Source organism: Brassica rapa, chromosome A04 (assembly GCF_000309985.2).
Source record: "Brassica rapa cultivar Chiifu-401-42 chromosome A04, CAAS_Brap_v3.01, whole genome shotgun sequence".
In the NCBI taxonomy this organism is placed as follows: Eukaryota; Viridiplantae; Streptophyta; class Magnoliopsida; order Brassicales; family Brassicaceae; genus Brassica; species Brassica rapa.
In genome coordinates this window covers 8,377,466-8,490,139 of record NC_024798.2, presented here as the reverse complement: position 1 = coordinate 8,490,139, position 112,674 = coordinate 8,377,466, and the positions used below count along the sequence as shown (strand labels likewise).

The window sequence follows — 112,674 nt, the reverse complement described above, 5'->3', positions numbered from 1 at the left end:
CCTCTATTATCCTATTTCCGGTTAACAATCAATAGTAATAATAAACAAACAAGACTCTCAAACAGACTCAATTCACAGAGATGGATCATGTTTCGAAACTAAACTTTCCATAATAGTAGTACTAAACTAGCTCGGGATTTAATGGGATAGCCCTCACCTTAGCCACAAGCTGAAATGAACAACGGAAGATGCAGTCAGCTGAGGTCAACTGCAACACGAGAATCAACGACTTAAGCTCAGCTTCTCTGGAAATAAGTTTCCTAAAATGGAAACTTTCCTAAAATGAAACCTCTCTTAAAATAGAAACTTTCCTAAAATAGCAACTTTCCTAAAATGGCAACTTTCCTAAAATAGAAACTTTCCTAATATAACTTATTTCCTAAATTAGAAACTTTCCTAAAATATTCCTATAACTAGAAATAAGGAGGCAACAAACTTACTAGAAAACCCGCCGAAGCTCGTCTAGAAATCTCACCGGAAGCTCGTCCAAAATCTCGCCGGAAGCTCACCCGGAAATCCCACCGGAAAATTCACTAGTGACTGGTCGTCGAATAATTCAACAACAACTCGTCACACGCAAAGAAATACTTTGACTTGATGAGAATAAAGAGAAAGGATGGAGTTTCTTATATAAGAGAAGGGAAGGGAGGTAGGTTTTCTAAACATCCAATGTGGGACAAAGTAAAAAGAGAGAATTAGACTTTAATTTTTAATAAAGGCCAAACTGGCCCACCAGAAAAATCTGGGTCGTTACAATTCTTCCCCACTAAGAAGGAATTCGTCCCCGAATTCAAATCCTGAGCCGAGAAAAGGAATAAGATGTCTTCAGCATGACTTAACTTTGTTATAAAGACGCTTGTTCGCTGTAGACACTCCAAACTATGTGGTCCTCCCATATCAAATAAGGTGAAATCTATCATACTCAGCCGCTACTGATCTTAAGCACAACTTTTTTTTTTTAAACACATGATAACCGCAAAAGACAACATGCACAAACGTAAACTACCAAAGTGAAAAGATACATACCATCAGCCGGCTCAACTCTCTCGTTGCCTCTTGCAGCAAATACTCGTGGTGCGATAGCCTGGCGCTTAGCTGGTGATGGATTCTCTACACGTCCCCCCCTAGGGCAATCCCTGAAAATGTGACCAGGCTGGCCACAGCCATAACACTTCTTTGAAGCCGCTGCTAGTGTCTTTGGTGCTGTAACCTGTCCGGTACCAGTACCATCCACTTTTGTAAATCGACAATACTTGGCCACATGGCCTAACCGCCCACATGCAAAACACATGACGCAATCTCCAAAATGGTAGCGATGGCAGCGCTCACAACTGGGTGTTCCTGACTGATCCCCTGCCATGTTCGGTGACCCTGAAGTTCTTTCAGTCTTAGGTTGGGCCTTAGAGTACTTCTGCTCCTCTGCAATACATGCCTCCTGCACAGCAGCCTTCTCTACCAGATCCTCCAAGCTTGTGTAAGTAACCATAATGCACCTGCCGCGAAGATCAACTCGCATCCCATCTAAGAATCTCCTGATCAAGTCCTCCGCATCAAAATTATTACCAGCAAACAAGCGGAGTTGGCAAAACTCCCGCTCATACTCTCTGACACTCCTAGTACCCTGCCTCAGATGCTCAAAAGCATTCTTCTTCTGGTGCAATGCTTCTCTAGGAAAATACTTTTTGTCGAACGCAATGAGGAAATCCTCATAAGTCATATCGCCATCACGCATCGATTGCACTCCATCCCACCATACTAATGCATCCCCACGCAGATACAACTCTGCGATATTAAGGCAAAGGCGCAACGGACAATTGATAGTCTGCAGACACGTAGCTAATCTATGCTTCCAATTATAAGCCTGAAAAGGGTCTACTGTTCCCCCAAAAGTCTCCAAATCCACAGTTTTCATCTGTTTCATCACCTGCATAAGCGTCTCATCAACCTCAGGAACCTGCTGAATAGGGGGCTGCTGATGCCCCTGAACCTGAACTGGCGGAACCTGCTGAGCTGCAGCCATCTGCCTAACCACTTCCTGTGCAGCTACTCTAGCAGCCTCCTGGACAGCTTGCTGAACTGCCTCATGTGCAGACTGTCTGGCAGCATCCTGCACCATCTGCCTAAGGGCATTCTGATCAATCGGTGGAACCGGTGGCGGCACATTCTCATCTCCACCCTCTCGTGAAGCACTAGCGGACTGAGTGCGAACAACTCTCTTACGCGGCGGCATCTGAAAGAAAAAAAGCACCTCAATAAACTTCTGCCGAAACCGAACACCAACGATTCTAGACACAATACCAAACAGAAAGGTGCTATTTACTTTTATTTTTAAAATCCCCATATTCCCAAAATATTTTAAAAATTGTCTAAAACCGATTAAAAACCGAGTCGAAACCACGTCCCAACAAATCGCCATCCCGGGTCAGAGCCGGGACGGAACCCCGCTCTGATACCAAATTGTAACACCCGTATTTTCCAAAATAAAATAAACAAATAAAATTCTGAAATCTCCATTTATTACTTCTCAAAAGTCAACTCCAAAGTCGTAAATCCAATAAATAGCCATAAATCCAAATAACATAATAAATCTCGAGAATATCGATAAAAGCATAAAATCCGCAAGTTTGAAAAAGAAAGAAATAAAACTCCCAAAGCACCAATCCGATAGCAATCACTCCTGCTCGTCAGTCTCACCTGAAAGGGGGAAAGAAGGAGGGGTGAGTAACAGGGGAGTTACTCCGTGAGGTATGGGATGCTAAACCACAAACCACTGACTCAGTACATAGCACTGCGACTATGTAGGCCTAGTTCTAGCATAAAACAAACACAGTGTCTAATACACCACATAAAAACATCAAATGCGCTGATAGTGCATAACTAGATCACACACCCCGCATTCTCCTTATACGGATATAAATATATAACTCTATGCGCCGCTAGTACAAGAGTCCATCCTTGTACCCCGCAATCACCTATGCGCCGCTAGTACAAACGTCTTTGTACCCCCGCAATCCCTCATACAATGCACCGCTAGCATAGACGTCCATATGCCCCGCAATCTCCATACAATGCGCCGCTAACACAAACGTCTCTGTGTCCCGCAATCTCCACACAATGCGCCGTTAGCACAACATCTTTGTGCCCCGCAATCTCATAACAGACTTATGTATATACATATAGAAATAACAGTTCTTAATTCATTCAATTCAATCAACCGTTGAATCCTCTATTATCCTATTTCCGGTTAACAATCAATAGTAATAATAAACAAACAAGACTCTCAAACAGACTCAATTCACAGAGATGGATCATGTTTCGAAACTAAACTTTCCATAATAGTAGTACTAAACTAGCTCGGGATTTAATGGGATAGCCCTCACCTTAGCCACAAGCTGAAATGAACAACGGAAGATACGGTCAGCTGAGGTCAACTGCAACACGAGAATCAACGACTTAAGCTCAGCTTCTCTGGAAATAAGTTTCCTAAAATGGAAACTTTCCTAAAATGAAACCTCTCTTAAAATAGAAACTTTCCTAAAATAGCAACTTTCCTAAAATGGCAACTTTCCTAAAATAGAAACTTTCCTAATATAACTTATTTCCTAAATTAGAAACTTTCCTAAAATATTCCTATAACTAGAAATAAGGAGGCAACAAACTTACTAGAAAACCCGCCGAAGCTCGTCTAGAAATCTCACCGGAAGCTCGTCCAAAAATCTCGCCGGAAGCTCACCCGGAAATCCCACCGGAAAATTCACTAGTGACTGGTCGTCGAATAATTCAACAACAACTCGTCACACGCAAAGAAATACTTTGACTTGATGAGAATAAAGAGAAAGGATGGAGTTTCTTATATAAGAGAAGGGAAGGGAGGTAGGTTTTCTAAACATCCAATGTGGGACAAAGTAAAAAGAGAGAATTAGACTTTAATTTTTAATAAAGGCCAAACTGGCCCACCAGAAAAATCTGGGTCGTTACACTGACTTTCTCTGAATGTAAAGGTTTACAGTTTGTTTTTGGAAGATGTAGAGGTCGAGAATCGAAGGCTGTGTTTGGAGAATTTATGCAAAGGATTTGATTTTATCTCGCGTATCCTTGTCCTGCATACCTCGTAGACAATATAATGTAAGGAATGTGTTTGTCTTATTATTCACAATAACAATAGTCGGGATATTATATACAGACTTTAGACTTGGAGACTAAGTCAAATATCAACAAACTATTCCTAAAACAGAGGACTCAATATATACGATAATGAATACGAGATCCTCTTCATATATTGTCTTATACGCTCCCTCGAGATGGAGTGGGAGGTCTCACTCCAATCTTGCCAATAAGTTCCATGAACCGAGCTCTGGTAAGTGGCTTTGTTAAGGCGTCCGCTAACTGATCACGTGTGTTGACATGAGCAACTCGTAGTGCTCCATTCTGTACTTGATTGCGGACAAAGTGATAGTCTATGGCTATGTGTTTCATCCGTGAGTGGAAGACTGGATTAGCACATAGGAAGGTGGCGCCAACATTGTCGCAGTAGACAACAGGAGGTGAGAGCAGAGTGATTCCAAGCTCAGATAGTACGTTGCAGAGCCAGTTGAGTTCCGAGGCTGCATTAGCAACTGCACGATATTTGGCTTCGGTAGACGATCGAGCCACACCACTCTGTTTTCGTGAAGTCCAAGAGATTGGATGTCATCCTAGATAGATGATGTAGGAGTTGGTGGAGACGTAATCGTCAGAATCTCCAGCCCATTCCGCATCTGAGTAAGCATGAAGAACCAGTTTATTTGACGCAGAGAAATAGATTCCATGCGTGGGAGTCCCAGCAAGGTATCTTAGGATTCTCTTCGCGGCTTGCCAGTGATCCTCAGTCGGCATGTGCATGAACTGAGAGAGCTTGTTGACTGCATAGGAAATGTCTAATCGAGTAAATTGCAGGTATTGTAGACTTCCTATGAGGCGCCTGTATTTAGTTGGATCTGCAAGAGCAGTTCCCGAGTTGAGGCGGAGCTTTGGTGTCGACGCCATAGGAGTGGTTACTGGTTTCGCATTGGTCATGTCGTACTTGTGGAGTAGATCAAGAACATATTTCCTCTGAGAGAGATGAAGGCCTTGCTGTGTACGATGCGCTTCGATTCCGAGAAAATAATTCAAGTCTTCTGCATCCTTTACTGAGAAACGTTCGGCAAAGAGAGCAAGGACCTTAGCGATTCCAGACTTTGTGTTACCAGTAACCAAGATATCGTCAACGTAGATGAGAAGATAGATGATCTGCGAGTCACGCCAGAGAACAAACAAAGACGTATCAGCAAGGGAGTTCACGAAGCCAAGACTGATGAGAAACGTGCTGAGCTCGTTGTACCAAGCCCGCGGGGCTTGTTTGAGTCCGTAGACTGCTTTATTGAGCTTGCATACATAGTCAGGTCTGTCTGCATCAACAAACCCTGGCGGTTGATCCATGTAGACTTCCTCCGTGAGTGTCCCTTGTAGAAACGCGTTGTTGACGTCGAGCTGTTGAATAGGCCATGAGTAACTAACAGAAATGTCAAGCACAAGTCGAAGTGTTGTGGCTTTGACGACGGGGCTGAATGTTTCCGTGTAGTCACGACCATACTCTTCTTTGTATCCTTTTGCAACCAGACGAGATTTGCAGCACCGAGGAGTGCCATCTGAGTTGAATTTATTTTTGTATATCCATCTGCAGCCGATGACATTGACGTCTGGCTTTCTGGGAACAAGAACAAATGTTCCATTGCGTGCAAACGCATCAATCTCAGAGGACATGGAGCCGCGCCAACGCTTGTCTCTGAGTGCTTGAGCTAGCGTGTTTGGTTCCACAGGGACAGTAGAGGATAAGGCAGCAGAGTAGTTGTACTTGGAGTTCGGCTTGGTGATCTGGTTCTTTCGTCGTGTGAGCATTGGGTGAGAGTTTGGTTGTTGAGCAGGAGCTAGAGGTGGTGCAGTCGGAGCCGGTGGTGGCGGAGGTGAGGGTTGTTGTTGTTCTGAAGCAGAAGATGATGCCGAAGAGGCATCTGGTGTGACCGGAACAGAGTTGTGGGAGCTGGTGTTTGTGGCGGAGTTTGATGAATGCTCTGCACTCAAGCTGGTATCGTTAGTAGTACTAAGCAAAGTTGAAGAAGAATTTACCTGTCCTGGCAGAGAAGAAGCTGGGCTCAGAATCCCCGTTTGCTGCACGAGTGGTGGGTTTGGGTTTGGCGGGTTAGGTGTTTGGTTTGGTTTGAAGATGGGTATGGTTGTAACTGGGGGGAATGGCGAGGAGGAGGGGGGTGATATATCAGACGGCGGTTGAGGAGAGTGATTAGCAGTCTTGAATGGGAACACAGATTCGTCGAAGCGTACATGTCTTGAGACACAAACGCGACCAGTATGTGGTTGTAGACAGAGATACGCACTTTGTGTTGGAGAGTATCCAATGAAGACATGTGGTGTGGATCTGTCTTCAAGCTTATGAGAGGTGTAAGGCCTCAGCCAAGGGAAACAGAGAGAGCCAAACACCCTGAGCTTGGTGTAGTTAGGTTGAGTTCCAAACAGCTTGTTGAACGGTGAGTTCATGTCGAGAACTTGAGTTGGTTGGCGATTGATCAGGTATGTTGCGGTGGAGAATGCGTACGACCAGTAAGACTTTGGCATTGAGGCATGAGTTAGTAGTGTAAGACCAGTCTCGACAACGTGTCGGTGTTTCCTCTCTGAGATGCCGTTATGTTCAGGTGTGTGGGGCGGGGAAGTGAGATGGGAGATGCCAGCGTTTGCAAGGAGTTGACGGAGAGCTATAAACTCACCTCCATTGTCGGAGAATAACGTACCAATCTTCAGAGAGAAGTGATTCTCGACGAGAGCCTTGAATGTCTTGAACACTTCTTTGACTTGTGACTTGAGTTTCAGAGGATACAACCAAGTGTAGCGGCTATAGTGATCTACAAGTACAAGATAATACTTGTAATTATCAACTGAGACAACTGGTGAACTCCAAAGATCGGTAAATATATATTGTAAGGGTCGGGAAGAAGAGATGGTGGTTTGGTGAAAAGGTAATTTGTGAGTTTTATTGATAGCACAATCTGAGCACAAAGTGTTTGAGGTTACAGATTGAGAGCATGGTAAAGAAAACTTTGAAATTACAGATTTAAGAATAGAAGCTGATGGATGGCCAAGACGAAAATGCCAATCCGACAGCGTTATTTGAGGTTTAGAAGAGGCGAAAAAGGACTGAAGGGTAGATGGGTTGGCTGGCCACTCGTACAGCTCATCCTTGGTCTGGCCTTGGATTAACGGGATTCCCGAGCACAGATCCTTCACCTGAAAGGAAGCAGGGAAAAATTCAACCGAAATTTTGTTAGAGTTACATAGACGATACACGGAAATAAGGTTCTTCTTAATGTTAGGAACACAAAGAACATCATTTAAGCGTAAGTTGCGTGTAGAGGAGGGTAGAGAAACGAAACCAGTGTGAGTGATGATAAACCTGATCCATCGCCAATAAGAACCGAATCATCTATGAAGTATGGCTGGTGTAGCGCCATGTTGTGAAGATCACTCGTTAGGTGATGCGTTGCGCCTGAGTCAAGGAGCCAGGCATTGCTAGGATGTTGAGCTGCGACAGCCATATTGGCGCGTGGCTGCCATGGACGGAACGGTGATGCTGCGGCATTTGTGTATTGCTGAGGCATCTGAGGGCAACATCGAGCACTATGACCGAAGACGCTACAGATCTGGCATTTGCCTTGATAACCTTTGGTGGGGTGAGCATCTTGCTTCGGCGAGGAGAGGCTGGCGGACTTGTAGTTTGAGTTCCAGTTGGAGTTGTTGCCTCGATAGTTCTGCGACTGATGTTGTTGTTTTGGACGAGCAGAGGCTACATTAGCGGTCATCGGAATTGGGTTTGTAGACGGGGTAGAGACAGAGAGAAGTTTTGCTTCCTTGTTTATCAACTTCTCATGTATCTCTATGATGGAAGGGGTGATGTCACGTCCCTCGATCTGCTCCGCAACCGACTTGTATTCTTCTGGAAGACCGTCAATAATATACTCGATCTTGTCCTCATGCTCCAGAGGTTTGCCTAATAGTCCAAGCTGATCGAACCGAGTCGTGAGACCCCTCATGTAGTCATCGATACTCTTGTCACCTTTGGTAAAGTGCTTCAGTAGGAGACGAAGTTGCTGAATGTGTCCACGACTGGGAGTCGCGTACGTAGCACTGAGTGATTTCCACACATCGAGAGATGTTTTGGTGTTTGTGACCAGCACCTGAATGGATGGGGAGAGAGTACCAATGAGACCGCTGTAGATCAGTCGATCTTGACGACGCCATTTGGTGAAATCGGGATTGACCGTTGTTGCGCCGTCGACGGTGATTGTTTCTTCCGGTGCAGGAGTCGTGCCGTCAATGTGTCCGGCGAAGTCGTACCCATCGAGCAGAGCATGGATTTGTAAGCTCCACGTCATGTAGTTCGTGGAGGTGAGTTTCGTTACGTTGACCATGTTGATGTTCAACAGAGGTTGGGTGTCATCGATTCGTTCTGCTGCAGTAGCCATAGCCATGGAGGGAAGAGAAGGAAGGAGAGGGGAAGAAGAAGAAGAAGAAGAAGGTGGCGGCTAAAGAAAATTTTTTTTTAGGGTTATCGTATGGCTCTTGATACCATGTAAGGAATGTGTTTGTCTTATTATTCACAATGACAATAGTCGGGAGATTATATACAGACTTTAGACTTGGAGACTAAGTCAAATATCAACAAACTATTCCTAAAACAGAGGACTCAATATATACGATAATGAATACGAGATCCTCTTCATATATTGTCTTATATATAATTTATGCATTACACATATCTTTGTTATAGGTTGTCGTTCAAGATGAGGTATAGATTTTTATGTTCCTTCTTTTCTTCAGTTGAGATAATGTGATGTTGAAGGTTTCTGAGTTTCTGTGATTAGTTGACAAGGCGTTGTAGCTCATATAATTTCTCCTGTTCTTGGTTTGGTTACATTAATGGGTTGGCCGCAAAGGAACCAATTGAATCTCTCATGGTGTGCGGTGGAATAACACAAACTGATTCAACAACACTCTCCATTGCTCTGCAGCGAATGTGACCAGTAGGCAAAGCACATGTTGGACATTTGTTACTAATTTTGGGACAGCAAGAAGAGCAAGCTAAATGTCCATTCTCACACTGAAATACAAAACCCAATGTGTGATTAAAAACCCCAAGTTATAGTTTATAGTTTCAAGAAACTACAATTAGAGACATGAGTTTCTTTAAAGCTACGGATATTGCAAAGCATCTTCTTCCAAATGCAGAGGGAGAACTGAGAAGATACCAGGTGAGAAACAAAACCTGGAAGATAGGAATCGTGAATGCTTCGAAGCAAATGGGACAATCAAGAACATTCAGATCGAGCAGCGCCGGCGAGAGTCTCTTATCAGGTGAAGATTTGGAAGACCGTTTTCTCTTCTGTGTGAGAATGCTGCTCGCTCCATCTTTTTCGCCCGAAACCGGCACCGAGGCTCCCACCATGGTCGGGGGCTTAACTCTTCATCCGAGAAATCTTAATTCCCTTTACTGTTTTTTCTTCTACTGTTCCGGGTGTTAAAGAGTTTTTGCTTGTTTTTTTTTTGGCAGCGACTTGATTTTAGGAAAACTTGGACCATATTATAAGTAGGGGTTATTGGTTTGTGTATTTTGATGGATTTGAAAATACAAACTAAATCTAGTGTTATTGGTTCTATGATTTTAAAATATGTATTAAAATCATGTGTTATTCGTTTAATGATTCATAAATTCTAATTCAAATCAAGTGTTATTCAATCATACGAATTTACTAATAGATTTGATTTCATAATGTATTTGAATGGATTTGCATGGATTTCTTTGTGAAAAATACAAAGACCCAAATCCGAAGGAAAACCTCCGGATTTGTAAATACTAATCCGAGAAAATTTGAAAATTTGTATATTTTACTTGGATTTATAAATACTATATGGATTTCTAAATCAATAAAAATATGTAAACCAAAAATTACTAGAATACGTACAACCTGTGTTTTAACGCTGGTTATGATTTTCATTTTTCCTAATCTACAAAATAAAATTATTGCAATTACAGATTAGGCCATGTTCGTTTTGCGGTCGCTAGCAGCAGCGACTAGTAATAGCGATTAAAATGTTATTCGTTTCGCAGTCTTTGACCCAACAACCAAATGCAGCAATCGATGATGACTGTGATTTTCAATTGCTATAATTTTCAGCAACATATTTAAAATTGTGTTTTAAATTATCGCTAGTTCATCCTTGCTACCTCGAAGGAATAAGCCACACTAGAGAGAGAAAGTTCCAGAGAGAGAAAGAAGATCTATTTTGGGTCCAGTGTACGGCCGACGCGTGAGCGAGCGTGCCGTCGCCGGAGCCCTCCGTTTCTTCGTTAAGATACCCTTCCTCTGTTTCTCCGTCGCCTGCTACCCTGACCGCCTTGTCTGAGCTCTGGCCCTGTTTTCAACCGTCATCGTTAACTCGGGAAGGAACCAACAGCGATGGTGGCTAAGCGGCTGGAGTAACGACGCGGTCGTGTGAAGGTTTTTAGGCGTGGTGAAGTTGACTTGTCAGTTTAAGTTTCGATTCCGGGAGGTGGGAGCTTCTTCTGCTCTGCCATTGCCGGCTTTTGTCTCTGGAGAGTGAAGGCTTTCTCAGTCTTACGCCGCCGGCTTTAGGTGTTTCAATCTTTTCGATAGGGTAGGGTTTGTTTTCGTTTCTGGATCAGGTGTGGTCTTTGGTTCATGGTTACTTTGGTTCGCGGCTTCGATTTGCTGGATGAGATCTCGATTTAATCAATGAAGCTCTCCGACGTTAAGATAAAGCATGAATGAAGAGAGATGAGTTGTTGTTTCAACTTTATGGGGAGGATGTTTGGGAGGCTCGGGATGAGAGCTCTAAGTGGTTTCGATGGAGGCTCGCCGGTAATAGGAGCTCCGATGAAACGAGGGTTTCAGTGATGCTGCTCTTGAAGCGGCGACGGTCAAGTCGACGGGATGAGATGGTGAAGATGCGAACACGTGTCCTGCCTCCTTGACGCGTGGACCTGCAAGCAGGTGTCTGGCTTCTTGCGGTTTGGGCTTCTTGCAGTTTAAGCCTCAGGCCTTGTTTTTTTTTTTGTGTTCACCTTGGAGGTGGGCTTTATGCCTTGTACTTTGGGCCTCGGGTCTGTAATCTTTGGACTCTGGCCTTTTAAATTAATTAAAAATTGACGGAAAAAACAAATTATCTCTAGTTGCTGTCAGCGAGTGTCAAACGAACATGGCCTACATGTTTGGTTATTTGGAACTTGTGTGTTGCTAATGTCATTTTCAAACTTGCTTAGTAGATCTATCCAATAGGTTAGCATTGTATGCTTTGTTAACTGCTTAACTTTAAACACTAGGGGCATTGCCTCCGCGTAATCGTGGGGTTGTGAACAGAGATCTTGTTTCATCTCAATATATGCTACGGTTATTGTAGTTGTGAATTTTGCATTTTGAGTTGTTTTTCAAGTTTTTTTTATTGTTATAGGGTTAGAGTTGTGATGATGAACTGTGTATGCAATGTTCTCCACTTATGAATGATTAAACTGTGTTAGTAATGTGATTGATATAGTTCATGTTGTTGTTTGTTGTGTCCCTGAGACTTATTGTTTGTTTGTCTTTTTAATTTGTTTCTTGTATTGTTGTGAGTACGTAAATTATATTAAAGTTGTTGAGAGTACCTTTTGTTTCTGGATATTTTTTCTCTAGTTTAGTTATGTAAGTTGTGTGTATTAAGTAATAATTTTTATTATCCTTATTATGTTTGTTATATGTTTTTATTTTATTTTTAAACTTGTTGCTCTTACCGGACATTTAAAACAGATACATGAAGACTTGTAGAAATAACTATAAAATGAATGACAGTTCTGACTATTTGGGTTTTAATGAGTTTTAAACAAATTTATTTATTTCTCATAAGAAGACAATAGCATTGGTCTGTTGACATTGGGCATGTAAGCTATTTTTATAAGACAAGAGGAATGAGCAGGTGGAGCTATTGTTGCCGCCTTTGTGTCTATCGGGATTGTCTCTTGTATCTCCTGTTGTGGATGTGTTTGTTTATCTTTTATTTGATGGGTAATATGTAAAAAAAAATCATTGTCAGTTGTATTTATCAGAGTTCATAACTTACTCTTCTTTTTTTGGTTAGGTAATTTCACTGATCTTGGTTGTCATCTTCGTCTTCTTTGTTGCGAAAGTAAGTTTGTAAATTGTTAAATAGCTGGCCGTGTAGTTTGTATTTGTTTAGCTGACTCGATGTATATGTCGTTGCGAAAGTAAATTTGTAAATTGTTAAATAGTTGGCCGTGTAGTTTGTATTTGTTTAGCAGACTCGATGTATGTGTCGCTGAGTTTTAGTTGAGCTAATTGGTTTAGTATATTTGTTTTGAAGTTTATTTCTAAGATTAGACAAAAAAGAGAGGTGATCATTAATGATTCGACTTTTTTGAAATTCTAGTTTTTGGTGTTTTGATTGTTTGTGTTGTTGTGGTTTCTTTTAATCTGTAAAATAAAGGTTTGTGTAAAATTAGTTTGATAACTAAGGGAGATAAATAGACGAGCACACAATTTGGGTAGGAAATATTTTTGATAATTGATGTTAGCACAATTTAGATAATAATATAAAGGGAATTGTGTGCTGATTGTTTCTTACGGATCAATGAGGAGATGGATAACGACTCGAGTTATTTATTTGCTAAGGTCGGAGCCTTGGACATATTGGATTTTCCCAACCACATCTGCGAGTTTAAATATCAGTTATGATAACTAAACATATTATAAACCCAGATGCAATATGATAATATACCCGAGAGTTCTAGGTTTGTGTTCGCAATCACTTGGAAATTGTCAAACAGTCTAATTATGATTGGAGATTGATCTCAGGAGCACCTGTGATGACTTCATAAATAATAGTTGGTGGGATGAAACGAATGAGGAATGAATGATCAATTTTCTTGTACATACTTGAGCACCTAGCAACCTCAAAACGATCGACTTTCACAATGGAACCGACTTTCAAAGATGGCATGTAATGTTTAACACGTCCGGCAGAAATAAACCCATAAATCATAGTACAAATAATATTATTTAACAAAGAATCAGGAAATTAATTAAAAACAATTATATTAAATAAGTGTGATAAATCGAAGATTAACTTACATTTTCATCAAGAAAGATAACTGTGATTCCCATAAACTTACTGTCTTTCTTGAAGTTCAGCGAATCCCATAAGCGAGGAGGTTAGAAGCTATGTTCTGTCTACTACGACCAACACGGAGAGACTCGAAAGTTGAGTAACGGATGCCGGGAACGCCGGTTTGAGGAACTGGAGAGGCAGAGAGACATTTTCTAAAAGATGGTTAAAGGTAAGAGGAATCAATGAGTTTTGTGGAGATGCAGATTGGGTTCATCAAAGATGAGAATCATATATATATATATATAAGGTTTACAGAAAGGCTACAAATCAGGAACATTTAAGATCAAGCGATTTAAGATAGGGAGATGAATAGTTCACCGGTGAAAAAATAGATTACGAACAGACACACAACGCAACTCTGTAACTCGGACTTATTTAAGACAATGATGAAAAGAACTCTAACTCATGTTAAACGAAGACAGTTTACAATATGAAAAAACTATAATTGTTGTTTTTCATATAACGTGGTGAACCTCATTTAAAAATGAAACTCATAATACACTGGTAGGCCCGGCCCACAGAGAACCGAAGAATCAAAGGTTTTCGACCTTCTTAAATATATATTAGTTTCGGTCATCAATGTACAAAGTATCCTTTAGTTTACTGGTATAAGTGTTGGTGTTTATATCTCAATAACCTGGGTTTGAGTCACATGTGTGATATTTTTTCACACTTATTAAAAGTGAAACCCACCAAAATGCTGATGTGTCGCTTCAGGAAAGAGAGAACTGCTTTATTATATTATAGAGTACTCTTTTAGCATCTACCTATTTTTAGGTGATGCATGAATTTTATTCCCTGCAAATCACACTACAAAGATTATAAGAAGATGCAATTGTATAAAACTATAAGTTTACTCATATAATATTATAAACAGATTTAAATAAAATTAAGTGTTTCATATGCAAAAGATTAGATTTGACGATTATTCACCTATTGTAGTGTATTGCATCCATGTATAAATTGTTTTCATTTGAATTCAGCATTTATGCTTTATCTCTAAAATGTAATAACTTAAAAAAACATTACAAAATGAGACCTTTAAAATCATTATTGGGTTGTTTTACAGCAAACATATATTGGCTTAGACTCTTCATATGTTTTACAGCTACATATATTACTCAAGCTTAAAACGTTTGGTTCTTCACTATAAGGATACTGATTCATTTGCATTGAACCAAGATTGACATTCAATTTCTGCATATCTAACAAATTCCAAAAGATCCATGTCTATTCTCTTTTATCATTTCAAGCCTTCCAAATATACAAGATTATCCAGATATAAGGATTTATATCCAAATCTGGATCTTCGATGCTACTTCCTCCAGAATAAATTATTCGTATTGGCATAAATGCTCGGTAGAAGAAAACTGTTTGTACTAGACAGAGTTGCTGATAAAGACCAAACATGTAAAGTTGGTAAGCACTCAAAAATAGTATGGTAATAGTTTCTTCTGGTTCTCCACATCTTGGACAATAATTATCGTATCACATATTGCGACGGATCAGGTTCTTTGCGACGCCACATGCTCTGTTATTAGTTGCAAAATAAAATGACATAAATTTTGAGGTGCTTTTATTTTCCAAGTAAAGGCTTGGAGCTTGTTTATATTAGGTCATGACATTGCCTTATTTAAAACATGTATTTTTAATTATTTTTCTTATTCCAAGAAATATATTTATTCCAACAAACGAAATATTTCATTATTTCTATATCCCTTTCAAGTTTCAACTAAATAATTAAAGCCTAAAAAACTGTCTATATTATTTGTATTAACGATACTAATCGTCAACCATATGTTTTGTATTTGAAACTTACACCATCATGCTCTAATAACACACCGGATCATATGTTTTGTATTTGAAACTTACACCATCATGCTCTAATAACACACCGGATTCAACATTTCAATGTTTTCAAATTGACATGTAATATATATACATAAATCCTGAGATAATGTATTTTGGCAGTATTCAAAATTATGAAATCCTAAAATATATAATCAAAACTCAATAAGCCCTAATTCACCAAACCCTAAACCCGAAATCTTTAAGAAAAATTCCCCCTCGTATATTGAAAATATACCATCAAACTACAATTTTGGATTACTACTAAATAAAAGCCGACATATATTTTTAAAAATTTATATGCTTGATACTAAAATTTATGATTATACCGATATATTTATTAACTATTGAAAATACTGTTTGGGTTATCATTATAGTTGCAAATACTTTTCAAATCAATAATAAACAATAGAAATAAGAAAATCAGAAGTTGTAAATATTAATCTCGAATATACTAAAGCAGAGAACTAACCGCCAATTATTATAGTTACCAATTTTCCACAAATGAATAACAAAAAATAGAAAAAAAATCAGAAGTTTCTAACAAACTGTCGAATATACTGATTCGGAAAATTTCAATTTCCATAACTTAAATAAGCTTGGACGACTTACAAGTAAGTCCTGGACGACTTACAAGTAAGTCGTCTGACGGACGACTGAATTTTAAGTCGTTTATATATAATTAAATATTGAAGTTTTTTTTTCAATTGCAAAACTAACCTATGACGACTTAATTGTAAGTCGTCTAGTTTAAAAAAAATATTGATATTTTAATTTTCACGAGACGACTGAAATGTAAGTCGTCCAAGAAAGTCAAACTTCTGAAATAATCCAGTTAAATGCAAAACTAACCTATGACGACTGAAATGTAAGTCATCTAGCTTTTTTGGAGTTTTTTTTAACCAAAAAAAAATAGATGACTTATTTTCCAGTCGTCTCAAATAACAGATTTCAAAGTCAATTGCAAAAATAACCTCTGCGTTGACCAGATGACTTATATTTTAGTCATCTGGAATACTTAGATTGAAGTCGTCCGCGTCGACCTAAATGGACGACTCTCTGGAAGTCTACTAGATAACCTCCGTGGATGTCGTCTGTGTCAATGTTTAATAAACTTGCATTTTCTCTAAAACTATAAAGACTTTTAAAAATTTTTTTGTTAATTCATGTTTATTAATGAATATTTGGGCTACTGAATGAAATTTAATTATAACTTAATTGGTGATATTTATGAGGTTACCAACATTCACGTTAATTAAAGTTTCTAACTGATCCGAGAAGACTTCAGTGGAAGTCTTCTCCGCTAGTTTTTAAGTCTTCTACGTTAGTTTTTGAATAACTTGTATTTTTAAAAGTTATAAGTAACTTCAAGATATGTAAAACTCATATTTACAAAATATGTTCTCTCCCTTAGTTTTACTAAATTTGACTAAGTTTTTCAACACAAACTTATAAAAAATATGATATGCTTTGACTAGTTACTTTTGTTTGTTTCCATCTCTTAAGTATTATTGTTATAGACAATAATGATGATTATTGTTATGAGTTGGAAGAAGGGTTAAAATGCTTCTTAAAATGTTGTATCAATATAAAGCTACCAACATTCTTGTTTATTAAGATGAGAAAAAGACCATTGGAGTTTATTATTGCATATGAGAGATCCAAATATAAGAAAAAGGCTACTGAAGTCTATTATTTCATTGATTTGTAAATGTGTAAACACATTGTTAGCACATATATTACATCTTGGGAAACATTATTACTGATTTTACAAAAAATTTACAACTAAAAGAGTAGACATACAATTCACAAAACATACCACAAACAAAACTATTATAGATCATTCATCTACAAAGACAAGCTTGGACTCCACTTGATATGGAAGAAGACTTTGTAAGAAGACTTCCAGGAAGTCTAGACGACTTTTAGGAAGTCCAGACGACTTCCAGGAAGTCCAGACGACTTTCAGGAAGTCTAGACGACTTTCAGGAAGTCCAGACGACTTTCAGGAAGTCCAGACGACTGAAGTGGAAGTAGTCTGGAAGACTTCCTGGAAGTCGTCTAGTGCATTATATTTTAGACGACTAACAGGTAAGTCGTCCCAGAAGTCTTCCAGATCTGAAAAACCTGCATATCAAATCCAGATCTGAAAAACCTGCATATCCAAAAACGTTCAAGTGGCTTAAAAACAGAAAAAATGAGTGGAAGATTAGATTAATCTACCTTTATAGAACACACAAAATACATATCTAAAATTAATAGATCTACCTTTAAATGAGTGGAAGATGAGTACCATCTGATTAAAAACCTGTAAAAAAGATAGATTAATAAGAAAGACATGAGACAAAACTGAAAAATTCATATAAAGTTTAGTGTTTTCAAGTCAAAGAGATTAGAGTGGGTTTGGAGTGTTTTAGTTTGGGAAAAAAGTAAGAACTTTATACAACAAGAAGTTATACCAAATGAAGAAAAATCAGACATAAAAACTTACCAAAACGCTCAGATCTATTATGAAAGGGAGACTTCGTCAGAAGACTTCATCGAAGTCCTGGAAGACTTCATCGAAGTCGTCTGGACTTCATGGAAGTCATCTGGACTTCAAATCCAGATCTGAAAAACATGCATATCCAAAAACGTTGAAATGACTTAAAAATAAAGAAAATGAGTGGAAGATTAGATAAATCTACCTATATAGAACACACAAAAATACATATCTAAAATTAATAGATCTACCTTTAAATTAGTGGAAGATGAGTACCATCTGATTTAAAACCTGCAAAAGAGATATATTAGTAAGAAATACATGAGACAAAACTGAAAAAGTCATATAAAGTTTGGTGTTTTCAAGTCAAAGAGATTAGAGAGAAGTTGAAGAGTTTTAGAATTATGAACATTACATTTTTGTTGCAGCCATTTGAGAGGAGGACAGAGAATGTGTAAATTTTTCTTTATATAGGGAGACAAAAAATCCAATTAGGTTAAATATTTTTGATTCAGACAACTTCCTAGATAACTTACTTGTAAGTCGTTCAGAAGATTTTAATATTTTTAGCGAGAAATTAAAATATTTTTAGCGGAAAACTAAAATAGAAGACTTTCCATTTAAATTATTTAAGCGGGAAAATAATTTTTTTAAAAATTTTAGGCGGGAATATTTGGACGACTTACATGTAAGTCGTCTGTTTTAATTTCTTCACCAGACGACTGAAATGTAAGTCGTCTAGACCCTAAACATAACCCTTAAACTTAATTAACTAACTAAACACTTCATAAAATCAAATTAAACTTCAAAAGTGTTTACTATACACAAAAATAAACACGTATATGTAAAAAACTATTTTTTTCAAAAAAATATTCAAGCTTTTCAAAATCTAACCCTAAGAATACATACAATACTACAACATATGTTGTCAAACCCTAGACCAAAGAATACCATGATTTATTATCTACACTCATCTATGTTGAAAACAATTCAATTTTGTTATATTTTAATTTATATCACTTAAAATTGCTTATAATTACATGATTTTAATTTTTCGCTTATCAAAATATTTTTAAAAAATTTTAAAAATTATTTTTAAGATCAGCTACACTAGAAAACTTATTTTGAAGTCATCGAGACGACTTTCAACATTTGAGACGACTCAGACGACTTACTGTGATATTCGTAAATATAGTTTCTGTTTTTTTGTGGTCACAAGGAGCTGGACTGTAATTTCACAAGGATTTTAAGTTAGTTTTGCATTTGATTCAAGTTTGGATATAGGTTTGGAGTTAAAATTAAGTTGTGAGCTAGTTTTGGCAAATTTCCGTTAATTAATTGATTAACTGACCCGCGATTGATCCGTCATTGACCCAATAACCTGGTGATTTGGGAAGTTATCCGGTTTGGTTTCGGATTCAGAAACACCTTGGATTCCAAAAAAAAAAAAACTAAACAATGAAAAAAAAGGAATTATTAATGAAACACCTTGTATTAAAAAAAAAAAAAACCTAAAGAACTGAACAATGAAAAAAAGGCATAATTAATGACAATTACTCGTATTCCTTATTAATGGCAAATTCCCCTTTATAATTTTTTTTTGGCAAATTCCCCTTTATAAATCTTATCTATTAAAACATTATATATCTTGTAAATGGGCCAATAATAGGGTGGGCAAAAAATCTGAACCAAACCAAACCGAACCGACCCAACCAAACTCAAACCGATCTAAACCAAACCAAAATATATTTCCAAACCATTTGGTTAAAGGTTTTATGAATCCAAATGGTTTGGTTTTGTTCAAAAAAAACGAAGTGGTTATTGAATTATATTAACTAATTATATTAATAATATTAAAATTTAAGATAGTTCTTTACATTCTTACCATAAAAAAATTAAGATATTTAACCATCTAACCTAAACAACTATTTTTATACATTTTACTTATAAATAAATAGAAGAAATACATTAACAATAAAATAGAAATATAAATATCATAAACTATCACCAAAACAAAGAAAAAAAAACTACTTGTGATATATATATATATATATATATATATATATATATATATATATATGTTTATCATAAACTATGACCAAAACAGAAAAATTACTATGCAATAGTTTATAAGTTAGTTTCTTATGTACGATTGTTTATATGGTTAATTTGGAAAAAAAACACGATGTGTTTATATTTCTTTATAATATTAGATTTGAATTTACATAACGATTATTGTTTTGACGAATATAAGTAATGATCTTAGGAGTATATTTTATGTTTTGTATACATGTTTTTCAGATTATTCGAAATTTGAAATGCACGGATGTTTATCATAAACTACGACCAAAACAGAAAAATTACTATGCAATAGCTTATAAGTTAGTTTCTTATGTACGATTGTTTATATGGTTAATTTGAGAAAAAAAAACATAAGATGTGTTTATATTTCTTTATAATATTAGATTTGACTTTAGATAACGATTATTGTTTTGACGAATATAAGTAATGATCTTAAGAGTATATTTTATGCTTTGTATACATGTATTTTCAGATTATTCGAAATTTGAAATGCACGGATCAAGGTTTATTTTTAAAAATATCACACATGAATCAAGGTTGTGAATTCTGTTTTAATATATAACATATACAAGTATCCAAGAGGAAAAGTTTGACAAAATAAGATATGACCAAGAGAGTACAAAATATTAGCTTTTAGAAGTAGATGTTTTGTGTTTTGGAGAAGCAGAACGGAGAAAAGAACCGTTCCTAGTAAGCTCTTTAAGTGGCTTATCCGTAAATCTTATAAGGTTATAAACAAAACCTCCGGCCATAATTCCGACAAGAGGACCAACAATGTAAATCCAAAGTCCATCATACACTCCCATCACTATCGCTGGTCCTAGACTTCTTGCTGGATTCATCGATGCTCCCGAAACCGGTCTAACATTTTTCATATTAAAATAGTAATAATAAAAACCCAAACCATGATTTCTAGTCATATATGATTCTTGTTGCTTGAAAATGAAAAATAAAGAGAAAATGTTTACCCAGCCACGAAGACGTTCAACATTATAGTCATCCCCACCGCAATTCCAGCTAATTCTCCGACCTATAAAAGAAATTTAAGAACAATCCAACAACATAAGAGTGTATATTTGCATATTGTTTTCCTTATGATTTGTTTCTATGGCAATATATTAAAAAATGCACTAGTGACTTCAAATGAGACAACTTGTTCTTAATTGTAGAACAAATTGCTATAAAATAATACTGATCATGTTAAGAAAATATACAATGATTAGTGCCAATATCTAACTGTTTATGATGATATAGAAAATACTAACCGCTCGATTATCAGTGGCAACGCCGGAGATAACAAACATAAGGAGGAATGAGATAATGATCTCAGCAGCGAGCGCTTGTGCCGCTGAATCAGACGGAATTGTTCCAAAGTAAGCTGCTGGTGTCACATGGAACATTAGTTTCAGTGTCAAACTCCCTAGTAACGATCCCGTAAGTTGTGCACCTATATACAATGGTACCTGTCCAAACCATTTTACAATCATATTCATGATTCAATACCAAATATAGTATTTACTAGGAATATAATTGTTGCATTTGTTTGAACATGAAATGTGTTTATGTTTGATTAACTTAAAAACAACCAAAAAACATTTAAAGAAGAGATGGAGAGTAAATACCTGATACCAGGGGAACCGCCGGAACACGGCAAAAGTGAGGGTCACGGCAGGATTAAAATGGGCACCGGAAATGTGACCTGTAGAGTAAATCATGACCATAACAATGAGACCCCAAGTAACACATATCCCTGGAAATGTCACTGTTCCACCGTACAACACATTCACTACCACCACCCCACATCCAGCGAATATTAAGAAATACGTCCCAATCATCTCTGCTATCAACTGTAAATAGTATTGAAAGAACATAAAATAATTTGTTAAATATATTAATTATAATCATAACTATGAAAATGAAACAGAATAAATTTTTGTTGGTTTATGTGTATTTACCTTCTGAGTGAGGCAAACAGTGGTGGGAGAAGTACAAATGACTGTTTCGATTCCTCGATGGCAATCTTTGCCTTTGCCTTTCTCAATTTTTGATATTTCCTCTTCTTCAATTTCTTCAACATGCGAAGTCATTTTGAATAAAGTTCAAATTAAATGTTGCAAATTTTGTTTTGTTTTGTTTTGACTTTTGAGTGGGTATTTTTTATTTTGGGAAAATGGAAAACGAATGTCTCGTGGTTAAGAGAATTTGATGTACCAGATGAAAAATAGGATGAGACTTTAACGTTATGTAGAGATAGGTGAAAACAAAAGCTGACAAAGAAAAAAGAGACAGGCAAATTTTTTTTACCTATCATTGGTACTAATTAATGAGTCACAGATTTTGAGTTCCAAATTTCTTGGCGTCATTGTCATTCTACAATGGCTACTTACACGATGCTTTAAATGTCTACGTTGACAAAAAGCTTTTTATATAAACAATATATACATACAGATATGCAGAAAGTATATTTAGATATATAGACAAAGACCCTCTCGAACTTGTCAGATATATATGCAGAGAATGAGTGCCAAAATTGATTCAATGCAAATGAGACAATATCTTACTCCACTAGTACAATTTATTGATGAACCCCAAGTCCTAAGTTTGTGTAATATTTGTATGATAGATGGTTCATTGATGACCTCTACAGATCAATACACTAGTGTGGATGAGTTTGAAAGGGTAGTATGGGGAAAATTCAATTAATGGAGACGCAAAATCTAAGAAGGCGAGAAGATTCGTTGCACACAGAAATAGAAACATTGAGATGGGCTATGGAAAGCATGCTACAACACTCGACGTGTCAAAAGTTCAGGGCCGGGCCTGAATAGAAGCCCATAAAGCATGTGCTTGGGGCCCGAAAAAATATATATATGTTTTAAGGGCCAATAATGAACAAAGAAACCATATAGCTCTACTGGTAACTTTGCTCTCACTGTGGAACTTGACCCGGGATCAAATCTCCCAGCTGCATTTTCAATATTTTCACTGTTTTTATGAAACAAAAGGGCCAAAAATATTTTCTTGCTTGTGGGCCAATATTTTTCAGGCCCGGTCCTGCAAAAGTTTTGGACGGGTTGCAAAGAGCTAATTGCAATGATAAAAGAAACACAAGTTTGGCCAAGTTTCTCAAAGAGCTGCAGGTGATTTAGACTCATCAGATACGCTTTCCGGAATTCAAGATTCCGTACATTCCAAGGGAGCAAAACGAAATTGTTGTCAAGTGATTTGTTACATTGATTGTTCTATTTCGGTTTGGTTACCAAGACTAACTCAAATTTAAGTAATAGAATAGCCGTTTGATGTCATAAAAAATAAACAATATATTTACAAGGTTGGCCCTGAAATTTTGGAAGTTTGAAACAAAATAAAAACCAATATGCTACACAACAAAGAAATACTAATAAAAACAAACTTATAGAAATACTTTCAAACACAAAGTGATAAAACCATTGATAAAACAAAAGTTTTCTCACAAAAAAAAATCCGAATGTCCAACTCTTTGAGTTAGGTACTTGGTTTTATGGACACTAGTGGCATTCCGGCGCTACGCGCCGGGTTCAGCGCCGGGTTCTTATGTTTTAGTTTCTAATGAATTTAAAATTTGTTTTGATCCATATGATAATTGATTAGTGATAGTAGTGTATTACTTTATTTTGAAATATGTCAAAGAAGATGTGTTTGTTTTGTGATTATGTTGTATGACTTTGATATTTGTGTTATTCACATGGAAAATTTTCATGTTTACCATTTTTTTGGTATAATTATTCATGTTTACCACTAATAAAGATACATCTTGAAAAATATGTTCTTTATTAAGAGTCAAAAGACTCTTATACATTTATTTTCTCTATATATAATAAATAAATAAATAAATTTATGTTTCAAATTATACTTTTAAAATTCGAACTTATTTTTTTGAATTTTTGAAAACTGAAATGATTTTTGAAACTATTTTCTAAAAGTTTTTTATATTATTTAAGTATTTATTTATATATTTATTAGAATCCTAAATTTCACACTCCAAAAACTCTACCCCATCCGTCAACTATAAACTCCAAGTCTAGATTAGTTAACTCTATGGTTATAAATGTCTTTTTTTCTTTTTTAAAAATGAAGGTAAAAATAATTAGTGTAAATATGAAAAGTGGCATTATGAATGTGGTGTATTTGACAATTTTCCTATTCACATTGTATTTCGTTTTGCTGATATTGTGTTTTTTAAATTTCATTTTTAGTTTTAATGTGTTACAATTATTTCTATATTTATTTGGTTTGTTTTAAACTTTCTGCAACCATTTGTTCTCAAATTATCTCATTTTAACTACTGTAATTCATTAATATTGCATTGTTTATTCTTGAAATTTATACATTTTAGGTTATATTATGGTATTGGCCTTTATTATGTATTTTTATCTAATTTTAAATTTTATTTGTTATTTTGCTAATTTATAATAAGAAATAGGTAGGGGTGGAAATATTCTAAATGTATAAAATTATTTATAGTTAATACCAATATTTTATAAATAAAAATATACATTAAATTTGAAATTAATTTTCTTTTAATTATTATGAGGGTCGATATATTGATATTAATTCTCTATTTATCTTTATATATATGATTTTGTATCTCTTGACATAATCTTTGTCCTAACTTTCATCAATTCTGGTATCTTAGGTTTTACATGAAAATGTAGTAATTTTCTGAAAACCATTTTTCTACCTGGCATTTAGTCACTATAATCACTGATTTGTTGTCATGATTTTTATTTAAGAAATGGGAGTCTGAGTGTTCAAAGAAACCGTATAATACCAACGCAGGCAACGAACCCATTTATATGCGGAGCTACGGTGGAGGATGCTAATTCCACTTTAATGCGAGAGAGTAGAAATAGTGATGGAGAATTCATAAATGCTTGGATTAATGGATAAATTGGTATTTACAATAGAGAAGACATTTAAAGAGCATAAATGATTGATAGGAGCTTGCAGTAACGGAGTTGAAGACGAAGTGGAAGAGACGGGAAGATGAACTCTAGATGCTTCAGACAAAGTTAGAGCTAGGCAATATTGGACTTGATATGGGCCGTACGTAAATGTAGGGACAGCCCAAAAGGAAGTCTAGTTTCGAGCTTCATTTTCCGGAAGCAGTAGTGACATGGCAAAAATGTTATCTCTCATTGGCTGATTATTTTTGGTGACGTGGCAGCCTCACCATTGAGTATATAGGGCTTTTAGTATAGTATAGATTTTAAAAAAATTTACTAGGCCACTAATTTGTTATGTTGTTTAATCCATCTAAATTAATAAAACAACAAAACTAATATGGGCTTTATATGATGACTAAAAGATTTATACGTATATAATCTATTTGAAATTATAATTTTTATGGAAGCATGGCCCAGCTCTGAATATTTTTATATATAAAGAAGGATTTACTCTTTTCTGGTGATGCCGTTTACAGTGAAATGTAAAATTGATATGTGAATTTTTTATATAAATATCTTTCCACCTAACAAGAATTGCACTAGGCCATTTTGACTTGTCAATACAAATTTTAAAATAATTATATCATATTTTTTACATCATTTTAGTATATAGATAAAATCTATTAATAAAATATTTAATAACCTATAAATCTTTTGTAATTAGTAGTTTATTTTCAATCAACTTTTTTGGACTTATCATACTGAGAATATATGCTAATTTATTAACTACATAATATAATTAAAAATACACAAATTTCAAAATACATAAAACCTTCATAAAAAACAAAATAGAAAACAATTTTTTTTTTTATGTTTCATTGAACTCAGGGTAACAAAAAGGAAAAAGAAAATCTTGGAAAATTTTCTTCTTTTCTTACCAAATTTAACTTTAGAGAAATTATTTAAAATATATCAAAAACCATAATAAATTATTAATTTAAAATCAAAACATAATTTTTAATCATAATAAATTTGAAAACAAAAACATACAAAATATAACAAACAAAAAATTAAAATTTAGTTAAATTAGGTTGAATTTAACTAAAATTTAGTCATCATCTAAATTAATTGAAAATACATACAATAATGCAAAAATATATAAAACTTATGAATAAAAAGAGCAAATTAATAAGAACAATAAAAAGAGAAATCAATTTACATTATAATTTTCGCGTTTCATCAGATCAATACAAATAAAAATTACTAATTCACCAAATTTTATTTCATTTTATGTTCACCAAGATAAATTTAGAGAATTAATAAAATAATAATAAAAAACTTTAACCGAAAATTAATACATAAGGAAAAAATAAGTTTGAAAAAAATTATATAATATAATAAAACAATACAGTTTGAGTTACTATACATAATGCTCTAAAGTATAGCTCAATGTTTTTGAACTACTGAGTACAATGCATTATTAAACTTTAGATTGAGGAAAATTTAGTCAAAATAATTTTCTTTTATAAAATATATACTACAATTTAAAATATATAAGTTTCAAACATAAATAGAGAATTTCATTTAAAATAATTCATGATATTTTACACATTTTATTAAAACTCATGCAGAAAAAGAGTGAATCACATATTTTTGTGTGGAAATTATAGAAAAGTACAAGTAATAACTATTACATAATCAATGTAAGTATACTTCAAAAATTAGTTTACAAAAATTAATATCTAACATTACTCTATTCAAACAATTGTAACTATCATAATGTTACAAAAATTTATCGACAACGAATATGATATTGAATATAATAATATTTTATATAAACAAATATTTCACATGAGTAACGAGTAACAATGATTGTATAACCTAAGTCTTAACACAAAAAACAATTTGAACATGAATTCTTTTTTGTTTCATCGTAATTTGAACATAATTAAACTAACAAAAATAAAATTCCGCGCGTAGCACGGATCGACCATAGTTATTTAAATAAATTATATTTGATCATCATACTTTTAATGGGCTTCAGCTAGATCTATTAATGAAGGCTTCACCGATATTTTTTTATTGCTAAGATTGAATGGCACAAGTTGATAAGTATCAAGGTGAAACGAGAGTTGTTTAAATTTTGTATTTCAATTTTAAAATTTTAGATAATGATTACAATAGTTATAATTTTCTAAGCACGATGTTGGTTAAGCAGTAGTTATCATGAATTAAATCACTACATTGCGAAGTGTGAACATATTAGAAGGTCCCTAATTTTGTGGTTCTCGGCATTACAATGGTTTTTTTTTGTCAGTGAACGATCAAAGGCTGAAGGCACAGCCACCACTTACCATAACAATAGGCTCCGTCTAATGATATTGGAAAGATCATGAGCCTTTAAACTGAAAGAGACAAAACAACATATCTATTATAATTTAGCTAGTATATTGATTATTAATTTTTTTTGATTAAACCGATTATAATACGTGGAAGCACCGTAACTTACTGGTTAGGGTTTAAAAGCTTTTACACCTAGGTCTGAGGTTCGAATCCCAAACTATGCAATTTCTTGCAGATTACAGGAATCCAGGTTTCAAGTCCCGGAGAGAACGATTTATTAATGCAGACTACAGAAGAAAATCTGGCCATAAATAGATCTTCATAGGACGGCTCAGATGATGCAGTTAGGCGTAGATCTTCATAAAGCAGGTAGTATTGTCGGTTGTCGAATCATCTATGTAATCTTTCTCATCAATGTAATGTCATAATAAATCAGCGTTATAAAAAAACCGATTATGATATTTAAGTAATCTGAATACTTAGTTGTTTTTTTTTAATGTATTAGGTATTTCGCCCGCCAATGTGGACATAAACATTGTAATTATTCTTTAATACATATTTACTAATTAAAAAATGATAATGATAAATTATTATTATATTTACTTTTTAACAAATTATTATTTATGTTTTTATTTGAACATTCTTATGTATAAGTTTTTAAGAAATTTCTTTGTACACTTATTTAATATTAATAGGTAATCTTAAAAATCACTCAATATTCCATTTTCAATATATAAAAGTAATAATTTTTTACTTCATTAAGTTATTTTTTCTTTCTGTTTTTTTTTAAGTTTTTATAAAAAAATATTTTTAAATAACAATACAGTATATATAGGAATTATCTTTTTATTTTAATATATGTTTTTGGATTTTGGATAATAATAATTATTATTATTAATTTTAACCACTTATCTAATCAAAATAATTTAAATTATTTTGAATTTTGTAGGTAATTTATATATTTTATTTATTAAGAATATAAATTATATTAACCACTCTAATTTTTAACTTGAAAGCTCAGATGCAAAAAAATCATGTTGCAAATAATATTATAATAGTATATACCAGAGATACGGGTTTAGATGTAATTCATGTGACATATATCACCTAATAAATTTTTAAATCACAGTTTTGATTAAAACTTTGTTACATATCTATAATTTTTATTTACGGGTTTAGATGTAATTTCTTCACATTTTTTTTATTGCATAATAGCCTCCTAGTGAGTATAACCCAAGAACTAAACACTTCTTCTATTGGAAATAAGATCCCAGTTAGAAATATGAAAAGAATATAAGTAATATATAAGGAACTTGGATCACTTTACTTGCCACCAATAAGTTTTAAGTTGAGAGCTCAAGAAACTTATCATGATAACAAAGCGAGCCGACATCCTGACCCATTAGTTCGGTCAGACAGTGGTCCGGTCATCCCACTAATTCATGATCTTACAAAATATTAATTCTACCGAGATTGCTAAAAAAAGAAGCATTGTTGGTATAATGGATTATGTCGAGATTAATGGTTATACACACTATTATCTCGAGAGAAGATGTTGGAGATAAGATCACGTATTGGAAATATGAAAGAGACATAATTAATATATAAGGACTTGACCGCTTCACGTACCTGCAATTGGTTTTAAATTGGAAAGGCCATGAAACTTAACAAACTTATCACCATCTTCTCTTTAAGTTTTGTTTAAACTTATCACCCGCTGGATCGCCAGCCCTCTTTTTGTTTTATTTGTTTAAATCCAACTTTAGTTAGACCTTTCTACTGCTTCTTCGACTGTAGATTCCGGTACTGGAGTTTTTCTTCCAGTATGTGGATAATAACTTCCACTTTAGAATAATCCTTTTGTTTTAATCAACCTTCTTTCATTGAAAGACTCCAAACTCTGTTTAATATAGTGCGTTTTGTTTTGTTTTTTTTTTTTCTAGTCATTCTTGAGATCTAACGTGATAAGAGTCAATATTTGCCTTCTTTAAAAGATATAGGCAGATTATCTAAATCGATTTGTTTTTTTTATTTGATTGATTAAGTCTTGCGGATTTGGCAGTCTTAGGATTTGAATGGTGACAGCAAATTTGGTATTAAAAACGTTATGGAATTAAAGTGTGGTATGCTGCAAGTGCAGTTCGTGCGGTACGGTGCAAGTGCAGTTCGTGTGGAATTGAATGTGGTGCGGTACAACTGCGGTTTTAAGTAAATAGTGGTACAAAATATTGTTTGATTGGTAACAATATATATTTGCGGTATTGAATAATTATTAAACTAATAAAATAATTATTGAATATATAATATAGTTAAATAATATAATAAAATAAATTTAGATTAAAAAATTAAATAACAAAATAGATCAAAATAATTTTGATCGGAAAAAATATATTTAGCAGATTTGCTAAGCAAATTAGGGCAAATTATTTTAAAGAAATATTTACAGCTTTTTGTAATTAAAAATTGAACTGACTCACTAGTTTTACCTAATTTAATTAACCATTTATTGAATTAACTCAAATATAGTTTTTACCATAATATGTAACTGGATAGATAAACCAATTAGGGTTCGACAGATTGTGATGTGGTTTGGTACAGATTGTGATGCGGTTTGATACAAGTTTTTTTGGGAATTTTGAACTTTTAAGTTTTTACGGATATCCATTTGGGTTCGGATTCGATTTAGATAAAACCTATAAAATACCGTAAAACAGGATCCATTCAGTATTTATGTTGGGTTCGGATTGGTTCGAATTATGTTAGGCGGTGTTTTTTGTCCAGCCCTAATTTTAAATAAAGAAAATTTTATTTTTGATATTTAGATATACATTCATTTTGGTTTGATGAAGTGTTTTGGAAATAAAAATATATAATCTGATTTATTTATTTCAACTGCATAACTATATTAATTAGAATTAGTATAATTATTTATATGACTGCAGTTGTTATTAAATGAGCAAATAATTAAATAGTTAAATTAAATAATAAATAAATACCTAAAAGTAAAAATGCACATCTATGTCAAATACCGCATTATAATTGGAGCTAACCTATGCTAAGTGTGTTATTATTGTAAAATGTAGAACAAACAAAAAAATAATTTTTATGCGGTATTACAATTTACAAAAGCGTTATTGAACCAAATACGTCCCGCTTTTAGTTTTAGTTATGATTGGTGTTTAAGATAATGAATGGCGACCTTCTATTCGCGGTTTTCAGAGCGGAATTTGTAAAACCGCTATTCAGTCACCACCCAATCAATTTAAAAAGGTACAGTATTTGGAAAGGGAAAATACAAAAACGCAGGTGATTTTATCATGTCCAAAATAGTCTACTAATTAGAAAAACACACTTAAAATTTTTAGCTGCATATAACTAGCGGTTCACATGAATAACGCACTAACACTAGCAGTTTATTTTATTTTAATAATAAATATACAGTATAATAAGAATTGTATTCAATTAAATAATTATAAACACATAGATCTACGTGCATTTTCCCACTAGACTATATTATTATTTAATTTAAATATTCCTATTTATTACAAAACATAAAATATATAAACAGACTCTGGTTCTATTTTTATACAAAAGAAAACTGATTGGTTTTATAAATATTTATAAGTAAACTTTAATTTTAGTTTAATAAAAAAAACTATTTTTATACAAAAGAAAACTATTTTTAGAGGGTGGTGTTAGCTAAATAAATTTTTTATAAATATTTTATAAATTATTTAGAAATGTTATTTTAGTTTTTAGTTTTTCCAAAATTAAGGTATTTATGAAAATAGTCATCTCTAAAAAGTAAATTTGAAAAGTGGTATCAAATTTATCGTATAAAATTTGTAGTAAAATTGAAATTATTCTTTATTTTTTAGTATGATTGTGCATCATATAAAATAAAGTAAATTTTATTTATTTATAATAGGAAAAAAAATTAGTAACAGTATTTTAATAAATAATTTATATAAAATACATAAATTACAATCAGTTTTTTATTAAAATTATTTTTAGAATTTTGTATTTATCACTAAGCAAACAAATTTAATTGTAATTATCTTAAATATATTTTATTTTACTTTATTTTTCTACAAAACCACACTACTTATCTACCAAAACCGCACTATTTTTCTATCAAAACGGCACTTGTCTCACAAACCGCAGTTGGACCGTACCGCACTTTAATTCCACACCGTTTATTTTATCAAATCCGCAGTTACCATTCAGATCCTAAATGCGTATTTGAAAACCACACTTAGAAAACCGCACTTTTGCATGTTTCCATTCACACACTAGTAGAGCTGAAAGGGGATTAATCCGGAGAATATTACCCATTTCCGGTAAACTAAGAGGTGGCTTGCGTAGAAGGCTAGGATTTTGATAGATGTTTCGTCAAGAGTATCTTATATATTAAAATAGAGGGAAATTGTCACAAATACCACATTCATAGTACCATTTTCATGTTTACACTAACCACTTTTACCTTCATTTTTAATGAAGGGTAAAATACAATTATACTCTTAGGGTTAACTAATCTAAACTTAGGGTTTAGAGTTGAGGGATGGGGTAGGGTTTTTGGAATGTAAAATTTATGATTCTAATAAATATATAAATACTTAAAAAATATATAAAATTTTTAAAAATAGCTTCAAACATAATTTTCGTTTTTCAAAAAGAAATTTGAAAAAAAACAAAATTCAAAAAAAAAATTATAAAAAAGTTTGAATTATAATTCGAAAACATAAAAAAAAATTACATTTTTTTTGTTATTTTGTTTTTATTTAAATAATTATTTATTATATATATAAATAACAAGAGCATAAAAGTCTTTTGCCACTTAACGAAGAAGGTATTTTTGAAAATGTCTCATTGGTGGTGGTAAAAATGAAAAGTGGTACCATGAAAGTGGTAAACATGTAAATTTCCCTAGAATAGAAATCACAACCTTTATTCATGTGTGATTGTTTTAAAATTAGATCTAATGGACATATTACTAGAACGTCATGTCACATTTAATATATAATCTTATCTTTTGAAGTCTTCTTCATCGAGAAGACTTCTTAAGACTTGAAGTCTTCTGGTCAATGCATAAGTTAGTCTTGCAATTGACCTTTTGTGTGTTTTTAATAGAAGACTTCGCTAGAAGTCTTCTAACTTTCCTTTGTAAACAAAATATTTCAAAATTCCGAGAGAAGACTTCTCGAATAAACAAGTTACTTTTAAATTTGACTGAAGTTGGTTAGAAATTTGACTTTTTGTAGAAGACTTCTAAGGAAGTTTTCCTAGCGAAAACTTCTACAGAAGTCTTCTAAAAATCTTCCATAAGTCTTCTCAATGTATGAAGATGTCGGCGTGGATTACTTTTGCAATTGAAAGATAATAGTAAAACATTTAATATCAATGAGAAGACTTCTTCAATTTAATTCTGGGTTCTGGTCAAACCTTTGCCCGCGAGAGAAGACTTCTAGAGAAGTCATCTGATGGAAGACTTCTAAAGAATTCTTCTCTCGAAAAGTCAAATATAGTCAATTGCAAAAGTAACTCAGCAAACTTCTTGTGACATTGAGAAAACTTCCGGAAGACTTAGAGAAGACTTTTTTGAAGTATTCTCCAGGTAGACTTTCCTAGAAGTCTTTTACAAAAAGTCAAAATTCTGACTTACTTCGGTCAAATTCAAAAGTAACCTGTTTATCCGAGAAAGTTTCTCTCTGGGAATTTCGAAAAAATTTCAATTTCATAAATAAGCCAATATTTACAAAGGAAGACTTCCGAAGATGTCTTCTGTAGAGTAGACTTCTTAAGAAGTCTTTCTTCGTAAATTTGTTATTGCAAAAATGACCTAAATAGAAGACTTCTTTTGAAGTCTACACATAGTAGACTTCTTTTGAAGTCTTCCGTGGATGACTTCAAAAGAAGTCTTCTACGTAAATATTTATTAAACTTCAAATTTATCCAAAATTAAAATGAATTTTTAATATCTTCTTACTAATTCATGTTTATTAGTCAATACTGAGACTACTGAGTCGAATTTATAACTTAATTGGTCATAATTATGAAGTTACAAACATTGATGTTTAATAATGTTTCTAGCTAAACAGAGAAGTCTTCCTCATATAAGACTTGTAGAAGACTTCTTATGAAGTCTTCTCCGATGATTTTGTTTTATTATGTTGATGTTCTGTGTTTGTGTTGTCTTCCACATAAGATACAATTTTTAACTTCCATGAGATTTAAACTTTCAACTTTCACTTAAATTAAATTTTGATCTTTTGTGAATTTGATTAAGGTGTCTTGAGAAGTCTTTTCTCTTAGTTTTAGCAAATTTTACTAAGTTTTTGTGTTGTTGTGTTTTGTTATATGTGGGTAGAATGATTTAAATATTTTTTGGTATATTGCATCAATAACTTTAATGAAGTCAAGTACTTTTGACAAAACATGAACATATTTACCATTCTTTTGATTAACATCTCTTAAAGTTTACAAAATAATTCACAACTAAAATATTATGCATACAAATCATAAAAAGACCATAAATAAAATAATTACACAGCTAGACATGATTCTTCAACATATATAAGCTTGGACTCCACTTCACATCATCTCTTTGTACCACTTTGGGCAGAAGACTTTGGAAGACTTTATGAAGACTTCGTGGGAAGTCTTCCGAGAATCTTCCGAGAGTCTTCCAAGAATTATCCCAGAAGTCTTCCAAAATCTGTCTCAGATATGAAAAATATGCATATTCAAAAGCATTCAAATGACTTTAAAATAGAGAAGACTTCAAAAATAAATTTTTAGATAATAAAAAGAACAGTCACATTAGGTTAGATCTATAATTTTTTAGAATCTAATATATAAAACACACAAAATACATATCCAAAATTTATACCACTTTAGGCAGAAGACTTCGGAAGACTTCCTGAAGATTTCGTGGGAAGTCTTCTAGCATAAAATACATTAGAAGACTTTCTAAGAAGGCTTCTGAGAGTCTTCTCAGAAGTCTTTCAAAATCTCTCAGATCTGGAAAAACCTGCAAATTTAAAAACATTCAAATAACTTAAAATGAGAGAAAAACTTCAAAAATAAAAATTTTATGCTTACAAAATAAACAAAACAGTGCACTATGTTGAATCAATAGCTTTTTAGAATCTAACATATAAACACACACATAAATTCATATCCAAAATTTAGAGATCTACCTTTGAAAAAGTGAAAGATGAGAATCATGTAATGAAAAACCAGCAAAAAGAAGATAAATTAGTGAGAAAACATAAGAAAAAGTGAGAAATTGATATAAAGTTTGGTGTTTTGATGTTCAAAGATATTAGACAGAGGTTGGGGAGTTTTAGAGTGACAAACATTACATTTTTGTTGCAGTCATTTGAGAAGAAAGAGAATCTGTAAATGTTCTTTATATATGGAGACAAAAATTCCAATTAGGTTAAATATTTTCAACCCAAAAGACTTCTGGAATACTTATATATGGAAGACTCATGGAAGACTTATGGAAGACTTTGATTTAAGCGGGATGTGTCGGAAGACTTCTTTTTAAGTTTTATGTGAGTCTTCTAGACCCTAAAACCAAATTACTATGCAAAAAAAAAAACCAAATGACTCATGAACCTATCTACTCACTCATCTATGTTGAAAATAATTCAATTTGAGATAAACTAAATTTACATCAGTGAAAAATGTTTATTATTACACGATTTCAAATTTTAACCCATGAAATTATTTTTATAAAAATTTTAAATTATTTTTAAAATCTAATCCATGAGACTTCTGAAAGACTTATGGAAGACTCCTCGAACACTTATGGAAGACTTTGATTTAGGCGGGAAACCTAAATTATTCGAAAATTTAGGCGGGAACCATAAATTCTACTAAAATGTTGGCGAGATGTGTATGAAAACTTCTTTTTAAGTCTTCTGTGAGTTTTCCAGATCCTAAAATCAATTAACTATGAAAAAAAAAACACTTTCTTAAACTTAAAAAAAAACCTTAGGAAGCGTTTAAATCAAATTATTAAATAGTTACTAAACATATATGGGTCAATTTGAAAAAGAACAAAAATAAAGATAAGATTTCAAATCTAACCCTAAAGATACCAACAATACTATAACATATGTCACTAAACCCTAAACCAATAACTCATGAACCAATCTACATTCACTCATCTATGTTGAAAATAATTCAATTTCAGATAAACTAAATTTACATTATTGAAAAATGTTTATTATTACATGATTTCAAATTTTAACCCATGAAAATATTTGTTATAAAAAATTTAAATTATTTTTAAGATCTAATCCATGAGAAGACTTTCTCTGGAAGACTTATGGAAAACTCCTAGAAGACTTATGGAAGATTTTGATTTAGGCGGGAAACCTAAATTATTCCAAAATTTAGGCGGGAACCATAAATTATATTAAAATTTAGGTGGGATGTGTCTGAAGACTTTTTTTTTAAGTCTTCTGTGAGTCTTCCAGGCCCAATGAACTATGCAAAATAACGCTTTCTTAAACTTTAAAAAAAAACTTAGAGAGTGTTTAAATCAAGTTATTAAATAGTTACTAAACATATATATAGGTCAATTTGAAAAAAAAAATGAAGGTAAGATTTCAGAATCTAACTCTAAAGATACATACAATACTATAACATATGTTACCAAACCCTAAACCAATGACTCATGAGCCAATGTATATTCACTCATCTATGTTGAAAATAATTCAATTTCAGATGAACTAAATTTACATCATTGAGAAATGTTTATTATTACTTGATTTCAATTTTTTACCCATCAAAATATTTTTTATAAAATTATTTTTAAGATCTACAGAACGAGAAGGCTTACAAAGAAGTCATCATAGAGAAGACTTACAAAGAAGTCATCATAGAAAAGACTTACAAAAAATTCTTATCCAACGGAAGGTTATATAGTAAAATTGAAAACAGTTTTTTTTTTGTTTGTTCATAAGGGGGTTGTTGTAATTTCACTAGACTTTTCGGTTACTTTTGCATTTGATTGAATTTGGGGTACACTTTTGTATTCAAAATCAAGTTTTGAGTCAATTTTGGCAAATTTTCCTATCTGTGAATATGACAATAAAACAATATTTTACTAATCTTTATATATATAGTTACGATTTTAATAATGAAATAATAATCCAAAAATATATATATACATAGAAGAAGATACAAATACATATGAAAATTTGAAACAATCTATTCAATGAAAAAATATACAGTAAATTTATTATGTTTTAAAAATTAATAGACACATATATATTATAATATATACCAATTTAGAACTGAAAAAAAAATATTTATATAAAAATAAATTAAAACAAAAAATCTAGTTTATATTATTGTTGGGCTTTGGTGGGGGTTTTTTTTAACTTGGATGCATTAATTCTAGGATACTATTTTTGTAAACTTATATTTTCGTTTTCTAATGATATTAATGTTTATAGCAAAAAAAAAAGAAAAATGTCAAACAGTTCAAAAATATTTTATTACATAATACATATATAACTTTACTGGATTAGAGAAAAGCATGCCAATAAATCTCGTCAGTTTACAATTTTCCCCTACATATTCTTACAACTTACAAAAACTGATATATTTTTGCTTGCATACTCAATGGACGTATTCATTTGTACCAAATTAATCATTTTGTAGCTCAGTTGACTAAGACATGCATAAACTGGTTATTAATGTACATAATCTGTAGGGTGAATTGGTTTAAAACTCTAAAAAATGAAAATACCAATGATGTGACTAGTTTGTGTCTATAGAGAAAGGTATAACATTGTGGGATTTAGGGTATTTGATTAATTAGGGTAAAAGTTTAGTGTATGGGGTGCAATTTCTCTAATCTGTATGTATTGATGCTTATTAAAGAGCTTACAGTATTGAGTTTTGAGAGAGAGAGAAAAACCTTTGCTTTGCGCTATGATCTGTTGGAATCATTTTACCATGTGAACACTAGCGTTGTTACAAAATTTTGAGCTTACAGTTATGTTGTTTTGTCTAGTTTACAAAATTTTAATATATCAAAATTCAGTTATCATGCTGAAATATTGATTTCTACAAATCCATTTGGTCGAGGAGCCTGCTTTCACCGAATCTTCGTTAATAATAATTAGAAAATTAATGCACCATGTGCTGTTGGTCTGCCTACAGTTGTGTTAACCGAATAATATACTACCCTAAGGAAAAGAATATCCTTATCGACTAGTTGACCTCAGTCTTACATTTTGTATATTTATGTAACCTTGAATATGAAACTCGCGTACGTACGATTACTCATATACATACCTGATAAAGATTGTTCCGTTCAATGTAAATGTTTTCTTTGGCTGTTTCTTTTATCAGTTTTCAACTTACTAGTTACCACCATTTTAAATGGTAACTATATGTCTCCCTCATATATGAAATCTCGTTTTAACTCCTTTGTTATAAATTTCTCGGTTTTGAAGACAATATATTGGATTCTGTAGTGTTTTGGATTTTAAGGAATTGCTTTTAGTTTTTTTTTTTATGAAACTCTGTAGCAATTACTAGTTCAAAACTAGAAGCCTTTTTCAGAAAACTAGATTATGGAAATCGTTTTAAGAATTCATCATAAATGTTCAGCCAGCGTTTTAAATATACGATTGACTATTCGTAAACTCTACCACATGTTCCTCCGTGCACAGTGCTTCCGGTCTATAATATTCCGATTTGCCGAGGTGTTATGAGATATTTCTCCAATTATTTAGTTATATTTAATATTTTTCTTGGCAGCTAAATTTATTATATATTTTTTTTTAATTCGTTGATGTAAAAGCCTACTAAAATCGGCATTGTACGTACTTTCTTATTTTATTTCGGTCAATCTCACTGAACTGGCATATTTAGTTGGGAAAAGCAGAAACAGCTTGCTTTCATGATTTTATTAATAACATGTGGATTTAATTTTTTTTTTTTTTTGATTAATTTGTGTTCTCCTCTTAGGGTGAACCAACCAATAGTATATCGTTATTTCATATTCGAAATATCTTTGAAAAAAATAAAATATTGTCAAGCTATATTATGTTCTTAAAATAAAAAAAAATAAAAAATAAACAAAAAGTAATAGTAGTTACAAAAAATACTTAAAAAATAATACTTTTAACGTCGTCAGCAAAACACTAAACCCTAAACCCTAAATCCTAAACCCTTGGATAAACCCTAAACCCTTGGATAAAACTTAAACTCTAAATCAAAAACACTAAACATTAAAATACTAAATCCTAAACCCTAAACCCTAAACCCTTGAGTGTTTTAGTGTTTACTATTTTTGATTTAGATTTTAGGATTTATCCAAGAGTTTATGATTTACCCAAGTGTTTAGGATTTAGGATTTAGGGTTTGGTGATTAGGATTTGGGGTTTAAGATTTAGTGTTTTGCTGACAACATTAAAAATATATATTTTTAAAATATTGTTATTCTATAACTACTACTATTTTTATTTATTTATTTTTTACTTTTTTATTTTAAAAATATAATATAACTTAATAATATTTTGTTTCTTTTTTTTTTAAAGATATTGAATATGAAATAACACAATCCTATTGGTTGGTGAACCTAAAGGTCACCCTAAAGAGTGAAACCAAGAATAAATCATTTTTGTATTCATGAGCGAATTGATGAACAATATCATCCAATGGTTTCAACTTTCAAATATAGTATAATGAAAAAAATTGGGAGATATTAGAATGATTTATTAGTGGCTTTCTAACAGTTTCTAACAAAACTGATATATTTCATAGTTCAAGTCAGTAAATATTTTATGATACCTATTTTAATGGATATATAATTTAAAACTGCTCTATTTACATTTAAAATTTTAAAATTACATCTTTTTTAATTACAATTTCTTATATGTGAAGACATTTTTATCCAAATTACATATTTTAATAAATAAAATATAATTCAAAAATAAAATATAATATCTTATTTATTTGTTTAAGATAAACGTATATTTGAGATAAATGTGTAATTTTACTATTTAAATTTTTAGATAACAATTATTGTGAACAAAAAAAACTCTTTCTCATGTTGCATTTCTTTGGTTTTGATTGTTGTGATGTGGTCGTGACTTTATCACGAAGTTTATTGTAATTCATTCATATATACATCAATACATGCTAGAAAAACATTATGTTGCGTTCTTCACCGAATCTCATGAATTATGAATTGGAAATAGACAGTACTTCAATGTTGTGTAGTAACACACAAGTTCAGGGACCAATACTCCAGAATGGTTTGAAACCGGAAACATAACTGTAGTTAACTTACTGACAAAAGTATCTCTTTTAAAAAGAAAGATTCTTTTTTTTTTTGAAAAAAAAGAAAGATTCATATACATCTAAGTCTGTATAATTACTGAAAAAAACTGCACTTTTATGTCTTCATCTTTTGTAAAACCAGACCTCTTGAAAGGCTATCAACAAAATGTGTTCTTCATGTCAACTTGGGAAAGCAGTAGACTACCTTTTATGTCTTCATCTTTTGTAAAACCAGACCCTCTGGAAAGGGGTATTGCAATTTTGGAGATATGCACCAAATGTTTCTGGTCAGGGTTTTTGGTTCTATGTAATTCTCATTGATAAGTGGTCTTGATACTCATGTTTTATACACTCAAACACAAGTCTGAATTCTACTCTACATTTTGCAAATTTCAAAGACTAGTAAAAATCAATTTAGCTGCAAGATAAGTTTATTTCTGTGTGATTTACAAGGTCAGTGTTCTTACTCATCTGCAAAAAGTGTGGCATTCAAAAACATATCTATTCTCCTCAACCAAACGGACCAACATAGAGAAAGTACCGTCACATCACCGAGCTTGGTCTTTCTATGATGTTTGATAGTAAGATGCCTCTTAAATTTGGGTGGAGGCATTCTTTACTGCAAACATTCTTGGCAAACTCCTGCCAAAAACAAGTCTAGAAAACCAATAAAGTCTATATCAAAAGATGTTCAAAAGACAACCTTAGTATACCTTTCTGAGAAGTGAGAACATTTGGGTGTGTTAATTATATTTGGAGTATATCCAAATATCTCTCTGCATCAGTGTGCATGTTATTATACCTTGCAAAACTATGCACACAACACCAAACTTCAATACCAAAATCTGAAAAGCTCCAGTGACACGAACCCACCCAACAGCTGGAGAGCAAAAACAAGCTCCGGGACCGGAACAAGACAGTCACACAGAGCCGACAAGAATCGGAGAGGACAAAGTGAGAGCAGCGGAAAGGAGGATGAGATAAAAAGCTCAGTGATACTGAATGCATAGACACACCAAACACCAAAAGAACCAACAACATGCACGTGATTTAATCAGACAACCAAAATTTGACACGAGGAAAATTCAGGCAACTGAGCGCACTTGAAAAAAAGATAAAATCTCTAAACAGTCCACCTTGAGGATGAAACAAGAGTCAGGTCGACCCTCGGGACCGCCGAGAAGGAAGAACAACGCATCTGAACAGACTCCAGACGACCCCCATATCTAAAAGGTAAAGGGTCAGATGAAGCACAAATCACCAGAGTCGAAGATGCTACAACAAACACTACATGCCACCACCTTAAGTCGGTGAGCCGGAATAGAAGGAGGAAACTTTTGGTACACAGACAGAAACCCTAAACACCGACTTCTCTTAAGTCTCACATCCCGAGCACCTCGCCGAAACACCGTAAGGACGATACGCGCCGCAAGCAACCAGATCCGACAGCAACACCGAAGCAACTGAAACAGCGGCGACCACCAGAGTCTCGAGTATATCGAGTTGGGAGAAGAGAACCGTCGTGAATTAAAAAGAAATAATGAAATGAGAAGTCTTACTCAATTTCTTTTATATAGTAGAAATTATATTATAATTGTTAAATTAATCTTATCAAAAATATTTTAAAAATAGAACTAAGGAAAAATGATTGTTGACTACATAAAATATTGGCCATCACATGACTAACCATGGAAACTAAAATAATGTATACCTAGCTACACGAAGTATATATTATGCATGAAAAAATCTCTCATCTTAATGATGTTATGTAGTTAACATCACGAGTTTAATTTCATTCATCCAAAAATTGATGTGGATGTCAGAGACCATTTAAATCTCTGGTTTTTATCAATTAAAATATGATGTACCTGACAGTAATTTAACTAAATATGAAATTTATATAAGATATTATTTAATTTTGGTTTTTAAATATTTTAATTTGTTTTGTTATCAACTCTTAATAAAAAATTTGTAACTCGTTTGATTAATTGCGTGATATATACTTATTTGATCACTTTTTAATTATCAAAAAATATTTTATGTCAATTTACTAACTCTAAAATTTTATTTGTTTAATATAAAATTAAATAAATTAAATAAATTAATGAATTATTTTATTTATCTTTTCATAAACAAAAATTGCATCCATTAAAAATGTATCAAATAAGTATATATCACACAATTAATCAAACAAATTACATAAATTTTATAAATATTTCATAAGAAAACAGATTAAAATAATTAAAAGACAAATTACATAATATCTTATATAAATTCCATATTTAATATAAATAAAAACAATATAATCATATATTTTTCAAATACACTTAAATAAAAATGTTAAAACACTACTTATCAAAAATGTTAAAACATATTGATTTTGTAAATTCGATTTTGTTAAAAATATTTTTACGCTTTTAAAATGTGGGTTAAACTATCATTTAGTTAAATTATGATCGGGTCAGTCATATTTTAATTGATAAAATGACATATTTAAATGGTCTCTAACATCTACATTAGTTTTTGCATAAATGAAATTAAACTTGTGATGTTAAATACATAACATCATTAAGTCGAGGGATGTTGTCATGCATAACATATACTTAGCGCATAGTTAGCAATAGTTTTTTCTAGAACTAATTATTACTTTAACAAGGAAAATGTATATTTTAAAATTAATTATATTTTCTATTTAAAATTAATTATGTTTTCTATTTAAAATGGAAAGGGACATCTGAACGCATTCAAAAATAATGGAGACGTAAAGTTAGCACCAAACAGAAGACATGTATATTAATAGACTTTGATGTGTTTATTTTCCCCCGGTGTCACGTTCATGCATGCCTTCTTGGAATTAATACAACCTACAATATAATAATTCCACATCACTAAATATATATTTTTCATTCACATGTATGTAAAATAAATTGTTATTTAATGTATTTTACATTCTACCCATAATAACTTTTTAACAGTTTAAAAAAATTGTTAGAAATAGAACAAAATCATAAAAAGATACCATGGTTCACTTGTATTATTTTTTTTGACGCTTAATCTCATTCATTCCAATATAGAATTCATGACAAAAATGGTCGTACATAGATGCATAAACCAAGTACTGCAAACATATACCAGTACAAAAAAGGAAAAAAAAAACAGTAGATAATAAAGACAATCGATGCCAGTAGGCACCAAATTAAGTAATAAACCTTGAATTGTCAAGGTATAAGAACCAGCTGAAATGAAACCACCAGGGTATTAGTCTACCCTTTTCATTCTTTCCTATCAACCAGTGGACTAGGGAATTCTGCAAAGTCTTGTTAAAGAGCTCCCAATCTATTGAAGCTACAAGACCTAAGAACTTCTCAATCCTTGCAGCATTCCTATAACCCACAAAAGGGTAACGCTTGCAAGAGCTAAAGACTCGAGGAAAAACCAATCATGACAACTCAAACTCTAAAGTAAATGATTGGAGCCAAAATAAAACGACAAGAACGACTAGAGACTGAAAGAAAAACCCTACATAGAGAAAACCAAACCGGCATGGTTGCAATATATAACCGTCGAAATAGAGCCTCTCCATATCTAAAGAAGATATGCTATTGGATTGTGAATGGGCTCTTCGCGCGCCTCTGATGCGACTCCACACCCTGACAATACCAAAAGATACCTGACAATGGTTCACTTGTATATTATGCATTTATGCCTATATTTGTTTACCTTACCCGGTGTGTTGAATGTCTTTTCCATAATTGGATATACCCTTTTATATATATATATATCGATTGATCCGATCAGTTTTAAAAGAGATGTACTAGAAAGTGAATTTACTACCACACGGCATAATCCGAACTTGAAATGATTTCAACTAAGGCCACGAGGTAGTCAGATCGCTTATTACCGAACTACTCCCTCTATTTTGTTATATGTGACGTTTTGGAACTTTTATTTTGTGTCAAAATATATGATGTATTCCAAAATTCTATGGAGAATATAATGGGTTTAGACTTTATCTACCCTTCTATTTGATTAATAAATAATTTATGATCAAAAGTAAATTGCACATCAAAAGATTCAAAACAATTAAAAATGGATAGAATAGACATTAGAATGGCATCTTTAATTTGTGTGAAATCCTCTAAAACGTTAAGTTAACCCAAACAAAGGGAATAGTATATATCTAAACTATTTTGACTGAAACCTAAACTCAAAATTTTCACATAATTGTTTAGGCATGGGCATAAAATCCATATCCGAACCGAACCCGAACTGAAAAATTCGATCCGTACCCGGTCCAAAATGTAAAAAATAGTCGAATGGATCTTGTAAGGTGGTACAAAACATATCCGAATCCGAAGTGTTATTAACCGGAACCGAACGGATAACTCGAAAAACCAAAAAATCTGAAAAGATATCTGAAGAAACCGGTCTGAATGTCCAAACTGATATACAATGTAATTATATGAAAGATGAATATATACTTCAAATATTCAGTTTCATATTTATTTTGATATGGTATCTAACAATAAGTATTTAAAATTTAAATAACTACTTTAAATACTTAATTATATTTAATAAGTATATATTTCTTATGTTTTGCTTTTAAATTTTAGATTTTATTTCAGGTATATACAAACCTATCTGATATAACCCGAATCTGAATGATATATGGTTACATTATGGGTTCAATGATGTGATACAAAACCGACCCGAACCCGATGTGTTATATCTGAACCCGACCCGTATTTGCAAATTTACTAAAATGGGACCTAGGAGGTGTTATCAAAAATAATCAAAATTCGAAAAACCCGACCCGAACGCCAATGGGTAACCGAACACCCATGCCTATAATTGCTATTTTGTTTCAACGAACACTGTAGCACAGTATCAGATCTTGCCTATTACTCGTGCACAATCATGTAGTTATTTCACCCTGATCACTTGATTAACCAAAATAAGTTGATTTTCCTTAAGGTTAAGTTATTTATTTAATCATATATCACCATGACACCATATCTCATTGTTACAGAGAAAGTATGCAAAAGAAAAGATAATTACTTAAAATCCCCCATCTATCTTATTAAAGTAGATCAATCTTATTAAAGTAGAATGACTTAAATTTTTTGCTTGGCAACATAGATAGCAGTTAAAAAAAAATAGTGTTGTTTGGAAACATAAATAGCAGTAAGTTAGGAAAAAAATAATAGGCTTATGCTGTTAAAAAAATTAGAAGTCAATTATATTAAAAAGTAATGGATTTACATATTCAAATCAATATAATAATTTAAAATTTATTTATATCAAAAATTCATTCAAAAATATACATATATTCAAAATTTGATTTTTACTAACATATTTTTCAATAATCATTATAAAAATGTTTTCAATATATATAAGAAAAATACAATGCAAAGCTCAATTTCAAACACCAACTTAAATTATGGTTTTTATATTTCACATTGAAATTTAAAAATATAATATATGTGATTATTGATATATGATTGTACGTATAAAATATTATTAATTATAAGAAAACTTATTTGATGGTACATATAAAATACAATTAATTATATGATAATACATATTTTGTAACCTATGATGATACATATAGGATTATAATAGTGATTAGGGGTGGGCGTTCGGGTTCGTTTTCGAGTATGTTTGGGATTTTGTGTTCGGTTCAAATCTTTGAGGATTCGGTTTGGATTTGGATAACCAATTTAAATTGGTTTGGTTTAAATATTTGGATAGAGAATTAATAATTATTTAAGTGTTTTGGAGTTTTGAGTATATTTTAATTATTTTAGATATTTATGTTTGATTATTTGTATATATTTTCAAGTATTTAAACGAACTTAAAAGTAACATATATATTCTGGATGTTTATATATATATATATATTAAATCTAAAAATAGTTAATATATATATAAGTATATAAATCTATTTTGGATACCCAAAATACTTCGGTTCGGATTGGTTTAGGTTTCAGTTCTTCAAATACCAACATTTTTAATAATTCGAATATTTAATCAATTTTGGTTTGGATTTGTACTACTTATTCGGATTGGGATCGGTTCGATTCTTTGAATTCGAGTTTTTTTGCCTCATCCTAAAGAGTGACATAAAAAAATAATATCATATTTTTTTAAAAAATACATCCGCACGGACGCGCGAATCAAAATCTAGTATTTGATTATAGCTAGTGAAATCCATAACATCAAATTTGAACAATTAAAGTTACACGTATTTTTACTTTTCTTCTTTGATATCATTTATTGAAGGTCGGATGTACGATCAAAATCCTAATTCCTAACATTCACAATGTGAAACACATAATTTGTTTTCGGAAAGGTACTAATTATTTACTATAGTCTTCCTTAATTAAATAGTTGAAGTAAAGTGTGAACTTTGAACTAAGCAAGCTTTAATAATACTACATCAGCACTTTTTTTTTGTTTTTAATCGGAAATCGACTTTTGGAGAATGTAATTCCTAAATATAATTACAAACTCGTACGGACTCACTTGATGCACACGTATGCATGGAATGTGTATATATAGTTGAACAAAGTAACCCAAGAAATTATGTGGCTAAATGGGATTTACGAAATCTCGTAAACAAAGTTAATTTAAAATAGTTTCGTTCTATATGATGTACGGACTTTCAGATCAAAAACCTTTAGGCATTCAGAAAAGGAAAAATTGATATATATATATATATATATATATCACATTCATAATACTTTTTCATATTTACACTAATTACTTTTAGTGAAATGTGAAAAGACACTTATACCCTAGAGTTAACTAATCTAGACTTAAGATTTATAGTTAAAAGGTCTGATATGATTTTTGGAATATGAAATTTAGAATTCTAAAAAACATATAAATAAATACTTAAAAATATAAAGAAATAAAATAAAAAATTTCAAACATAATTTTTTTATTTTCAAAAAGAAATTTTGAAAAAAAAATAAAACAAATTCGAAACGAAATTGAAAAAATAAATTTATAAAAAAGTTCGAATTTGAAAAAGTATAATTCGAAAACATTAAAAAAAACTTTTATTTAAATAATGATTATTATAGGAAAATTCTCCTAAATAGACAATTTTTAAGTTTTGATCACAAAAATATATCATAAGGAGGAAGATGACCAAAATGTTTCATTTCTAGGTAAAAAGACCCTAATACCCTAGATATATAAAAATAAAAATAAAAATAAAAAAAATAATAAATTTTTTATAGTTTTAGATTATATGTTTTTAAATTCGAACTTTTTTATAATTTTTTTTTAATTTTCTTTCGAAATTTTTTGTTTATTTTTTTCAAATTTTCTTTTTGTAATTCGAAAATACTTTTTGAAACTATTTTTAAAATTTTTATTTTCAAATTTTTAGTATTTCTTTTTTATTTTATAAAATTTTAAATCTCAATCTCAAATCTCCACCCCTTAACTCTAAACCCTAAGGTTTTGATTAGTTAACCGTAGGGATATAAATGTATATTTATTTCTTTAAAATTTTAGTCATTTTGATTGTTATAATCTATATTTGTGACAGAAATTTTTTATTGATATCCTAGGGTGTTTTTCTTTTATTATATATATATATATATATATATATATATATATATATATATATATATATATATATGTAACAAAGGTATAAGACTTTTTTGTTACTTAATGAAAAAAATATTTTTGAAAATATCATTTTAATGGTGGTAAAGATGAAAAGTGGTGTCATGAAAGTGGTAACCATAAAATTTTCTGTTCAGAAAATGCCATCCAAGGTGATTATGATTCATAAGTGTTATCTTCATTAACGTAAGTTGAACGAACCGCCACTGTCTTTGTTCACCTACGTTGGACCTCTCTCAATGTCACATCACATTCTTGCATACGTATTATGTACACGCCACGTCATCTTGTTAGTTAACCAACATAACTCATGCGATGGTTAGTTAGGCAACAATAAATAATAACAAAACTATATTAATTATTAAAAGATAAGGACGAGGATTAATGAAGAGGTTCACAATGTAATTAATATGCCGTTGTGACTGATAGATTACAGTTGAATTCTTGTCGTCGATCGTATACCATAAAATCTTAGTCTCACAAAGTCGGTTGGATCCAAAGAATTGGGTTATCTTGTTAATGAATCATTTCAAAGTTCCACTACCCTTTTTTTCTTGGCGAGTTTTGCAGGTCGTATAAACGTTTTATATATAGTTAATTTGTAGTACCTTTCAGTCGTATTATGTAATTTAAGTTCACACTTCTAAGTCAGTGTCTAAAATTAAAATAGCTGATCGAGACCCCATGATATTTTGCATACTGGTAATAATTGCAATTGTTAGGTTAGTATCAATATAATAATCATATTATGACTATTATAATAATCACAATTTTCCCCTTGTGGGCCTGTGGCTACCCTAAACGTTTATGAAATTGGGGATTTATGGTTTTTGTACCATAACATGCATGCTCTCTTCGGCCAACGAACTGTTTTAAAGTAACTCATAGACTGTGGTCATCACAGAATCCTCGGTTTCACCTATTCTGCAGTTTGTGAAATTTCATAAATCTTCTTAAGGTACTTCCTGCTGTCAGCCCTATAGATTTTAGAGTGATTATTTTAATTAATATCATGTGTGTCATTGGTTTACGCCTTTGTTTGATCCATTTGATCTTAGTACTTATCGTATTGGCTAATCAACTTGTCTAATTCCTTTTTGCTTGTTTTATTCAATTAATCGTTTGCATGGTCTTTTCATTAAAGTTTAGAAGTTCAAAGACGTCAAAACAAAATCTAATATTTTTGCTCCTCTCATTAGCGTTTCAGCTTATTTCTAATCGGCGCAATATTCTAGTCTTGTAACAATATTATTTTGTTTTTTTAATATAAATTCATACTACTGCCGTGGCACTTTATCATACATAAGTGGTTACTAGTTATCTCTTATATATTATTTGAGAAGCATTGCAATATTTTTTTGTAGTTACGTGTCATCACTAAAATGATTCTTAGAATCTTTAGAGAAATAGCTTGGTCCATCTGAATATATAATAAGCTTTTTATTAAACCACAATAAATACATTATTAATGTGATTCATTATTTCCTTAAATAAAATTACGGAATTGCCTAATATAGCTAAAGTATATATGACAATTAATGATTTTGAATAATAAAGATTTGATAAAAATAAGTGTGTATTATAATTATATTTATTTAATTTTAAGTTATTAAAATAAATTAAACAATCGTAGTAACCATATAATAAAAATTAAAAAAATTTATATATTATGTTTTGAATTTTTAAAAACGAGTATAAATTAATAAAACTATTAAAAGTTTCAGATTCAAATTTTGTGATCTATGATTTAAAACTTTTGTTATGACATGATACAAATAATTAAAAAATTATATAAGTTGAAAGTCTTATTTAATAAGTATCAAAAATAAAAGATATATAAATATATGTATCATTTTAGATTAAACTATATGCCATATAAAAATACATAATTATCTTAATTTTGAAATTTACTTTGAACATTTGTTTTATAAAAAATTTGAAAAAATATTGATAACTTAATTTTTTAAAATATTATAAATTACTTAAACCATTAATCCCACAGTGAAAATTTTGTTATCACTAATTTAAACTTTTTGTTATAACAAATACAAATGATAAAAAAATATGAGCAAAAAGCATCATCTAATAAATTTTAATATTAAAATATACCATATATATGTTACTATGATTTAAATTTAATTATATATCATATCAAATAGAAAAAATATTTTTTTGAATTATAAAATTTATTTATATGTTTGCACCAATTTAATTATATAAGTAGTGGATAATGACTTTTTAATTATTCAATATATATTTACTATTTCATAATATGTTATAAACTATAATATATAAAATAATTTTTATATATAATGTTCATTCCGTGCAAAGCGCAGGTCTTAATCTAGTTGAATATTAAAACTCAGCACATAAACCCTAATTAGCTAGGTAGCCTACCTCTTGTATTGATATATACTTTTAAAAGTAGTTTAGAGCAAGTATATATACTGGATCTTTTTTTGATAAGGCTAGACTCATTTGAAACACACACGCAAATGTAGACTATATTAATCAACATTAGAAGGGCTGAGGATGTAAAGTTACACGTTTGGTTTTAATTTTTTTTTGTTAGTAAGTTTGGATGATCAGCAAAAATGTTTACTTTAATGAGTATGAAATGTCACTGTAAAAAAAAGAAAAAAATTATATACTCCAACATATATAGTTCTTTGGTATATGTAGGGCTGTGCATTTTATTTGTTAAATTTGATTTGATTCGTTATTCGTTTCGATTTGATCCGAAAAATCCGGATAACCGTAAGTTTTTGGAGCAAAGCAAATATTAAAAATAAAACATCCGTTAAAAACAAAGCAAATCATAAATACTAAAAACTTCAGGGTCGGATTTTGGCTCAGCTCCATTTTTTATACAAACAGAAGTATATCTACAATTAAATAGAGAGTTATAAACACATAATTTCATATAATTATTATTTTAACATATAATTTTAATAATTTCATTTATAAAATACCTTATAAAAGTATTTAATAAGAAAGAAGTATAAAATGTTTAAAATATTTTTTCTATTTGTATAAAAGAATTTAATTAATTTTTATAATTATGGAATATATTGTTTCACTAATTTTTAATTTTTGTTTTATACTATGTAAAAGATATTATTTTAAATCAAATTTGTATAGTTTTTTTAGATTTACTTGTAGTGAACATAGTGGACAAGATATTCAAAATTATTTGTAATATCTCTAATTTTTTTGAATATTTGTAATTTTTCGATGCAAAACAAATCAGAAAATCAGATTGATATCTGTAAACTACGATGCAAATCACAAAAACTGAAATTTCTGGTACTATCTTCTCTGTGCTCACCCTAGTCCTACGTAGACACAACACATGTGGTTTCGAGAGATATGATTTAAGTTCTACACTATGAAATCAATAATCTCTGACCATGTTACATCACATATCAATTAGGTAAGAGCAACCTCCACGTTAAGATATAGAAAATTAGTGTATAAACTTTATAATAATATTATTTTGATATGTTTTTATCAATCAATTAATTTTTCTTTTAAAAAAAAATATTTAAACCACTCAGAAAATGATAGCTAGTTAGGGAGTTCTAAGGAGTATTTTTCAGGTTTCAAGTTGAGAATCCCTCCACTTTTCCAAAATTTTACTTCCTCTGTTTCTAATTGTAAGTAGTTTTAGCAAAAATAGTTTGTTTCACAATATATAAGTAGTTTACACATTTCAATGTACATTTTTTATTTATTGGATATTGTGTGGTCAATAAAATAATTTTAAATTTTTTTATAATTGGTTGAATTAATTGATTAAATGATTTTTTTTAAAAATAACAATTCCTAAATATTTGTGTTTTAAGCAAAACTACTTACAATTAAAAACAGAAAGAGTAATATTTTTCTAACAAATACTCAACTAGAGGTTGTATATTAGAGGTGCTCTAATACAATTACATTAATTTGAACCTTATACTTTAATATAAAGTTAACTCACAAGTTTTATTCATTTTTTTGTAACATGAGTTTTTGTTCATTTATTTATTAGGTAATATACATACATAAATCCATATTAGAGGATTTCAGACCATAAATATTAGAGGAGTGTGTTATCTTAGAATTGTGGACTTTTATTAAATTCCTTTCCGTCACTAGTTGGAAACTTGACTAGTGGTAAATCTTATTTTGTATAAATATTGTCTTTAATATCTGGATGATAATTCTACGGAAGATATGATTACTCATGTACTTTTACAATTTATTTGTTCCTGCTTGGAAAATTAAGTACTTAATATTGTCTTGTTTTACATCAAACAATCATTTTATTAATAATTCTAAAATAAGTCTAGGCAACCAAATCAGAATATAACAACTAATAAAACAAAGATTCCTATAGTAAGATCTTGCAGTTTTAGTTAGAGAATCCGAAATTGTGTTTTGTCCTCGAGGGATGTAGGATGTCGTGAATGTTAGAATCATCTTTGGAAAGTCTATATCTCTTTCAGCTCCCTTAAGAAATTTGGCCATGCATAAAGTTCTTTAACGATGGTGATCATGTTTGTGCAATACGTTCCAAATTTCTAGCAGATTGAGTGATGTAGCGTACTCTCCATTGCCCATATCAATGTTCCTTATTCTAAATGCAAAGGTGACTTTTGTCAGTCTTATATGTTATGTGTCTCCATTCATTGAATTTTCCGTGAGATGTCCTTCCAAACTTATCCGCATCCACTGAATTGAGAAATGAGAGTCCATGATCCATCCACTAAACTTATGTTCTCCAAGCATATGGCTTGTGAATCAGCATTACTTAATGGTTGTGATGTTGTAGCATTCACATTTCCTGAGAACCAAACTTGACACTCTCCTTCCGCATATCATATTAGTTCTTGCAAATACAAATCAAGTAAAACATATAATTGTAACTTTATAACTTCCCCCATTAGTTAACTCATTACTTGTTATCCATTTTAGTTTTACACTTACTACCCATCAAAAATACTTGTTTTTCACTTGCACTATAACACACAAAAAAAACAGATAACTTAATTGAGTTATATAGAGAAACTGTAGCCTACATAAAAACAAAACTCATTGGATTTCAAATAGTTACAAGTAATCAAGTATTTTAGAAAGTAAATATTAGATTTGAAAAGTAACAGGTAGGATCAAATACCTTGTATGTACTAAAAAAATTGTCCTAAATACTTATTGTAATGAGTATTTGTTTCAAATAAATCAAATACAAGTAGCAAAGCAAATCACTTGAATAATATAAACTAAATAGCAAGTATCTGGAAATTAAGTATTTGCCCCATGTTTATCCCTGGATGATATATATTTTACGTTTTTATATTAATAAATTGTATTAAAAAGATATTTTAATAATTTACTAAAAATATAACTAGATTTTAAATTTTGACCTAAGAATTCAAACTGTGCACTATTTTACTTTACTTTTAAGTAATATGACCCCAAGGAGGAATAATTAAAGGTTGAATGGTTAAAATGAGAGAGGTTGTATTGCATGAACCCCTGACAATTATGTAGGGTACTAGGTAAGATTAACATGATTTGCACACATTATTGACAGTGCATCATTCTGAAACCATACAACCACTACAGTCTGATCCCTAGCCCCGAGAAAATTTAGCAATGACACATTTCATTTAGGTGGCATAGCACCCCCAACACTTATGATTTTCTCATCATTCGATAAAAATAACAAGTTTAAATCCATGCCCATACCTCTTGCAATGAACAATCACACAATAAATTACTACTGAATGACACGCCAAAAAGAATAGAAGGGCATCTCATGGACTTCGTCAAGGAGGCCCTCTATCTCCACTTCTCTTTATTATTCTAACAAAAACACTGATATTATAAATTAGAAGGGCATATGTAGAAGGGAAACTCTCAGGGATAAATATATCTCAAGTGAGCCCAACAGTATGCCATCTTTTCTTTCCGATGATAGTTGAGTTTTTGCAAAGATGATGTATAGCAGCCTGCTGGGATTAGGAGGATTAGTTATATATATGAGGTTGCTTTCGAACAACAATGAAATATGGCCAAACATGTGTTCTCTTTGGAAACAAAGTTCCGCCAGATTTCAAACAAGCAATCAAAAACTCATTGGGTATACATAAATAAAGGGAATGATAATGTATCTAGGATTCTCCAAAATAATGTGTATCAAATAGACATGTCTTCGCCTTCATCAGAGATAGGCTGAATGACTGCATCAATTCTTTGTCGACAAGATTTATCCCTTGATTTCTTCAGTCAAGGCATATTTTCCTATAAAATCAGTGGTGCAACGTTTACCCCCACATATGTTATGTCTTGATTCCTTTTGTCACAAGAGATCATTATCAAACTAAAAGGAAAAATTGCTTAATGTTATAGCACTAAGCATAATAACTAGGGTCTAAACTGAATGGCTTCAAATAAGATATGTTAATCGGTCGAGAGATGTGGTAAGGGAAATAGAGACCTAAACTTTTTTAGTCATGAACTGCTCCAAAGCAATTATGGCAGATTTTGCACCACTCCACATAACTTTTGCTAGAGTACTTAAAGGTAGATACTTCAAGTATACAGATTTGAAAAAATCAGCAACTAGACGGTTAGAAAAATATGCTGGTGACCAGTGATCTTCTTAAAAGGGCTGAGATACACGATCTTGGATTTTAATACGCGATTTTGGTTTGATCCATGGATCCCAGTAATGCCACCAAGATCATCTTTGGAAAATGGAGGTGTGAGAGATCTGAAGTTGTATGTTAGGTTGTTAACCCTGTCATCGACCATAATTCAAGTGGACTGAAAATATATGCAACATGGGAGATGTACATTAATTTGGAGCATTCGGCCTAGTCACAACTTAAAACCATACATTTCAATGGGTTCACACCAAATCAAGCCTATACACGGTTAAATCGGGACACCTCCTGGTTATAAGAGGAGCATGAGGTACAACAAGTCCAATAACCAAGTTTGAATCCTTTATTAGATAATATAGAGGAGGTAATTAGTTTTTTTTTTAAATTAAGAATAATTAGTTTTTTGTTCTACAACGAACGAGTATTCTATTACTCAGATTTTGGCATGGATAACAAGACCGGAATAAAACAATCAATAAAACCAAGTTTTCTATGGAAAGACCTCGCAGTCCTAGTTAGAGAATCTGAAATATGATTTTACGCTTGTGAAATATGAATGATCTTGAATTCTGGAAAGCATATCTGCAGAATTTATATCCTCTCCAATTTTGTTGCAAAATTTGGCCAAGCATGAGGCTTCCTTAATCATGGCGATCAAATTCTTGTAGTTTGTACTAAAGGTCTGGCATATCGAATGCTGAAGCATACTCTCCATCATCCATCGTAGTGTTCCCACTTCTGAATGTAAGACAGACTCTCACCGTAGGTAATTTTGTGTCTCCATAAGTTGAAGCATCCCTAAGCTGTTCATCTACACCGGCTAAACTATGTTGTGGATGTCCAAAACTCATCTATCATGCATATATTACCCAAGTTTAAGATTTGGGGTTCATCTATACTATGCTCTTGTAGAATATGTGGCACCATTTTGTTTGCATTAAACCATGCTTGATATTCACTTTCTAAATAACTATTAACAATAATTAAGTTTTTATTAAAATTGAGAATATCACGAAATTTATATAACGAAGTTTCGCTATATGTTTATTTATATATTGATAGCAACACTTGTTGGTTTTTTGACATAATGTTTTTTAAATGTCACTCCCTTCTCCATTATCCACAGAACCATAACCTTGTGGGCTCAGCTTTTGTCCCCCTTTGAGTATTATTAGTAAACAACTTTACCCATATGACCTAATCTTTAAAATATTACATTGTTATACTATACATTTAATACTCACTCATTGATTTGTTTTGTAACGCTCCCAATTATTTTAAACTCAATTATTTTAAAAATCCTCTAATCATGCCTAATAATTCCCCCCTCTCCTGTTTTTTCTTGCTCTAGATCACAACTACAACTTAACGGTATAGGAAAAAGAAAATGATTCCACCTTCCACCACTAATCATATATTAATTTAATCTTGCTCCCACTTATAAACCTAACCATTGCTAAGAAAAACAAAACTGGAGAGAAAAATATATATTCTCTTTCTCTTCCATCAAGCAAAGCTTCAAAGAATCAAACTTTTTCTCTGGGTAAATTGTGCTCTTTTCTTGAGATCTGTTTACTTAGAAGAAAAAAAAAAGAATGGGTTTGTACGAAGGAGCGTCTGTTCATCCACGAAACCCAGAAACAAATCTTCAGGGCAGTTCCTTAAATGCCCCCATTCTCACTTCTCCAGATCTCGCCAATGAGAAAGGACTGAAGACCCGTTTGAAAAAGATGATCTTTGATCTGGGTCTCGCTTGTTTCCTTCCTCCTCCAGCTGGACCACGCTCAATCGAAAACTCCGGCAACAGTGGAAGCGGCGGAGATAACAACAAGGCGTGGCTTTTGGCGGAAACAGCTCCGGAGAATATAAACCACGACCCTCACTCTGTTCATTCTTCGTTTAGATTCAGCCTCTGCTCACAAACTGAGCTTGAGAAGATGAAAGGAGGAGAAGCGCCTTCGCTGTCTGCTTCGTCTTCTTGCCGGAATTTATCAGTCTCCGGTGGCTCCGCGACGGTTCTGATGGTGAATCTGGAGAATGGAGTAAAGGAAACTGGGAAATCTACGGACGAAGTGACGTGGACGAGAGCTCGATCGCTGGAGAAGAGTATCTCTCCGGTAGCTAACACTTTGGTCCGGTTCAGCTACGGCGAAATCGTCGCCGCCACTCGTAATTTCTCCAAAGGTACGTTCTTGAACTTTTAGTACGTTCTCCAAAGGTGTTGACTTTTTGACTTTTTTTTATAGGGAGAGTGTTGGGAAGAGGAGCTTGTAGCTATGTGTTCAGGGGTAAAATCGGAATTTGGAAAACGGCTTTAGCGATCAAAAGGCTTGATAAAGAAGACAAAGAGTCTCCAAAATCTTTTTGTAGAGAGTTGATGATTGCAAGCTCTCTTCACAGCTCAAACATTGTGCCTCTTCTTGGTTTCTGTATAGATCCTGAAGAGGGTTTGTTCTTGGTTTACAAGTACGTCTCAGGTGGTAGCCTTGAACACTATTTACACGGTAAGAGAAAAGTTTTACCATCTCCTTTGCTGCTTTATAGATCAAAGCTAATCTTAAAGACTGACGCTAGTTTTTGGTTTTTTTTATTAATAGATAAGAAGAAGAAGAAAGGCATGAAAGCCGCTTTGCCTTGGTCAGCAAGGTACAAGGTAGCACTAGGGATCGCTGATGCGATTGCTTATTTGCATAACGGAACAGAGCAGTGTGTTGTTCATCGAGATATCAAACCCTCCAATATACTTCTTTCCTCAAAGAAGATACCAAAGGTAAAGACAAAGTCTTTCTTTAGGGAATGAATGATGTTATTTAGATTATTGAAATAATAATTGTATTGTGCTGATTTTTCGTTACAGTTGTGTGATTTCGGGTTAGCTACTTGGACCGCTGCACCTTCTGTTCCTTTCCTTTGCAAGACCGTGAAAGGCACATTCGGGTATAGATCGAAACCTACCATGCACGAGTTTTGTTCTTTCTCATTTATAGCCAGAGCCCACTTCTTAATGATCTAATCCGCTATGCAGATATCTGGCTCCAGAGTATTTCCAACATGGTAAGATATCTGACAAGACCGATGTTTATGCCTTTGGTGTTGTGTTGCTTGAGCTGTTAACCGGTAGAAAACCAATCGAACCAAGAAGATCATCTGGTGAAGGAAATTTAGTTGTTTGGGTATGTCTCACCATTTCTTTATCACACTAATAATATTTGTCCTAAAATTTTGATTGGAAAAGACTTTAATTATTATTATTTTTTTGTATATAGGCGAAACCGTTGTTGGATAGAGGGATTGAAGCTATAGAAGAGCTACTTGATCCGAGATTGAGATGTACAAGAAAAAACTCGGTTTACATGGAGCTGATGATCCGTGCTGCAGCGGCATGTGTGATCAATGAAGAGTCTCGAAGGCCTGGTATGGAAGAGATAGTCACAATCTTGAAAGGTGGAGAAGGAGGACTAGAGACAAGAACATACTCAAGCAGGAAAACTAATACAAGTCTTTCGAGTATGATTGACACTTACACACAGTTGCAACAGACCAAATCCGAGATGAAATGTCATCTTGATCTTGCGATGCTTGGAGTAACTGATTTGGAAGACGATGGTCATTTATATGAACGGTAAAAACATTTGAAAGGAATGAATAAAAAGTGTGTAAATAGGTAATTAATGGACCGTTTGGAAGTTTGGAACTAATCAGTGAATTTGCCATGCATTTCGTTTTTTTTTTTGGTTTCCACTGGAGAAAACCGGTTTAGTCTTTTTATTTTCCGGTTTGGTTGGTGAGAGAATGTCATATTCTCCTGTTGCGTTTTTTTGTTTTGGGAAATGTATTGCAAAGAGTGTTGAAATTGTTGTTCATTTGATATCTAAAGGAAAAATGTGTTGTGATGGCTGACTTTTTTTATCGTGTACGTTTGTATTTTAGTTATATTGTTAAGCTATCTTCCAACAATAAAGTTTTCAGTAAATATATACACTTATAAACTTGGAAGAAACATGAAACTAGACAAACAAAAATTAACTGTTAAGTAAACGACATATAATCAAATTGAGAATACAAATTTCAGACACAAGTGAGATGAGCCGATTATGTAACAACGTGGATCATGTGTTCTATATTGACAACGACGATAAATTTCACCAAGACATGGATAAATATTGTTGTACGTCCTCATATATTAAATCATGTTATACATTGAGGATGATAAAAAAAGAAAGGCGAAGAAATGAAGATAAATACTTTTGCATATTCACTATGTTATACTATTCGATCATGTTATACGATCTGGTGTGAAGAAATGAAGAAATGAAGAAATTAAGAAATGAGCCGCTCATGTTGTACGATCTGGTGTGAGCGGAACAAACGGTTGCACGGTGAGACACCGACTCCTATTCAAATTCTACACAAGATCATCGACAGGAACATCATGAACCGTCTCAGTATTTTGCAACGATCAAACAGCCAAAAGAATCGAATGCTCTTCCAGTTTTGGTTTAGCACAAGGTTGTAAGGATAAGTTTATGGTTTAAGTTTGTTTTCATCTTATAGTTGCCCTTGATGTACAAACAATATAATTTTATATTCATTCAAAAAAAAATATTGTATATTGAAATAAATTTATTATGGCGAATACAAAAAATGTTCCAAAAGTCGATGTAATGTCCTAATCTATACAATACTAAAAGTTGAATAAGCTCAACACCTAAGGTGTCCACATCAGATTAAATAATCCACTAAGACAATATTTTCGCCACGTCATTTAAGCCCATGTCGAGATTTAATGTTGGGTTTCTTACCCTAAACCCTAAATTATTTTGTCATGGCCCAAAATAAAGTCCACCACCCGTGGCTTCTTCGATCATATTTTCCTCCGCCAGTTTCTCAGTTCGTCTTCTCCAATTCGAGTTCATTCATGAAGCCTCCGTTACTGTGATCCACTTATAATCAATCAATTGTCTTCTTTACTTCCGTATTTATTTATGCGTTTCACCTCGCTATCTATCTCCATCTATATAAACCGGTTCCTCGAAGCTTGCTGCCATTCGATTGAGCAAAGAGATTCAGGTTTCGTTCTTTGGAAAATTTTGATACTGATTGCGATAACAGAGGTGTGTTTTCTGCAAAATATTTACCGGGAAGTTTTTGTTGCAATTTTCCATTTCATTTTACCTCGCGTATTACGAAGTCGATAATCGGTTTTTGAGTTCATGTCGTTATGTGTTTTTCATTAGATATTTATGTTTGGGCACAAAACTGATTTTTCAGAAATCTGTGATGGTGCTAAGTGGCTCACGGGGATTCTGTTACACATTGGAATTGAAAAATGAGCAAGAAGCAAAACAAATGAAGAAGAAGAAGATTAGAACTCACTTTCATGCTATTTTGTTAACTGGCGGTTGTTGAGTAATGGTAACTGGGGGTTGTTGAATCATGGTATTAGTGTGATATGCATCTTTCTACGTATTAACGAATGTTCTTTATTTTCTTTGTTAGACTGGAAACCGTTTCATGGATAGAGGCGTGAGCAAGGTAACTTTGGCAAACTCTTTGCGTTGGTAATATATGGTTTTTTTTTTCTTGAACAACGAAACATATGATTATCTATGTAGATTTTAGTCTATATTCTTTTAACTGCTGTTGCTTTCTCCCTCTTCAGGAGTTGAAAACCCAATAGCTCTGCAACTCTAGCTGGTGATTTAGGAATTGGGGCTGAACAGCTTCTGCTGATGTGAAAAGATCACACCTTGCTTCTCTGTAGTAATGTAGAAGGTAAGTTCTCTGGTCTCTTTGTTGGTTTTTCTGTATTTTATCATTTTGGTCTGCACTATTGTTTTTGTTTGTGGAAGATTCAGGGTAAATGATGATGATTTGCTAAAGATCAAGAACACTTATCGTCCTATCCTCTCAAGAAAGAGAAAGGGTTTATGGTATGTATATAAAGTCAATAATATTGTTACAATTCAAAAGCAAATATAAAGTCATTGTTTATAATTTGATCAAAATCGTCATGTTTCACTATGATAATAAAAAAGGTAGGTAATTTCCTTTTGTTTACCTTTTAATCATTCTTGCATATTATTGAGCTTTTCGAATAACTCAGCTATGGCGTTCCAAATCTTAGTCAATCACTCAATCTCCCGTAGTAGCCATCAAAGGCAAGATAGAAATAGCTTTGGGTTAGGTCGCAAAACTCAAAGAAAAAAGAAACAAAGCTGGAGAAACCTTAAACGCTTTCACTGGGAGATTGGAAGAGCATATGTCCACGAATAACTGCTTAGGCAATTGTAAAAATATTTAGAGTAATACAAATCACATTTGTATTTCCTACCAGAAGATTAGTTAAGTCTATCCTGCGGCCACTTCCTCATTTGTTGTTATCTTGATTTTCTTTATGATAAAACCATAGCTAGCTCTTTTATTTTTCTTTTAATTTACTTAATATTTGGTTTGATTGTAAACTTTTCTATTGACACAGACTAAAAGAAAGACAGTTAATTAAAATAGAAGCATTTTATCTAAACAAAGCAGAAATGACAAAGCCAAGTTTTAATTTATTTATTTCACAATTATCATTCCTCTTCTTGAAAATATCTAAAATAATATACCTCGAAAATCACATGTGTCGCAATGTCACTTCTTATCGTATCTAAATTAATCTTAACTTACGTGAACATCAACTTCAACCCATCAAACTATATTAAACAATAATCATTATATTAAAAGAGACCTGACAACGCGTACACAAATCATAAGACTGGGATAAGCCAAAAAGCATTAAACAAACCATATCAAATACATAGTGTATTTGGTTATCAATTAGAGTAAAATGGTGGGAAATATGGTGAAAACGAGAGGGATAGAAAAATAATAAAGTTAGAATAATGTTTTTTCATCTGATTAATAGTCGAGGTAAGATTTACTCTATTTTACTGTTTTTGTTTCTCATTTTTTAGAGTAAATGAAATAGAATCATATTCCACTTGATTGGATGAAAGAAGAATAAATGGGCTGAAATAATTTTTCATCCGCTTTAATTTACTCTAACTTTACCATATAGTCATACGATGTATACCGACTAAAAGAAAGAGAACATAAAAATAAAAAGGATTCTTTTTTGCCAGCAAACAAAACAAACTCATGTAAACTCTGCGAACCACCCCGGTAGCTCTACATCCATATGAACGACAAATGACGGTTGCTTCTCTGCATTGCGTGCGAGACTGTCCGTCTTTGAATTCTGTGTTTGTGGTATATGAATGATCTCTGAACTGTTGAAACTCCTCTTCAAAACTTTTATGTCTTCCAAATAGCTTGCAAAGGTTGGCCACTCTTCCGGTTCCGAAACCATCTTCACCAATTGAGCACAATCCGTTGCAAAAGTAACCCATGAAAAATTAAAAAATTAACTTACATCGAAAAATATTAGTGTGGAGAACGAAAATCATAAAAGCCCTTTTTTTTAAAAAAAAAGAGTGAGAAGCAAATATTGTCTCTATACCTTTAGGGCCGGCTGAGTAGGGAGACAAACAGTGCGACCGTCTCGGGTCCAAGTATGTGGCCCCCGTATATTAATAGTTAAGGAGCCTATTTTTTTTTGTATATCTATATTTTTAGACAAAAGATTAGAAAATATAACAAAGTAAATTGAAAACGGCCCAAAATATTTTTTTAAAGTATATAGTTTTATTTTCATCGGAAAATATACACAGTATGATTAAAATTTTAAAATATTTTAAACATTAAATAAATATAAATATCAAAGGGTACAAAAAAATATTTTCGCCCTATGACCATTGTAACTAACACGAAGAAATCGAGAAAAATAAATTTATGGAGATGACAAAAATATATAAATTTATGAAATCTCACAATCCATGGTACATCTGAACCATAGGAATTAAGACTAACGATGCATTCATATGTCAAAGTTACGGGAACAACAACAATACTCTCAATCAAGGAATGTTCCTAAGACACCTCCCTATATTTTTGGTTGAAAATTACAATCAATTGCTACATTTCCCACTACAAGTGCATACCTACTAGGTAACTACTCAAATTTATTTTTAAGGGAAAAACGTAAATTGAAATAAATTATTTTTAAAACAAATGGGGTAAATACACATTATACAAAGAATCTATCTCCAAAATTAATAAACGAAAATAAAAGTTGCAATAAGCTTACTTATAAACACGCATATACTAAAAATACAATTATACCGACAAAATAGTCACCTAGAATGGAGCTTTCATATTAAGAAGTTATTGCATGTCAAGATTTATACCTCTCTCTGTATGGGATTAAGAAGCGGCTAATTTCAAACAGTTAATAAAAATTAAAGAACGAAAGTTTTGAAGTTGACTTATTCACTCGGCTAATCTGATTGGAGTGTGTATAAGATATTAAGATAACAAACAATCGTATTGTCGACAAACATTAATATAAAAACATATATTTTATTCTTACTGAGTTTGAGAGAAACATTAATACCCACCCCAATAGCAACAACACAAATTAATTCTGCATGGGGATGTTAGAAGTTTGAGAGAAAAAATACTTGATAAAATAAAATACAAATAATAAATACCCACATACATTAAAGAAAACACAAACTCCAAACAATCATTATTTTTCCTTTATTATTTTATTCATACTGAGTTTTTGGATTACTAATATATAACAACACTATTAAAAAAAAGATGTATGTACATATTATCTAAAAAATCCTTATTTTTCAACTTAAAAATAATGATAGAAATAAAAATTCACAATGGGTTAAAACTAAGAAATAGAAACAACCTCATAAATAAAGAAGATGTCAAAACAAGACAAATACTCCCTCTGTTCCTGTTTTACAGAATTTTGATGTTCCAATATATAAGATGTTTTTATTTTTTTAGGTAACTTTTACTTTATTAAAAACTGTGTATTCAATCATATTTTAATGATATTTTTTTAGATAAAAAATAGTTTTTTTAATATCTTTGTTTCTACCTAAACATCTTATATTTAGGAACAGAAAAAATAAAATTTAATATAAATTTTAAAAAATATTTATAGCACACAATCCGCGTGTAGCGCGGAAAAATGATCTAGTATAAAGTAAAATAAGAGTGATTAACGGTGAGTGACACTTTCTCACTTTTAATAATACTGCATGTCACATTAAACATATAGGGAAAATCACATTTTAAACACTGAGAGTTTTTTACTAGCATTTTAAACTTTCAAAGTGACATTTTTATCATAGTTAACCTCCAAATATGTTTTTCTGTTTATAGACGATCGGTACTGTTCATTTTACATGTCAAAATGATGACGTATCGGTTTCTTTAAAAAAAAAATACAGAAAAATTCGAATGAAAGTAGAAAAAAATTGTAAAAAATACAAAACAAAAATTTTAAAAATCTAAAACTTCAAAAAATATAAAAATTAAAAATTCAAACTTAAAAATAAAATAAAATATTAAAAATTCTAATAATTCAAAAATAAGATCTAAAATTAAAATGTCAAATTCAAAAAAGAATTAAAAAAAAATGTTTTTAAAAAAATTCTAAAATAAGATCTAAAATTAAAACTTCAAACTTAAAAATTAAAATTGTAAGAAAAAAATTGTAAATATTTAACCAAAAAAATTATATTTATTTTAAACTTCCATCCAATTAAAGTGACTGTCACTTATGATGATATCAAAACTTTCCACCATCAAAAACAATATATCAAAACTTGCTACCATCAAAAAAATTTTTTTTTTATAATCTGAACATCCAGACACCTAAGTACACTTCGCAGAAAGCATCTCGGGGGGCCGCTAGTTTCACCCCATGTTAATTGATGGTGACCACACGCAGGGCTAATAATTCTCTCAAATAGATTATTTTGAGTTTTGTCCCAAAAATATTTTTTAAGAAAGAAAATTACCAAGATATTTCATTAAAGATGCAAAAGAATCATGCTCTAAATATATGAATACAAATATATAAAGAAGAATTTCAAAAAAATATATTAATATTTTAGATCTTAGTTTAGAATTTTTAAAAAATTTAAATTTTATTTTCGTTTTTAAATTTGATATTTCATTTTAGATCTTATTTTTGAATTTTTAGAATTTTGAATATTTTATTTTTATTTTAAGTTTGAAATTTTAATTTTAATTGTTTTTGAATTTTGATTTATAAATTTTGTTTTGAATTTTTTATATTTTTTTCAAAATTTCATTCGAATTTTTCTGTATTTTTCTGTATTTTACATATTTTTATTTTATTTTTTCTTTTTAAGAAGAAAAAACCGACACGTCATCATTTTAGCCCCTATTATGATAAAAAATATAGTTGGAGATTTATTATGATAAAAATACTATTTTAAAGGTTTAATGTACTAGTCAAAAAACTTCAGTGTTTAAAGTGCGAGAAAGTGACACTCTTAGTGTTAAAAATGTGATTTTCTCTAAACATATATATGCACTACATACACTAAAATTCATCCTAAAATAACTTGAATAAAGTAAAATAAAGAGAATACTATATCTGAGGTCACAATTGTATTTTTTATATTATTATAGGACACTTATTGCTATTGAAACACTTTTGCACCAGAAACCACACAAATAAGCATACAAAATTTTCAAATTATCCTTGTTCCTTTCTCAATTAATTTAACTTACTTCATCATAACTAAACACCAAATTTTTAGAATCTCATTGGCTTAATAAAATATAGTGGATACCATTTTTTATTCCACCAAAATTTCTCACGTGTCTATTTTGCTTCTTGAATCCTTGCTTCATCGTTGCCAATACTATGGTTCAGAATTGAAGAAGACTAGAACCTACGGAGAGCAGTAGCCGAGACGACGATGGAGATAGAGAATAATCTTCGCTATTTCTCCGTTGTCGAAAATAATCTTTTCCGGTAAAGGGTGGCTCAAAATCACCTTCTTCAGAGTTTTTTTCCTTTGTAACCATACAAATAAAAAAAAAGTGAAAAGAATATATTTTTTTGCTTTAGGAAGTTACATAATAAATTAAGCCAATTAATCTATGTTTAATTTTTGTCTCAGGTCCACCAAACAAGCTAAGAGCAATTTCGAAATTCAAAAAATAATAAATAAAAAAAATAACTAAACTCACTAAATCTGGTTTTGCTTTTTAGAGGGACAAAAAGGTTTTCAACTCCATAAAAACACCCTAGTAGCACAGTGTGCTCTGCCATGTAATAAAATATCATAAAGTGATCCAAACCAAAAATCACTCTAATATCAAAATTATTAAATTAAAAATATGAATAATACGCAAACCATGCATACTATTATTGTCATATGTGTCATCTTGAGGTAATGAATGGTAACAAGCCACGTACGGATTTCAGTGCGGAATTAACAAAAACATCTTTATTACACCAATCATGTGTGGTTTTGGTAACTGAAAAAGTAACTCCGCAAATCAATAATTTTGCTCTAAGGCTTCGAATGGTAGCAGTGGGTTGTGTGGTGCGGGATAAGCGGATTGGTTAGTGCGGTGCGGTTTGTGTCAGGAAAACGCATACGGCGGGATAAATGCGGTTCATCTAAAAGAAGCGGTTTAAGAGATATGTGAATGGTGACCAAAATAATAAAAAGTGCGGGACAAATGTTTGAATGGTGTTTATAAACTAAATAGTGAAAAATATACAATAACATTCTTATTGATATAATAAATATATTTTTACATATTATTATAAAGTACAAATAAATTACTATCAGAAAAAAATTATTTTATTGATTTTTCCATAACATATTTGCAATATTATCTCTTATTTGCGTCATATGTCCTCCATATGTTACCTCAACTATTTCCACATCATCCAAATCAGTATGGAAATCACTCTCCCCTTGTGTGTTAAATCATCTCGTCTCTGTTATTACTTCAGCAAAATATGCATCTGAAAAATTTGAAATCTTGATAAAATTATGCAGTCCCATTGTATCCATTATTACCCACTTCTGTATGTCAATACTATATCTTGGAAAATCAAAAAGAATCCTCCATTTTTTCTTCCAAACTCTAAAAGTGCTCTTGATAACTGAACGCAGAGATGCATGATATCGATTAAACAATTCTTCTTTATTTCGTGGAGGATGACCATAGTTGAACTGCGACATATGATATCTGACAACGTTATTTCGTGATGACTTATATGGAGCCAAAAATCCTTGCCTGTTAGGATAATCCGAATCAACAACATAATATTTTTCCATTGGAGGCAAAGAAAATTCAGGATCGCTTTCTCGTGCCATTGTTAGAACGGATGTATCACGACAAGATCATGGTCCTTCATTCCATATATATGTGAATGGCATATTCAGATCACAGATTGCCATGATATTCAACGATGCATTATCGTGTCGATTCCTATACATTCCTTATAATTCAGGTGGTACTTTTACGCAAACGTTAGTCCCATCCATAGCGCCAACAAATCCACTAAAATATGGATAATATTTTGGATGTATTTGAAGCCGTTCAGGAATTCGGTATAGTTCTTGTCTTGTTGGAGTTCTGATATAATCGCATGCAAGTAATTATGTCGCTCTAAGAACTTCTTTAAATTTTCTTTTCATAATCTCTTGATTTCGTCCAAATCTCAATCTAACATCTCTTTGAACTTCATTGTGCCTGCATATACGCAAAAATATAGTCACACTTTCTTCAATGCTTACATTGGAAGTTGGTTGTAGACCATAATTCGTTTGTAGCATGTTACATAATGTTCGGAATCATGATAGTGACATTCGTAAGAGCTGAAGACAAGCAGCATCATCTTCTTGAAGTCGAGACCACATATTTCTCCACCCTAAACCTCCATCTGTCCGGGCAGGTGCTCTATGAAAATATCGATCATAATAACTCAAAGTGGGTTGAATTACTAACTCCTAAAATTGCTCATTTTCTAAATTTCACAACTCAATTCTCTCTTTATAAGATAGTGTGGTGATGTTTTGTGATCGAAATTGGCAGATTCAAAATACCTGCAAATTAATAAACATGAAATATATTTCATTAGACATATAGAAATAATAATAAATAGCACATTGACACATAAAAATAATATTAAAATATTTCACAACATTACATCATGAAACCCATTAACACACTAAAATAATATAAAAATATTTTCAAACAGTACAACATAACCCACTAACACACAAAAATATTAATATTATTATATCAAAATTCTAAAACATGACAATCAGATCGCTAATCTTTGTCTCCTGAATCACTGTGATGCCCTTCGTTAGGTTCTTCTGTAGTTCTCCAAATATTGAATCGACCTCCACGTCTTGGTCTTTGTAATGTACTTCCAGATTCAAAATGATTTAAACCGATATTAGCTGATGGTGATTGGTGGACTTTGGGTGAAGTATCTATGCTTGCACCTTTTGAATAATGTGTTTGAATATTCAACGGAGTTCCAACTTGATTTCCAACTGTAAATCCGAAGTTGAACATTTGTTGGCGTTGTTCCAGATGAGCCGGCTTGCTGAATATTTGATGCTTGATGACCATGATAAAATTTTGTGGAGTGTTCCATTGCCGAAGACATGGTGGTGTACTCCATTATTGAACATTTGGAGGCATTTTCCAACTGGGACCATTTGGAGGTACACCCCATGGTTGAGCATTTGGTAGTGTCCCCCAATATTGAACATTTGGTGGTGTTCCCCAATTTTGAACATTTGGTGGTGTCCCCAATTTTGAACATTTGGTGGTGTTCCCAATGTTGAACATTTGGAGGTGTACCCCATTGTTTTGTAGTCGGTGGAGCACCCGAGTTTTGAAAACTGTTTCCTCTTGAACTATTACCCACTGAAGATGAACTACCTGATAAACCACCAGAATGCGGGCTCCCAAATAACTGACCAGAACCTAACTGTTTTGGCACATCTTCATTTTTCGTGATACACCGGTCATAGCTTCTAATAGTTGCAACATATCCTCATCATTGTTTCCAGCTATATCAATAAAATAATTTCGCCAAAAAAAACAGTTCTTTAAGTGAGTTAATGCAAGTCCAATAAAATTTGGTGAATTTAGAAAGTTCCAAAGCAAGAAATATTTGTTCTGCTTTTTTGAATTCATCATAATCATCCTTATCAATGGCACCTGGGCATAGCTGTTATAGACTCTGTCGTTGAAATTCTTTATATCCATTAATTGTGTCTTGTATTGTAGTCTCAAATGATTTTCTTCTTCGATGACCTCTTGCAGTACTTCCAACATTAGTTCCTGAGTTTCTACCAGACGTTTGCGAAGTACTCCCACTTCTTCTTGTTCTTTGTGAACTGCTCCCACGTCTTGTACGTTCTTCACCTCTTGTACGTTCCTCACCTCTTGTATGTTCCTCACCTCTTCGAGAAGGAAACCGAGTTGAATCTTGAGTATATTCATTTGAATGATAGGTATCAGCATTGAGGTTAACCCGATATATTTCTTCGTTTTCTTGGGTTTAAGAAACATTATGTTGAGGTATGTCCTCGCCATCAATGTCTGAAAAACCATGCAAGTCATGTTCCTCTGTTCTTTCAATCAATATTTGTTGTCTTCGTTGATGTGATGACTGTTGAGGTTGCGAATAGACATCGTGAAATACAAAACAACGAACCATCACATCCCAAAACGGTGGTGGTTGTCTTTTAAGAGATCTTGTTATTTTGCATACCTAATAAAATTTTAATATGTATAAGCATCAAAAATGTGTTGGCTATATTTATTATTTAACTTTAGTTAATACAATTAAAAATATTATTACAGACTCACGAGCCTTCCACCATTCGTTTGATGCGCAAATCATAGAAGTTTCCAGATCAACTGTTATACCCGTCGAAGTCATAAGAAACTTCCACTTTTTTTACGTTTTTTTTTAAATCGTCAAGTTTGTTTTTGAAAAATGCGTAATTTATATTCAAATTAAATGCACGGTTGAATTTGTCAACCATGAGATCTCTACCAAGCACCGTCGGATCTTTAAGAGTATAATCGGTCATGGAAATTGCTTCATCATACAACTCAATCAATGTTTTCTCTTGTTCATAAGTCCACATAAATCTTTGCAAGGTTTACAAATTTAAAATATTTTATAGTCAATTTTAAATTTTGCCTAAAAATATATAAATTAAATTACTGGTATAAATTTATAATAAAATTTCTTGCTCTTGATGTAGTCTCATTGTGAGCAATTGAACTTCTTTGTCCCGAAGAATTTGTGTTTCCTCGATGTCTTGACGTCATATCTGCATACAAAAAAATGAAACCAATATTATTAATATATATAATACTATTTTGGTCATTTAAAATACAAGTGCAATGTTTAATTAATTAATTGTATATTTTAATTAAAATGGACAATATAATTGATATATTAGTCAAAATATTCAGAGAAGCACATATTTCATACGCTTTCAAAAAACAAATTGAAAAAAAATTGTTAAAAAATAAATAAATTTCGTTTTAATAATATTTTATACATAATTAATATTAAAACTTTTATTATTTGTAGATCATGATTAGGAATATAATTTTCTTACTAATGCAAAATCAACTATATTAAACTATAACAAAACAATTCTACAGAAAATAAATTTTCAGATCACTAATTTACGTAAAAAGTACGTGGTTAAATAGTCTTGTAAAACTGAGTAAATTAAAAATTAATAATTTAATTTTCAAACATAAAAATATATTATTTTACATCAGAAGAAAACATGATTACATAAGAAAAAAGAAAATAAAGTGAATCAGCTAGTAAAAGAAAGGGATCGTAGATGAGTAATAATCTATGTTTTAGACATGAAAAAAAATACATTTTATTTGCTTGAAAAAATGTGATTACACTAGAAAAATGAGAAAGAGATGATACGTGAATAATAATCTAAGTTTCATATTTCAAATATATATTTTTCTTTTGCCTATAAAAACATTATTACACAAGAAATAAGAAAAGAGAAAGCGATTGCCGAGTATGCGTATAAAGAAAACGATACTTTTGATAGTGAATGAATTGTGTACTGCACTGCAATATACGTGCTTCTTTGTATAGAGCATAATTTTCTAATTTTTTTTTGTTTTAAAAATAAGAAAAACCATTTAAAAATTATGAACCACTGCTTTTTTGCGTGAGGTGAAGAATAAGGTGGAATAAGGTACATTTACCTTTTTGACACAATCACATGCACTTTTATCTTGTTTTTATTATTTTAAAAATCAAATAATATTGGCCATAAAATTGGTTGAATAGTGACCCATTTTCTTCCCGCCATGTGTTACACTCGTCCCGCGTTTAACACTCATAGCCTAATTAACACTTGGACCGCACTTGGTAATGCTTCTACCAGTTACCTAGCATGACACTTCAAATTCCGCGATGAAAATATCAAATAAGTAAATTTTAAATTTTTATTTTATTCTGAAAAAAAAAACTTTTACATTAATTGGCTCAGACTTTACTATTTTAATAATGCTATATCAAAAACAGCACGACATCATCAAGGCCAAAGTAGAATTTGGCTACACTACTATTTTATATAATAATTTATTAACAATAGAAAATAATCCAATACAAGTATATACTTTAATAAATAATCTAAATCTTAAAAAATTAAAGAAAATTCAAAATTTTCATAATTTTTCATAAATAATAAATATGTATTTTATTAGAATATATACAAACTAAAACAACTACACATTTTAATTTGGTAGTTAAATCAAAATATAATATATAAATACATATATATATATATATGAAATTTGTATATATATATATATGAAATTTGTTTCAAATAAGTTCTAATATTGAAAATTATAAAAAATAAAGAAAAATAAAATAACATTATCATTAATTAAAAAATTCTAAGTGTAACAATATATTTATTTTACATTATTTTTATCAAAACCGGACTACTTTTTAATCAAAACTGCACTACTTTTTAATCAAAATCGCACTACTTTTTCAACCAAATCCGCACTCGTCCCACAAACCGCATGAACAACACTTGGACCGTACCGCACTTTAATTCCGTACCGCTTATACTATCAAAACTGCGGTCACCATTCGAACCCTGAGTTTGACTTGTATAAGTTTCACTAAAAAAACATGTTCGCCAGGAGCTTTTGTACACTGATCAAGTTATAAATCAAGTTATAATATTTGATGATTTTAATGATTTTGAGTATCTTGTTTTTGTTCATTTATATCGTTTTAAGTTTCATTATGTGTATGCATTTGGTTGTTCATTATGCATATCACATGGGATATATAACTATTTCTACAATTTCATATGTAAATTTGAAAGTTTGAGATATATACATATTTCTACAATTTCATATGTAAATTTGGAAGTTTGAGATTACATAGTTCTACAATTCCATATTAAAATTAATGTTTTTAAAGAAGCTTTCTTGACTTTATATATTAAATGAAATAGATACCACATAAAAATTTATGGTATCTAATCTTAAATAAATATAATATCAATTAATTTATAAAGTTTGAAATATGAATTTATAATATCAATTAGTTTATAAAGTTTTAGATGTGTATAATGTATATATTTGTTATTTGCATTTAACATGGTGTGGAGTGCATAATTAAAAGTTTAGAAGTGAAATCGAAGACTATTTCAAATGTGTATACTTTGGGTCCAAATAAAAAGAAGCAGAAACTTTAGGACTAAAGATGCAATTATCAAGACTTGATCATTGTTGACTAAATATGCAATTATCAAAACTTTATGGTTTATGATTTCCTAGTTTTGTGTGTAATGCCTTGCAAATTGCAATCATATGCTTTTGACATCCCTTACCATAGGTAATGAAGGCCATATACCATCTAATGGACTAAGAGGATGTTGAGAGCTAGACATTACAAAATGTGTATCCCTCTTATCTTTATTTGGATTCGAGGTTGAAATTTAACACTAGACAAACAACAAAACGACATGAGTGCAACTGTGCTACCAAGCACGAGGTTGGTATTGATGGGCTGAAGCCAAATTGGCCCAATTGAACTTTGTGTGCATGGGTAACACGAGCTGATATGATGATGTTGTTGTAAACAGCTCCAGTCCATTTCCAGCTCCTCTGACTTTCCAACAGGATATATCATGATCATGCAAGGTCTATCTTCGATGCTACTTGTGATCCATATGGCCCAATTCAACTTCGTGTGAATGGTAACACGAGCAGATATGATAACATCGTTGTAAACAGCTCCAGTTCCATTTCTATATCCTCTGACTTTTTCCTCAGGATACATCATAACATGCAAGGTCTATCTTCGATGCTACTTGTGAACCAAGTGTAGTAAAGGTCACTCGGGTTACAGGGGCGGATCTAGGAAAACATTTAGTCGGAGGTATTAACATAAATATTGAACTAGCCGGATGCACTTTAGTGAAATTTGAGCTTAATTTTAATATGATAGTTTAAAGAAAATCAAATTTTATACGGGCACTTGACCATGTTCGTCGTAACGTACATCCGCCCTGGTCATATCTGCTTAAAAAAAAAGTGCTTACATTGTCCAAGAACCACTTATTACTTCTCTTTTTCCTATAGTTTCTCCACAACTTCTTGTAAGCTTACGGAAAAGGAGTTTGTTCATGGTGGTTTGGCATGGAGCAGCGTCTAGTGTCATACACACAATAAAGAGTTAAACATAGTTAAAAGAACGGTTATGGAAAGAAGATGTGGCAGTCAGCTATTGAAACAATGATGTGGTTTTCGCATGAAACAATCAAATACGGTGTTATCACAATATTTTGAAAATAAAATATTGTGTTACACATTATATATATTGTGATCTTGGGATTAGGTTAGGATCGACGTTTTTAGTGAGAAATAACTTGTTCAAGAGGTTGTTCTTGACAGCGGTTGATTGGCAATTGGTGAATGCAATTCGACCATTGTGCTTAGGAAAAATTCATTCATTGGTCCGTCTCAAGTCGTATGTGACCTTGAGTAAATTGAATTAAACAGATTTAGGAAGATTTTTAAGTGATTTTTAATATATGAGATAAGTGGTTTTGAAGCTGCAAGTGTTTTTATATTTATTGGTCTTCTGCAAACTTTGATTTGGTATCAGAGTGGATCACCTTAGTAGGCCTAAGTCTATACCAGGTCGAGATCCTGCAGAAAACATGGAAACCATGAAAGAACTTGAGCCTTACAAAAATAACTCATGCTAGATGAAGGCAACTTCAGACACTGGAAAGTGAGGATTCACCATATTATCAGGGGAATAGAAGAACATGCATGGACAGCTGTAGAACCAGGGTGGACTGCACCTACAATGCTTATGGAAAAAAAAACCTTTGCACCTAAATCAAAGGAGAGGTGGACTGATTTTCACAAAGCTGCTCGAAAATTAACTCAAACACTCTCACAACCATCTTCTTAGCATAAAGAGTGGAGAGAGTTTATAGGTGATGAGACTAATGCCATGATTGTCAATGGCACTTGGTATGAATATGAGCTTCGAAAAGACAAGAAGGCAATGACAATCAAGCTGGTCTTTACATTAAATACTTGAGCAATGAAAAGGTGAAAAGACACAAGTGAAGGTTAGTTGCAAGAGGCTTCACTCAGACTTATGGAGAAGATAATGTGAACACCTTTGCACCATTAACAAAGCTCCATACAATAAGGATTGTTCTCTTGCTTGCAACCTATTCAGAGTAAGAGTTAAGACAGATGGATGTGAAGAATGATTTTCTCCAAAGAGAGCTAGATGATGAGGTTTACATGCATCCTCCTCTTGGATTGGAAATCTAGTCAAATCATCAAATGTGCTGAGGTTAAAGAAGGATATATATATGGATTGAAGAAATCACCAAGGGCATGATATCACAAACTAAGCACCACTTTCATTGGTATAGGCTTTAGGCGATATGAGGCTGACCACACCCTCTTCACTCCCTCTAGTCAAGGTACTGTTATCGCCTTGTGTATTGTTGATGATATCATCATCACGTGAAGTGACAAGGAAGGTATCCAATCCACCAAAGCCTTCCTCAAGTCCGTCTTTTTTTTAAATAAAGATATAGGTGAACTAAAGTACTTTCTAGGAATTGAAGTATGTCTCTTTAAATCAGTATTTCATGAGAAAATAAAACACATTGAAGTGGATTGTTACATTTTGGCAGATGGTAGTTCAAAGAGTTATCTTGCCATGCTACACAAAGAGCGAAGATCAGCTAGCAGATATATTCACAAAGAATATAAACAAAAATGTATGTGAGTCATTCATCCCAAGTCCAAACTCATAGACATCTCATGGCCATGATTCCATAAGCAAGAAAACTTCACTTTTTCCCCTTAATATAGTTTTGTCCCATTAAATTTTTAATACTAAGATTTTTAGTGAAGAAATCTTCATGATTTCCAAGCTATGTCAGTCCATATGGTCAAGGGAGAGTGTTGACATGAAGAAGAAAGTTGAGATAAAGAATCAAACACAAGAGAAATCTCACCTTTGGCCAAAGGTGGTCGACCATACTTATGTGACCAGAAACACGAAACAAGAAATAAAACAAGGCAATGGTCAATCATACTTGTGCAACCATAAATGACCGACCATCCTCTTGTGACCAGATACTCATGAATTTTTTTGTGGCCGTTGGCAGATCTAAATTTTGAAAATATAGTTGTTGGAGATCTGACACAATCTATCTATCTCATCTTTTGTTCATTGTTTGTGTAAGTCTACATATAGACAACTCTTGTAAATATATTAAGATTAAGGAGAATAAAACTTCCCTCTTCAATTCTCTCCTCTCTCTAAATTCTATCTCTCTATCTCATCTCAGATTTAGCATTCTATCTAAATTAGTTACTATATTCTTCATCTTAAACTCCTAATAATCAAATTCTAACAATTATCTTTATTATAGTGGAACTCGTCATAAACTTAATAATAGAATATTCTATTGATCATTATCACAACAGGATCCCTAAACTTTGTATGCACAAGAACACATCCTGAAACTTGAGAGGGTAAGAAATAATGTTGCAAGATTCTTTGTACGATCTAAACTTCGCATGTTTAAGTTCCAATGATAAATTTAGCATCTCACAGAGGTTTGATTAGTTGAATCGTAGCCAATTCAAGCAAACGAGAGAGGAATATAACTAAGTATCCAAATGTTACACTTACTAAGTCAGTCCTCATGGACTTGCACACTTTTTGGACTCGAAAAGAACAAAAGAAAAGAGAGCTTATTACATAACCAATTTGAGATTCTTCAATGGCTAATTAAACCATATATGCTAAGGGATAAGGATCAGACCGGATAGGATTGGAATGACATGAAGTGACTTAAATACCCCTTGAACCGGGGACATCGATCCACTCGAGCTGTAGCTCAACCTCTCCGGTTTCTACGTTCTGGAGCCTAATGAACATATTCTGAACAAGCTTGCCGTGGTTCCACACAATGTGGCTCTCTTCAGACAGACAGTTTTGTCTGTTCGGCTGTATCTTCATTATTATGGTTCCATTGGGAAGTCCTCCTTGGATCTTATGGCGAAACTTAATGGCTTCAAGATATGGAGCAATGCTAAACTCTGCTTCTCCCATCTTATCATCCGCCGAGAGCAAGTCCTTATCGTAAACCGTCTACGTCATAAACAAGAATGTTTCATTTCTAGTGAAGCTAGCTTGCCCGATTTAACGGTCAATCGAAATAAAACGTAAATAAGGATCACTTACAAGTTTAACAGGGAGATTTGGATCAGTAACAGAAAGAGTCAAATCATCGTTCCACTCTGGGTTTACACTTTGTTTGACCACGTGGGTTTTCAGCTTCTGTGTCAAGTGAGCAAATTTTAAAAATATTTGCAATTAACTCATGAAGTAAAAAAGAATCAAGAACTATCAAAAGGCAATTTATCAGGAAAACATATTTAAAAGAATACATATCACACATTATCATTCAATTATTTCGTCGTGGAAACAGAGCATTGATGTTGACAGAAAGAAGAGAGATTGATGGAGTCAAGAGTAAAAGAGTACCAATATTCCAATTTATCACATGGTAAAAGGACCACAAATATGAACAGTCTTTTTTTTTTTTTTTATCAAATCATGAACACAGTCTTAACTTTTTCTTTTTGCGCAGAAAAAGAAAATCACATGCGTCCTTCTCCACTTAACTCATCAATTTTTAATCAACACTAGCAAATAAGAAAGATATCCAAATGTTTAACCGCTAATTTAGATTAGGTTAAGACAATGAACACCATTAATTCACAACTCTTCCAACATATACTTAAAAGGTAAAACTTCAAGAATCAAAAAGACTTCTCGTCAAGATCAGGGCTTCAAGTCCGACATCATTATCCTAGAGAGACTCTCCAAGTCCCTTAAAAATAAAATTTTCTTTTTTAATAAAACAAACCACTAAATATGAATCTTCTGTCTTTTGAGTTTCTTAGAGTTGTGTATATGTCTGTCGACTATAATACGGTGTCTACTCTCTTTACTTTCAATTTTTATTAACTAGGGACTCAGTGTAGAGACCCCATGAAAATGGCCTTTAACACCTTAAATCTCTGTTCTTGGTGAGATTATGTTGAAGACATATAACATCAACAATAAGTGATCCGCTGTCAAATATCGAAAGACCCAGTTGAGTTTTCACTACACAGATTATTTAGTAACAAACACTTCTGCTTCGACAGATTCAGACAAAGATACTAAAAGTGAAATACAAAGAGGCCAAAAATAGATTATTTTTACCTTGTTTCCGAAGTGAAAAACGATGTATGGATCGCTGCTTGCGATATCTCGGATGGCGAGATTCACACCTCTCTTCACATGAATTCTGAGAAGACCCAATAGATTCTCCATTTTTTCTTCTTTCTTCTTTCTTATTTCCTGGAGTCTCGAGTGAGTACGAAACTGTGATGAGGTTTTGTATTTTATATAAAGACTGAGAGAGAGACTAGTCTCATTTGGTATGCGAATCAATAAGATTATTGTATTATTTATTATTGACGTATAGAAAGGAACAAGAAATTGACATAGTTTTCAACGTGTTCCATCATATATGCCCAAATGCCATTTGTTACTTTTCTTTATTATTATACTAGATCTTGACCCGTGCCTGCGCACGGGTATTTGTTTTTAATTTTTGTAAACGTTTAAAAATTAAATACATATTATTGTACTAATTAAATTAGAAGATGCTAATTAATTAAATATAACTGAGTTAGTTTTATTATTCTAAAAATTTTAAACGATTTTGATTAATTTAATTTTTAATAAACCAATAAACTAATCTGATCATTTAATTTATTTTATAGTTTTTTATGGATTGCAAAATTGATTTTTTTATTTTGATTTTTAAAATAAATGAATGATTGCATATCTTCTAAATTTATTAGGTAGCTAAATATTAGGGAATTGTTTAACTATTTTTATGGAAATTGCTATTTATAAAGTAAGTGGCATTGGATGGTAATTATTGAGGAAAATTTAGGGTTAAAATTTATTTGTACTTCAGTTTTAATAGTTTAGATATACAAGATATGAGCCCGTTGCGTTGCAACCGGTTTTTGTTTGATGTTTTAATTTAATAAAAATCATAAAATAATAAATCATTTTATTATAGTATTATGATTGTTTTTTGCATATGTTGTTTGAGATTTATTTTATAATTAAAACATTTTCATACATAAGTTCAAGTTAATATTTGTATTTTATAATCATGGTCTATAGATGAGTTGTTATAAAATTTATACTAAAGATTAGAGAAAATACGATATATAAACATTTAAACAGAACACAATCCAAAATAATAAATGAAAAGTAAAAACGAAATGAACGTTAAATACACCAATCAAATCAATGACAACATTATACATGTTCTTATGTATTAATTTAATGTTTTATTAAATAAGTTTTTAAAATTTCATTTTGCTAGGATTTAAAGAAACAAAACATTCTATTTTATAAATCTTCTTTTTATTTACAATTAAAAATATTAAATACTATCTTACAATTTTGTTTAAGATTTTAGAAAATAAAATAATTATTTTATTTCTTTTAGATTTTTATACAACTATTTTATTTTTAAAAGAAAAATTCTGTTTAATTATTTTTATATTTTTTCTTATACATACAAACACATATTTATCATATGCACACATACCTATGTACGACAATAACAACAAAATTAAAAGTTATGCTAGCATCATAAGATGTAATAAGGATAATAATAAGTTGAGTTCAAGAAATTAAAAGAAAATACTCAAGTATTACTTTTCATGTAAATACTATTGTGTTTTATAAAAATAATATATGGAAGCTTAAATCTAAATATAGATGTAAATGTTTGTACTTATTTTTTGTCATAATTGTTTAACCTACAATTATCTATTAAAAATGAAATTTATTTACTTATAAGAAAATAATAATAGTACTTTTACAATTTTCTTTTCATTATGCTTTTAAAACAGTAATATTAATTATTTTAAAGTTAGTTTTTCTTCATATTAATAATTTATTGTACTTGTAAGATTTTACAATTCGTTTTTGTTTATTATGTTTTTCTTAAAAGTTTATGTTTATCTTTTATAATTCTCTATCTTTACTATCTTTTAAAACAAACATTATAATGAAAAATAATAATTACAATAATAAAAATAATAAGACTCTTAAATAATATTTATAATTAATTTTTAAGAAAACTCGTTTTTATTATATTAGTATATATATTTTTGATTGTGATATAGTTTAACATATATCACATTTTTAAATATATAACTACCATGTGTCACAATCATGTTAATTAGCACTTTTGAAGAACCAAGATCAATATAATATTTTATAATTATATTTTTATTAACAGTTTAGAAAATAAAAATTATATTAAATACATTGTTTTCAAAAGGACAATTGTCAATAATAGCACCTTTTGAAGTTTATGTCTCAAAAATAGCACTAGAAGGAAAAAGTCACAAAAATGACATTCATTAAAGGGTAAAATATCCATAATACCCTTGGTTTAAAATTAAATAAGCAAACAAAAATAAATAAAAATAAATAAAATAAAAATAAAAAAAATGAAAAAAAGAAATTTTTTTTATAGTTTCAGATTATATGTTTTCAGATTCGAAATTTTTATAATTTTTTTTTCGAATTTTTTTTCTCAAATTTTTTTTTTCAATTTTTTTTTTATTTTTTTTCAAATTTTTTTTTATAATTTAAAAATATTTTTTGAAACTGTTTTTAAAATTTTTATTTTTTATTTTAGAATTTATTTTTTATAAAATTTTAAACCCTAATTCCAAAACCCCACCCCTTAACTCTAAACCCTAAGGTTTGGATTAATTAACCCAAGGGGTATAAGTGTATATTACCTCTTTAATGAAACCTATTTTTGTGACTTTTAGCCTTGAGTGCTACTTTGGGAACAAAAACTTGGTTTAGTGCTATTCTAGTCTTTTTCTCTTTTCAAAACTATTTTTTAGGATTTTAAAAAAGGAAAATTTCTAAAAACATTACTACTAAATATTTTTAAAAAATCGTTTTTACTATTAAATAATTTTTAAAAGTAGTTTTTCAAAATTCGTTTTTATTATTTTATATATATTTTTAATCTTTTATATATTTAAACACATGTCACAATATTAGAAGGATAATTATTATCAAATAATCTTTTCCAATTATCTTTTGATTAGGATTTAAAGAAAGGAAAATTACTATTAAATAATATTTTTTTTTTTTGTCATCAACTTTTACAGACTCAAACTGACTCTGTAAACCAAACTGAGTGATCTGCATCCATGTGAACGACAAAAGACGGCTGCTGTCTAACACTGTGTGCTAGTCTATCTGCCATTGTATTTTGCGTCCTTGGTATATAGATGATCTCTGATTGGGTGAACATCTCTTTCAGGGTCTTCACATCTTCCAAATAATTTGCAAATGCTGGCCACTCCTCAGGTTCCGAAACCATCTTCACCAATTGAGAGCAGTCCGTTGCAAACGTAACCTGAAACTGACGTAAATTCCTCATACATTCCATAGCCCAAAGGAGCGCTTCCATCTCCGCATGAAGAGGAGAAAGACTGGTCCTAACATTCCTCGCCCCCAACAATCCATCAAAACCTTCTAAGGTACTAAGCCAGCCTTGTCCTGAATACATATCCTCCTCTTTCCATGACCCATCTGTGAAACACCATCTTCCTGGAATTGACGGCAAAATGATATTCCCTATCTGTGGTGTTGTCCTTTGTTCGTTCACTATTTGTGCCTCAGCCCACAATGTAGATTCTGTTTCCGCTAATTTGAGTGTGTCCATGGGATCCATATCCAAATTACTGAAAACTTTATTATTCCTAGATTTCCAGATGTACCATAGTATCCACGCAAACTGATGATCTTCCAACTGTGGAAGTACTCTCCAGAATAAATAATCCATATTTGTGAAAAGAGCACCTGTTGGAAAAATATATGGATTTGATGGAATCTTCGAAAGAGCCCAAACCTGAAGTGCTGGAGGACATTCGAAAAACACATGGTTTATCGATTCCTCCTGGGCTCCACATCTTGCACAACAAATATCCCCTTGAATTCCCCTTGATTGTAAATTCTTCTTCACTGCTATACATCCTGTCAGCAATTGCCAAAGAAAATGTTTTAACTTTGGTGGACACCGTATTTTCCAGCAGAAGGCTTTCAGAACATCCACTGTGGGACCTAGGGGTGGGCATTTTACCCGAAATCCGAAGTGGCACCCGAATCCGATCCGAAAAACCCGAACCGAAATCCGAACCGAAGTAGCAAAATATCCGAACGGATATTGAATTAGGAGAGATTGGATATCCGAACCCGAACGGGTAATATCCGAACCCGAATGGATATCCGAAAATAACCGAACATATGATAATTAATCTTATATTTATAGTTTACATCTTTCATTTTATATAAAATATTTATATTGATACTACACATACTTTAAATTCAGATGATATACATACAATTACGTAGAAGATGATTTGCTATTCGCTTAAAATGCATGTCAAACTGCTTATTTCAGCAATTAACAAAAAATTACATCCAAAATTTAAAAACAATAACCAAATTAATGTCTTTTTAGTTTGAAAATGTTATGTCCAAATATATTAACCATGCAATCTATTAAAAATAAAAAATAGTTAAGTGAAAAATTATATATTTAAATACAAGAAATTTGAGAAATGAAAATTTTCATTTTTTTTTCTTCAAAATCTAAATATCCGAACCCGATCCGAAATAACCGAAACCGAACTTAAAATACCCGAACCCGACCCGAAGTACAGAAATACCCGAACGGGTTCTACACCTCTATACCGAAATACCCGAAAATCCGAAATACCCGACCCGAACCCGAACGGGTACCCGAACGCCCACCCCTAGTGGGACCAATCAGTAAAGGTGGTTTCTCTCTGTCTGGATAGATCCGTTCTACCTGATATCCTGACTTGACCGTGTATTTCCCGTTTTTGGTGAAGTGCCATCCATCAGTATCTACCCTCCGAGTCCTGCTCAAAGGAATGCTTTCTATAATTTTTGCATCCTGTGGATCCACCAAAAACCGAATTGCCTGTGAGTTCCAAGTACGTGATGAGGAGTCAATGAGAGACTCCACTGTGAGGTCCGGGTATAAATTGTGTTGATTTTTTTTAGCTGTTCTCGGGCGAGTGGTTGGGAGCCATGGATCATTCCATACAGATATGGAAGAACCTGATCCCACCCTTTTGATTAGTCCTTTGCTTACCAGAGATCTAGCAGAGACGATACTCCGCCAGCCATATGACGGAGAATATGAACGAATCGGTTCCAGAGGTGACCCATTCCTGAAATACCGACCCTTAAAAACTCGAGCGAATAAAGTATTTGGCTTCTCTATTAGACGCCATAACTGTTTACCAAGCATTGCTGTGTTGAAATCTGTGATATCCTTAAACCCCAACCCTCCTTCATCCTTATCTATACATACTTTATCCCATGATTTCCAATGCATACCTCTTGTACTTCCCCCTGGACTCCACCAGAATTGTGATACAACACTCGTCAATTTTTTCACGGTTGCTTTAGGTAAACGATAGCACGACATCGTATGATTTGGTAATGCCGTAATCACTGATTTAATGATCACTTCCTTTCCTCCTTTTGTAAAGAACCTGAAAGTCCATCCATTGACCTTACTATTTAATCGATCCTGAACAAAGCTAAAAACTTGAATCTTTGAGCCCCCCAGGTTTTCTGGAAGACCAAGGTAAGATCCCATCCCTCCAAGATTCTGAATGCCCAAAATATCCCTTAATTCCTGTCTTACGGATTCTTCAATCTTATGTCCAAATTGAATTGAGGACTTTTCAAAATTTATTAGCTGTCCTGAAACTGACTCATACTCCTTTAAAATCCTAAGAATAGTTTGACATTCTTCTTTTTGCGCTCTACAAAAAAAGAGGCTATCATCCGCAAAAAGCAAATGAGATATCGACGGACAAGCTCTAGCTACCTTCATTCCCGTTAGTTGTTGTCCTCTCTCCGCCTTTTTTATATTTGCAATTAAGGCCTCAGTGCAGAGAATAAATAAATAAGGCGATAAAGGATCCCCTTGCCGTAAGCCCCTATGTGGAACAATGAGGCCCCGCGGTTGACCATTTATAAGTACCCGATATTGAACCGATGATATACATTCCATCATCAATTTGATCCAATGGAGATCGAAATCCATTTTCTGTAGTAGGGCCTTAATAAAGTCCCATTCCACTCTATCGTACGCTTTGCTCATATCCGTCTTAATTGCCATATACTTTCCTTGACAAGCTTTATTTGTTCGCAATCCGTGAAACATTTCCTGGGCGATAAGAATATTATCAGAAATCAACCTTCCTGCCACAAATGCCGATTGAGTTTCAGATATGAGTGAGGGAAGATATATTTTCAATCGCTGGCACAAAACCTTAGAAATAATCTTATATCCCACGTTACAAAGGCTAATTGGCCGCAATTCCGTCATCCTTGTAGGTCTCTCCGTTTTTGGAATCATACAAATATTAGTGATATTTAACCTTGCGTCCATTTCTCCAGAAACCAAAAAATTATTCACCATCTCTACCAAATCATTCTTAATAATATGCTAGGAGTGTTGGAAAAAAAGAGCAGTCATGCCATCCGGTCCTGGCGCCTTCTCAGGATGCATCATAAACAAAGCCTCTTTAACCTCCTCCTCTCGCTAGCCTCAGCAAACGTTGATTCATCTGAGGAGTGATACCCGGTGTAACCTCTGTCAGAAAACCATCAAAATCTGATGGAGAAGTGGTACTAAATAGATTTTCAAAATAGTCGATTGCCACTTTTTCCACACCATTATCCTTTGTAATCCAATTTCCCGCAGCATCATGTAGGCCAATAATTATGTTACGAACCCTTCGTTGCTTGGTTAAAGCATGATAAAATTTCGTGTTAAGATCCCCAGAAGAATACCACATGTTCCTACTTTTCTGATGCCAATATTCTTTTTCATCCTTATATGCATCTTGTAATTTCCTAGACACCTCGAGAATATTCTCCTGCGATCTTGTATTATCTGTTTGTACCTCTTCAAGTGCTTGTTGTAGATCATTTATTTTTTCTTTTCCATAAGGTGGATTATTTTTCCGCCATTTAGCAATTTCATGACGACAATTACTAATTTTAGCCACAATACTCTCAGATCTCCCTTCTTCTCTCCCGTCGCTATGATCCAGCCAGCCCATAGCAATTGAATCCATAAGTCCTGCTTGACCAATCCATCTCTTATCGAACCGAAATTGTCCTTTTCTCTTGGTAATTTTATCTTCTAAGTAAGCCACCACCGGCCGATGATCGGAAGCCACCATTCTTAGATACTCTGTAAAGGAACATGGAAATAGAGTATGCCACTCTTCATTTGCTAAGGCACGATCTAATCGACATCGAACCAACACTGCCCCTTTCCCTTTTCCTCTTCTTCCTTGCCATGACATTTTATTTCCCCGAGCCGGAAATTCTAGTAAACCACTATTTCTTATCATATTATTAAAAGGAACAAACGAATCCGCATTCCTCAAAGATCCTCCATCTTTTTCATGGTTACCTGTAATTTCATTAAGGTCACCAATGATGAACCAGGGTTCAGATCGCGATAGTCCATATCTAGTTAGACGTTCCCACACATGTTCCCTCATCTTTTGTACTGGATCCCCATATACAAAAGTAAGATAAACCGTTTTTCCAAGAGCCTCCGCCTCCACATCAATCATTCGGTTACTAGAATATAATACCTTGACCTGATATTCATTATTGTAAAAAAGTGCCAATCCTCCACTTCGCCCCACGGGGTCCACTATGACCAGATTATCATAACCCATATGTGATTGAAAGTTTTGAACAAACTCTGAATCTTGTTTTGTTTCTGCTAAAAATAAAAAATCCGGTTTATGTTTGTGTCTTATCTCTTTAAAATAACTTATGGTCCACTTACTTCCCATTCCTCAACAATAAATAATATATATAATAAGATTTTTAATATTCGTTTTTGTTAATATCTTAGTATATATATTTTTAATTATGAGATAGATTAACACATGTCACAATCTTAAATATATAATTGCTATGTGTCGCGATCATGTTAATTAGCAACTTTGAAGAACCAAGGTCTATATAATAAGATAGTTTCGTAGAAATTTTCTACAATTTTTTTTTCCTCCCCCCCCCCATTTTGTATTATAAAATATATATATATATCTCTATAATATTATTTAAGAAGTCAATTTTTACGTGTTGCACTCACGTTAATTTTTATGATGGTTTATTACATTTATACCCTTAATGAATTGAGTTTGTTATTATAATTGATATTATTAATATTTTATTTTCTTTTATTGCTACATCTTATATATTAAAAAGAAGTCACAACCTTGATTCATGTGTGATTTTTTTAAAAATGGATCTAATGGACTTATTCCTAAAAAATTATGTTACATTTAATATCTAATCTTATCATTTAAATTTTGGGCATACAAAAATTTTTTATTGGGCTATCAATAATTAGATTTAAACAATAGATGATTAATTGGATTTATAAATAGTATAAATTAAATATATATAATTTAATGTTATAATATTATACCTCTATATGCTAAATATTTAAATATTTGTCGATGCTAACTTTTAAAATTATAAAGATTTTTTTTTAAATTACAAAAAATCATATTATCTAACAATGATTAATCTTTACAACCATAAACCAATTAAAACAAATTTTAAACTATACCGTTTATTTAAAAATTTAACAAAAACCAAATGTTTAATTATTTACTCGATAATATAAATCTGTGAAGCGAAAAGTTTAATTTTTTAAAAACTTTCTAAATTTGTGAAATGTTATAATATCTTTGAATATGATAATAAAAAAATATTTTACCAATCTTTATATATATTGTTACGATTTTAATAATGAAATAATAATCCGAAAATATATATAGAAGAAGATACAAATACATGTGAAAGTTTGAAACAATCTATTCAATGAAAAAAATATACAGCAAACTTATTATGTTTTAAAAATTGATAGACACATATATATTATAATATATACCAATTTAGAATTGAAAACAAAATATTTATATAAAAATAAATAAAAACAAAAACCCGCGCGGTTGCGCGGATCGAGATCTAGTTCATTTTATAACTAAATTGTTATCAAAATAAATTTATATAAAAGACAATATCTATAAATATTTTTGTTTGTATTTTCCTTTTAATAAAATTAGAAAAAGGAAATTTATACAAAAAGGAAATATTTTAACTATTAAAGTACAATATTTTAATATCTTTGACACATTTCATTTAATAAAAACGAATTTTCCTTTTAAATATATAAATTCCAATTTATACACTTTTTATTTATATTTAAAAAAATTTAGAATATTAAAAATAAAATATCTTCTTTCTTTAAAAATGAAACTATATGATTATATATTTTTATAGTTATACATTTCCTTATTTCTACAAAAAATATATGTTTAATTTTATGCAATTTTCCTTTGAACATTATAAATTTATAACCTTAATATTATTTAAATACCTCCAAAATTTTTATATATAAACAACTGATTCTTATAAATCTAAACAGTTAAACATTTGACATAAATATAAGTATCAATCAATCATTCATCGTTCACAGAAAATCTTCCTTATTCATAAAAACTAAATCAAAAAACAATTAACTCACTTGGCTTCTATTAGAAATTTCATTTTTCTCTAGATGAAAATCAAAATAAACATCATGAGATTTTAGATAAAATCTCTTAGGGTGTATTGAAACAAGAGTTTTAAGAGAGTTTATGATTTTGTTAAAATCTGTTGTTATTCAACCAATGATTTTAAAAACACTTTCCAAATCAAGTGTTATTTGAGATTTGTGCAAAGTTATTGAAAATCACTTGTAATCCCTTGTTATTCTATTAACAGTTTGTAAAATGTAGATCAAATCCACTGTTACTATAAATAATATTTAGGAATTTTTTTTTGATATTTTGCTTTCATCTAATCTATTAAAACTGAACTACAATTAGTATTTGACACTGAGTTTTCTTTAATATTTACGACATATGCCATTGAGTTAAAACTATTAATTTATCACAATCATCCTCTTTTATTATTTGCGGAGCATTATAGATAAATAACCTTTAGCTCATCCTCCTATATATTAAATGAGAAGTCACTTTAGTGAGATATGGTGACATGTCGTTCATAGGTAAAGTTTCAAAAAAATTGTTATGATTTGATTGGTCGATTATTTTTAATTTTTATTTATTTAAATTAGATCTAAAAATTTAAGGTAAGTCTAAAAACATTTAACATCACTTGCCATATAATCTAAAGAATATTACAAATAACAATTTATGGCAACTAATTCTCGAAGTTATAGAAAGATTAATAATATTTTATTTATTAATTATAATATTTATAAACTATAAAATATAATGAACGAATTTTAATATAAGATAATTTTAATAGTTTTATACTCTACTTGATGAATTGTATTTGAATATAATTATATAATAACTATTTTAAATATTACAAATCCAAACATGTTTATTAATATTATTTTTAAATTATTTATCGTTGTTTACATAATAAATTTATCAGAATTTTAAAATTATTTATATAATGTTATAAATGATTTATAAAAATATAAATCCTACTATATATTGATTGAGAAGTCACATAAGTGATTTCTATTACGTATTGATCATAAATGAACTCTTCAAATTGTTATAATTTGATTGGCAGATGATTTTTAATTTTATTTATTATAATTATATCTAAAAGGAAAAGATAATTCAATTACCAATTTCCAAATAATCTACATAATATTAGAAATAATTATTTATAGTAACTAATTGTTGAAACTATGAAAGAGTAATAATGCGATCAATTTTTAACTTCAGTTCGGTTTTTTTTTTTTAACTTCAGTTCGGTTTTCGGTTCGGGTTTTTCGGGTCGTTTCGGATTCGGATTCAGGTTCGGGTTTAGGTTAATATGCCCACACCTATTATTTGTTAGTTTCAGCTACAGAGACATGTCAATGTTTTGTTCATTGCTACAAACCTCGCTTTTGAATTATGATTCATTGTCGTGAGTAAAACAAAAGTTATGAAAATATAAATTTTAATTTTTGTAATATCAAAGCATTCAGAAAATATACCTCCATATATTAACCAATACTAATAACTGAAATCTATTAAACATTCCAAAAAAAAAATTCATTTTTATCTACCATATTAATAAACGTATATGCATCCTTTCAGGATATATATATATATATTTTAACCATAAGTATAGCTATTTTTTTAAAAAAATAAAAACTTATATAACTATCCCATTTTAAATTTAAATAATTAAAAAATATACTTAAAAGTTAAATAAAATGGTTAAATAAATAGACTTTGTAAATATTATTTCTATTATTAAATCAAAAACGGATCCCACGGTTTCCAAGCGCGGATCAAATTCTAGTTTGTAGTTAAAAATATATCACGTAACATAACATCCATATAGGTGTTATTTGAACAATTTTGAAAAAAAACATAAATAAGCCATTACAGAAAAAAATAGCCAAGAAGGAGGCTGGAGTTATAGCCGTCGAGAGTGGATGGAGATGATCCAAAAGACGATGATTACAGTCAAAACGATGTTATATAAGCTCTTTCCTCATTAAGAGGGACCTGACAGAGAGTATTACACATATCATTGATGGACATGACATAGGTATTGTAGTAACCCTCCCGAACGGGTAAAATGGTCGAAATCGACAAAGTCGGAATTTGGAACCGAGCTTTTGGGAATTAAAATATAATGAAGAATGTTGAGTTTTGATAGAAGATTGGTCGAGCATCAACTTGGTGGTCGAGTCGCGGGTAATAAGGATCGATCGAGAAGTTTTGAAGTACGAGGTAGTCGAAGAATTGATCGTGAATGAACCATGAGTCGAATAAGCTTCTCGACCATGGTTAAAAACTGTGTTAGATTGATCAGAAGGACGTTTTGGAAGCACAACATTTTTGGAAGCACGACGTTTTAGAAGCTCGACGTTTTAGAAGCACGATGTTTCTTAAGCACTAAGCTTTCTACAAAACTTCGTATCAGTAAAATATTATTTCGGAGACATAAAAGCAGGATGAGAATTAAGCAGAACGGGAAGTAAGCACGAGGAGATTGAAGCACGACGGGAAAACCCGAAGTTGGGCAAGAGTCCTAATTTCAGTATTATTAAATTTTTCGAGGAAGCCAGAGCTCAGGAAATATATCCTTCAAGGTCAGAATTCATTTCGACTTTACTAAAAATATTCATCATATCGGAACAGGAGCAGAAAAATATTTGGGATTGATCGCGGGTCAAAAATTTGCCGGAATGACCGAAACAGGCAAATGAACCGAGAAGCTTGAGGTGTCTTGTTGCATGGCATCAGAACGTGGTGACAATCATCTGATAAGCTATCTGTCTACAGAAGCTCGAGGTATCACCGTGCATGAAGCACGAGCATGCAGATTGACATGTCGAAGCACGTGATGTCACCATACCTGCAACTGGAGATTGTTGATCGACATGTAGCGGGCGGTGTGTCGCGACGCATGCGCTCCAGCCATGCAGCAAGCCATCTGGACGAGAGTGGTATCCTTCTGCATGTGTATGAGACATGCCTCACGCCATGTGTGAGCCGTGTGTCGCCGCACATGCGACCAGAAGCATTCGGGCTGACAAAAAGTCGCTCGTGTGGCCTCACCTTAATAACCATGCTCCTTCAGTTTCAGACATCCCATTCTACTCCAAAAGAACTCCAAAATATGGCTAGATAGAGAGAGAGAAAGAAAATGGTCGATTTAAGAGTATGGTTGATTCTGAAAACCGTTATTCTACCGAGAAGGCCAGTTTCATCCAATCGATGATTCTCTACGATTGTGATGCGGAAACTCTGTCCAAATCAATCCGTCTAAGCCATCCATATTCTTTGATGATCAAGCGGAGGTGCAGTCGAGATTTAGTTCAGTTCCACGGGTTTAAATCAGTCGAAGTTCTGAAGTTCGATAATCTATCGAGAAGTCCGAAGAACTGTCCAGAAGCTAAAGAAGGTTCTGCCCGAGTCCAGATCAGTCCGTCAACGCCTGTCAGTTTCTTCATGATCAAGCCGAGGTTATGTCCAAGTCTAGATCAGTCCACTCCAGTCCAGTCCAGCCCAGTCAGGTCGTCCATTGGGTTTTTGCCAAGTCATCTCTGATCAACCAACTGCTTATCGGCATAGAACACTGTGAGTTGGTTTGTTTGAAGTCCACTTGGAATTTAGGGTAGATCGAGTCTGAAAATAGATTAGAATGATCACATTATTGCATGGTACAGTCCTTAAGATTATTTTATTTATAAATTGGACTCAGTTTAGCATGGACTAAGCTGAAATGATATGGAATTAAGACTTAGTAAATAACCTGACAAGGACTAGGGCTAGGATATATCATGTTTTCTATTCTTGCGTGTTGTTATGGTTGAGTGCAGGTTCCCGTTATCTTTAAAGATAGTTTCTCAGCAGAAGGCTGAACTATCTGGGTAACGGTTTGATTGAGTGGTTGGTTTAATAGATTTAATTAATCTTATTGATTGAGATTAGTCAGCTCTTGGCGAGGGAATGACTAACTGGTTGAGCTATAATGATATTATTGTTTTTTAGTTTATTAGATGTTAATACCAAGAGTCTTAGGCCATATAGGCCGGATTACTGGTACTAGTGGTTAGTGTAGTTGAGTCTAGTCTCTAAGGTCTTTCATAAGGATTGTGTGTCGAGTGAGAGATGCCGACAGCATGTGCGTAACCCCCATGCTAGGCATGTTTAGGGGTTGATTAGTGTTAACTCCCCCTCGTATTCAGCGGGTTCAAAGAAACCCCTTATTTGCTGGATTGGGAAGACTCAGATAGACGAGGTCATGGCCTATGGCTGAGTATTACATGACGGTATAATGTGGCAGTGACCCGAAGGGCTATGGGCTGTCGCGCGGTGACCCGATGGACAGTGGGCCGCGGTCGGTTGAAAATTCCTTCTTTTAGCCTTTGTGGTAGGAAGATAGGACATTGTCGATAGAGAGGATGAATACAAAGTCACCATTTCTCGGGTTAGAGTGTTGTGTTAGAGTGTCGTAGAGGGTTATGGAACCCTAGATTAAGTGTAACACCGAAATATTGTTTTAAAGGTTAGATGGAGTCGTCGTTAGTCATAATCTTTTCATTGTGGTTGTGTTTGGTTGTTGATTATTTGTCTTGCATGTTTATGGTATTGATTCCTAATTTTGGCTCAGGTACCGGATTAGACTCGGTGTGTTTGCGGTTAGTGTAGGCCTGACGTTGGCATGTATGTATTTTAAGGATTGTGTTAAGAGTGGTGGATATTGAAAGCTATGCGGTATCATTGATTGGCCGATCACGTTCTTTTTTGATTGTTGGTTGACCAGCTAATGATACTTGTATAGTCTAAGTTTTTAACACTTCATGAGTATTGAATTCAGGCGTGTATATGGTTAACTAAGGATTGATTGTTTAACTTTGATTGCATGCTATAGTTTGATTGATTGTTATTTTGGGTTATCCGGGTTAGAGTCTAGGTTGCGGGTAGAGGCCGTCAGCTTGTGGGAACCGAAATTTGCACTGTCGATTTCCGTTTAAATAAGGAAACTAGGAAAACCCTAATTTCTCAGAGGACCCGGATATCTGCTAATTACCACACATCAAGCAATCAGAACACGAGAATAACAATGATAAAGTATAAGAAATCGAAAAAGAGAGCGAAGAAGATCTTATTCCGAATTTGCGTATGAGCGTTTACAACAAGGTATAAGCCTGGGCTCGAGAGCTGTCGGCGAGATTCCTAGTTCTAGCAACCCTAAGACGGCTAAACCTAATTGAGTCGCAGCTCGAAATAACAAAAACGGAAAATTGCCTAAATTGCTCTAAGTGCTAAGTTTGCTCTGAAAAAGTTCTCCCTAATGCTCCTCACCTAGGACTCATTATATACTAGCTCCAAGGTTGGTTTACGCGTTTACTCTTCTGCCCTTAAGCCGCCATAGCATAAAAATGGAGATATTCCGTATTTATCTTCAAAACTTCCGTATTTATCCGCGGAAACTTGACATTTATCCTTCCTTGTGGACCAAGCGTAAACCATGCTGTGGTTTACGGGCTTTTGGTTAAGAAATCGTAGGATGGGCCTCGAGTCGTATTTTAGGTCCCTTTGGGCCGTCTTGCGACTCGACAAGTTTACTACGAATTCTTTCGATAAAGAACGAACTTTCCGCGGTTTTTAATTCGCAAAGTTTGATCGATGATTTAGAATAGCGGAAACATAGACTGAGCTTGCTACGGTCTTCGGGAGATAGTATTTGATGGTTTGACGAGAATGCATGGATTGATGTCTGTCGATGTTCGGAAGAGTTCAATCGCTACACAGCGACCGAACTTTGGCTCGAGCCCGGTGGCTACATAGCGACCGAGCGGGACGAGCGCTCGGTCGCTACGTAGCGACCGAGCTTTGGCTCGAGCTCGATCGCTACGTAGTGACCGAGTGGGACGAGCGCTCGGTCGCTACGTAGCGACCGAGCTTTGGCTCGAGCTCGGTCGCTACGTAGCGACCGAGCGGGACGAGCGCTCGGTCGCTACGTAGCGACCGAGCTTTGGCTCGAGCTCAGTCGCTACGTAGCGACCGAGCTTGGCTGAGCTCGGTCGCTACGTAGCGACCGAGTAGGTCGGACGTTCGGTCGCTATGCAGCGGCCGATATCGGCCCGGACTTGGTTGCTACGTGGCGACCGGACGGCGTGTATGCGCAGTAATTACGCAACGACCGAGCTTGGTTTGTTTGGTTTGAATCTTCAAGGATACTTCTTCGTAAAAACTTCGTATTGGTTATATTTTATGAAAGTTGTATCCTTCTTTTTACTATCTCTTTCGGAAATACGATCTCTGAGGATTTTCGGGTGGTAATTCTGTCGTAACCGTTTTTAACCCCAACACAGCTCACTGAGTGACATTAGGTTACTCATCCAACTCTGTTGTCCTTTTTTTGAAGGTAGCTTTAGTAAGGATGATCGGATAGCTTGGTGTTGGACGTTAGGACCACCGGTGTAGATTTATATGCCTTTTGTTAACGGTATTTTGGATTTGTGTTTAGTTGACTCGATTTGGCATTAGGCAGGGATCGGTCTCGAATTATATCAATGTATGGATATCTTTTGAATCAATAAAGTAATTGTTTTATATGTGCATCATGATTACTTTGATATATGAGTAGTCTGGTCTAACACAACGTTAGGTCTTGGTACGGGTTGAAAAGTGTTAGTCTCTAGCTAACGGAAAACTCTAACTCTTAGTACGGGTTGCAAAGCCTTATGCCTTGAATTAGTGGGACGGGTTAGTGGATGAACTGGTCTAAGTTGTGGAATAATTTTTGTCACTCTGACCGGATGGTCCCTAGCCCGTCACGTTGCGCTTCCGGACTATGGTGTTGGGTTGGACGGTCAGTCATGTTCTTGTTTGATTGTTGGCTGACCGGTTGGCCTTTCATCTCCAACCCTTAGTGTAGGCCATATGTCGGTCATGTTCTTGTTTGATTGTTGGCTGGTGGGTCGATCTATGTCTAGGACGGTTCGGAAGTGTTACAGGTACAACCAAGACTTGGAGGGATATTGAGGTGGGATAGATTTAATAGCTTAGCCTTCGTTCTTTTTATTATGTTGAAAACATAAAGAGTGTTGATCATTGTGACACCCCCGATCGTAGATAACCGGAAATGACACGGTCAATGTTTCCTGATGGTCGACCCGAGGTTCTCGAAATAAATCCGATCACCTTAGACCAACAACCAAAGAACAGAGACACTCCTATCAGATATTTTTCTAGGCTTTTCAACCCGATAAAGCAATATTTGATAGTTAGTTCGTCCCGGACAAGGACTAATATCATATGAGAACTCGTGATTTATAAACATCTTTTATACATTATTTGTTTACTTTAAACATCTTACAAAGTGTTATAGTTTACCCTACGGCCTATCGCCCAACAACGTTTTAAGTAAATATACATCAAAAGGTACGTTGCAAGGACAACAAAATACTACCGCTGGTTGGCCGCTCCTTCCGTCCAAAAGAGTAAAGTGTCTCCCGCCTAAGGGTTACCTGCACACACGAATGAGTCATGAGCAACTAGTTTACTCAGTGAATCTAGAATCAAAACACAATCAATAATAAACCAAACAATTATCAAATGGATATACATGATCATGCAAGTACTAGTACTATACTTTAATATCGATCATCATTGTGAATTATTATTTTAAACATCACTTCCACAACATCCGCCCGTTACCATACTCATATAATACAATATATAAACTAGACCCGAGAAACCACTAAGGCTAACCGAGACTAGTGAGTTAGCATCACCATCATTATCGAATGTCCGGTATGAACAATCCGACACTGCATCGTCATGCAGTACACGGTCTCCAGGGAGCTACCCCATCATCGTGTCTTCATGACCTTGTTCCGTTCGCAGGACCAAGTCACGGAAATGCGGGGGCTTTAGAGATAGTGAATATAACAAGATTTCACATGCTTTTACTTCCATAATCATTCCAAAATTAATTCATAATTAATCCTTAATTAATCATAATTAACTCTTAATTAATCATGATTACTCTTTAATTAATTTCAGATTAATTATCAATTAAACCAAGATTAATCCTTAATTAAACCAAGATTAATCCTTAATTAAACCAAGATCAATCCTTAATTAAACCAAGATTAATCTTTAATTAAACCATGATTATTTCATAGTTAAGATTAGTACTTGTTCACAAGTACTAAGATGAGGATTAACCTTACTTTAACATTTTAATTACTCTTATGTATAGTTCACAATAAGTAAACATAACACTACTCTTATAAACTTGAGAGACTTTACTAAATTAATCAATCTCAACATCTATCTAGACTCACCTAAGAGATTAGTCTTGGAACTGGTTGGATACCTAAGGCCTTACTCCACCTCTGACCTGAAACAGAAGTGAATGACTACAAGATCAGTTTGGTTCATGCTAACACCTTAGATCAGATCAGTTCAAGCTTGGTTCCACTCAAACTATACCAGTTCAGCTTGGTTCTAGTCAGTCTACCAAAGTTCAGGAAAAGATCAGACTGAGTTCAAATTGGTTTAATCAAAGCCAGATCAAAACATCATAGCTGGTGGTTCTAAGAGGTTGATTCAAACCGAAATTACTCAAAATCTGAACTATATCACCACTTAGAGAACTGATCCGACCAAGTTCTTATGTACACATCCACTAGCTCTGATCAAGACATGACTGAGGTAAGAGACCAAAGCTTACCAAGATGAACCAAAGGACTAGATGGCCTCAGCTGATCCTCTTCTCCAAGGTAAGCTTGTGGCTGGACTGATCAAAGAGAAAGATCAAGGCCTGATCATGATCTGAACTGAACTAGGTCTAGGGTTTTATGTAAGAATCTCACCTTCTGATCTTTCTCACAGCAACTGATTGAGCTAGGGTTGAAGATTAGGTCACCACCAATTTTTTTCTTGATTTATTTTCTTGATTTTTCTCACTGATTTTTCTGTTCTTCTTTCTCTCTTTCTCACTGAAATTCTCTAGGTTTTTCTGTAGGGTTCTGAACGTGGGAAGCAGCTGGAGAGGGGTTAAATATGAGGTGAGCTTGCTTCAGGTGAGGGTTTCACTCAGGACAAAGCTAAGCTGAGTGGGGACAGCTAGCCAGCTGCTTCAGCACTCTCAGCACAAGCTGCTGTCCTTTCCTTAACCTGAAGAAACTCCAGCCCTTTCATGTGCTTCTCACATGACAATCTTAGAAACAAGGCAAGCAGGCAGCTTGTGATTGTCATGTGACAGTTACTGAAGAAGCTAAGCAAGCAGGTAGGTGCAAGTCATGTGATTAAAGACTGAGCAAGCAGGCTGGTGGAAGACATGAGTCTGGTCCAAAATTAATTGTAGCTGTTGGTTGATAATTTTCAATAATTTTTCAACCAAATATTCCTTGTCTTTGGCTCTCGTCTTGTTCTCGGAAAATCTCTTCCAGTTTAATAAAAATTCGACCAAAATATTTAAGACTCGACCAAACTATCAAGTGAAGGTCTTTCAACCACAAGACAGTCCCTTCGAGAAATTAATCTACCGGGTCGATTTTTATTTTTATTAATCCTTGTTAAACCAACTAAAAACTGGTCGAGCGGGATTTTTCTCGACCAAAAATTTATTGGCTCATGAAGGTTATTACAATCATGGTATGCAGAATCCACTCAAAAGAAAGAAGAACCAGTACCTTTCTCTCCATTGTGACGACACGAGCTTGGTAGCGTACAACCTAATAGGATGTTTCCTACAAAAATTTCCAGACCAAAGATCCTAGAATTAGAAGTGGATTAACGTTCATCTTAGAGGAGAATCCATGCTTCAAGAAGATGTGAAAGGTGATGGTAAGCAGTCATCACACTTTCTGCTGTCATACTTTCCATTTGTTTTTCGTTTTTGAAATGATAGTTTCATCTTGGTAAGCACGAGGTTATCGAACCCTAATTGCTGAGTACATGTTTTCAACAGTGTCTTGTTGGAATTAAAAGAGTTGATGGAGTAGCTGCAGTTAAATGCAGCAAGAAATAACAAAAGTATATTGAACAAGTGTTATGTTTTGTGTATGTTAACTATGCATAACCATGTATTGTTTCCAAAGTAAATCATTAGCTTTGGATAAGTCATATAACTTTTACTTCTGTTATTTATCAAAGATCCAAAAGGTATGAGACTACCGAATAGTAGAACGTTTGAATCACCAACATTGGTGAGTTCTGATGCTTTGTCATTTACGTGTTGCAATAAGTTCTCTAGTATGCCACGAATCCCTTGATTGACATGCCATAAGTGGGCTTGTCTATGTTTCTATGAGGAAGTTAATTATTCAGGCAGCCAAGTGAAACATTTTCCTGCTCGTGTCATGCTCTCGATCTCTAGTCGAGGGTCTCTCCATCCTTGCTTATTTCGGTTTGATCTCTCACCTGCTTATCACGATTATATCGTTCTCTACTGTCTTGTTCACTTCCAAGCGGAATGGCTTCAGTTTCGATTGTGTTTGATTACATGTATTTAAATTTTTTTGCCGTGTAATCAAGCCTAGAATTGATACAATTTGTTTTAAAAATCTTGTAAACCTTAACATTTATTTTCGTAATGATATGTACAATTTAGCCCCAAAAAATGAAAAAAACTATTTTGAGATCTTTCACAGACCAGTTTTAAACCGCATCAGAGTTCTATGGCCCTCTGCTGCCCAAATTCTTTAAATCAAAATTTGGGTCTATAAAAACTTTTGTTTACAAAGAATCAATTAAGACTTAAAAAAAAAAAAAACTAATAAAAATGTCGGGTTCTGTGCATTTGCACTATTAGCACACGTCCTAAGCGGGGTCTGACTTAAATACCCCTTGAACCGGGGATATCGATCCACTCGAGGTGTATCTCAACTTCTCCACATTCCACGTGCTGAAGCCTAAGGAACATATTCTGAACAAGTTTGCCTTGGTTCCACACAATATGACTCTCTTCAGACAAACAATTTTGTCTACTCGGTTGTATCTTCATTATTATTGTCCCATCGGGAAGTCCTCCTTCGAGCGCATAGCGGAATTTAATGGCTTCAAGATATGCAGCAATGTTAAACTCAGCTTCACCCATCTTGTCATCCGCGGAGAGCAAGTCATAGTCATAAACCGTCTGTGTGAATAATTAACAACAAGAATGCTCAATTTCTAGTAAAGCCCGCTAATTTAACCTTCATGCTAACCAAAAATGTAAGAATCACTTACAAGTTTAACAGGGAGATTTGGATCAGTCACAGAAAGCGTTAAATGGTCGTTCCAATCGGGGTTAAGACTGTGTTTCACCACGCGTGTTTTAAGCTTCTACATCAAATCAGAAGGACAAAATTAAGAATGCTTTTGATTGATCACAAGGCGACAGAGAGGTCATCATTTTCAATCATATTATGGTGGAACCAGAAGATTTGTGATGTAGGAAACGAAGAAAGAAAAATTGGTGACTTAGAGTAAAAGATTACGAATATACCAATAAATCATATGGTACGAGAACCAACAAATATGAACATGAACTTAAGTCTTCTTGTCCAATTACTTTTATGCAGCTATCTTTACAAGTTATGTTGGAAAAGATGCATCACAAGATTTATTTAGAAATGGCATCATAATCGAGTCTTTTACCTGTTTTCCTGAGTGAACGACGACGTAAGGATCACTGCTTGAGATATCTCTAATGGCGAGATTCACACCTCTCTTCACATGAATTCTGAGAAGTCCCAATAGATTCTCCATTGTTTTTTCTTGTCAATAGCAAACTTGTTTTTTCTGTGAGTTAAACTTGTTTCTCGAGTTGGTATATATAGCGGCTTCAGAAGAGAGACGGAACTCGGAAGTATCGTCTGGTTTACACATCAATAAGAGACAAATTATTATATTAATTATTCATTGTCGTAAAGGTTTATGGAAACTATTGTATTAGTCAGCCTTTCGCCACCTCTGACTTTGTCTATATTGACTGTCCATTTTGGACAAAAAGACAATATTATTATTATTATAATGATACTATGACAATATTAATCGTTTTATTAATGTGGTAGGGGCGGAATTTAGCGACGCGTAATGACCCATCACAATTAGCTAATTACAATTACTAAAATTTGGTTTAATTACAATAAATATCACTAAATGCACTTGGGCAAACACTTTTTTATGCTACATATTATCTGGTCAACCTTACCCAAAATAAATTTGAGAAATTTCATACCATAGCATTTTTTAAGTTTTTATCGCAAAAATAGTTTTTAACGAAGAAAATGTATTTTTACTCTACGATTAACTAATATAGATTTAGAGTTTAAAATTAAAGGGTAGAATTTCGGGGATAGAGTTTCAAATTTTTAAAAAATAAAAAATAAATATTAAAATCTTCAAAAAAAAAGAGCTATTTTGGTCTTTTTTTAATACTATTTTGTGACAAAAATTCAAAAAAAAAATTGGATATTTGAAATAATTGTCCGAATAATTTTGTATTTCCTTTTTCTGTGTAAATCAATTCATTCATGAGATCAAAACACAATCCTGAATCTTGGATAGTCTATTCTTATTTTGGTTAATACACACCGTATGTAGGATTTTATTTTTGTACTCTACTAGAACTGAAAATTTTGTTTAAATTTTTACTCTTGTCACACATCTCTTGTTGTAGAAATTATAAAAGTAAAACATTTTGTTTGTAAAATAAATTTCTAATCTAATTTATAACTCATCAAAAGTACAAAAAAAAATAATGATTTATAAACTATATCTCTCTCTCTCTCTAATCTCTAATACTCATTATTTATGACAAAAAAAATGACAAAAATATATATACTCGTTATTTATCTTTTACTTTCTCGTTGACTGATATATAGTTGACAAGTCAATGTTATATTTATTCTTCTCTCACAATGATACTGGATTATGACATATGTATTATATAGATAACTTCTTGAAGAAAAAAAAGTTATTAATTTTATTTTGCATAATTAAAGTTTAATTACATATTTTGTTTCAAAAAGGTGTTAAAAGTATTTGTTAAAGTAGTACAATAAATGACTGCGTATAAAGCAATGAAATTTTTGTGATGGATTATTTAGAGTTAATCTTTAATCTAAAAATTAGGATACTATGCTTTTCATTCTTAAAGATGTTATTATTTAATTTAAAATTTATGTATTTAATTGAGTTGATTATATTGTTGGGTAAATTAAGTTTAAGAGTAAATTTGATGATAATTACAAAGTTTGGGTATTTAAGAAATTTATGACGATTTTAAATATTTAAATAATATGTAATATATGGGTTTGAATTTAAATGAGAATATAAAGGCAATAACAAGAAGTTTTAGAAAATTGGGCTATATATTTTGGTCAAACGAGTTTGCAGTTAGAAGAACCTTATACATATCCGGAGTTAGTGATAGATAGGTTAGTCAATATTTATGGGTATCCTGCTTGCACTATTTTAAAACCTATTTCGTACTTGATTGACTCAATTATTGTCTTGGTGGTGAAACTAATTAGAGCGTCTTTAACTTATCTCTATATTTTTGTTTTAAGAATATAAAGTGATTTTTCATTTTTATTTTTCTTTTACATAGATATTATTATTTTATCTATTTGTAGAAGAAAAAATAATATTCTTCTATTTTATTTTATTTTTAGAGATCAATATTTCTAAAGAATACATTCTATATTTTTAACGTTAAATAATACAGTTGTTCTATATTTTATAGAAGTACTAAAATGCATTGAATGTGGTATTACAAAGTTATTAATCACGTTACGGGCACACCAAATTAAGATGGTAACATGATTCATATGCACATGAATTAGATCTGATACGGTTAACTTTTCTGTTGCTACAGAAATTGAATATCAAATTTATAAACAAGTATAGTTGAAGAACTGTATTTATTTTGTGAAACAAAAAGAAAACTAAGAACTTCGTCGATTAATATATAAAATTTAACTCTACAAGAATATGGAAAGAGTATATGGTAATTTAAAGAAAACAGAAAACGTAAAATTTCGTTATACGGTAAATCGGTTAACAAAAGGGAAATTAGGGCACATGCACATAACAAAAAAGAAATAAAGTATATGTCCATAACAACAATTAGGCTAGAGTATTCTGTGTATTTTATATAATATTACTTATTTTATCCTTTGAACAATCTCAACCATTGATTTTTATTTTTCTTTTGTTATTTTTTCATTTTCTTTTTTGTCTTTGTCTTTTTTATTCTTTTCCCTCTCCAAATTTTATTAATGTATATCTTTTGAAACAAATATATTTCAACCAAATTATTATGTTACTAAAGATATACATATTTTTTTACTTATGGCATAACTTAAAATTTTTAAAACAGATTTTTAAACAATATCGGACAAAAATTATACTATATTATTTATTAAAATAAAATAGTACATTTAATAAAACGTATTTAAAACAATGTGTTACTAATACTTATAATAGTATATTATTCTATTTACGTAAATAGTATAATTTTTTGGAGCTTCTTCCTCTTCTTTTACCTCCTTCCTTCTCCGGTTCTCCCTTCACTTCCTCCCTCCTCTTCTTCTTCTTTATCCCTCCTCCTCTTCTTCTTCTTCTCTCCTGCCCTTGCTCTTACTTCTCATCCCTCCTTCTCCCTCCACCTCCTCCTCCTCTTTCTCTCTTCTTCTTCCGTTGTTGCTCCTTCTCTTCAAATGCATGCTACTTTTGAATATTTTTCTGTATTTTTCTATACTATTTACTTATTATATATAGTACGGTATAATATATTTATTATGTTAGATGTATGTGACACGCGCTTCTAAGGAGAATAAAGTAAAAAATGTGCCAAATTGTCCCATCAAATAGTGATTATTATAGTATGGCTATATTCTTTATTTTATGTTCTCTTATGTATATATACCAAATTTTCCCTTAACAAAAAGAACTCATTTTTTCTCATTTTCTCTTTTTGTTTTTGTTTTTAATAGTTTGAAGTACCATCTAATTTTAATTTGTACTCCTCTATCTTTTTAAATTTTTCTTTCTCTCCTGTTATTTTGATTTAGGTCTTTCTTTTGTATCCGGGTGATATCTTATACCACGCTGGCTTATGATTTCGGAAAGGAATCATATATTTCTCGACTTAGTGAAAGAATATATTTGATTCAAGTTTTAATCTAATAGATGACAAAAAAATGTTGTATTCAGTTATATTATCTATATTGTATTTTACCTTGATCAACATTCATAAAAAGAACATTGCACTTGATCAAAGTATTTCTTTCCTCTCTCTCCTCACCTAACTCTATCTCTACTTCAATTTTTCAGATCTGGTGTGCTCTGGCATTCGGATGGCGCGTGCGAGCAGCACCGGAGGCGGCTTTCTCTTCCTCCCTAGCTCGTTTTTTCTTTGGCTTCTTTATAGCCTCTGTTTCTCTTCACTTTGTTCGATTTTGTCTCTGAAAGTTTTCACGGCTAGTCCTCTGCTCACGAAGAGGCTCGACACCGGGTTGAACTTTGTACGCTCTGGAGTCGTAGTGCGGAGTCAAATCAGTTTCTGTCAGAGGGGCTCGGTTTTTAGGGTTCATGAGGGCTTTTTCATCTTTTCTCTCTAGCATTTCAGCGGCGTATGGAGGAAGTTTCAAGCTTTCAGAATTATTGCTCGTGGATTCCGGATCTGCTTCCTAGCTTTGCCAAAGCGGTGGCGTTGTCTGGCACAGTGACTCAGCCTTGGTGTCTCGGTGAGTTTTGCCCTGTCTCTTTCGTAACATGACAGCCTCGGAGGTTCTGTTACTTGAGGGAACAGTTATAGCCAACAGGTTTGGTGTGTATGGATCTTGCGGTGTTCCCGGGTGGAGGTTCTTGGCGTTCGGTTTGTTTGGGTCGCCTATGACTCCACCATTGTATCGCTGGTGGTCTCTCTTTCTTTTGTTTACCTCTTCTAGATTCTAGTATCAGGTCAACACTTGAAGCTTGTCGATAGCTTCCTAGTTGCTTTGTTCGTGTATAGTTTGGCTAGTTGGCCATAGTCACTGGTTTTCAACAATTTGACGGTTAAGGTTACTTCTGCTCGGTTCTCGACAGTGGCGTGTTATGAGGAGAGTAGGGGTTTGTGTGGTCTATGAACCTCTGGCTCCTTTCTGTGACTCAATGCGGAGCTTCGGTATCCTAGTGCCTTCTGCTGTTATCAAGCAGTCTTGACAATGTTGTTTCTATTACTTTTGCATGTCGTTGATTTTTATCTGGTGCTAGAATAGTTGCTGTTTTGTGCCCGTCTTCTGCAGGTTTGTTTTAGCAGAGGCATTTTGGCTAATCGGTCTTTGCGGCTTGTTTTTTTTTCGGAGCCGGTGAGGAGTCCATCTTGGGTTCATTATCTGCTCCGATATTTGGCGTTTGAGAAAAGTGTGTACAGCCGGTCTAAGATTGCTACTTGGTTAGTCTTTGGTTTTCTTTCTTCAGTTTCATTTTGGTGATTCAATGAAGGTTTCGATGCATTCTAAGACAAAATTTATATAAAAAAACTAGCTACTCCGAGGCAACAAGGTGAATCTCTCCTTCCCGTGGCCATCGTCAAAGGCAGAGAACAGTAATTGATGCATGAGGATACTTGATTCGATTTACCGGAACGCGCCGGAATATAGGTTGAGCAAAGGTAGATACAATATGGTTGAATTGTGTAATTTTGTGTGAGTTGTACTTATTTCTGTTTACGGATCGATTATTAATAATAATATATTGTTAAAAAAATAATTCGTACATGATGTTTTTATTTGAGGTTATCATTTTGAGTTTTATAATACTAATATTATTTCTCAAAACTCATACTATTTAATTTGGACTACCGCCAATTTTTGTTTTTAGTCTTAGTATGTGTCTTCTCCTAGACCTCGTATGTTATTACGTAAGATTTAATTTATTTAAATTTGAGAAAGCAGATGCCTAGTAAGAGTGTAAGACACAAGTACTTGTTGTCAAAAAAAACATGTTACCAATTTCTCTTGATGTTTTTTTAATAGGTCTTTTTAACTCGCAGTTCAGTTTACAAAGGACGATAATATTATATAAGCACAGTTTTATCAAATACGTACTGTCAAGAAAACAAAATTGTTAATTTTCGTAAACTCATATCACCCAGTTTGGTCAACCAAATCTATTACTGAATTTAGTAATGATGCTGACGTAAAACATAATATTCATAGACTAATCAATTTACAGGATTAAAAATGAAATAGTCCTGCAATCCTCCACAAAGTTGTCCACTGTAACCATCATACATTAATTATAGATAGTACCGACCACCGCAATTAAGTTGATACCTCACCTCATTTACTCATTTTCCCAATTTCCACCCCATTATTTGTCTTATGTATGACTTTGTCAACCGGTCAACTATTTTCTCTACACCTTTTCGACTTGAAAAGGAGAATAAATAGTACATCCATTCTTTCACTAAGTTCTCTGTCACATTAGTTGTCTAAACCATATATATCAAAAATGTTCTCGTGGTCGAATAGTTTCACAAGAGATTCCACTACTCTCTGCATCAGCACCATAGGTTAATGCATCCACATTTGAGCCAACAAGCCAATGGCATTAGATTCTTCAAAGATTCTATATGTACATATACAATAAACTACCAATAACCATCAATCGCTTAACAAATTTAGACTCACTGTGGTGGTTCTACATGTATGGTGATTAACCTCATAAAAAGAAATTTCTTGGCCTTGATAGAAAATCCATCTAACTTGTTTTGTCGGGACTTATAAATGAAAGAAGCATATTATAGGTTCTTCTAAATAGTCTCTCAATGGACGAAAAACTCCAAACATGTATCTTTCATGTCCGTCTTTTTTGCCTCTATAAAATGCAACCATTGAGGATGTGAGCTTCATGCAAAGACGAAGGGGGAAAATAATCTTTCAGTGAAAAAGAGTGATGAAAGAGCCGAAGAAAAAGATTTTGGTGAGTGTGAATGTTCTTGGAAGCGTTGGTCCTATAAGGTTTTTGGTCAATGAAGACGATAAAGTTTCAAGTGTTATTAACACAGCTTTGAAAACCTATGCTCGTCAAGGCAGGATCCCGGTTCTAGGGTTCGATGTCAACAACTTCATTTTCTACTCCAATAGTGCAGGATTCAAAAGTATTTTACATCTTTACCACTCTTTACTTGTGTTACTTTACAATCACGCATATTCTGGACTAGTCTGAACTTCAATATGGAAATCAACTGTTTAAGAAAAACACGTGGAAATAGTTTGCATGAATTAACGTTGTGTTTTACATTCATAGTATAAAGTTATTATCTGTAGTATTTAATTTGTATGTATCACTGTTTTGGTGTTAGCTTTGAATCCACAAGAGAAGATAGGCTCAATGGGTGAAACGAACTTCTTGCTCTGCAAGAGAGAGCGAGAACCACTGGAAAAGGTCGAAGGAAGAGAAGAGAGTAAAGCTCGTGAAGGCAAGGGTTGGAAAAATCGTCTTCGTCGGTCCTTATTAGGAGAATTTCTATACAAAAACAAGTCTAACTCTACAAAAGTTGCAAGAACTAGATCATTATATCAGTGATCCTTTTTCTTGCAAATATAGATTTCATTAAACTTAACGGGGGTTTTAATACAAATGTTGTTACTTACACTAATATGGTAGATACAATTTACAGCTCTTCATATATATACTTTTATGTAGTATATTCTCATTTGACGATTTTAGCTGCGGCTTCTGTAACACTATTTGCCTGAAATTCGATGCAACTTCCAAACATATAAAATGCATCATAAATTATAAAACAGGATTTTGATGACATTACCAGAAAACTAATCATATCATAATTGAATCTGCAGCAGCAGTATTTGGGAAACAACAGAAAAAAAGATCTTGTGTTTCTGTTTCTGCGCTAAAGCTTTGAAGATTCAAAAGCATATAAGTATTTCACAATCCCTTGAACAATATTTGTTTTTTTTAATCAACCCTTGAATAATCTTAAGAGTCATAATTTTAACATAAATGACTATGCCTTCTATAAGTTTACGGTTGCTCAAAACACTAAATTATCTTGATGTATACATGTTGATGCCATTTACGTTTGAAATAGTTTGGCGAGACATGAGTATTCGAGAGTCGAGACCAACCAACAATCACTAATGAAATGCAGAGAATTTCCAGGTTATGAAATTTGTAAGAAGGTTGTAGTCAAACAGTGATGTGAAACACTAAATGAAACTTCAATATTCCTCTGCTTGTCTTAGCAGTTATTCATTGGCTTCCTACGGTTATTATTTGTATTACAAATATTTTTACCAGAATTATAATGCACCGAAATTATTTAGTCCAATCTGTAGAAAAAGTTCTGAAATATGAAAAATTGAAAACGGAAACCTAAGAGACATCTTTGGAAATATCACAACGAGCGATTAATCAATATTAACTACTACTAATATCTTCATCAAGAGTCATGACCACGTTCTCCAGAAACGGTCAAAGACTAAATTATTTTTGGAAACTGTAAAAACGAATCAGCTATGTATATAAGAGCTTTAGATGTTGTTTATGACACAGATCCAATCTTTTTGTTCGTTTTAAAGTTTCGAATTTCTTGTCCAGTGTTTAGGAGAGAAAAAGATAAAAAGAAAAGTATATCATGCAGATAGTCGTCAAGGATATGCAGAACAGAAACGTAAGCCTAACTGTGGATGGTTCTGATACTATTGAAAACCTAAAGGATATGATCGAGGAGAGTGAAGGCGTCCCAGCGCAAATGCAGAGGCTCATCTTTTCAGGCAAGCAACTTCAAGATGGTCACAACATAGCAGACTACAACATCCAAAACGGTTCATTCATTCACTTGGTTCTGCGTCTATTTGGCGGTTTCTGAATGTGCAACAAGAAACAGAATGTTGGTCTCTGTTTTTATCTATCAAATTAATAAATTGAAGTGTTTATTTTCTGAATAACCAAATTTTCTAGTATTCAATAAAACAAAATGTCTCATCTAAAAGACTTAAGAATTTGTTTTTGCATGGTATCAAATTCTTAAGATTGATTTGTTCGCACCACTACTTGTTTATTCTTTTACTTTCTAGAGCATTTTGGTAGAGAGGTCGACATCAAGTCATACAACTGAACATCGACAAAGATATTTAAGCGAACATCTGCTCATGAGATGAAATACAATAATAGTTATGTAGTGCTGCTAGTAACACTAGCACTACTCATGGGAGTATACAACAACAAATACAAGAAAACATATTGTAAGCAGTGCCGTGCGAAGGATAGCAAGTTTTAAAAATAAACTTATTTCCAATTATATTGAAAATAATTTTCTAATGAAATATATCATCTTCACAAAATATACAAGTGTAAAAACTATAAAAGAATAAGTCTATTAAGTGAATACGTTTTAACTATATCATATAGGAAAAAAAAGTTGAATTCAGAAGGTGAGTCCGTTGAATTATAGTGGAAAGCGTTTTTCAGAATAATTCTAAATCACTAGACTAAAAATTATTTTAGATTTTAAGACACCAAATAAATTTATATTAATCCAGGGTCCAAGACGATTGTCTTTTTCAGTGCACCGTTGGCACGGCTCTGATTGCAAGGTGTGTAACCTAATCTATGATGTAAAATGTGTTATTTGAGACTTGAGAGATTATCCACATCAGTATAATACTTTTTTTTATTCATACTACTATTTTCTATTTAAACATTAAGCAAGTTTCAACCACCAAGGTCATCATGGCCATGCTGCCCCTTTAGATGTGGGAATATTAGCTTTTCGGTTATAATAATGCAACAATGTTTTCTTAGAAACCAACTCCGAGAGTCTATGGTAAACGTACAATACTTTGTTGTGAAATAGATTTTGGGAAGAACAATGTTAAGAATTTAAAATCAATCTATTAATAACACTAAATTTTAAAAATGACAATATGAATTATTTTCTTTTATTTTAAAATAATAGAAGGCTTTTCTTGATTTTATAAAATGATGTATGCAATAATCTAGACTTTTAAATCTTTAAATTTTTTTTTTATAAATTTAGAAACTAAGAACACTATATTTAAAAATCATTTGAAAAGTATTACTTAAAAACACCATAATCTTAAAAAAAAATTCAAATGTTTCTCTTTCTAAATAAACAGAACAACAACACCATATTTTAAAATAGTTTTGAAAATTCATACTTAAATAATCCATAATTTTTATTAAGTCAAATGTTTCTCTTTCTTGATAAACAAACCAATAACACATCCTGAAATTTTTCTTCAGTTTATGTTCTTTAAATCTCTTAATTATTTGTTTAAAGGTGAAGTATGTTTTTCTCGTTCCTTTGAATATCTTGGTTTAACTCAAAAGTAACTTGTTTTTTATTTGTAATTTTGATAGCTATTTTATGGTACAACCAACAAAAAAGTAGACCAGTTTTCAATGTTTTAAAGGCATTTTAAACCTAACACCATTTTTTCCTCTAAAATAGAGTAAAAGTAAATATAGATTAAAAATTACTTCAATTCTATTCTATTTTCACTCCATAATGAAATTTATTTCATAAATAGAGTAATATATTTTTTTTTGTTCATTACTCTATTATGAAGTGGGAAATATACTAAGGTTAGAGCATTTTTACTTTATACTTACTTTCACTCCATTTTAAAAGAGAAAATGAAGTTTTACATTGAAGATGCTCTAAATGTGGTTTCTAACGATCAATTTTCTCTGCGAAATATATTATTTCATGATACCTATTAGTTATAGAGAATTTATTTTGACTCAATTTTCAAACAAAAAATGCGACTAAAATTTACACCAATACTGAACAATGTTTTTGTAGACTTCCTTAGTCCAAAATTACCTATAAGACTTAGAGTTAAAAGAATGGTATCCTAAAAGGCTAGAGCCCAAATACTCATACCTAATATCCAGTGTTTTTAAATCGCACTAATCCGGTAAGGCAGCTCGGGTTAAACTGTAAACCAGACATATATCTGGTTCAGGTGAATAAAAACCAAATTTACAAAATAATAATATTTTCTTATTATACGAAATTTCAAAAATCACAATGATAAAATGTAAATTCAAAATATTGATAATATATTTAAATAAAAATATTGATTTTATATTTGATTTTCATTTATTTATACTTTAATTTTATTTAATAATTATTTATATTTCTTTGATAAATAATTTTTTTAATAACTAAATGTATTAATGTTTATAAAATTCACCAAACATAACTAACAAATCATTCAGAATTAATTCTATTTTATTCTTTAATTGAATTTAACTGAATTAGGTTGAACTCAATTAAACTCAGTCAAACCATGACCCACGATCTAAACTTTTTTCCTTTTAGTTATCAGTCCGGTTTTTTAAACTTTTCTAATATCTATTTTGTTTTCTTTCTCTGCGTTACTTGGTGACATGTTTTTTTATTGTCTTTGGATATTTGCTACTCCTAATTTGGCATCCAAAGGAATAAAATAACATGTCTTACCGATTTTGTTCTTTATGGCTCTTTTCTGCTTAAAATCACTATTACAAAGTTTAATGAATTTATTATTAAATAAAAAAATCAAACTAAAATTTTAATTTCTTGTCTCATTCTTACTCATTTCAAGTGCTATTTTATTTCTACTCCAATTTTTTTTTCCGCTTCTTCTTCTTCTTCTTTGTTTTTTATTTTCTAACAAACTTTAAATGCAATTTCTATAAGAAAATTCAAAATTTAATTTTAGGTGATTTATTTAATTATTTTTTATATTATGTTATATATTAGATTGTTTTATGAAATATTATTTAATTATTAATTTAAAATGGAGGAATTTGATTTAAAATAAAATTAGTTTAATTAATTCATTAAATGTTTTCTTGATTTTAATCCAATAATATATGTACATATCAAACTTGTTTTATAAATCCGACAAAGTATTTTATTGTTAAGTCATGAATTTGAGTGGTTGACGCACAATGAATCATATAAAGATATGAACGGAGTACTAGTCAGTACACTGAAGAAACGCATCGTTTTGGGAAAGGCGATTATCTTGGCGACGGAAAGTGCGACGTGCGATTTGGGAGTTCGAGCGATGGATCTGGCTCTACCGCCGGATTTGCCGGACCCTCCAGGCGAGGATTCAGTCAAGGAGACTCTGGGGGTAGATGCGATTCGTACGGGGTTGGATCGAGCTGAGGAAAGGAAAAAAGAGGAGAGCTGGGTAAAAGTTGCAGAGGATAAGAGGTCGTTGAAGAAGCACAATGTTGAGGTATTGAAGAAGGATGGGATCCAGACGGTGGAAATTCCAGATGAGATCATCGAGAACTCAACACCGTTGTGGGGAGATTTTCTTGTGGGGAAGTTCTTGGATCTCGCACCTCATATTGCGAAGGTTCACAAGGTTCTTAACAGAATCTGGAAGTATGGAGATGACTCTACTAAGGTTGATGTTTATGATGTGAATGCTACTACCATGAGATTCAGGGTATCTAGTTCAAAGGCTCGGGAAAAGATCATTCGTCGTGGGATGTGGAACATAGCAGGGGTTCCAATGGTGGTCACCAAATGGACACCAACAACAGAGGGGGAAAAACAAGAGGATGAAGCGATTCCTATGTGGGTACATTTGGAGAAGGTTCCTATTCATATGTACTCATGGGAGGGGTTAAGTTTCATCACGAGCCCAATTGGATTTCCAGTGAAGCTTCATCAAGAAACTATAGCTTGCACTAACTTGAAGGAAGCTAAAGTTTTTGCTAAGGTAGATACTTCGAAAGTTCTACCAAAGGAGATCACTTTCACAAAGGGAGGAGAGGAATTTACAGTGAAGTATTTCTATCCATGGTTGCCTTTGAGATGCAATAGGTGTGAAAAATGGGGTCATGGAGAAAAGGTATGTGAGTTAAAAAGAACGGAAGAGAAGATGAATGGAAGTCCGGTAGCTAAGAGTCCGGGGATAGTCAATAAGAAGAAGGAGGAAGGCTCAGTTATGGGAGTTAAACAAGGGGAGAAAGGTAGTGCTATGGAAGATAGCAATGAGGACAAATCTAGGACGGAAGAGAGGCTGGAGAATGCTTGGTCTGGGGTCTCTCCAGGGAGGATAGGGAGATCACAGAGGGTGCAAAATAACGGCATTGAGATTCAGATTTCAGCTTCTAAGTTCTCTGTTCTCAACGTTGAGGAGGAAGAGGGGGAAATTTTAGAAGATAATCTGAAAGAAGGGGAGGTTAGTCAAGAAGAGGATCGTGATGTAGATGTAATTCATGATAGTGAGGAAGAATTTTCTCGTGAGTTGACAGTAAGTGAAAGGGGGAAGGTAGGAGGGTTAAGAGGTAGGAAGAAAGGTCAGAAGACTAAGGCTCAAGATCCAATTCCGGGGAAGAGCATGAGGTCTTCTCGACGTAAAAACTAATTCATGGCGAGTTTCTTCTGGAATGTGCGCGGATTTAACAAGCATTTGAAACATTCCGTTGTCAAAGAGTGGATAAGAAGTAATAACATGGATTTTGGTTGCATTCTGGAAACGAGAGTTAAAGAAGAGAAGGCGGGTAGAATTTTAAATATGGAGTTTAGGGACTGGACATCTATGTCGAATTATGAGCATAGTTCAGGGGGAAGAATTTGGTTGCTTTGGAGAGATTCGGTAAGGATGACTCCAATTTATAAAACTGATCAGATGATTACGTGTTCAGTTGGGTTGCAAGGTCAGGAGGACTTTTTCTGTTCGTTCATTTACGCAAGTAATGATGTTGAGGAGAGAAAGGAGTTATGGGATGATCTCTGTCATCACCAGAACTCGTCCTTGTTTCAAAATAAAGAGTGGTTGATAATGGGTGACTTTAATGAGATTTTGGAGGTTGATGAAAGTTCTGGTTTCTCAAATTTGAGCAGAACTTCTAGAGGTATGAGAGATTTTCAGAGAATGGTGCTTCACTGTCGGTTTGGGGATATGGGATATCAAGGACCACTCTTTACGTGGTGTAATAAGAGGGAGGAAGGTGTTATCTGTAGGAAGTTGGACAGAGTGTTAATGAATGATAAGGCTTTTCAGAGATTTTCGAATGCTTACTCTACTTTTGAGCCGGGAGGTTGTTCGGACCATTTGCGCTGCAAGATTCAATTACTGCCGCCAAGTGAGAAGATGAGGAGGCCCTTTAAGTATGTAAATGCTATAGGAAGCTTACCAAACTATCTTCCTATGGTGAAGGATTACTGGGATTCAACGCCGAGGTTATATCATTCTACCTCAGCAATGTTTAGATTTTCCAAGAAGTTGAAGAATCTAAAACCATTAATTAGAGAGATTGGAAAGGAGAAGCTTGGAAATCTAACGAGAAGAGCAAAAGAGGCATATGAAGTTCTGTGTGTGCGACAGCAGCAAACACTTTTGAATCCTAGAGATGAAGCAGTGCGAGAGGAGGCAGAGGCTTATGAGAAATGGATTCATATTGCGGGTTTGGAGGAAGATCATCTTAAGCAGTGTGCAAAACTTCACTGGCTAGATGTAGGTGACCTGAATAATAAAACGTTTCACACGGCTATTCGTTCTCGGAAAGCACAAAATACAATTCGGGAGATTCGGTGTGGTAGTGGAAGAATGGTCACTAAGCATTCAGATATTAAAGCAGAGGCTGAGCGATTTTTCTCGGATTTTCTCAACCAATGTCCTGATAGTTTCCAAGGAGCTTCACTTGATGAGTTGCAGAGTTTACTTGGGTTCCGTTGTACTATGGAGGATTGTAGTAAGCTTGAAGAAGAGGTTTCTGAGGAAGAAATCCGCAAAGTGTTGTTTGCAATGCCCTCAAATAAATCTCCTGGACCAGATGGGTTCCCTAGGGAATTTTTCACGACAGCATGGTCAATCATTGCTCCAGACTTCATTGTAGCAGTTCAGTCTATATTCAGGTATGGATTTCTTCCGAAGGGAATTAACTCCACTATTCTTGCATTAGTACCCAAGAAGATTGATTCTATGGAGATGAGAGATTATCGACCAATTGCTTGCTGTAATGTCCTGTACAAGATGGTTTCTAAAATTTTAGCAAATCGTCTCAGAGTCCTGCTTCCGAAGATGGTTTCTGCTAATCAATCTGCATTTGTTCAAGGTAGATTACTTATGGAGAACGTCTTATTAGCCTCGGAGTTGGTTAAGGACTATCACAAGGAAGATGTTTCTCCTCGTTGCCTGATGAAGATTGACATCTCGAAGGCTTTTGACTCTGTACAGTGGTCATTTGTTCTGAGGAGTTTGGAGGCAATGGGAGTTCCGGGGAAATTTATCCACTGGGTTCGGCTCTGTATTACAACTCCCTCTTTCTCAGTTCAAGTAAATGGTGAACTTGCGGGCTATTTTCAGAGTTCAAGAGGATTGAGACAGGGCTGTTCCTTGTCTCCCTATCTATTTGTGTTGTGTATGAATGTTCTCTCTCTCAAGATCGACAGAGCTGTGCAAGAGAAGAAATTTGTGTTCCATCCTCGCTGTAAGTCAATATCATTAACTCATCTATGCTTTGCTGATGATTTAATGGTATTTGTGGAAGGCTCAAAACGGTCTATAGAGGGAGCTTTGACTGTATTTGATGAGTTTGCGAAGTGGTCTGGGCTGAAGGTTAGTATTGAAAAATCGACGGTCTACATGGCGGGGGTGTCCTCGGAAGAGAGAAGTAGAATCTTGAGGAATTTCCCATTTGATGAGGGGAGCCTTCCTGTTAGGTATCTGGGGCTGCCTCTTATGACTAAGGTAATGAGGAAGAATGATTATTTACCGCTGGTTGAGAAAGTTCGCAGTAAGATCAATACTTGGACATGCCGGTTTCTTTCTTATGCTGGAAGGTTGGCTCTGATCAAAGCTGTTTTGATTAGCATTGTAAATTT

At 32.6% G+C, this 112,674-nt stretch overlaps 7 protein-coding genes, 1 long non-coding RNA gene and 1 pseudogene across 10 annotated transcripts; 3 read left to right on the top strand and 6 right to left on the bottom strand.

The window, feature by feature from the left end:
• Positions 1–8,995: 8,995 nt before the first annotated feature.
• Positions 8,996–9,529, bottom strand: LOC103863756 (E3 ubiquitin-protein ligase SINA-like 7). Its single transcript, XM_009141504.2, has 2 exons — positions 9,350–9,529; positions 8,996–9,184 (listed from the first exon to the last, which is right to left on the bottom strand). Exons 1-2 carry the CDS (start codon positions 9,527–9,529, stop codon positions 8,996–8,998), a joined length of 369 nt encoding a protein of 122 aa, XP_009139752.1.
• A 10,648-nt stretch (positions 9,530–20,177) lies between these two features.
• LOC103863755 (putative aquaporin NIP4-1) lies at positions 20,178–31,530 on the bottom strand. The gene is made up of 5 exons (XM_009141503.3): positions 21,631–31,530; positions 21,298–21,522; positions 20,941–21,138; positions 20,644–20,705; positions 20,178–20,536 (listed from the first exon to the last, which is right to left on the bottom strand). The coding sequence occupies exons 1-5, from the start codon at positions 21,760–21,762 to the stop codon at positions 20,302–20,304; spliced, it is 852 nt and encodes a 283-aa protein (XP_009139751.1). The 5' UTR covers positions 21,763–31,530; the 3' UTR covers positions 20,178–20,301.
• A 6,876-nt stretch (positions 31,531–38,406) lies between these two features.
• On the bottom strand, positions 38,407–44,592 carry LOC117133553. Its single transcript, XR_004457431.1, has 2 exons — positions 40,560–44,592; positions 38,407–40,484 (listed from the first exon to the last, which is right to left on the bottom strand). It is a non-coding gene; the product is annotated as an uncharacterized LOC117133553 (long non-coding RNA).
• Positions 44,593–54,740: 10,148 nt separating this feature from the next.
• Positions 54,741–59,546, top strand: LOC103863753 (probable serine/threonine-protein kinase PBL7). The gene is made up of 8 exons (XM_033290016.1): positions 54,741–55,733; positions 55,796–56,053; positions 56,147–56,319; positions 56,407–56,486; positions 56,575–56,722; positions 56,816–58,964; positions 59,049–59,084; positions 59,212–59,546. Exons 1-6 carry the CDS (start codon positions 55,145–55,147, stop codon positions 57,173–57,175), a joined length of 1,608 nt encoding a protein of 535 aa, XP_033145907.1. The 5' UTR covers positions 54,741–55,144; the 3' UTR covers positions 57,176–58,964; positions 59,049–59,084; positions 59,212–59,546.
• LOC117133551 lies at positions 57,272–74,439 on the bottom strand (annotated as a pseudogene).
• Positions 74,440–74,676: 237 nt separating this feature from the next.
• Positions 74,677–76,600, bottom strand: LOC103863752 (protein C2-DOMAIN ABA-RELATED 1). The gene is made up of 3 exons (XM_009141501.2): positions 76,327–76,600; positions 75,298–75,393; positions 74,677–75,204 (listed from the first exon to the last, which is right to left on the bottom strand). Exons 1-3 carry the CDS (start codon positions 76,435–76,437, stop codon positions 74,905–74,907), a joined length of 507 nt encoding a protein of 168 aa, XP_009139749.1. The 5' UTR covers positions 76,438–76,600; the 3' UTR covers positions 74,677–74,904.
• A 19,748-nt stretch (positions 76,601–96,348) lies between these two features.
• LOC103863751 (protein C2-DOMAIN ABA-RELATED 1) lies at positions 96,349–100,410 on the bottom strand. Of its 2 annotated transcripts, none has more exons than XM_033290024.1 (3): positions 97,401–100,410; positions 97,035–97,127; positions 96,349–96,942 (listed from the first exon to the last, which is right to left on the bottom strand). In XM_033290024.1, exons 1-3 carry the CDS (start codon positions 97,554–97,556, stop codon positions 96,643–96,645), a joined length of 549 nt encoding a protein of 182 aa, XP_033145915.1. In that variant the 5' UTR covers positions 97,557–100,410; the 3' UTR covers positions 96,349–96,642. The 2 variants fall into 2 exon arrangements, with proteins under 2 accessions (XP_033145915.1, XP_009139747.1); XM_009141499.3 differs by having other exon boundaries at positions 97,035–97,130; positions 97,446–100,390.
• A 581-nt stretch (positions 100,411–100,991) lies between these two features.
• LOC103863750 (uncharacterized protein At4g22758) lies at positions 100,992–104,469 on the top strand. 2 transcript variants are annotated; one of them, XM_033290025.1, is made up of 4 exons: positions 100,992–101,542; positions 102,086–102,234; positions 102,327–103,944; positions 104,149–104,469. In XM_033290025.1, the coding sequence occupies exons 3-4, from the start codon at positions 103,740–103,742 to the stop codon at positions 104,370–104,372; spliced, it is 429 nt and encodes a 142-aa protein (XP_033145916.1). In that variant the 5' UTR covers positions 100,992–101,542; positions 102,086–102,234; positions 102,327–103,739; the 3' UTR covers positions 104,373–104,469. The 2 variants fall into 2 exon arrangements, with proteins under 2 accessions (XP_033145916.1, XP_009139746.1); XM_009141498.3 differs by having other exon boundaries at positions 100,992–102,234.
• A 4,321-nt stretch (positions 104,470–108,790) lies between these two features.
• On the top strand, positions 108,791–110,212 carry LOC103863864. The gene has a single exon (XM_009141628.1). The coding sequence runs from the start codon at positions 108,791–108,793 to the stop codon at positions 110,210–110,212; it is 1,422 nt and encodes a 473-aa protein (XP_009139876.1).
• Positions 110,213–112,674: the final 2,462 nt, after the last annotated feature.

Excerpts from the sequence above, each read along its gene's own strand:
- LOC103863755 (XM_009141503.3), bottom strand. The coding sequence starts at position 21,762 with ATGACTTCGCATGTTGAAGAAATTGAAGAAGAGGAAATATCAAAAATT. Across the intron at positions 21,523-21,630 it reads CTGTTTGCCTCACTCAGAAG|TTGATAGCAGAGATGATTGG; the intron begins GTAAATACACAT and ends TACTATTTACAG. Across the intron at positions 20,537-20,643 it reads TTGAACGTCTTCGTGGCTGG|ACCGGTTTCGGGAGCATCGA; the intron begins GTAAACATTTTC and ends GAAAAATGTTAG.
- LOC103863756 (XM_009141504.2), bottom strand. The coding sequence starts at position 9,529 with ATGGTGGGAGCCTCGGTGCCGGTTTCGGGCGAAAAAGATGGAGCGAGC. Across the intron at positions 9,185-9,349 it reads TCACGATTCCTATCTTCCAG|TGTGAGAATGGACATTTAGC; the intron begins GTTTTGTTTCTC and ends TTTGTATTTCAG.
- LOC103863753 (XM_033290016.1), top strand. The coding sequence starts at position 55,145 with ATGGGTTTGTACGAAGGAGCGTCTGTTCATCCACGAAACCCAGAAACA. Across the intron at positions 56,320-56,406 it reads CCTCAAAGAAGATACCAAAG|TTGTGTGATTTCGGGTTAGC; the intron begins GTAAAGACAAAG and ends TTTTCGTTACAG. Across the intron at positions 56,723-56,815 it reads AAGGAAATTTAGTTGTTTGG|GCGAAACCGTTGTTGGATAG; the intron begins GTATGTCTCACC and ends TTTTGTATATAG.
- LOC103863864 (XM_009141628.1), top strand. The coding sequence starts at position 108,791 with ATGAACGGAGTACTAGTCAGTACACTGAAGAAACGCATCGTTTTGGGA.
- LOC103863752 (XM_009141501.2), bottom strand. The coding sequence starts at position 76,437 with ATGGAGAATCTATTGGGTCTTCTCAGAATTCATGTGAAGAGAGGTGTG. Across the intron at positions 75,394-76,326 it reads TTTTTCACTTCGGAAACAAG|AAGCTGAAAACCCACGTGGT; the intron begins GTAAAAATAATC and ends CACTTGACACAG. Across the intron at positions 75,205-75,297 it reads CAAATCTCCCTGTTAAACTT|ACGGTTTACGATAAGGACTT; the intron begins GTAAGTGATCCT and ends TTTATGACGTAG.
- LOC103863750 (XM_033290025.1), top strand. The coding sequence starts at position 103,740 with ATGAAAGAGCCGAAGAAAAAGATTTTGGTGAGTGTGAATGTTCTTGGA. Across the intron at positions 103,945-104,148 it reads CAATAGTGCAGGATTCAAAA|CTTTGAATCCACAAGAGAAG; the intron begins GTATTTTACATC and ends TTTTGGTGTTAG.
- LOC103863751 (XM_033290024.1), bottom strand. The coding sequence starts at position 97,556 with ATGGAGAATCTATTGGGACTTCTCAGAATTCATGTGAAGAGAGGTGTG. Across the intron at positions 97,128-97,400 it reads TTCTAAATAAATCTTGTGAT|CTTAAAACACGCGTGGTGAA; the intron begins GCATCTTTTCCA and ends TTGATGTAGAAG. Across the intron at positions 96,943-97,034 it reads CAAATCTCCCTGTTAAACTT|ACGGTTTATGACTATGACTT; the intron begins GTAAGTGATTCT and ends TTATTCACACAG.